The 121,896-nt window shown below is 51.1% G+C and overlaps 3 protein-coding genes across 4 annotated transcripts; 1 reads left to right on the top strand and 2 right to left on the bottom strand.

The window, feature by feature from the left end:
- Positions 1-4,510: 4,510 nt before the first annotated feature.
- On the bottom strand, positions 4,511-87,828 carry LOC149865279 (uncharacterized). The gene is given in 9 exon segments (XM_090048036.1): positions 4,511-5,575; positions 5,578-8,455; positions 8,457-9,073; positions 15,525-15,641; positions 20,736-20,862; positions 21,355-21,527; positions 21,979-22,068; positions 86,866-87,076; positions 87,367-87,828. Coding segments are annotated over 8 exon segments (4,221 nt in total). The 5' UTR covers positions 87,035-87,076; positions 87,367-87,828; the 3' UTR covers positions 4,511-5,525.
- LOC149865280 (uncharacterized) lies at positions 36,034-38,583 on the bottom strand. Of its 2 annotated transcripts, none has more exons than XM_090048147.1 (3): positions 38,466-38,583; positions 37,949-38,160; positions 36,034-37,450 (listed from the first exon to the last, which is right to left on the bottom strand). In XM_090048147.1, the coding sequence occupies exons 2-3, from the start codon at positions 38,116-38,118 to the stop codon at positions 37,297-37,299; spliced, it is 324 nt and encodes a 107-aa protein (XP_089904273.1). In that variant the 5' UTR covers positions 38,119-38,160; positions 38,466-38,583; the 3' UTR covers positions 36,034-37,296. The 2 variants fall into 2 exon arrangements, with proteins under 2 accessions (XP_089904273.1, XP_089904274.1); XM_090048148.1 differs by having other exon boundaries at positions 36,034-37,384.
- Positions 87,829-87,862: 34 nt separating the features above from the next.
- LOC149865278 (uncharacterized) lies at positions 87,863-105,000 on the top strand. Its single transcript, XM_090048057.1, has 6 exons — positions 87,863-88,175; positions 89,066-89,238; positions 89,727-89,853; positions 93,801-93,917; positions 102,365-102,549; positions 103,044-105,000. The coding sequence occupies exons 1-6, from the start codon at positions 87,944-87,946 to the stop codon at positions 104,427-104,429; spliced, it is 2,220 nt and encodes a 739-aa protein (XP_089904183.1). The 5' UTR covers positions 87,863-87,943; the 3' UTR covers positions 104,430-105,000.
- The last annotated feature ends 16,896 nt before the right edge of the window (positions 105,001-121,896 follow it).

The following is a 121,896-nucleotide window of genomic DNA, read 5'->3' as shown; positions in this document are numbered from 1 at the left end:
TAAATTTATATAGTACTTTGCAGCTTCCAGGAAATAAAAATGGCTTCTGTTTTCTTTTTCTTCTTACTTTTGATTTGGTAGCAGTAACCAAAACATTAAATGCCTTATAAGCCTGCTTTAAGCTGTCATGTCCTTGAAAGGCACTCAGACTCCAGGGACAGGTACCTTTTTCTTGGACCCATTGTTTTAATAGGGTTCATTTCTCTACCAGTGTCTGGTCCCTATACCCCCTGAAACTTCTTAGTTATAAACCACATTCACTTCCATTCTTTTAAAATCTGTCAGCCTTAAGCCACCCACCCCTCTCTCTCTCTCTTCTGACAGCTTACCAATTCAACCTGCCCTGAGCTCGCCCAAATTAAAAACAAGCAGGAATCTTATCGGGGATAAGGCACAATGCCCCATTTATTGGAACATAAACATGCAACATGAAAAGAATAAAAAATGGCAAAGCCATCTGCTTCACTCATTCCCATACATACTCATTCATTCATGCAAAAAACCAAGCACGCACACAGATAATTAGACAGTCCTGCAAAGGTTAAGGTGTTATCAAGTTCTAAAGTTGCTTGGGTCAGTCTTGTGGCCAGCTGGATAGAGCACGAGGAATGGAGTCAGGTCTTGTTGGACGCGCCCAAAACTCCTTGCAAGTGGGCAGACCCAAAGCCTCTTCTTTGTGCTCATTCTTTATAATGATAGCTGTCCACACAAGTTCATGGATTCTGCTGAGTCAGATGCGAAGGTGTAATACACATGAAGCGTATATTATATTAAAAAGCAAGCAAGACCTCTATTAGGAGGGACACGGCAATTTGCCATGTTTATTGAGAATACAACCTTAAAATGATACACACATCAACACACACATATACACATTCATTCTTCTTCTCTCTGCAGATGTTATAGTTACTGAAGTCAGTTGCTCAATATTTGCTCTAGGTTGGCAGCCTAGGCATACTGAGATCCCAATGGAAGTTGGGTGTACAGACGCACCAGTGCTTCTGGCAAGTTTGCAGAATGAGTTCCCACCTTTATGTTGATAAATCTGTTCTTTTATAGATCTGTTCTTTTATGTTTTTATAGATCCTACCTTGTTGGACCTGGTCTTGGCCAAAGGCGATGACCTGGTGAGGGATCATCACCTGCTGGAATTCACCATCCAGTGCAGGGTGTCAAGGGCCTGCAGCAAGGCAGCAGCCCTGGACTTCAGGAGGGCAGATTTCAATGAGGTAAGGAGACTAGTCAGGGAGGCACTGAGGTCCTGGAGGGCATGAGGATTGGGAGTCCAAGAAGAGTGGTCATTTCTTAAGGAGACGATCCTCCAAGCCCAAAGGGTGACAATCCCCACACGGATCAAAGGGGGGAAAAGCACTCAAAAGCCCCCAAGCATCCAGGAATGTCTCAAAGCCAAAAAGGAGGCATACACCCAATAGAAGGGCAGATCACCAAGAAGGATCATACCTCCATTGCTTGAGATTGTAGGGGGGCTGTTAGGAAGGCTAAGGCAGAGATGGCATGGGACTAGCAACCCCGATCAAAGATAACAAGAAGTCCTTTTTTAAATACATAAACTACCAAGTCATGTGGGGCCTCTGCATGACATGCTTGGTAATCTGGTGGTAGCACCAGATGAGAAAGCTAATCTCCTTAACAGATTCTTTTCTTCCATTTTTCTGATCAGGGACAGAGACATCCTCCCCACTGGGAATCTGGAGGGACCCAGGGGAGGTGCAGCCAGGCCCAGGGTCAGCAAAGACATAGTCAGGGAACTTCTGGTGGGACTGGACGTGTTCAGATCAGCTGGTCCTGGTGATCTCCACCCCAGAGTGCTGAGGGAATTGGCAGAGGTCATTGCGGGAGCCCGGGACAGCTTTACAAGCACTTGTGTTGCTTTGGCCAGGTGCCAGAGGACTGGAAAAAGGCCAACTTGGTCCCCATTTTCAAAAAAGGGGGGAAAGAGGACCCAGGAAACTATAGGCCTGTTAGTCTTACCTCAGTCCTGGGAAAGGTCTTTGAGAAAATTATCCAGGAGCACATCTGCGAGGGATCAGCAGGGGAGATTATACTTAGGGGTAATCAACATGGGTTCATTAGAGGCAGGTTCTGTCAGACCAACCTGGTTGCCTTCTATGACCAGGTCACAAAATCCTAGGACGCAGGTGTTGCAGTGGACATAGTCTTTCTGGACTTTAGGAAGGCCTTTGACACGGTCTCCCACCCCATCCTCATTAAAAAATTAGGTGACTGTGGTGTCGATGGGTTGCAAATTGGCTGGAGGGCCGCACCCAGAGAGCGGTGGTGGACGGGTCATTTTCAGCCGAGAGACGTGGGCAGTGGGGTCCCCCAGGGCTTGTCCTTGGGCCCGCACTGTTCAATATTTTCATCGGTGACTTGGACAAGGGGAGGAAAAAGCACCTTGTTCAAGTTTGCAGATGACACTAAGATGTGGCGAGAAGTGAGCATGCTAGAAGAGAGGGATAGGCTACAACTAGATCTGGACAGGTTACAGGGGTGGGCGGATGAGAATAGGATGGGTTTCAATATGGACAAGTGCAAGATATTGCGCCTGGGGAGGAAGAACCAGCAGCATACCTACAGGCTGGGGAACTCTCTTCTTGTCAGCACAGCGGCAGAAAAGGATCTTGGAGTCACTGTTGATTCAAAGATGAACATGGGCCGCCAATGTGGGGATGCAGTCAGAAGGGTCAACCGCACCTTGTCATGCATCCATAGATCCATCATGAGCAGGTCCAAGGTGATCCTCCCCATCTACGCAACATTGGTAAGGCCGCAGTTGGAGTACTGTGTCATTCTGGGCACCGCGCTTCAGGAGGGATGTGGACAGCATTGACATGGTCCAGAGGAAGGCCACTCACATGATCAGGGGGCAGCAGGGCAGGCCCTATGAAGAGAGGCTATGGGACCTGAACCTGTTCAGCTTCCACAAGATAAGGCTGAGAGGGGATCTGGTGGCTGCCTACAAACTTGCCAAGGGGGACAAGCAGGCAATGGGATAGCCCCTGTGTCCCTGAGCACTACCAGGAATAACAAGGAATAACAGCGATAAGCTGACTGACAGTAGATTTGGGCTAGACATCAGGAGGCACTACTTTACGGTCAGGGTGGCTAGGAGCTGGACCCAACTTCCAAGGAAGGTGGTGCTCGTCCCTACCCTGGGGAAATCAAAAGGAGGCTAGACAATCACCTAGCGACAGTCATTTGACCCCAGCATCCTTTCCTGCCCATGGCAGGGGGACGGACTTGATGATCTGCTTAGGTCCCTTCCGACCCGACCAACTATGAACTATGAAACTATAGGGATTGCAGGTCTTTGTTTGAGACTAGGGTACTCTTCCATCCTGGCATGAGGTCAAGCTCATACATCATTGCCCCAGGTGCTAGTATCATTCAAAGTTCCTCTGTTATCACGGTGTAGGCAGTATCCATCAGAAAGGGAGTCCTTTAGCCTTGGGATGCTGTCCAGGCCTTGTTTTAAGCTGGTCTCTACTGCTTATCTTTTCCTCATCTGGTATCAATTGGTTCTTCAGCCTTCTGCAGCCTGATCCACCATCTGGTAACTTGTTTATAGACACGTATTCATAGCTTGCTCTGCTTTTACCATTCACTCTACATTGATTCATCCATGCATCCAAATGTTATGGAATAATATAAAGAAAAAAATATATGAAAATATACTAATCAGAGTATAGACAAATAACAACTTAATTTGTCAACTTGAAATAAAAAAACTATTCTTATTTATGCTAAGTAATGCAAAGTGGAGTCCAAGCCTTGTGTTGTGTAACAGTAAAACCTAAATAAAACTAGATAATAGCACACCCAATTAAAAGATTAATATGCTAGTGTCAGCTCAACAAAGGTCATCCTCCTTGTCCAACTGGCAGGCTGGGCTTGGTAGGATGTGATCTTCTGGCTTTGTAGTCTACAATCTTCAGGGGGGCCGCTGCTTGTAGTCTTCAGCCGTCAGGGTGAAGGCATGGTTTAGTATTTGGTAATCCTTGACTGGTGACCCAACGTCACTGCAATCTTTAACTGTTAAGCCACAGAAGGCTATTTTCATCTGGTGCAAGGGGACTGTCTTCCTTCACATTGTCACATACATACATCATTCATTCTTTCATTACCTCTTTTCAAACATGCCAGACCTTACATAAGCATTTTTCTTATACCAAATTTAAGTTAAAAAATCATGAGACAAATAGGTAAAATATATTTATGCTAAGCAATAAGAAATTTAATAGATGGTTCATTCCAGAACAATAATGACTGATTAAAATATCATGGAAAGCAAATCATAACAATATTTAACTTTATCTTAATGGCTAAATAATTCAGTATAAAAACTAGCAATATAAGCAATTAAAGCTACTGCAATGTAGATCCCTCACACACGACACCCCATATCCTCACACCCACATCCCCAACACCCCATTTACCCACAGACCCCACAAACCAATATCCATCCTCCAATAATATAGAAGAGTATGACTTCATTTTAAGCTACTGTGGAATCACCTCTGTGTACCTTGTACACATGTAAATCAGGACAAAAACAATTTAATGAATGTTCTAGATGTTTGATTTTTAGAATATAATTTGATATTTTTCTGGTTCCGAGGAGTGCTTCTGGAGGCAAGGGAAGGGACTTCTGGTGGAAAAGCTCAGGGTTTAGGGGGGCTGGACTTCCAGTCCCAATATGTTAACTAAAGGGTGGGGCATCTGTCAAGGGGTGGGGCTACATATGTGACAGCTTACCTAAACTCTGTAAGCAGCTCTCCAGCCAAATAATTTCCCAGCCCAGTGTTAAATTGTGGGACTCAATTAGCAAGGAATACATTATAGAGAATGGGATGAAGGGATTGTGGGAGGAGACCAGAGTGGCTGAGAAGCAAAACCTGCCAAATTGAGCTCATGCAGTGGCAGTATCAGTTTATTGCAGACCCCAGTGAGCACGTGTGAGCCTGAAAGTGGGGTGACATGGTGGGGAAGAAAGGCAAGGTAAGGGTGGAAGGCAGGGAATGCCTGCCCAGCAGTAATTGTCCTCCTTCCTGCAAATCTAGAACCTCACATACCAGAACACTGGGACCAGGAGGGAAGACAAAGCTGGCAGTCCACGAAGCACAGGCCCTGGATGTCATATAGAGCCAGTTGCATGAGGGGGTGAACCCTATTGTGAAGGTACGTCTCCCCCTGGAAGCACTGCCTGCTTTTAGAGAATGATGGGAATGGGGCTGATTTAAAGACCATCTACTCACAAGTTCCCCAAGCATCTGGGCTGGCCTTTGTATGAAGCGTTTCTTTTAAACCCCTCCTTTCATCAAACTTTAGGGATAGGCCTCTGTGTCATTTGGGTTCTGCACAGCCCTAAAAGGGTTGAATGATGGGTGAACTATTGCTAATCGAAATGAGTCGAAAAAGCGTCAAAACGAGACTGCTAGTGAAATTTTGCACAGCCCTACTGAGCAGGTATATGTCCCCAAGCAATTCCAGCATAGCTGGAAGAATTATGGATGCTCCTGGATATGGATACACTGGTGCTGGGGGAGGAGTGAGGGAAGCTCTCACTACACTCCGAGCACTGATGTGGCTTCGCCCCTGTGTGGATGAGCTTGTGCTCAGACAGGTGGGAGGACTGGATGAAGCTCTGCCCACACTCCAAGCATCAATGTGGCTTCTCTCCTGTGTGGATGAGCTGGTGCTTAGCCAGGCTGGAGGAGACAGTGAAGCTCTTCCCACACTCAGAGCACTGATGTGGCTTCTTTCCCATATGAATGAGCTGGTGCCGGGCCAAGTGGGAGGATCGGGTGAAGCTCTTCCCACACTCTGAGCACTGATGTGGTTTCTCCCCTGTATGGATAAGCTGGTGCTGAGCCAGCCTGGAGGAGCGAGCGAAGCTCTTACCACACTCTAAGCACTGATGTGGCTTCTCTCCTGTGTGGATATGGTGGTGCTGAGCCAGGGTAGAGGACTGAGTGAACCTCTTACCACACTCCAAGCACTGATATGGCTTCTCCCCTGTGTGGATACGTTGGTGCTTACCCAGGCTGGAGAAGAAAGCGAAGCTCTTCCCACACTCTGAGCACTGATGTGGCTTTTCTCTTGTGTGGATACGCAGATGCTCAACCAGGCTGGAGGACTGTCTGAAGTGCTTACCACATTCTGAGCACTGATGTGGCTTCTCCCCTGTGTGGATACGTTGGTGTTTAGCCAGGCTGGAGGAGAGAGTGAAGCTCTTACCGCACTCCAAGCACTGATGTGGCTTCGCCCCTGTGTGGATACGTTGGTGTTTAGCCAGGCTGGAGGAAAGACTGAAGCTCTTACCACACTCCAAGCACTGATGTGGCTTCTCCCCCATATGAATGAGCTGGTGCCGGGCTAGGTGGGAGGATTGGGTGAACCTCTTCCCACACTCTGAGCACTGATGTGGCTTATCCCCTGTGTGGATACGTTGGTGCTTAGCCAGGCTGGAGGAGAGAGTGAAGTTCTTCCCACACTCTGAGCACTGATGTGGCTTCTCCCTCATGTGAATGAGCTGGTGCCGGGCCATGTTGGAAGACTGGGTGAATCTCTTCCCACACTCTGAGCACTGATGTGGCTTCTCCCCCGTGTGGATAAGCTGGTGCTGGGCCAGCCTGGAGGAGTGAGTGAAGCTCTTCCCACACTCTGAGCACTGATGTGGCTTCTCCCCCATATGAACGAGCTGGTGCTTAGCTAGGCTGGAGGACACAGTGAAGCTCTTCCCACACTCCAAGCACTGATATGGCTTCTCCCTCATATGAATGAGCTGGTGCCGGGCCATGTTGGAAGACTGGGTGAATCTCTTCCCACACTCTGAGCACTGATGTGGCTTTTCCCCTGTGTGGATAAGCTGGTGCTGAGCCAGCCTGGAGGAGTGAGCGAAGCTCTTCCCACACTCTGAGCACTTATGTGGCTTCGACCCCATATGAATGAGCTGGTGCTTACCCAGGCTGGAAGACACAGTGAAGCTCTTCCTATACTCCAAGGACTGGTGTGATTTCTCCCTCATATGAATGAGCTGGTGCCGGGCCATGTTGGAAGATTGGGTGAAACTCTTCCCACACTCTGAGCACTGATGTGGCTTCTCTCCTGTGTGGATAAGCTGGTGCTGGGTCAGCCTGGAGAAGTCAGTGAAGGTCTTCCAACACTCTGAGCACTGATGTGGCTTCTCCCCCATATGAATGAGCTGGTGCCGAGCTAGGTGGGAGGATTGGGTGAACCTCTTCCCACACGCTGAGCACTGATGTGGCTTCTCTCCTGTGTGGATAAGCTGGTGCTTAGCCAGGCTAGAGGAGACAGTGAAGCTCTTCCCACACTCTGAGCACTGATGTGGCTTCTCCCCTGTATGAATGAGCTGGTGCCGGGCCAGGTGGGAGGATTTAGTGAACCTCTTCCCACACTCTGAGCACTGATGTGGCTTCTCCCCTGTATGGACAAGCTGGTGCTGGGCCAGCCTGGAGGAGTGAGCGAAGCTCTTCCCACACTCCGAGCACTGATGTGGCTTCTCCCGTGTATGGATAAGCTGGTGCTGGGCCAGCCTGGAGGAGAGAGTGAAGCTCTTACCGCACTCAGAACACTGATGTGGCTTCTCTCCCATATGAATGAGCTGGTGCTGTGCCAGGCTGGAGGACAGAGTGAAGCTCTTACCACACTCCAAGCACTGATGTGGTTTCTTCTCTGTGTGGATAAGCTGGTGCCGGGCCAGGTTGGAGGAGTAAGCGAAGCTCTTACCACACTCCAAGCACTGATGTGGCTTTTCTCCTGTGTGGATCCGCTGGTGCTGAACCAGGGTGGAGGAGCGAGTGAACCTCTTACCACAGTCCAAGCACCGATGTGGCTTCTCCCCTGTGTGGATACGCTGGTGCTCAGTCAGGCTGGAGGAGAGAGAGAAGCTCTTCCCACACTCCAAGCACTGATGTGCCTTCTCCCCTGTATGAATAAGTTGGTGCCGGGCCAGGCTGAAGGAGCGAGAGAAACTCTTCCCACACTCTGAGCACTGATGTGGCTTCTCCCCTGTATGGATAAGCTGGTGCTGGGCCAGCTTGGAGGAGAGCGTGAAGTTCTTACCACACACCGAACATTGATTTCGTTTCTTTTGCGTGTGGATATGATGGTGCTGGGTCAGGTTGGAGGAACGGGTAAAGCTCTTCCCGCACTCTGAGAACTGATGTGGCTTCTCCCTTGTGTGCATGCACCAGTGCCTGGCCAAGTTGGAGAGCTGCTTGAATCTCTTCCCACACTTGGTACAGTGGTGCTGCCCACACTGGTGCTGGGACAGGTCTTGCCAGCAGATGAAGTTCTTCCTGCACTCAGTGCAGCGGTGAGTCTTCCTGCCCAGGTGGGTGCATTGGTGCTGAGACAGGGAGAAAAAATGGGTGAAGGTCTTGTCACACTTGACACAGCTGTGCCTGACACTTCCCCTTCTGCAAATGTATGTGCTTGACCAGGTCTATGGGTCCCACAAAGCTCTTCACCCACTTGGTGAAGCAGTGGGGTAGCTTTCCAGAATGGGATGGGCGGTGAGGAACCAGGGTCAAGAGGCAGGTAAAGCTCTTCCCACATCTGATGTATACGTGGGGCTTCTCCCCAGTGTGTCTTATCTTGTGAAGAGCCAGGAGGGATGGGCAGTTAAAGGTTTTTCTGACCTTGGGGAAAGTGTGGGCCTTACCCTGGCGCTTAGCAGTGAGCTCCTGCTTTCCTCTGAGGCCCTTCCCAATGTCTTGGCTGGGATGCAGTGCATCTTTCCAATGGCTCTTTAGGTCTCTCAGCTCCACAAATTCTTCCCTGAATCCAGGGCTCTTTCTGGGTTCTGCCCCTTCTCCACTCTCCCGCCCAACTGGAGATGGTACCTGGTTCCCTGCTACATTCTTCATCTGCTTCTGGGGTCTCCCCTGACTCTTGGGCCATTGATCCTTCTCAGGTCTCAGGGAGTCCACATCACCAAAATTCCCTGGGGAAGTCCATGTTGGCTCCAGGTTTGAAGGCCCTTCCGCAGGATTATCCTCCTCAGCTCCACCGAGGAGCCAGGCACCTGCTACATGGGGAAGAGAAACTCCAGATTAGTCCCTGAGCTGCTGGCAAGGGGCAAACACTACTATTTCTTCTGCTGGGATGGGCCTGAGTAGGCCTGGACTTTTTGTCCTTGTGTTCCCTCAAGAAATCAAGGTCTTCCTTCCAAAACTCAAATTGCAGGGAGTGAGGGAAAGGCAGGTCCTTGTGGTGGGCTAATGTTCCCTACTCAGGGGAGTTCAGAGTCAGACTCTCAGGGTTTCTAACCCAGCTGTCAGCCTCATCACCTCGGACCCTGCTGAGACAAGGACATGTGTGCACCAATAAAGATTTTTTGAGTTGATACTGATGGCCGATTATTAACGAGCCATTTTGGTCGATAATGATCCAACTGTCAATATGCAGCCTGGCAGCTTGGAAAGCAGTAGGCCTATATGAATAGGGAACTATTCAATTTGGATTCGGCCAATTCGGATGCCAGAGATTCAATTTGGAGATCCAAACAGTTTTTCTGAATTGATTCGGCCGAATCACTTTGGAAGATTTGGAGCTGATTCGGAGATTCGGCCATAGAGTATAATGGAGAATCAATGAAATATCTATAACATTGTTGTCTTTTGACTGATTCAGATGAAACTTGCAGGTATGGTAGCCTCTGCTGAGAGCATGATGTGGTGGGCCAGTGGGGGGTGCTCCTGCTTTGAGCCACCCACCTCACTGCGCCTGACCACCTTCCAGGCGCCGAGTGCCTCCCTGGGGGCGCCTCACATCTGGCCAACCCACTTCCTCTGGAGATGCCTCATGTCTGGCCGACCCCATTCCTGGAGTACACCCGCTAGCTTGTGGGTAGAGCTGCCACCACCCAGGGATGGGCTTGATTCTGGCTCTGCGTCCCCTGGGAAACACAGGCCTAGTAGCCGTAGGGTACTTGACTCCCTTCAAAAACGGGATGCTTCCCTCAGTCAGAAGCACAAGTAGTGGTCTCCCATAGTTAGCCAAACCAAGAGTACCCCAAGGCATAATCTAGACCCACTCCCAATAAGTCTCCCATGTTAGGTACAGAGGAGAACTTTATTGGTTACAAGGGGTAGGGTTGGACTAGGGTACACAGTTGAGTAGTATCAGAGAAATCCTACAGAGCAAACAGGGTGGCTGGAGTAGACTTTGATCATGCATCTGAGTTACTGCAAGCTATATATCTAGTTAGATCTCAGGTAGCTTACTCACGAGTATCATCCAGAGGCAGGTGGAGATTCCCTCTGGAGGCAGGCAGTTCATTGATCAAGAGTTTTGAGACAGAGCAAGTTTCAGATGGTCCAGCTCCTCTCTCTCTCTCTGAGTTTTCCTCGTGGAGACCAGCACTTGTTGGCTGTCAGCCAACCAACTTGAAATGCATCACTGGTTACTGGGCAGACTGGCAGTCTCTATCCCACCAGGGTGCCCAAGCCCCTCACCCAGGTATGTGATGCCAGTCATGTAGGCAGAGGGAGCAGGTTTCTCCCCTCCCTCAGGAATGTATCCATTTCAGGTTACCTAAAGAGATAGGGTAAGGTGTGTATCCTCTTCTGGACCCATCCTAACCAAATTGTCACAGAGCAGAGTTTTTGGGAAGAAACACAGGTGGCCTTCTGCCACACATGACACGTGCCAAGTTTCAAGGAGATAGGTACAGGGGTTTGAGGGAAACTGCAACCCAAATTCTTGAAAGCAAAATTTATGTCACGTGTATGTGTTAAGCCACAGAAGGTTGAAAACTACAGGGGTGGTGGCCCCTGGTGAGTCCACAAAGCCTGCCGTGTTTCAGTGAGATAGGTACAGGGGTTTGGGGGAAACTGTACCTCAAGCTGCTGACAAGCAAAACTCGTGGCATGCGTGACACTGTGTTAAGGTGCAGCAAGGTAAAAACTGAAGGCCTGTTAGCCCCTGCTGAGGCCACAAAGCCTGCCAGCTGTTAAGGAGATAGGTGCAGGAGGGGTCTGGGGCCCTGCATCCCTAGCTACCGACAGACAAAACTTGTGACATGCGTGCTTGTGCCACTGACTGTTTCTGTCTTAGGGCAGTTGATTGTCTGTGTTCATTATTATTTCCTCTCCTTAGTTTGTGGTTTTGTAGGTGTTAATCCTTACTCATTATCTAGCAGCTACTAGTAGCTAGCTACTGTGTATTGAGCTGGTCCCTGGGTGAATCATGATTGATTGGTAACACTGTAGCTTAGCAGCCAGGCCTACAGTAGTCATGTGTCCCTGTCTCCGTCCCCCACACCCCATGCCCCAAGACAGACACAGTCCCACAAGCACCCATGTCACAAGTTTTGCCTGACAGCAGCTAGAGGTGCAGGGCCCCAGAACCCCTGCACCTATCTCCTTGATAGTCACTGCGCTTCGTGGCCTCAGCAGGGGCTAGCAGGCCTGCAGCTTTCACCCTGCTGCACCTTAACACACACAGTGTCACCCATGTCATGAGTTTTGCTTGTCTGCAGCTTGAGGTGCAGTTTGCCCCAAACCCCTGCACCCATCTCCTTGAAACTTGGCAGGCTTTGTGGCCTCAGCAAGAGCTACCATCCCTGCAGTTTTCACCCCACTGTGGCCTAACACACCTGTGACATGAGTTTTGCTTTCAGAACTTTGGGGTGCAGTTTCCCAGAAACCCCTGCACCTATCTCCTTGAAACTTGCGTGCATCATGCTCTCAGCAGAGGCTACCATCCCTGCATGTTTAATCTAAATCAGCCAAAAGACAACAAAATTATAGATATTTAATTGATACCCCTTGGCCAAATCTCCAAATCTTTTCTGAATGATTCTGGAAACTCCAAATTGATTCTTAAAGCCTAAAGCTTCCAGCGATTCAATTCAGATTCGTTGATTTGACCTCTGAATCATCCAAATCATCTCTGAATCCAAATCATGATCCAAAGCTTTGCACAGCTCTAGAAAGCAGCATTCAGCTGCTAAGTCTCCTGGGGGAAAGGGTGATCGGGGGGGCAGATCAGGGCCCCCATCATGAGGGAGGGAGTAGGGTTGGGGCTGGGCCCAGTCAGGTTAGAGAGGGGAGGGACACAGGATGGAGTCGGCTTGTCTGGGAGGTGCGGCTCCTGCGGCTATGCACACCCTGGGGGAGGAATGTGGGGCATGTGTCCCCTGGACCTGTGGGTCGGCAAGGGCTGTGGCTGTCTCTTCTGAAAGGAGCAGGGCTTTGCTTTCTGCCTGCTTCCAAGGCAAGGGCTGGTGCAGGGAATGGGCACATGGAGCTTTCCTCTGCTGACAAGCCCCAGCTGCCCTGTGTCACAAGAGTCTGAACTGGGTGTAAGAGCTTGGCATGATCCTGAACCTGGACTCTGTGCTGAGTCTCAGACTTTGTGACACTGAGGGTCCTAGAGAGGAAATAGGAAGGGGGCAATTCTGGTGCAAAACATGGGGGACTTCCTTCCTCCCACAACATGAAATACATAGGAAGTATGAAGAAGGCAGTGGGTAATGTGGGGCCCCTGCAGGATACACTAGGAAATCTGGTGGTTGCACCAGAGGAAAAAGCAGACCTTTTTAACAAATCCTTTGCCTCCATTTTTTGTGCAGGGACCAGGACTCCCCCACCGAGATTTGGGACAGAATCAGGAGCGACACTGCTAGGCCTGGGGTCAGGGAGGACTGAGTTAGAGAGCTTCTGGAGGGGCTGGACATGTTCATATCAGCAGGTCCAGATGCTCTTCACCTCATGGTGTTGAGGGAATTGGCAGGGGGTATTGTGGGGCCCTGGCACAGCTTTACAGCCACTCGTGGTGCTCTGGCCAGGTACCGGATGACTGGAAGAAGGCCAATATGGTCCCCATCTTCAAAAATGGGAGGAGGGAGGACCCGGGCAACTATAGGCCCGTTAGTCTTACTTCGATCCTGGGAAAGCTCTTTGAGAAGATTATCAAGGCACACATCTGTGAAGGGCCAGCAGCGGGGATGATGCTCAGGGGCAACCAGCATGGTTTCATTAAGGGCAGGTCCTGTCAGACGAACCTGATTGCCTTCTACGATCAGGTCACAAAACCATTGGATGCAGGTGTCGAGGTGGATGTAGTCTTTCTGGACTTCAAGAAGGCCTTTGACACTGTCTCCCACCCCATTCTCATTAAAAAGCTAGGCAACTGTGGCATTGATGCCTGCACAATCAGATGGATAGCAAACTGGCTGAGGGGCCATACTCAGAGTGGTGGCGGATGAGTCATATTCGACCTGGAGGGATGTGAGCAATGGAATCCCACAGGGCTCGGTCCTTGGGCCTGCACTGTTCAATTTCTTTATTAGCGACTTGAACAAGGGGGTGAAAAGCATCCTGTTTAAATTTGTGGATGACACCAAGATTTGGGGTGAGGTGGGCATGCCAGAAGGGAGGGACAGGATACAGCTGGACCTGAACAGGTTACAGGGACGGGCAAATGAGAATAGGATGGGATTCTGTACTGACAAATGCAGGGTGCTGCACTTGGGCAGTAAGAACCAGCAGCATACCTAAAGGCTGGGGAACTCCCTTTTCGAAAGCACGGTGGCAGAAAGAGATCTTGGAGTCATTATCAATTCCAAGATGAACATGGGCCACCAATGCAAGGACATGGTCAGTAGGGCTAACCGCACCTTGTTGTGCATCTACAGATGTATCACAAGCAGGGCCAAGGAGGTGATCCTCGCCCCCCATGCAACACTGGTCAAGCCGCAGCTGGAGTACTGCATCCAGTTCTGGGCACCGCACTTCAGGAGGGATGTGGACAACATGGAGAGGGTCCAAAGGAGGGCCACTTGCATGATCAGGACACAGCAGGGCAGACCCTATGAGGAGAGGCTACGGGACCTTAACCTGTTCAGCCTTCACAAGAGAAGGCTGAGAGGGGACCTGGTGGCTGTCTATAAACTTACTAGCGTGGACCAGTGGGGAATGGGAGAGACCTTGTTCCCACGAGCACCTCCCAGAGTAACAAGGAATAACAGCCATAAGTTGTTAGCGAGTAGGTTCAGACCAGACATCAGGAGGCGCTACTTCACAGTCAGGCTGGCTAGGATCTGGGACCAACTTCCAAGGGAAGTGGTGCTGGCTCCTACCCTGGGGGTCTTTAAGAGAAGGCTTGACGAATACATAGCTGGGGTCATTTGACATAGGACTAGAAGATCCCTTCTGCAAGGTCCCTTCCAACCCTACATCTATGAATCTATGAAAGCTTCTGCCATGGAGCCATTTAATGCAGCCTGACTCGCTTCTTGGGTTCCAGGTCAACCTGACCAGGAGGAGTCAGGGAGAGCCCCAGCTTTTGGTTAAACAGAGCTTCTGTACATCATCTTGTTTTCCCTGGGGGACTACAAATACCATCATGTCCTGAGAGAGGGTGTTACAAAGGTAAGGCTACCTTGGGCCGAGGAATGAACTCTACATTACTAAGTGAAGATGCAAATCTAAGATCATGGTAGTAACCTGCAGCAGACTTATAAGATGGGAAACTCCCTTCTTGACAGCATGGAGGCAGAAAGGGATCTTGGAGTCATTACTGACTCCAAGATGAACATGGGCCGACAATGCGAGGTCACGGTTGGCAGGGCTAACTGCACCTTGTCATGTATCCACAGGTGCATCTCAAGTAGGGCCAAGGAGGTGATCCTCCCTCCCTACGCAACATTGGTCAGGCCACAGCTGGAGTACTGTGTTCAGTTCTGTGAGCCCCACTTCAGGAGGGATGTGGACAACATGGAGAGGGTCCAGAGGAGGCCACCTGCACGATCTGGGGACAACAGGGCAGACCCCACAGTGAGAGACTGCGGGACCTGAACCTGTTCAGCCTTCACAAGAGAAGGCTGAGGGGGGACCTGGTGACCATTTATAAACTCACTAGGGGGGACCAGAAGGGTTTGGGGGAGACCTTGTTTTCCTGAGCGCCCCCCCGCATAACAAGGAATAATGGCCACAAGTTGTTGGAGAATAGGTTTAGATTAGACATCCATAAGACATCCATAAGAACTACTTCACAGTCAGGGCGGCTAGGAGCTGGAACCAACTTCCAAGGGAAGTGGGGTGCTGGCTCCTACCCTGGGGGTCTTTAAGAGGAGGCTTGATGCCTACCTAGCTGGGATCATTTGAGCGCAGTTTTTTCTCCTGCCCAGGCAGGAGGGTCAGACTTGAAGATCTACAAGTTCCCTTCCGACCCGATTTCTATGATTCTATGGTATCCCAGGGAAACCATATCTGGGCCAATAAATCAAGACAGCAAACTCAATTGTCCCCTAATAGCTGTAATTATGGGGAGAAGAAGGCAACATATCATTGGTTTTCAGAAAGGGGGAACAACACCTGCCTGGACACGTTACAGTACAACATACTGTCCTTCAGGTCAGCACCCTGCAATGGCAGCACAGGACAGGTCAGCAGTTCCCAGGATGCCCTGGCACTCTGGGCATGGAGCATTTCAGAGAGGGGAATTCGGTGGAGGGGATAGCCACAACTCACCTGGCAGCAGCTCCTCTGACTTTGAGATTTCCCCACCATCCTCATCATCACAGACCCACAGCTCCACCTGTCCTTGCTGGATGCGGCAGATTAAGTCAGGGGTGGGACCTCGATGTCCTGTTTGGGACAGTGGTTAAAGAGTGTTTGTGACTGGGTACTGGATGCAGAATAACCAACTGGGATTTGGGGAATGGATCCAGTGAACTCAACACTTCATTGAGGAGGAAACTTTTATGGTGAAAGGGAAGGCACTGCATAGTTTCATAGTTGTAGGGTCAGAAGGGACGTGAGCAGATCATCAAGTCTGACCCCCTGCCTTGGCAGGAAAAAGTACTGGGGTCAAATGACCCCAGCAAGGTGTTGTCTAGCCTTGTCTTAAAGACCCCCAGGGTAGGAGCCTGTACCATTTCGCTTTGAAGTTGGTTCCAGATCCTAGCCGCCCTGACCATGAAGCAGCACCTCTTTATGTCTAATCTGTATCTCCCCTCTGCCAGCTTGTGAGCGTTATTCCTGGTCACTCCTGGCAGTGCTCAGGGGAACAGGGACTCCCCCAATGCCTGCTGGTCCCCTCTGACTACTTTGTAACAGGCCACTAGATCCCCCTCAGCCTTCTCTTCTGGAGGCTGAACAGGTTCAGGTCCCATAGCCTTTTCTTGTAGGGCCTGCCCTGCTTCCACCTGATCATGTGGGTGGCCTCCTCTGGACCCTCTCCATGCTGTCCACATCCCTCTTGAAGTGCGGCATCCAGAACTGGATGCAGTACACCAGCTGCGGCTTGACCAGTGTTGCATGGGGGGCGAGGATCACCTCCTCCCATTTCACTGTGTAGGTGTTGACACCACAGTCCCCCAGTTTTTTAATGAGAATGGGGTGAGAGAAAGTGTCGAAGGCCTTCCTAAAGTCTAGAAAGACTACGTCACTGCTACCCCTGCATCTAAGGATTTGGTGACCTGGTCGAAGAAAGCCACCAGGTTGGTCTGACAGGACCTGCCTCTGATGAACTCGTGTTGGTTGCCCCTAAGCATAACCTCCCCTGCTGGCCCCTCATAGACATGTGCCAGGATAATTCTCTCAATGAGATTCCCCAGGATCAAGGTAAGACTAATTCGCCTATAGTTTCCCGGGTCCTCCTTCCTCCCTTTTTTGAAGATGGAAACCACGTTGGCTCTCTTCCAGTCCTCTGGCACCACACCAGAGCACCACGAGTACTCGTAAAGCTGTGCTGGCGTCCCACAATGACCTCAGCTAATTCCCTCCTTACCTTGGGGTGGAGATCGTCTGGACCAGCTGATTTAAATATGTCCAGTCCCTCCAGAAGTTCCCTGACTAGATCCTCACTGACCCTTGGCCTAGGTGCGTCTTCCCCTGGGTCCTGAGAGGGCCCGGTGGTGGGGTTGATCCAGTCTCTGCTCAGGAAAATGGAGGCAAAGAAGTTGTTAAATAGGTTAGCTTTGTCATCTGGTGTGACGACCAGATTTCCTAGCGTGTCTTGCAGGGAGACTTGAAGAGACGATGGTCCTTGTCAAGCAGGTACTGGAGGAATGGTCATAGGAAACAAAGCCCCAACCACTCCCTAGTATAGAAAGGGTATCAAACTGACAGTCACCAAGGACAGGCATGGTGATCCGCGATGTACTAGGGAGCAGAAAGATAATGCTTTTACTCTTTTCAAGGTACAGAAATAAAGAGACATTGGACACATGGATGGATATCATTTATCTCACCAGTGCAACTCCAGTTAAAGGAATGGAAATGAGCTTATTCTCAGTGAAGGTTTAAAGTGTGGACCTGTAGCAGTGAAAAGCATCCATGACAGGTGGCTGAAAATGAAACTGTTTCCTGGGAGACCAGATAAATCAACATAACCAAGGCACAGGACAAGATGATCTGAACAGGGTGGGGGGCCCAGGGCAAATCGGCCTGTGTGGAGCCCTGTCTCTGGATGCAAGAAAGCTGGCAGCAGATTCAGCAGTGGGAGGAGAGAGGAGGGGAGCGGCCAGACACACCGGGTTCAGTGGTGGATTCGGCGGCGGGCGTGCCGAGCAGCCAGATAGGAAGCTGGTGGCAGCGCAGTCACCACACCACTCTGCCCAGCTCTGCAGGGCCCCCCAAAGTGCAGGGCCTGGGGCGGTCACCCCAATTTGTGCCCCCATCAGGTACGGCCCTGGATGCAGTGACCTGTGATGTACTAGGGAGCAGAAAGATAAAGTTTTTACAGTTTTCAAGATACCAAAATGAAGAGACATTGGACACACTTATGGATTGATAACATTCATCTCATCTGTGCAACTCCAGTTAAAGGAATGGAAATGAGCTTGTTCTCAGTGAAGGTTTGAATTGAGGCTCTGTGGCACCAAAAAGCATCCATGACAGGTGGCTGACAATGAAACTGTTTTCTGGGAGACAGGATAAATCAGCATCACCAGGACACTGGACAAGATGATTTTATAATAACAGGTGTTGCAACTGAATCTAGCATCCCATCCCATGGGATGATCATCCCGGGAATGGAGATGAGTCCATAGATTGGGAAGTACTGCCATGTGTAAAACAAAGTTCATCAGAGTCATGGAAATGAGCAAAATAAGGAGAAAAGACACACATTTCATAGCATGTGAAAGCCCATAATGTATAAATGGTCTATGTGGTCTTTGTTGAGCTACAGAAAGCATCTGAGCACTCCCCTTAGGAAATCCTCCAAGGGAAGTGGAGGGGAAAGAGAGCAGCAGAAAAGCATACAGTTCTAGGAAAAAGTAAGTACCTCAAGCCTGCACACAAGGAAAAACAAGCCCCTGTATTAGAGATCCTCTGGAAATGAAAAAATGGTTTTCATTAGGCCCTGCACACCCCACTTCTTATCACAGTGATGGGTGTCTGATCTGCAGCAGGATTTTAGGAGAAGAAGAACACTTCTGAGAATGGCAGAGCATGCTTGAGAACACGGGTCTAAATGTATGTACAGCAAAGCCAGAGTCTCTGGTGCATGAAGAGGAAGATATTAGGGAGGAATGTGGAGAGAAACTTCCTGTGACCCCGTGGTAGAAGTACCTGGGTTATATCACGTGTATATCTGTCACTAGAGGAAGACCTGAGGAAATGCATCATCCACATGTTGTAGCAGCAGAGCAGATTGAGTTCCATTAACTGGTACTAGGTCATAACCAAAGGAGGAGAGAAAGGATTTAGATAGTACTAGAGATGCCATACATTGGTCCCATATCGGATCGGCACTGATATCGGGAAAATTGAGAGCATCGGCAATCAGCTTATTTTGCATGATGTGGCCATTAAGGTCTCTGATAAATGGCCCGTGCGTGTGCGCAGCTGCAGCACACACATGGCCAGGAGTGCAGCCTGGTGGCTTAGAGAGCAGCATTAGCTGGTAGGTCTGTTGTTGGGGATGGGACAGGAGGAGCGAAGGGATAGAGGGGGGCAGGTCGAGGACCCCACAGTGAAGGAGGGAGTGGAGCTGGGGCAGGCATTGCTCATTCAGGACGGAGTGGGGCATGGAACAGAGCCGCAAGTGGCTGGTCCAGAGGAGACAGCTCCTACCCCTGCTCCTGCAAGCACCCCAGGAGGGGGGTGTGCCCCTGGATCTGTGTGGGGCAGGGCAGGGTGCTGATGGCTTGGGGCCGGAGTGGCACTGGGGTCTTCCCAGCAAGGAAGGCTGGGCCGGGCTGCGCTTGGGGTGGATGGCGGCACTGCTGGGAAAAGGGGTACAGCATGAGTGGGGGAATGCGCTGCAGTGGCAAAGTTTGGAGTGGCTGCAGCACCCCCATAAACCTCTTCCCAGTGCCACTGCCACCCTCCCTGAGCTCAGCATGCCCACCTCCCACCAGTGCCACTTCCAGTCCCAGCCCGCAGTGGCAGCATGCTTGGGCTCAAGAAGATATGGAGGCACATGCCCCCATGCCCTCCTGGGGTGTGTGCAGCAGTGGGAGCCATCCCCCACCACACCCTCCAGATGAACCACTCACAGCTCCCTCCAGTGCCCCACCCCTCCCCTGCTGAGCAATGCCTGCCCCAGCCCCAGCCTCAGCCTCATGTCCTCCCTCGCCATATGGGCCTCAATCTGCCCACTGCATGCCCCTTTCTTCCACCCAGTCCTTCCCCCACAACAGACTTACCAGCCCAATGCTTATCTCCAACCTGCCTGGCTGCAGGTCAGAATCAGATTGGATTGGTCAATATGGCTCCTTAAAAATCGGCCATCAGTTTCGGCCCAAAACATTTCTATTGGTGCAACCCTAGATCGTACAGAACTGAGCATGCTATGACTGTTAAATGTGTTTGGAAAGGACACACTAGTGAAGGAGAAAATTAGAAATATTCCCCAAGGAAGTGCTGTTAGTGAATTGATACACAATGAATTGAAGAGGTATGAACCCCCTCTATGTGGTGCTGGTCAGGCTGCAGTTGGAGTCCTGTGTCCAGTTCTGGGTGCTGCACTTCAAGAAGGACGTGGAGAACCTGGAGAGGGTCCAGAGGAGGCCACTCATATGGTTGGGGCCTCTGTGGCCAGCCCTATGAGGAGAGGCTGAGGGACCTGAATCTCTTCAGTCTCCGCAAGAGGAGACTGAGGGGGGATCTCGTGGCTGCCTACAACTTTATCAGGGGCCAGCAGCATGGACTTGGGGAAAGTCTATTCACCAGGGTCCCCCTTGGAGTCACCAGGAACAATGGCCACAAGCTGAGGGAGGATAGGTTTAGGTTAGATATTAGGAAGAACTACTTCATGGTAAGGATGGCCAGAGCCTGGAATAGGCTTCCCAGAGAGGTGGTGCTCTCACCTTCCCTGGAAATCTTCAAGAGGAGACTGGATAGGCACCTGGCTGGGGTCTTATGACCCCAGTGCTCCTTCCTGCCCATGGACTAGATGATCTGTCTAGGTCCCTCCCGACTCATTGATTCTATGATTCTATGAACATCGAAAGAAGGCAAAGAGAAACCACATTGTCAAGAAACCGCTGGATCTGTATGCACCAGCAGTTACAAGAATGTGGAAGACACAAATGAAGGTGGCTTAATAAAGTGAAGGAGGATCTATTAACATGATATGTGAGAAGTCTGATCACTGACAGAGCAGTGGGGAGGAAGTAGATTGAAACCACCAGCCAAAGGTGCATGAGGATGACTGCTGAGAAACACGAAGACGACAATAAACTTCAGAGTTCAAATAGCTCCAGGGAGAAGCAAGAACCAGTGCTTTACCCAGGGAGACGAGGGCTTGGAAATTCCTCAGCATCTGGTCCCGGTAAAGCACCTTGTCCTCATCTTCCAGCAGCTCCCACTCCTTCCGTGTGAAGTACACAGCCACATCCTGAAACACCTCCTGGAGCTGCAGTCACAAGCATTACACTGTTAGTGTCTCCTCTTCCAATTGCTTCCAGCCCCCACAGCCCTGTCTGCAATCACTCGGTACTACAACTAACTGCAGGCTTTGGCATGACAGGTAAGGGTGCAATATTCCCCAATCTTCAGCTGACATGTGATGTGGATGCAGCTGTGGACCTGGGAGTTGATGTGTCAACTTTAGCCCAGCTCATCACGTTTTAATTGCTTGATACTTTGAGGCAGCCTGGGCAGCACTTATAGGCAGGGAGCCCCACTCCATGCACTCTGACAAGGCCTGCCCATGCCAGCACCCCTGCATACCTGCATTTGGGAGGAAGTCCTGCTAATGCAGCTCGGTGTGTTTGCAATATCTGTCACTAGACTTGTTGCTCTTTGGGTCTCTCTGCACCCCAAATTCTTAACACCACCTGTGGCTCCTCCTGTGCTCTGCCCCAGCTGTACTTGCCCACCCAAATGGACCTAGTGCCCTGCTCACCTCCAAGCTTTCCCTCTGCTCTGCAGGTTTGCTCTGCTGTCTCTGCACTTGGCCTGGCTCAGGTGTCAGGAAGCCCCTCTCCTCCAGTCTCCCTGGGGAAGTCCTCTGCAGCTCCAGGTTAACAGACCTGTCCTCAAGAGGCTGCTGCTCAGCTCTGCTCAGCGTCCCAGCACCTGTGGGGTGGAGAAGAGAATGCTCAGATGAGCCCTGGTGCTGCTGGCATGGGGAAAGCCCTGCTAGTCTCCTGAACAGGCCTGGGACAGAGGCAGCCAGAGGCTTCGGTGTGTGTAAGAAGGTGGAGGCAGAAGAATCCAAGGCTAACAGACCTCCCCAGGCATGAAACTGGAGATGAGTCCCAATAACTCTATCCCAGTGCAGGGTGGTGATCACAGCACCACGACAGAGCCTGCACGAATATCACTCCTTGGGAAAGAAGCTCGAGAGATGTAGGGACTGTATCAGATCCACACATTAAGGGCAGGGGGAGGGAAATGCAAAGGTCCTTCTTCTCCAGGGAAAACAAGAACAGGCACTGTGTTGGAGCACTGACCCCATCAAAATGTGCTGGCAGACAGATGGACGGTGCCTCCTGCTGCTGGAAAGGGTAGAGCTACCGCTCCTTACCTGCTCCTTGGGGAGGGCCTTGTCTGGGGCACCAGGGTGATGAGCTTCCATCTGCTGACAACTCCCAGGTCTCTTTGGTGCCAGGAGAATCTGCAGCAGGACAGAGACCTAGGTTAGTTGTCCCTGAACTAGCCAGAGGCCGCTGGGGAGTCTCATTTCCCTGTCACCTGCACCAGCCCCTTGTTCGGCACAGAGGGTTCACAGAGGCATGAGAAAGGGCAAGGAGAGCAATGATTGTAAGAACAGCAATTCGGGTGGATACAAATGAATGATTTTTTTAAAGGATTTTTTTTACTTAAATCAGATTTTATATATTTAATAGGTTTTTAATTTTTTTTTAATAATGCTTATTTATAAAGAATAATCCTCTTTAAAAGATAGCATCAGAAGTCTTTCTCAAGTGAAGGTATACCACATCCACTCGTCTCCCTGCATCCACAGAGCCAGTCACCTCACTATAGAAGGCTGAGGTTGAGCTTTAACGTAATCTTAAATTAAAATGGTCTCCCACTACATTCTCTCAGGCAAACTAAGGAAGTACGGGCTGGATGAACAGACTGTAAGGTGGATAGAAAACTGGCTGGAGCACTGGACTTGGACAGTAGTAATCAATGGCACAATGTCTAGTTGGCACCCAGTATCAAGTGGAGTGCCCCTGGGGTCAGTCCTGGGGCTGGTTTTGTTCAATGTCTACATCAGCATCCTGGAGGACAGCACCCTCAGCAAGTCTGCAGATGACACCAAGCTGCGGTGAGTAGTAGATACACTGGAGGTGCCCCAGAACAGCAGGAGAACAATGGCTGGAGGATTAGGACTGGAGCTGGGTGAATTGACAAGGGACTGGGATTGGAAGAGAGGGCTGGGTGAATTAACAAGGCTAGAAAAGATGGGATGAGATATATTGATTTTGGCACTTGTTCTGCATGTCATCCTGGAGCATCGGTTTGTCTGATGAGATGGACTGCCAGGCGCCCGGCCAGAGCTGACCCACAATTTTTGGGGGCCCTCTGCAAGAAATATTTTGGGGGGCCCTGCCCTGAAACCGGCAGTGGGGGAGGGTGGGAGGGGGATGGCTGGACACAAGGACAGAGGCAGATTAATGTTTACTGGGGCCCTGGGTAAACACAAAATTGGAGGCCCCCTCCCCCCACAGGAGCTGGGCTTGTAGGGGTCGGGGGGGCAGAGCACCTTCCCCTCCTGACGCTGTTGTAGGAGGCGGCAGTGACTGTGCCAGGCTGCGGGGGGAGGGGAGGGAGAGGGGGTTGGGAACATGCCCAACTCTTCTCTCTGCTCCTCCTCTCCCTCCCCATCTGTCCTACTATGGCCAAACATACACACAGGCAGGCACACACAGACACAAGGACACAGATGGGCGACCTCTACTTTCACTCACTCTCTGCACATGGACACACAGACACAAAATACTCTTCCTGCCATTAACACAGATACAAGCATGCACACTCACTCATGCATGCACACACAGACACTGACACACTACTCCGCACCGTCATGGTGTGCAGACACCCCCCCACCGTCATCCCCAGGCTCCAAACCCCATATCTACACTCACAGCTCCCCACAGCTTCACAAATACACCCCCCCAACACACACATACACAGTTAGAAAATAGCCTCTCATGATTTCACTACCTAATTTCCTGATTTTTAACACCTTGTCTCAATTTGCATTCCTATAGCATAGATTTCTAGACTGCTTTTTTCATACCTGAGGAATATCTGACCATCTTTCATATCTCTCACCATTTTTAATTTTTTTTTTTGGCTTGAGAGAGGATGTGGGTATCCAAAAGCTTGCAAACAGCAACTTCTTGCAGCTATTTAGTTAGTTTAATACAACATATCACATCTACCCAAAGACTTCCCCCCATCTCTCATCTCACTCATCATGGTGCCCTGTGACCAGTGGGGTCCATCAAGGCTCTGTCCTTGGACCCATACTGTTCAACATCTTCATTAACGATGTGGACACTGGAGTCAGGAGTGGACTGGCCAAGTTCGGCGATGACATCAAACTTTGGGGCAAAGCATCCACGCCAGAAGATAGGCGGGTGATCCAGGCTGACCTGGACAAGCTCAGCAAATGGGCAGACGAGAACCTCATGGTGTTTAACACCGATAAATGCAAGGTTCTCCACCTTGGGAGGAAAAACCTGCAGCACCCTTATAGGCTCGGCAGTCTATAAGCACTACAGAAGAAAAAGACTTGGGGGTCATCATTGCCCACAAGATGAACATGAGCCTCCAATGCGATGCTGCGGCTAGTAAAGCGACCAAAATGCTGGCGTGCATCCATAGATGCTTCTCAAGAAATCCTGGGGCGTCATTCTCCCCTTGTACTCAGCCTTGGTGAGGCCGCAGCTGGAGTACTGCGTCCAGTTTTGGGCTCCACAATTCAAAAAGGATGTGGAGAAGCTTGAGAGAGTCCAGGGGAGAGCCACGCGCATGATCAGAGGTCAGGAAAACAGATCTTACGATGACAGGCTGAGAGCCATGGGACCCTTTAGCCTGGAAAAGTGCAGGCTCAGGGGTGATCTGATGGCCACCTATAAGTTTATCAGGGGTGACTACCAGGATCTGGGGGAACGTCTGTTCACCAGAGCACCCCAAGGGATGACGAGGTCGAACGGTCACAAACTCCTGCAAGACCGTTTCAGGCTGGACATAAGGAAGAATTTCTTTACTGTCCGAGCCCCCAAGGTCTGGAACAGCCTGCCAGCGGAGGTGGTTCAAGCACCTACATTGAACACCTTCAAGAGTAAATTGGATGCTTATCTTGCTGGGATCCCATGACCCCAGCTGACTTCCTGCCCTTTGGACAGGGGGCTGGACTCGATGATCTCCCAAGGTCCCTTCCAGCCCTAATGTCTATGAAATCTACGAAATCTCCTGGACAAGCCTCCTGCCTGCACCTGAGCTCTGCTCCCGGCTCTGTGCTGGTGGAATGCCTGTGGCCAGCCCACGTGTGCATGCAGTATATGAATGCTGGGCTGCCTGCCTCTCTCTCCCAGGGCCCATGTCCTGAAGGGCCCTGGGCAACTGCCCACCTTGCTCAAGCACTTATCCACCTATGTGCAGGGGCCCCCTTAGCTGCAGGACCCCCTACAGCCACAGGTTTCTCAGTGTAGGATAGGCCAGCCCTGAGCCCAACTCCGACTTGTGATCAACTTGGCTGGCCACTAAGTTGATCTAAGCACTAGTAAGACTGGTAATGTATATCAGTGCAGAACAGAAATTGTGTGTGTGTGTTAAGTGCTTAATCAATAAATGTGACATCTTGCCTTATGCTCCCTCATAAGGTTTCACTCGTGATTTGAGCAATTGGCAATTTGTGTAACATTTAAGTGGTGGAGAATTGTGAAAGGGGGGGATACAGAAGAAGCTCCATGTTTACTGTTCTTTTGGTATACACAACCTGGGTTGTAGAATTCCCTAAGCTTATGGGAGAAGTTGAATTCTCACCAATTAGGAGATTCAGAGATGTTTTTGTTAGGAGAAAGAAGCAAGTTTATGGAAACTAGTTTATTGATGTTTCTTGGCTGTAGATTACCCAAGAAACTATGGAGGGAGTTTAGGATCTCTGCTTCTACCACTAATCCTTGGCTGTAGCCATACCTGAGGGTCAGAAGGGGAAATTTAAGTGTTGTGCATTTCGTGACCACAGATTTTAAGAGATATTGTGACTTAAGGCAAGTTGACTTTAAAGGGTGGAAAGAGGTGGTATCTGAATAGCAGGTTGTAAGAAGTATAGGAGTTTATTAATTAACATCTATTGAAACAGGTTAAGCAGTTGAAAAATCCTTAGTGTCAACAGGCTGTTGAAGCTTTGCAGATGGCTGTTATGCAAAAGACAAAAGCAAAGAGGTTGGCGGACCTCCTCTGGCGGGCTTTAAACTAGGCTCGTTGGGGGAAGGGGAAGATGAGGGTGGAAGAATCATTGGACTGCAAGACCAAGCAACACTCACAAGTACAGCCCAGCCTAGACCGACGAGCGAAACATATACACAGGTAAGTGACAGGGGCCAGGGCAATGCTGTGATTAGGGGGCCGGTACACATATCCACAGGAGGCCTCAAATGCCTCTACACAAACGCTTATAGTATGGGAAACAAGCAGAAGGAACTCACCCTCCTGCTGGCTGACACCAGCCCGGACATAGTGGGGATCACTGACACGTGGTGGGACTCAACGCATGACTGGGTGGTGAATGTCAAGGGCTATAGGCTGTACAGGAGGGACAGGATAGGAAGGAAAGGTGGGAGCGTGGCACTCTTCATTAAGGAGTAATACTCATCCTCATCAATTAACAGAATCAGAGGAAGGGCACTCTGAAGTGCTTTGGGTTAGAATACAAGGCAGTCGAGGGGAAAGAGACTTAACAGTGGGGGTCTACTACAGACCTCTCAACCAAGGGGAAGAGCTCGACCAGGAATTCTTAGGTCAGCTCATGGAGGTAGTGAAGTCTAAGGATGTGGTAGTAGTGGGGGACCTGAACTTCCCAGACATCTGGGAAGAGCAGTCAGCCAGGTCTGACCACTCACGTAGGTTCTTAGCCAGAATACAGGACCTCAATCTAACCCAGGAGGTGCACAGCCCCACCGGGGGAGACGCCGTGTTGGACCTGGTGCTGGCAAAGGGAGATGACCTGGTGACGGGGCTGCAGGTGCTCGAACACCTGGGTGACAGTGATCATCACCTGCTGGAATTCACCATCCAGCACAAGGTGGCAAAGGCCTGCCGCAAGGCAGCAGCCCTAGATTTCAGGAGGGCAAACTTGAATGAGCTAAGGAGAATAGTCGGGGAAGCACTGAGGTCCCAGAGGGGAGGGGAGCCAGGTGTCCAAGGAGACTGGTTGCTCCTTAAGGAGATGATCCTCCAAGCCCAAAGGGAGGTAATCCCAATGCGGATCAAAGGAAGCAGGAGGGCACACAAGCCCCCATGGCTCACCAAAAGCATCCAGGAATATCTCTTAGCTAAAAGGGAGGCGTACACCCAATGGAAAGGAGGGGCCATCACCAGGGATGACTATACTGCAGTTGCTCGGGGATGTAGGGGGGCAGTCAGGAAGGCCAAGGCGGAGATGGGACTGGGACAAGCTTCCTGGATCAAGGACAACAAGAAGTCCTTTTTTAAATACATAGGGGGTAAAAAGAAGGTTCCGAGTAATGTGGGGCCCCTGCAGGACACACTAGGAAATTTGGTCATCACACCAGACGATAAAGCCAACATATTTAACGATTTCTTTGCCTCCATCTCCCTAAGCAGGGACTGGAACAGTCACCCCCCTGCTGGGTCCCCCTTAGATACCAGGGGAGGCGCACCTAGGCCAAGCGTTAGTGAGGAACTAGTTAGGGAACTTCTGGAGGGAATGGATGTATTCAAGTCAGCCAGTCCAGACAATCTCCAACCTAGAGTACTAAAGGAATTGGCTGGGGTCATTGCAGGACCCCTGGCACGGCTGTACGAGCACTCGCAGTGCTCTGGTGTGGTGCCAGAGGACTGGAAGAGGGCCAATGTGGTTCCCATCTTCAAAAAGGGGAAGAAGGAGGACCCGGGAAACTATAAGCCAGTTAGTCTTACCTCGATCCTGGGCAAGCTTTTTGAGAAAATTATTCTGGCGCATATCCACGAGGGGCCAGCAGGGGAGGTCACGCTTAGGGGCAACCAACACAGGTTCATTAGTGGCAGGTCCTGTCAGACCTGCCACTGGTGGCCTTCTATGATCAGATCACCAAATCATTAGATGCAGGGGTAGCAGTAGACATAGTCTTCCTGGACTTTTGGAAGGCCTTCAACACTGTCTCTCACCCTGTTCTCATTAAGACACTGGGAGACTGTGGTGTTGACACCCACACAGTCAATTGGGTCACCAACTGGCTGGAGGGCCGCACCCAGAGAGTGGTGGTGGACGGGTCTTTTTCGGCCTGGAGGGATGTGGGCAGTGGGGTTCTGCAGGGCTCGGTCCTCGGGCCTGCACTGTTCAACATCTTCATCAGTGACTTGGACGAGGGGGTAAAAAGCACCTGTTCAAATTTGTTAATGACACTAAGATGTGGGGGGAAGTGGGCACACTAGAAGGGAGGAATAGGCTGCAATCGGACCTAGACAGGTTACAAGGGTGGGCGGATGAAAACAGGATGGGATTCAACACTGACAAGCGCAAGGTGATGCACCTGGGGAGGAACAACCGGCACCATACCTACAGGTCGGGGAACTCCCTTCTTGTCAGTACAGAGGCGGAAAGGGATCTTGGAGTCATCGTTGACTCCAAGATGAAGATGGGCTGGCAGTGTGGGGATGCAGTCAGGAAGGCCAACTGTACCTTGTCATGCATCCACAGATGCATCTCAAGCAGGTCCAAGGAGGTGATCTTCCCCCTCTGTGCGGCACTGGTCAGGCCGAAGCTGGAGTACTGTGTCCAGTTCTGGGCACTGCACTTCAACAGGGATGTGTACAACATGGAGAGGGTCCAGAGGAGGGCCACTCGCATTATCAGGGGGCACAAGGGAAGGCTATATGAGGAGAGGCTACGGGACCTGAAGCTGATCAGCCTCCACAAGAGAAGGCTAAGGCGGGATCTAGTGGCCCGTTACAAACTAGTCAGGGGACATCAGCAGGCACTGTGGAAATCCCTGTTTCCCCGACCACGAATAACGGTCACAAGCTGGCAGAGGGTAGATTTAGGCTAAATATCAGGAGGTGCTACTTCACGGTTAGGGCGGCTAGGAGCTGGATCCAACTTCCAAGAGAAGTGGTGCAGGCTCCTACCCTGGGGGTCTTTAAGAGGAGGTTAGATGTACACCTTGCTGGGGTCGTTTGACCCCAGTACTCTTTCCTGCCATGGCAGGGGGTCGGAATAGATGATCTACGCAGGTCCCTTCTGACCCTAGAAACTATGAAACTATGAGGGCCCCTGTCACGCACCGAATCGGTACTATGAATATGGCTCTGTCCCATCATCAGGGCTCTCCCAACTCACCTGCTCCAACTTGATGATATATATAAAGAAGGAGGGCATTCATTGGTGTTTTCTTCCTCTCTAGTCCTGGAGACGGGGTACTCACAAGCGCCACAATGTTCCTTGGAGCTCCACCTCCCCTACACCCTGTCCACACACCAAGCGCTCGGGGTCTGAGCCTCAGGTGCTATGCATCCTCCCTGCAAGAGCCCTCGCCTTGGATTTCTTTAATGTTGAGTTGCTGTGGACTGCCCCACCCCAAGCCTGGTGCCAGCCAATGCTCCCACTATGCCACCGCAGGGCAGTGCCTACAGAGCTGCTGCTGCCAGAGCTCAGAACTCCCATCTGTTCAGCACGCTCCCAACCTGCTTCCTCCACACTGCCAGCTTCTGGCAGGGTTTTTAATTCCCCACAGTGGCAGCTCTAGCTGTCACAATCAGTTGGCCACTGCCCTGCCCAGGAAGCAGCTGCTTGAAGAGCTGGCGAAGCACCAGCTTGCGCAGCTCTTGCCTTGCCCCAGCCTGTTCCGGTGGCGAGTTTCCCAGGGCATGGGTGGTCCTCCTTTCCTCTTCAGGAACTCCAAGGCTTGCCCCCATCATTCCCAATGCCTGTGGGGGCTTCTCATCGCCACAGACCTCCACCCTTAAGTTGCCTTCTCGTGTCTCAGTATCTCGTCATGCATCCCGAGTAGTCTGATGTTGCTTCTGGTGCACTTGCCGTGCCTCCTCGGCTAACTTATCTGGACTGCTGTATCTGGAGAGGAAGTCGGCCACAAGGTTATCTTTGCCGGGGCGATGCACCACGGTGAATTTAAAAGGTTGCAGAGCAAGCACCCAGCAGGTTATGTGGGCATTCTCTATATGGGCTTTGGTTAGTCACTGAAGTGGGGCATGATCCGTGACCACTGGGAACTCTTGGCCCATTAGGTAGTATTTAAAATACTCCACCACCCAGTGTATGGCTAGGCACTCCTTTTCTGGTGTAGTATATGTGACTTCTGCTAAGTTAAGCTCATGGCTTGCAAATGTGACCAGGTGCTTGTCTTCCCTCCATCATTGTAGCAGGACCACCCCCAAGGCACTGCTGGCTGTGTCTGTCTGTAAGATAAAAGGGGTAGAGAAGTCTGGGGTATGTACTACCACATCTCGACACAGGGCCTCCTTCAAACCCTCAAAGCTTTTTGTCATCTCGGCTGTCCATCGTGGAGTCTTTGAGGCCCTTCTTCTGAGGGCATTAGTAAGGGATGAGGGAAGGGCGGTATAAATTTTCAATAGTAATTATTGCGTCCTAAGAAAGATTGAAGTTGATGACGGTTGTGTGGTTCCTGAAAGCAGCGTATCACTCCCACTTTGTCTTTGAGGGGTCAGCTAGTTCCCCGGCCCACACTAAATCCCAGATATTTGGTCTCCTGTCTGGCCAGTTTACATTTCTTGGGATTGGCCATCATTCCGGCCACTTTGAGTTCCCCCCAGGATGGCCCTCAGGGCACAAAGATGCCATAGCCAGTCTGTGGTAAAGATGATTATGTCGTCGGTTACATGTCAATGTAACCGGAAGCATAGGCCACATGTGGAGCCAGTAGGGAATCCATAATCCTCTGGAACGTGGCTTTGGCTCCATTAAGCCCGAAAGGCAGTCACAAAAATTCAAATAGCCCCCAGGGCATGCCAAAGCCTGTTTTGGCACAATCTGCCGGCCTCATCAAGATTTGCCAATAACTTCTATGCTCTCTGCTACGCTCTCTGCTGGGGCACCGAAGCCTCGACCATGACTTCGCTCATTCTCCGAGATAGAGAAAGCCTCAGTTAGGTGAAGGGCCTCTTCACTGTTCCACAGCTGGTGTCATCTTACACATATCTGAGTGTCTTCCTCTAGGTCCCAAAGTAATTATTCCAAAATAACCTGGTCTATGACCCCGTCTCAGTCAAATCGGTTCACAGGGAGCCACTTATTCAATGTGTCACACAGGTATTGGAGTAAGCTCCGAGGCCTCTTAACATCTTTTGCCTTCTGTGCTCCGAAGAACTGTCTATAGCTTTCAGAAGAATTCTCGCGCCTGTACAAGATGGCTGCCTTTACCGTGTCATAATTACGGCCCTCTTCCCTTGATGGTGCTTGATACGCTGCATGGACCTTATCCACCACTAGAGTGCCCAACTGGTGAACCCATTGTGTACGGTCCAACCCAGTCTGTAGGGCTATCCTCTCGAACGCCTCTATGTAGGCTTCAGGTGTCATCCACAGCATTTTGAACAAGGGTGCATTCCACTGCATCCATTCATGCTGGTGTGCACCCTGTAGCTGCTGTATCTCTACTACTTGGCTGATTACCTGAATGGCCTGTGTCAGGAGTTCAGCATGGGCCACAGCAGGCAGCTGCAGTTAACTCTACCTGGGTTGGGATCACTGATCCACTATGGCAAACGCCTCTTTCTGGCCAAAGCACCACTCTCATGCCCTGAGTTGTGCTATGAGTATGGCTCCGCCCCATGGTTGTGGTCCCCACAAGTCTCCTGCCATGACTTGATGATATATGTAAAGAAGGAGGGTTTTCAGTGGTGTTGTCTTCTCCTCTAGTCCTGGGGACGGAGTACTCACAAGTGTGTCACAGTGTTCCTTGGGGCTCCACCTTCCCTACACCCCATCCACTCGCCAATTGCTCGGGTACTCAGGTCTTTGTCCCAACGTGATGCCAACCCCTTGACTGTGGGGTCCAGCATTGACAGTAATGATCCAGCCCGCCGTCTGGATGTAGACTTGCACAGGTGGCTTTGACTCCTAGCCTCAGGGGTCTGAGCCTCAGGTGCTAGGCATCCTCCCTGCGAGAGACCCCTCCTTGGATTTCTTTAATGTTGAAGTGCTGGAGACTGCCCACTCCCAGCCTGGTGCCAGCCACTGCTCCCAATCTGCCACTGAAGGTCAGTGCCTACAGAGCCACTGCTGCCGGAGCCACCATCTGGTCCGTGTGCTCCCAGCTGGCTTCCTCCCCACTGCTGGATTTTGGCACGGTTAATTCCCCATAGGGGTGGCTCCTCCTGCTGCAATCAGCTGGCAGCCACCCCACCCAAAAAGCAGCTGCTTGAAGAGTTGGTGAAACATTGGCTCACACGGCTCTTGCTCTGCCCCAGCCTATTCTGGTGGTGAGTTTCCCGGGGCATGGGTGGTCCTCCTTTCCCCTTTGGGAACTCTGGGGCTTGCCCCTGACGTTCCCGATGCCTGTGGGGGTTTCTCGCCACCAGTCCCCAAGGCTGCCAATGGACAGAGGGCATACCAGCAGCCCATCTTATGCACCCCACTGGAGTGGGGCTGTGAGCCTTGGAATCCCACCTTCAGACTGATGACACCTAAGAGAGTCTCAGAAGTAAAGACTGCATCCTGGCTAGATGTGCCCTGACTCTGATGACAGCCCAAAGATTGGTAGAACAAATGTATAGGGGCTGGTTCCTAAAATTCAGTCCAACAATTGGACACTTTGCCAGGACACGAGGGCAGTAACCTGACCGATCAGGCAATTTGTTGGTACAGAGTGACCCTTTCTAAAGGGATTAGCTAAGACTTGTAGTAAGGTAGAGCTGTATGGCAATTGTGCCAGGGTTATAAGTTTTGTGCAGGAAAGACTGTTTGTTACTGCTGACTGGGAGACTGTTTGCCTAGGTCAGGCAGAGTAGTGGACATGATTACATGCTGTGGTTTTCTTGTGATTAAGTAAGAACCTCCTGTTGTGTGCGCAATAGGAAGCTAGAGAGCAGAGAAAGTCATCTCTCTGTTGGAAAGCCTGTGAGAATGAACAGGGTCCTTTGACTCTAGGGCCCATGGGAAGGGTTACAGTATTTCATGGATGGTTACAAGAGCAGCCCTTGATCTCACATTTGGAAAAAAAAAATTGGAAAGGTCCCAATTTTAATTGCCAAAATAGTGCAATGAACCATTGAAAACAGTAAAATAAATGTAAATAATCCTTGTCAATCAATCTCTCTTCCCAGCCCCAAGAAAAACACGCCAAGAATTGTATTAATACGTGCATTGTTCCTGCACGTCAGCTTTGTAAATGTGTAAATGTGAATAACTGCAAGGAGTTTTTCTTGGAAGGTTTGTGTGTTTTCTTTTGCAGAAACCAGAGTGTAAAATTCAATCTAGTAGCAGAAGTGACTGAAAGATTACGAGGCCTCATTACCATCAACAGTGTTTTCTTCTCCTAAGCCACCATTATATTACCACAGCAACAATTGTTTTGTCTGTTTGTTTTGTATTGTTTGTCCGGCTGTGTGGTTTTTGTTTCATTGGTTGGTTGGTTGGTTTGTTTTAAGTTGCCAAAAGTTTAAATGCATATGAATATCATAAAGATATAATAAAATAATTGGTAATACCTCTAAAAATTTAATTTGTCTGTGGAATACAGACCAGGACACTTTTCATCCAATTTTGACAGGAAAATTGTTCTAATGTTTGAAACAAAGAGCAGCAATTCACATGAAAGTTTCAAGTTATTAAGTTTACTTGTTTATTTAAAATGGCAAAATGGCATTTATTTAAAAAGTACTTTGTGTATATTTAGTAAAGAACCTGATAAAAGGTTTTTAAGGCTATAAATCTCATAGTTTCATAGTTGGTTGGGTCGGAAGGGACCTGAGCAGATCATCAAGTCCAACCCCCTGCCATTGCAGGAAAAAGTACTGGGGGTCAAACAACCCCAGGGAGGTGTTCCTCCAGCCTCCTCTTAAAGCCCCCCAGGGTAGGAGCCAGCACCACTTCTCTTGGAAGTTTGTTTCAGATCCAAGCTGCCTTTACAGTGAAGTTACGCCTTCTGATGTCTTCTAGTCTGAATCTCTCCTCTGCCAGCTTGTGACAATTATTTCTTGTCACTCCTGGGAGTGCTCGGAAGAACAGGGACTCCCCCAATGCCTGCTGGTCCCCCTGACTAGTTTGTAACAGGCCACTAGATCCCCCCTCAGCCTTCTCCTGTGGAAGCTGAACAGGTTCATGTCCCGTAGCCCTTCCTCATAGGACCTGCCCTGCTGCCCCCCGATCATGCAAGTGGCCTCCTCTGGACCCTCTTCATGTTGTCCACATCCCTCTTGAAGTGCGGCGCCCAGAACTGAACGCAGTACTCCAGCTTCGGCCTGACCAGTGTTGCACAGAGGGGGGGGAATCACCTCCTTGAACCTGCTCGAGATGCATATATGGATGATGACAAGCTGCGGTTGGCCTTCCTGACTGTGTCCCCACACTGTTGGCCCATGTTTGTTTTGGCAACAATAATGACTCCAAGATCCTTTTCTGCCTCTGTACTAACAAGAAGGGAGTTCCCCAGCCTGTAGGTATGGTGCCGGTTCTTCCTCCCCAGGTGCAGCACCTTGCACTTGTCAGTGTTGAAACCCATCCTGTTCTCATCCGCTCACTTGTCTAGGTCCGATTGCAGCCTATTCCTCCCTTACAGCGTTCCCACATCCCCCCACATCTTAGTGTCATCTGCGAATTTGAACAGGGTGCTTTTTACCTCCCGTCCAAGTCACTGATGAAGATGTTGAACAGTGCGGGCCCGAGGACCGAGCCCTGCAGAACCCCACTGCCCACATCCCTCCAGGTTGAATAAGACCTGTCCACCACCACTCTCTGGGTGTGGCCCTTCAGCCAGTTGGTGACCCATTTGACTGTGTAGGTGTCGACGCCACAGTCCCCAAGTTTTTTAATGAGAATGGGGTGAGAGACCATGTCGAAGGCCTTCCTAAAGTCCAGAAAGACGTCCACTGCTACCCCTGCATCTAAGGATTTTGTGACGTGGGCATAAGCCACCAGGTTGGTCTGACAGGATCTGCCTCTAATGAACCTGTGTTGGTTGCCCCTAAGCATAATCTCTCCTGCTGGCCCCTTGTGGACACGTGGCAAGATAATTACCCCCTGGTAGGGCTGTGCACCGCCTGGGTTAGGTGGAGGTCTTGTATCTCGGCTAGGAACCTACGTGAGCAGTTAGACCTGGCTGACTGCTCTTCCCAGATGTCTGGAAAGTTCAAGTCATGCATGTTGACCACGTCCTTTGACCTAACGACCTCTGTGAGTTGACTTAAGAATTCCTGGTCTAGCTCCCTGGTCTAGCTCTTCCCCGTGGTTGGGTGGTCTGTAGTAGACCTCCACCGTTAAGTTCCTTTCCCCTCGACTTCCTTGTATTCTAACCCAGAGCACTTCCGTGTGCCCCTCCTCTCATCCCGTGCTACTTGTTGAGGATGTGTATTCCTCCCTGATGTAGAGTGCCACACCCCCACCTCTCCTCCCTGTCCTGTCCCTCCTGCACAGCCTATAGCCCTTGATATTCACCGCCCAGTTGTGCGTTGGGTCCCACCACGCTTCTGTGAGAAATCTCATTTGTATTTAGATACTATTTATTAGGGCTGTGAGAAATTTTGCCACCAGTTTTGTTTTGACACTGTTTTGACCCATTTTGAGGTTGAAACAGCAAAAAGATACAGAACAGATATAGTCAAAACAGCCTTGAAACAAAACGAGGGAAGTCAAAACATTTTGCCGTTTCACCCACAGGCTATAATGGGTAAGGACAAAACATCCTATAACTTTGTCATTTCTAGCCTGAGTTGGATGAAGCTTACAGGAATAGTAGCCCCTTCTAAGTGCAGGAAGCCTGCCAACTTTCAAGGAGATAGGTGTGGAGGGGTTCAGGGAAACTGCACCCCAAAGCCATGAAAGCAAAACTCGTGTCACGTGTATGTGTTAAGCCACAGTGGGGTCAAAACTGCAGGCATGCTAGTCTCTGTGGAGGCCACAAAGACCACCATGTTTCAAGGAGATAGGTGCAGGGGTTTGGGGGAAACTGTACCTGAAGCTGCGGACAAGCAAAACTTGTGACATGGGTGACACTGTGTGTGTTAAGATGCAGAAGGATGAAAGCAAAAGACTGGCAACCCATTTTTACAGGAAACTGATGATCAAGTTATGTATTTATAACTGGGGGGAAAAATACTTTGGATTGCAAGTGAATTGAACCGGTGCCTATCATCAACCGTTTTAGTCCAGTGGTATATGAAATACAATTGGGGAGAAGCATTGAAATGGGTACATGTATTTCAGTTAAAGTTATTCAATGGTGTACAAAATTTAATATATTAAATTTATTTGAAAGCTACAGGATGCCCAATGACACTGATAGACTAAAAGACCAGTGGCTGTTAAACACAGATGACGGAGAACCAGCGTTAACCTGTATTTGTTGTTGTGTTTTTCTACTTTTTATATATTTGTGTGTCATGAATTGAACGCGACCAATTATTTAACATGCATATATAGAAGTTGCACATGATGCTGGAAACTGCATGGCACGAACCCTGGATATTTTAACATAGTCTTGCTTATTGCTTTGTTAAGATTTATCAACATATTGTTACGTTTTTGTACTTCTCTTTGAGCATTTTGAATTGCGCAAGCGTCTTAAAAAAATTCATCCCTGGAGATGGAATTATTTAATTGATTTCCATTTCTATTTAGGAACCAATTGGACTACCTTAAATGGTTACAAAAGAATTCACAAATTAACTATCTTACTACTATAACACAAGGACAAAGTCAGCTGCATACTAAAGCTATTTTACACCAAGGTTCAGTAATTCAGAGAGTATCTGAACAAGTTAGACAAATGGTATCATAGTCTCAAGGGATGGTCACCATCATGGACAGAGGTCCTAAATGTTACCTTACATCCTATTATCATCTTTTCTATACTAACTGGAATAATGGCAATTGTGATGTTGTTGTACGTGTTACTGGATGAAACAAATTCATGTTAAATTGAAATCACATGCCTTAATTGCTTAACAATATACAGCCTTGCAAAAATCCTAGAGTGATCCATTCAAAACAAAATGTTTTGAAGCACCAAAGAAGGGAACGTTCTATAAATAGCATAAATGCCAGCTTGATGTTAGGTAAATAACATGGAAATAGATTTTTCCCTATTGCTTTTACAGGCAACTGCTGCTAACACTGTTTCACTTGGTGCTACTTCGCTATAACGCTCATGTGAGATTGAATCTGATTTCACTTTGCGCTCAGCGAGTTTTGTTATAAAACTCACCGTATTCATCTTGGGTTATTAAAAGCAACTGCGGTCACCATCTTGGGTCATCAAATACTTTTGGTTTCACTTAGCACTCAGTTTTTCAGGAACCAAGTGAGAGCGCTAAGCAGGGGTTGCCTGTAAATTTACGTATTTTCTTGAGTTATGCATTGCCTTCAGAAACTCCATTTCGTATTGCTCTGTAGCGTGATGTAAGTGCTTGACCTTTTACTCATCTGTACGCTGTACGGGTGAGTGTGTGTTTGCGGAAAAGGAAAACATCAGCTGGCGACTGGCTGAAGAATGCAGACAGACAAAAGACCAAGCAAGAATCCGCCCCAGAACAGCGGGAGAACAACAGCAACCGACCTGTGTCCAAGGAAGAACACCGCGATAACCCAGCAAACGCCCAGAGGACTGGGTGAATTGACAAGGCTATAAAAGATGGGAAGAGACGTATCGATTTTGGGTCTTGTTCTGCACGTCACCGGGGCACTGGTTTGTCTGACGAGATGGACCGCCAGGAGCCCAGCACCCACTCGTGATCAAATTGGCTGGCCACTAAACTGATCTGAGTACTGACAAGACTGGTAACCTATACCAGTGCAGAACAGAAATTGGGGTGCGAACGAGTGTTAAGCAATTAACCGATAAACGTGGCATCTTGCCTTATTCTCCCTCATCAGGTGTTGCTCCTGATTTGAGCAACTGGCAATTTGTGTAGCAGCTGCATACGCAGGGAGCAGGATCAGGAGCTCCCACCTGGGGGACACCCGCCCGCAGGGACCAGCGCTCGGCCCCCCACCCACAGGGTGACAAATACTGCAGCCCCCTCCCGCGCAGGGCCAGACACGCGACCCGCTCCCCCCGCGTGCAGGACGGCCTCGCCGGCACCCAGACCTCGCACGCCCGGGCCTCCACCCTGTCCCTCACCTGACGCCTGGCGGGGCGGGGGGCTCCTCTCTGGGGACGCGGGGGGGCCGGTCCCGAGGCCCCGGGGTTCCCCTCTGCCCTGCCTCCTCCAGCGGCCTGTCGGCACCACGGGCCTGCGGCTGCTCCGGCCAGGCATCACCAGGCTCCCGCCGCGCCCCCGTGGGCTGCATCTCGTCTGCCGACGCGTCCTCGACCTTCCCCCTCCCGGTGACCTGGGGAGGGGACGCACGCGTCACCGGGGCGCTCTGGGAACACGCCGCGGACAGCCAAGAGCGGACGGCCGCGCTGCAGCAGTGACCAGGCTGACGGCGCAGCTGGGGCCGCCCGTCCTGCACCCGCCACAGCCGCGACCCCCGGCCACGCCGGGCCCCAACTGCCCCGCACCGCCCCCCGGGCAGCTGCGAGCCGCTCCCGCCCCCACGCCTTCGGGGGCAAAGGCCGCACAGGCGTCGGCTCCATAGCCCCCAGAGCAGCCCCCCGGGGCCCCCACAGCGCTGCCCCCCAAACCGCCCCTCACCCGGCGAGCGGGCGGGCGGGCGGACGGACCCCGGCCCACCGCCTCCGCCGTCCCGCAGCCTCCTCCCCGCCGCGGGGGCTCCTGGGAGCGGAGCGCAAACCCCCGCTGCCCGGCTCCTCCCCTCGCGCGTCACGCCCGTGACGTCCCGTGACGTCAGGGGCGCCCGGGGGCGGGGGTTGTGAGTTGCGGGCGGATCGGGACCGGCCGGGGCCGGGCCGAGCCCCCTTCCCTGCCCCGACAGCCGGGGTCGTGTCCTGGCGGGCCGGGGCTCGTCGCTGAGGGGCTTTCCCCCGCACGGACACGTCCCTGCGCGCCCACCCCGCCTGGCTTCCCCCCCCCCCGCGCGAGCTGTCGGCCCCCCCGGCCCGGCCCCGTGCGGTTGGGACGTGCCCGCGTCTCCCGGCGGGGCTTGGGGCAAAAGCGCGGCGCTCCGGGGGCGGGGCGGGGCAGAGCAGGGCGGCCCCCCCTTCCCCCCACAGCAAAGGGCAGGCGCTCGCCTCTGGGGACCCCGAAGCTGGTCAGCTCCCCCGACAGCTCGGATGCCCCAGCCAGGCCTAATGAAAAGCCGTGGATTCGTAGGTTGGCAGGGGGCCCTTGCAGATCATCGGGTCCAGCCCCCGCTCTAGGCAGGGAAGGCAACGGGGGTTAGGTGACTCCAGCGTGGTGACTGTCCAGTCTCCTCCTGAAAACTTCCAGGGTCGGCGACCGCACCACCTCTGTAGGGAGTTTATTGCGCAGTCGGGGACACCCTGGCTGTGAAGGAGTTTTTCCTGGTAGTAATCCTGAAGCGGCCTCCCAGGAGTTTGTACCCATTGCTCCTGGTCTTCCCCGGGGTGCCCTGGTGAACAGTTGTTCACCGAGCTCCTGATGCACTCCTCTGATGTAGCGGTGAGCCGCTACCAAGTCCCCTCTCAGCCTTCTCCTCTAGGCTACAGAGGCCCAGGTCCCTCGGCCTCTCCTCGTAGGGCTGCCTCGCACGTGCCTGATCATACGGGGGGCTCTCCTCTGGACCCGCTCAAGTTCTTCCACGTCCTCGTTGAAGTGCCGCGCCCAGAACTGGACGCACTGCTCCAGCTGTGGTCTTGTGCGTGCTGAGTACAGTGGGAGTGTCACTGCCTTCCTTTTAAAAGAGATTGCAGGCCAGCGTGGTGTTTTGCCCAGCTGACCACCGCCTCGCACTGCCGGCTCATATTCATGCAGTGGTCAGTCACTACTCCTAGGTCCCTTTTGGCCGTGGTGCAAGTCAAGCTCACCACTGAGCCTGTGGGTGTGTCGAGGGTTGTTTGCCCCCAGACGGAGCACCGTGCACTTGGAAGTGTGAAACTTCTTCTGGTTCCAGTCTGCCCAACTCGAGCCTGGCCAGGTCCCACCTGTGTCTGCAACTGATCTTCTGACGTGACCACACTGCCCCATAACCTGGGGTTGTCCGTGAACTTGGCCAACGAGCTTTTTCTCTCAACCCATCCAAATCACTGATAAAGATGTTGAAAAGCACTGGTCCAAGCACGGACCCCTAAGGGACATCACTGGCCACTTCACGCGAGGACGACACGGATCCGTCCATGAGGACTCTCGGTCCTACCCCCGCAGCCAGTTTTTCACCCACTGAACCATCGAGCAGCTGAACCCACAGTGGTCCAGTTTCCCCACAAGGATATCGTGGGGACACTAGTTCAGAAGCATTTTGGAAGTCTAAGCAGACAAGGTTCTTTGGGTGACTCTGATATCTTTTATTAGACCAACTTAAATAGTTGGAAAAAAATGTTAAGCAAGCTTTTGGGTTCAAAAACCATATGTCAGGCTGAGGGAAGTCCCCGCAGCTGGTGTGCACTCTTCCTGGATGGAACGAAAAGTAAAGCAGCCCGAGGCTGGGCTGGCCTGCATGCAAGACAGGCAGTCTTTGACTTCCGTAGCTAAGCTAAACTCCGTCGCTGCCTGGGCTTTCCTGATCATTCCCTACAAGTGCTGGCCACTGTTCTATAGTCCTCCTTGAGGACCATCCATCGCTTCCACTGTGTGTATACCTCTTGTTTTCTTTTTTAAGAGGACTGCAATGTCCCTGTTAGCTGGGACCTTTCCTCTTTGCAGGAACAGTTTTCTTTTGTGCTTCAAGGATTGTATCCTTGAGCACCGACCACTCTTCGTGGTTGTCTTCCCTTCCTGGTCCCACATCGCCTACCCCACTAATGGTCTGAGCCTATTGAAGTCAGCATTTTTTAAGTTTCATAGTTTCTAGAGTTGGAAGGGACCTGAGTAGATCATCTAACGTCAATCCTGCTGGTTGATTGTTGACCCTGCGGTGGACTGTGAACATGGTCACTGTCGTCCAGGTTACCCTCAATATTCAAGCCACGCACCAGGTCATCTCCCTTCGCCAAGACCAAGTCTAGGAGAGCGGTACCTCTGGTTGGCCCTTGCACTTCCTGGGGCAGGAAGAGCTGATCTATCACAGTCAGGAAACTGTGTGAACAATCTGACCTAGCCAAGTGTTCCTCCCAGTCTATGTCCAGGTAATTGAAGTCACCCATGACTACCAAGTCCCTTGCCCATGCGGCCTCTGTCAGTTCTTGAGAGAACTCACGCTCCAGCTCTTCCCCTTGGCTCGGGGGCCTGTAGTAAACATCTACACTTAGGTTTCTCTCACGTCGCTCACCTCCTCCCCTCCCCCTGTAGCTTGACCCTAGCCCTCTACGGCTACGCTCCAATCATGCAAGGAGTCCCAGCAGGTCTTCGTGATCCCTACCAGGTCATATTGCCCAGTAGAGAGAAGGGCTAGCTCCTCCTGCTTGTTCCCCACGCTCCTGGCATGGGTGTAGAGGCAGCTGAGGCCCCCAACTGACACCCTCAATTTCCTGAGATGCTGTGGGAGAATTGATTGGTTAGTAAACAGTTTTCCCACAGCTAACCAAACAGTTCTCCCTGAAAACAGAGCAGGGGAAAGGCAGGGGCAGGAGCCAGAGCAGGGGGCAGGGTGGGCAGAAGAGGGGCAGGGCAGGGCCAGAGTGTTATTCCAAAAGGCATATAGTGTGAATTAAAAACAAGCCAGAATCTTATCAGGGGATAAGGCACAATGCTGCATTTATTGGAACATAAAACATGATATAAAAGGAATAAAAAATAGGTTATCTGGTTCACTCATTCCCATACATACTCATTCATTCATTCATTCAATCATTCATACAAAAGAAACAAGCACACACAAAGACAGGTAGACAGTCCCGCAAAGGTTAAGTTGTTACCAAGTTCTAAAGATGCTCAGGTCAGTCTGGTGGCCAGCCAGACCAACCACAAGGAATGGAGTCAGGTCTTGTTGGATGTGCCCAAAACTCCTGCTTGCAGGTGGACAGACTCAACGTTTTTTCATTGTGTTCATAGTGATAGCTGTCCATACAAGCCTATGGATTCTGCTGACTCAGATGCGAAGGTCATCCTCCATGTCCCGTTGGCAGGCTGATTGGTAGGACGTGATCTTCTGGCTTTGTGGTCTGCAATCTTCAGGGGGACCGTTGCTTGTAGTCTGCAGCCATCAGGGAGAAGGCATGATTTAGTATTTGGTAATCCTTAACTGCTGACTCAACGTTGCTGCAACCTTTAACTGTTAAGCCACAGAAGGCTATTTTCATCTGGTGCAAGGGGACTGTCTTCCTTCACATTGTCACATACATACATCATTCATTCTTTCATTACCTCTTTTCAAACATGCCAGACATACCACGGACCTTACATAAGCCTGTTTCTTATACTAAATTTAAGTTCTAAAATCATGAGACCAATAGGTCAAATATATTTATGCTAAGCAATAGGCAATTTAGAATAGATGGTTAATTCCAAAACAATAACGACTGATTGAAATATTATGGAAAGTAATCTTAATCATAATCATAATTAACTTTATCTTAATGGCTAAATAATTTATTATAAAAATAACAATATAAGCGATTAAAGCTACTGCAATACAACACAAGCAGGGCTCAAAGGGGCAGAGGCCAGAGCAGGGGCACGGCAGGGGCATGGGAAGGGGGTGCAGCAGGATGGGCAGAGCAGGAGCAGGATCAGGGGCCTGAGCAGGAGGTAGGGGAGGCGGCAGGGCAGGGTAGGGGGCTGGGCAGGGGGCAGAATAGGGGCAGGGCAGGGGATGCAGAGCTGTACAGGTGTGACTCACTGCTGACATCATGTGATGTCACAAAAGCGGAGGGAGGAGCAGGAGCAGTGGCAGGATTGAGCTTTGCTCTGCAGCTCCCATGAGCTCTCACAGTGCGGAGAGGGGAAGCAGGCAGAGAGTGGAACTGGAGTCTGCCTGGCACAGGGGTGAGGGGCTGCGCGTCGGGAGCAAGGGGAAGCGGTAGGGCTGGGGGGGCAGGGACTGCGGGTTGGGACCAAGGGGCACTGGCAGAGCTGGGGGTGGTCGGGGAAGGGGCTATGCGCTGCCTTCTCTGCAGCCTTAAATCTGCATGGGAGGGGGAGTGGGGGCAGGGCAGGCTGGCGTGGACAGGAGATAGTGCTGTGGGGGTGTTAGAAATATTATTAAAAATGCATTATCAATAAGTCTTGTTAAAACAGTGCAGCTGTCAGCCCTCCCTGGAGTCTTGTTAAAACAGTGCAGCTGTCAGCCCTCCCTGGTGAAAGAACTGGGAGAGCTACTAAGAGCTCTTTGTATTAAGGTATCACTCCCTCTTTGTTTTGCAAAGTTACTATCTCTTTGTTACAGTAAAGCATATACTCCTCAGCTTTTCTCATGCAGATAAGAGTAAATTGCAGTTCTAGCCTTCAAGCAAGGAAAAATTTCAAACTCTTGTAACCTCAAATATTGTCTGCCCATGCGCAATAACCTAATACATATTAAGCCTATCCGCCCCGCATACTTAAGTAGTTAATTATAATACACATGCGACACATGATTTGACGTATTCACATACATGTTTGTATGAATCGGAAATGAGTTGTAAAAGTTCCTCCTTCTGCACACATGGTCAGGAGAGAGGGGATAAAGCCAGCTGGGCAGTTTCCCTCGGGGGCAGCAGAGTGTTTGATCTTTTGTCTCTCTCTCTGACCCTATTTGCAAATATATACCTTTTGTGTTGCTAATAAAGTGTGTCTGTGGCTGAAGGTTTTTTTTCGCCTCCCGAGAAACGAACCGCGATTTTTACATCAATAATTGGCGCCCAACGTGGGGCTTCTCGAGGACTACCCCGGAATTCAGTGACGGAGCGCCTCCGGTACCAGGGGAAGTGCGCACCGAGCCGACTTTGGACTCGCCCCTGGAATTTGAGGTTTAAGTCCGAATATCCGGGAAGTTAAAGGAAGTATCCCACGTAAATTCTGAGTTTCTGGAGAGGCAGACACACTTTGGAATTTGGATCGAGATCTCTGGGGTATCTGAGTGAGTATACGAATTCCCTTTGCCCAATCTGGTGTACGGATCTAAACAAAGGATGTGTAAGTTTGCTGAGAAATTCTAGGCTCAGCTCTCATTGTAAATCATCTGTTGTTGAGATCTTTTTGGTATTTGGTGTGCCTTGGGCGCATTTTTGTGGGCAAATGGGTACGAGTAGCTCTCGTGTAGAAAACAATATTGATACCCCTCTAAAAGTCTTATTACGTCATTTTAATAAATTTGCAAAGCCGGCCGATTATGGAATAAAAATGAAAAAAGGTGATTTAACTAAGTTTTGTCAACTCGAGTGGCCAACATTTGGGGTCCACTGGACCCCGAAAGGATCCTTTGTGCTGAAAGAAGTGATAGCTATCCATGAAATTGTTATGCAGAATAGGTATTGGAATCAGTTTCCTTATATTGATTGTTGGTTGTGGGTGGTTCAAAATCAGCCACCTTGGATTAAGAATTACTTAGTAAAGTCTCATGTGATGCTTGTTAAGAAAAAGACTCGGCGGGGGGCGCCTGTACTTCCTGAGTCTAATGAGGGGGGGGATTCTGAATTGGCTGCGTACCGGACCCGCGCTCCGGTTGCCCTGTCGGGTAGCGAAGATGAGTCAGATGCCTCCTTGGGGTCCAGTCCTTCTGCACCACTGCCCCCTCCCTTAGAGAGACCACCACCGACGTACCAATGCATACCTAATGAGTTAGAGCGTGAGCCTCAGCCAAGTGCCTCATCTGAATCAGGAAATAAGGGTTATTATTTGCGCAAGCCTGTAGAGTCACAGCCGGTGTTGAACTGTCCGATGCGAGAGGTTATTGGGGAAGGAGGCACTGCAACTTTTGTCTACACCCCATTTAGCACTTCAGATTTATTTAACTGGAAGAATCAGAGCCCCTCTTTTCGTGAAGACCCTGAAAAGATGAGGGACCTGTTCCGATCTATTGGGCAGACTCATCGACCCACTTGGGCTAATGTCCAGATGATGCTCCAGACTCTCCTAACCCCGGAGGAGAGGAGATTAGTGTTGGGGACAGCGGAACGTATTGCGGTGGCTAGAGTTGAGTCAGAAGGTGCTGCTAGTCGTACTCTGCGTGATACCTGCCCTGTAGAGGAGCCAAGATGGGATAATCATACTGCAGAGGGCAGAGAGCTAAGTGCACGGTATCTGGGAATTATAGTGGAAGCAATGGGAAAGGCAGTGCCTCGGGTTACCAATCTGTCTAAATTGTATGAGGTGAGACAAGGAAGAGAGGAGGATCCCTCAGCTTTCCTTGGGAGGCTGTATGAGGCGTTTCGCAGGTTTTCGGATCTGGATCCAGAAGCCCCAGATAACCAGCGTATGGTAAATCTTATGTTTATTGGTCAATCTGCTGCTGATATCCGTAAGAAGTTACAGAAAACTGAGGGAGGTGCTGGGAAACCGATTTCAGAGCTGGTGGAAATTGCATATAAGGTGTATGGGAATCGTGAGCAAGTGCAGGAGCGCAAGGAGGATAAAAAGGCTCAGCGACAGATGGCAGCACTAGCAGCTGCTATAACTGGAGGGAACCCTGGAAAGGCTGGGATACAGAAGAGGAAGGGAGAAAGAGTGGGAGCAGATGTTTGTGCTTATTGCAAGGAGAAAGGACACTGGAAGAGGGAATGCCCGAATTTGAAGGAGAAGAGAGAGGGGGAACCGAGAGGTCACCTCATGCGGGCAGAAGACAAGGGTGAGGATTCAGAATGAAGGGGACAGGGATCTAAGACCACTACCCTTCGGGTTGGAGCCTTAGAAGATCCCATGGTAACCATTAGGGTTGGTGGCAAAAACTTTGAAGCCTTGGTGGATACTGGGGCTACATTTTCAATGATTCCAGAAAAACCCCCCTGTGCAGGAACTAGTGAACAGCATGTACTTGTGGAAGGGATTGAGGGAATGCAAACCCGACTCCCTGTTTGTAAACCACTCCTCACCAAGGTGGGGGACCATTTGCTCGAGCACTCCTTTGTGTATTCTCCAAGTTGCCCGGTTGCACTCCTTAGGCGGGACTTACTCACAAAATTGCAAGCTGAGATCTTTTTCAGAGACGATCAGATGGTGGTCCAGCTCGAACTATCAGATGGCTCTCCTGGAGGACCGATGCCCTGCAGTAAGTCCAGAAGATCACATGACCAGAGTAGACCCCTCGGTATGGGCTGATGGAACCCCTGCGCGAGCTAAGTTCGTCTCCCCGGTAAGGATTGTACTCAAGGATGGGGAGGGGCCCGTTCGGGTAAAGCAGTACCCACTTAGCCGAGCGGCCAGAGCTAGACTCAAGCCGTTAATAGAGAAATACAAGAGGTACGGATGGCTAGTGGAAGGGTCCTCACCCTATAACACCCCCATCCTTGGAGTGCCGAAGGTAGATGGGGTCTCATACAGACTGGTCCAAGACCTACAAGCTGTAAATAAGAAGGTCCTTTCAGATCATCCTGTAGTCCCGAACCCTCACACGATCTTGACACAAGTACCGGGGGAAGCTAAGATATTTTCAGTGCTAGATTTGAAAGATGCTTTCTTCTCTATTCCCCTTCACCAAGAGAGTCAAAAATTGTTTGCTTTTGAATGGGAGGATCCAGATACTTTCCATAAAGCCCAACTCATGTGGACAGTTCTTCCACAAGGATTTATAGCAGCCCTCCATATTTTCGGACTTGCCCTTCAGAAGGACTTGGGGGAATGGAAGGGATCACACCCCGCAGTGACTCTCCTCCAGTATGTGGATGACCTGCTAGTTGCAAGCCCAAACTTGCAGCTCTGCGAGGAAGCCACCAGGTCACTCCTAAACACTCTGGGGAAAAAAGGATATAAAGTCTCTAGAGAGAAAGCCCAAATATGTCAGCCTGAAGTCACATTTTTGGGATATAAGCTCTCAAAAGGAGTCAGAGCCCTGAGTGCAGATCGCATACAGGCGATTCAAGGTCTAACCCCACCTAAGTCACCCAAGGAGCTGCGGGCATTCCTAGGGCTAACTGGGTTCTGTCGACTATGGATACCAGATTACGGTGGGAAGGCTAGACCACTGTACGAATCCCTGACTAAGGAGAGTCTCACTAAATGGAAATGGAATAAAGAAATGCAGCATGCTTTTGATCTGCTGAAGGCAGCATTAACCCAGCCCCCTGCCTTAGCCATCCCAAACAGTAAAAAGCCATATCGACTGTATGTTCATGAGAATCGAGGGGTTGCATCAGGGGTGCTGACACAGCCATCAGGCCCGACCTGGAGACCCGTGGGATATTATTCAAAGGTTCTAGATCCAGTTGCACTCGGGTGGCCAGCCTGTCTTCGGGCTGTGGCAGCCACAGCAGTGGTTGTTGAAGAGGCCCAGAAGATAGTCATGGGTGCAGATATGGAAATACTCACTCCTCATGGAGTTCCCCAGATCCTAGGGACTGAGGGAGGGAAATTTCTTAACCCCTCCAGACAATCACGGTATGAGATATTTTTGCTCTCTAATCCAGGACTTACTTTCATAGATTCATAGATTCATAGATGCTAGGGTCGGAAGGGACCTCAATAGATCATCGAGTCCGACCCCCTGCATAAGCAGGAAAGAGTGCTGGGCCTACATTACCCCAGCTAGATACACATCCAACCTTCTCTTGAATACCCCCAGGGTAGGGGAGAGCACCACCTCCCTTGGGAGCCCGTTCCAGACCTTGGCCACTCGAACTGTGAAGAAGTTCCTCCTAATATCTAATCTAAATCTGCTCTCCTCCAGCTTGTGGCCATTATTTCTTGTAACCCCCGGGGGCGCCTTGGTGAATAAATACTCACCAATTCCCTTCTGTGCCCCCCTGACGAACTTATAGGCAGCCACCAGGTCGCCTCTCAACCTTCTCTTGCGGAGGCTGAAAAGGTCCAGTTTCTCTAATCTCTCCTCGTAGGGCTTGGCCTGCAGGCCCTTAACCATACGAGTGGCCCTTCTCTGGACCCTCTCCAGGTTATCCGCATCCTTCTTGAAGTGCGGCGCCCAGAATTGCACACAGTACTCCAGCTGCGGTCTGACCAGCGCCCGATAGAGGGGAAGTATCACCTCCTTGGACCTATTTGTCATGCATCTGCTGATGCACGATAAAGTGCCATTGGCTTTTCTGATGGTTTCGTCACACTGCCGACTCATGTTCATCTTGGAGTCTACTAGGACTCCAAGATCCCTTTCCACTTCCGTGCCACCCAGCAGGTCATTTCCTAGGCTGTAGGTGTGCTGGACATTTTTCCTCCCTAGATGCAGCACTTTGCATTTCTCCTTGTTGAACTGCATTCTGTTGTTTTCTGCCCACTTGTCTAACCTGTCCAGGTCTGCTTGCAGCTGTTCCCTGCCCTCCGGCGTGTCCACTTCGCCCCATAGCTTAGTGTCATCTGCAAACTTGGACAGAGTACATTTCACCCCCTCGTCCAAGTCGCTGATGAAGACATTAAAGAGTATCGGTCCAAGCACCGAGCCCTGCGGGACCCCACTGCCCACACTCTTCCAGGTCGAAACCGACCCATCCACCACAACTCTCTGGGTGCGACCCTCCAGCCAATTCTCCACCCACCGGACTGTGCAGTCATCCAAGTCACAGCCCCTTAACTTGTTCACCAGTATGGGGTGGGATACCGTGTCAAAGGCCTTCCTGAAGTCCAAGTATACGACATCCACCCCTCCTCCTGCGTCGAGGCGTTTTGTGACCTGGTCATAAAAAGAGACTAGATTGGTCAGGCACGATCTACCTGCCACGAACATACTACAGCCTTAAAACCTGCAACCTTGCTGCCGGAGCCAGGGCAACCGACGCATGACTGCCTTGAGGTCCTGAATCAGACCACGCAGGTGCGACCTGATCTTGCTGAGGACCCAATTGAAGACCCAGATGTTGAATACTTTGTGGACGGCTCCAGCTCTGTCATCGATGGGAAAAGACGAACAGGATGTGCAGTGGTAACCTTGGATAAGGTAGTATGGAGGGAGTCATTGCCGAGCTCATGGTCGGCACAGGCCGCGGAACTCACTGCGCTCACCCGAGCATTACAGCTGGGGACGGACAGACCAACGGGTTAATATATACACTGACTCTCGCTATGCTTTTTCTACAGTCCATGCGCACGGACTATTGTGGAAAGAAAGGGGTTTCATTACTGCCTCTGGGAATAAGATTGCTAATGGCCCCCAGATTATCAAACTACTAGAGGCACTCCACCAGCCTAAAGAGGTAGCAGTCATTCATGTGCGGGCCCATGGGAAGGCTGCTGAGAAAAAGCATAAGCTTGGAAATGCAAAGGCTGATGCAGCAGCAAAGGAAGCTGCATTTATTGGGGGAGAAGCGGAAGAGGTATCCAAGCAAGCCATGTCCCATGCCATATGGCCATACGTTCAGGATTTAGTCCCACAGTATTCCCCTGAAGAAGATAAATTTGCACAGAAAGCTTGTGCAGAAAAGAACTCCCAGGGGTGGTGGATAGTACCAGGAGGGAAAGTCATGATACCCAGGCCATTGCTTCGGGAGGTGCTGCAACAGCTCCATGCAAGAACCCATATGGGAGGTTTGGCCATGGGTGATCTAGTGATCCGCCAAGCAGTAGCCCCAGGGCTATATGTAGAAGCTCAGCGCATTGCTACCAAGTGCATCACATGCCAGAAAGTAAACCCTCGAAGGAAACCCCCTGTGCCAATGGGAGGTAGACCCTGGGCAGCGTACCCTGGACAGGCATGGCAGATTGATTTTGCCGAGCTCCCACGGTCCGGACATCACGGGTTTTTACTTGTCATGGTAGACCAGCTCTCTGGTTGGGTCGAGGCTTGGCCCACCAGGACTGCCACTGCAGCTACAATAGTGAAGTATTTGTTACAGGAGATCATTCCCCGGTATTCCCTGCCTGAGTCCATCGAGTCGGATCAAGGACAACACTTTGTGGGAAAAGTGGTTCAAGAAGTCGCACAAGCTCTCAAGGTTACTTGGAAACTACACACACCATGGAGACCACAGAGTTCAGGACAAGTGGAACGCATGAATAGAACTTTAAAGACTTTGCTCACCAAAATCTGTATTGAAACACGCCTTAAGTGGCCTCAAGCATTGCCGCTAGCTCTTACTTGCATTCAAAACACTCCCCGACGGGGCGTCAAATTGACCCCATATGAAATTATGTTTGGCAAGCCGCCTCGAGTCTTACCTCCTGGGATGCGAGAGAATGTAACTTTTAAATTAGGTAATAGTGAGCTTCATACGTATGTTATTGCCTTGCAGTCTGTCTTGTTTTCTCTTCACAGGTATGCAGCCTCCTTTCAGCGTCTGCCTTTAGATGTACCGGTACATGACTTCTCCCCGGGAGACTGGGTCTTGGTGCAGCGGTGGAAAAAGGAGCCTTTGACTGAGAGGTGGAGTGGCCCTTTCCAGGTACTTCTAACAACCCACACCGCTGTAAAGATTACTGGCCATGATCGTTGGATACACCATACCCGTGTGAAGCGACATCCACGAGCATTAGAGGACATCAACTCCCGAGAAACGAACCGCGATTTTTACATCGGGGCACCAGAGGGAGCAGGCAGGGGAGGCCTCTCCCCGGGGGAAGCGGTGGCTGCGCTGGAGCCCGTGGCAGCCGTGGCCCTTCCATTCGCAGCCCTGCTGCAGCCGGAGGTGACGCTGGAGGAGCAGGACCCAGGGGGCTCCAGGGAGGAACCGAGTGGGCAGGGCAAGTCCCCCATGTCATCCAGACCGGCACCACGGGCACTTCCAAGGATGGTGGGCACCACGTATCAAGCAGGAGAAGCTGGTCCAGTGCCAGGAGATCTGGGGGCAGGAGGTGGAGCAGGCCATGCAGCCCCTGTCTGATTCCCTCAGAGACCCCCCAGCTGACACCAGGGACGACTTCCCCACCCCAGAGACTTGGCACCAACTTCCTTCGCTAAACAGGGAAATCCAGGGGAGCCTAAAGGGAAAAAAGAAGGCATATAGGTGGTGGAAGCAGGGGGAAGCTACCAAGGAGGAGTATACCTACTTGGCCTGCACTTGCAGGGAGGCAGTTAGAAAAGCCAAAGCATTTACAGAGCTGAGGTTGACAACAAAAACAACAAAAAATCTTTTTTTTAGGTATGTAGGGAGTAAAAGGAAGGTGCAGGGAAGCATAGGCCCTCACTGAACAAGGAGGAGCAATTAGTGACAGAGAGGGGGGACAAGGCTGAGCCCTTCAATGAGTTTTTTGCCTCAGTGTTCCTGAACAGAGCTCGAGATAAGTCTCCTCATGGGGTCTTAGACAGGCATCAGAGAGACACCAGCCTACCAAGCATCAACGCTGATTTGGTGCAGAGTCACTTGGATGGACTAGACACGTTCAAGTCAGCAGGCCTGGATGAGCTGCATCCAAGAGTACTGAAGGAATTGGCTGGTGTCACAGCAGAACCACTGGCACAGCTGTTTGAGTGCTTGCGGCGCTCAGCTCAGATCCCAGAGGACTGGAAAAGGGCCAATGTGGTCCCTATTTTCAAGAAGGGGAGGAAGGAGGAGTCGAATAATTATAGGCCAGTCAGTCTCACCTCCATCTTTCTCACCTCCATCTTTGGAAAGGTCTTGGAAAAGATTATGAAGGATCATATCTGTGGGAGTCCAGTGGGAAAAATAATGCAGCAGAGAAACCAGCATGGATTTATAGCAGGTAGATCATGCCTGACTAATCTGGCTTTGTTTCATGACAGGATCACAAAATGCTTAGATGCAGGAGTAGAGGTGGGTGTCGTCTTCTTTGACTTTAGCAAGGCCTTCAATACGGTATCTCATCCTAGTCTCATAAATAAATTAAGAGGCTATGATATAGATGTTTACAGGGTGCAGTGGGCGGCAAATTCGCTTAGCAATCACACCCAGAGAGTGGTAGCAGATGGGTCAGTATCAACCTGGAAGGATGTGGGTAATGGGGTCCCGCAGGCTCGCTCCTTGGACCTGTACCTTTCAATGTCTTCATCAGTGACTTGGATGTGGGTGTGACGTGCACTCTGTCCAAGTTTGTGGACGATACTAAATTGTGGGGTGAAGTGCACACTCCGGAGGGTAGGGAATGATTGCAGGCAGGCCTGGACAGGGTAGAAAAGTGGGCAGCACACAATAGGATGCAGTGCAACAAAGATGTGCAGAGTGCTGCACCGAGGGTGCAAAAATATTCAGCACATGGACTCGCTGGGAAATGACCCTCTCAGCAGCACAGAAGCAGAAAGGGATCTTGGAGTCATTGCAGACTCCAAGACAAACATCAGTTGTCAGTGTGACAAAATCATCAGCAAAGCTAACCGCACTTTATCATGCATTAGCAGATGCACAACGAATAGATCCAGGGGGGTGATACTTCCCCTCTATGTGGTGTTGGTCAGACCACAGTTGGAGTACTGAGTCCAGTTTTGGGTGCTATACTTCAAGAAGGATGTTGATAGACTCAAGAGGGTCCAGAGGAGGGTCACTCATATGGTTAGGAGCTTACAGGACAAGCCTACAAGGAGAGACTGAGGGACCTGGACCTCTTCAGCCTCCACAAGAGAAGGCTGAGAGTTCATCTTGTGGGCAAGGGGTCAGACTACGTGGCCCACTGAGGTCCCTTCCAACTCTATGAATCTACAAATTCATTAGGGGGACGCAGCAAGGGATCGGAGATGCTCTGTTCACCAGACCGCCTCTGGGGTAACAAGGAACAATGGCCACAAACTGACAGAGAGCAGATTTAGGCTGGATATCAGGAAAAACTTCTTCACAGTAAGGGTGGCCAGAATCTGGAATGGGCTCCAAGGGGGGTGGTGCTCTCCCCTACCTTTGGGGTCTTGAAGAGAAGGCTGGATCGGCATCTGGCTGGGGTCATCTGACCCCAGCACTCTTTTCTGCCTAGGCAGGGCATCGGACTCGATGATCTGTTGAGGTCCCTTCTGACCCTAGCATCTAGCATCTATGACAATACAAGGGGGTTACAACGTGTCTTGATGAGCAAGAGGAGAAGTGGATTACAACAAAACAAAATGGGGCTTGACATTACTATGGTTAACCATAATAATAATAAAAACCCCAGTCCAGAGGCATGCAAAACTGGCACAACACTGTAAAAATCAATACAAAAATAACAGCAATCGATACAAACCAATGAAACACAAAACAGTGAAGAAAATGGAGACATCCAGGGCATTTTTTTTTTCATAGACATTAGGGCTGGAAGGGACCCCAGAGGATCATCGAGTCCAGCCCCCTGCCCCAGGGGCAGGAAGTCAGCAGGGATCATAGGATCCCAGCAAGATAAGCACCCAAATGTGTTTTGAAGGTATTCAAAGTGGGTGCTCAAACCGCCTCCGATGGCAGGCTGTTCCAAACCTTGGGGGCTCGGACAGTAAAGAAATTCTTCCTTATGTCCAACCTGAAGCGGTCTTGCAGGAGTTTGTGACCGTTCCACCTCGTCATCCCTTGAGGCACTCTGGTGAACAAACGTTCCCCCAGATCCTGGTGGTCACCCTTGATAAACTTGTAGGTGGCCATCAGATCACCCCTGAGCCTGTGCTTTTCCAGGCTAAAGAGCCCCATGGCTCTCAGCCTGTCATTGTAAGGTCTGTTTTCCTGACCTCTGATCATGCATGTGGCTCTTCTCTGGACTCTCTCAAGCTTCTCCACATCCTTTTTGTATTGTGGAGCCCAAAACTGGACACAGAACTCCAGCTGCGGCCTCACCAAGGCCAAGTACAAGGGGAGAGTGACGTCCCGGGATCTGCTTGAGAAGCATCTATGGATGCAAGCCAGCATTTTGGTCACTTTACTAGCCGCCGCATCACACTGAAGGCTCATGTTCATCTAGTGGTCAACCACGACCCCCAAGTCCCTTTCATCCGTAGTGCTAACCAGTGTAGCACTGCCGAGCCTATAAGGATGCTGCAGGTTTTTCCTCCCAAGGTGGAAAGCCTGGCATTTTTTGGCGTTGAACAGCATCAGGTTCTTGTCCGCCCATTTGCTGAGCCTGTCCAGATCTGCCTGGATCACCCTCCTGTCCTCCGGTGTGGATGCTTTACCCCAGAGTTTGGTGTCGTCGGCAAACTTGGCCAGTCTGCTTCTGACTCCAATGTCCACATCGTTGATGAAGATGTTAAACAGTGTAGGCCCTAGGACAGAGCCCTGGGGGACCCCACTGGTCACAGTGCACCAAGAAGATTGACTCCCGTCGACCACCCCCCCTGGGTCCTACCGCGGAGCCAGTTCCCCAGCCAGCGGATCGTAGTGAGGTCAACAAGGCCACAGTTGGCCAGTTTAGCCAAGAGATGATCGTGGGACACCAGATTGAAGGCTTTTTTAAAGTCGAGATATATGACGTCGATCTCTTCCCCCTTGTCCAGGTGATAGGTCACCTGGTCATAAAAGGAAACGAGATTGGTCAGGCAAGACCTACCCACAACAAACCCGTGCTGGGTACCTCTCAGGATATTGCCTTCAGATAGTCTGTTAAGGATGGCCTCCTTGATAATCTTTTCCAAGACCTTCCCCAGGATAGCAGTCAGGCTAATGGGCCTGTAGTTTGCCAAATCCACTTTCCTCCCTTTCTTGAAGATCGGCACCACATTGGCCCTCTTCCAGTCATCGGGCACTTCACCAGAGCACCAAGAGTTCTCGAAGATCTGTGCCAGGGGCTGAACTATGATGCTTGCCAGCTCCTTGAGTACCCGGGGGTGTAGATTGTCAGGGCCAGCTGACTTGAAGGTATCCAGCCTGTCGAGGTGTTCCTTCACAACGTCAGCTTCGATGGAGGGCAAGGAATCTCTCTCACCTGGGCCTCCCTGACCCATAGTGGGCAGGTCCGTCCCATGGGACTGGTGAAAAACTGAAGGAAAGTACCCATTTAGCAAGTTCGCTTTTTCCTGGGTGTCAGTTGTCAGTTGCCCCATCTGGTTTAGCAGGGGTCCAATGTTGCCCTTGCTTTTCCTCCGGCTCCCCACATATCTAAAAAAGGACTTTTTATTATCCTTGATATTTGCAGCTAGCTGGAGCTCAGTCGCAGCCTTGGCTTTCCTGATTTGCTCTCTGCAAGTCTGGACCAGAGCAGAGTATTCTGCTTTAGTCCGGATGATGGTTGCATGGGATGGTCTGGATAGGGATGATCCTGCCTCAGGCAGGGGTTGTGCTAGATAACCGCTGCAGGTTCCTTCCAGCCCAAATTCTTTACTACTCAACTCTGTGAGCACTGTGGTCTTGTAAAATGAGGTACCCTCAGATGTACTGCTTTAGTGGTGTCACTGTCCACTCTAGGTGTTATTCATATGTTCTCAGTGTTGAAGTCTCTGTGATTGTGGTTTTGTCAAAAAGTCATAGCCAGGAGATCCCAACACCAATCCTGTCTTCAAGAACTGGCAAAGGTTTGGGCAGGTTTACTGTCTACAAGCCATGGCCAAACACAGCTGTGATCTGACAGACAAGATGATATTGCATATTTGCCCATGACAAGTTATCAGTACACCAGCACGTAGGCTCCCGGAGGGTAATATAAAGGTCACATGCTTTGTAATTCTCCTTTTATACAGGGATCCAAACAAATTACATATGTCGCTCCACAAATATCTGGACTATCTTGAGCCATCCTGTAGTACGGGCTTGTTCCACATATTCATCTGGGCATTGTGCTCCAACCCAGGACTGGACTGTTCTCTACCTTGCACCACCATCTCCTTGTAGTCCCCAAACTCATGACAGGAGTGCTCATTTGGCCAACAGGTCAAGTTCTGGTTATATCAGGAGCTCATGCACCTGTTCCCCAAGATGTGTGCATGGTGTGGGGGTGGATGCGGGCTGCCTGCTGCAGACTCTGGGCTCCCCACCCTGCTGCACCCCTGGGAGCTCAACTCCTCCATAGCAAGGTGCACCCTGCCCATCCAGCAGCAGTGGGGTGAGGGTGGGGGTTGTAACTGTTTTATTTTTTTTTCTTCTGTATAACTGCCGCGCGGCACTCTCACATTTATGTAACCTTGAAGTCTTAACTAGTAAGCTAAATGAGCACTTTGTATTTTTCTCTGTTGGCATTAAGCTACACATGCGCATTTTGTAGATTTCATTTCTTATCTAGAAGTGTTATTTTTGCAGAAATGAAACTTATGTAGAAAGTCTGCCTAGCAATTATTATGTAAAAGAAACTATCCTATCCCTGTATGCTCAGCTTATATCATAGTTAGTGTCACAGAGGCAGTCCAACCAACATCTATAAAGAGGCAAAGAAACAGAAAACAGCAGAGACGACGACCGGAAAACTCTATAGGCCCAATCACCCTATAGACCGGTTCTCAGCCTCTCCGTCTGGGCATACCCCAGCGAAGACAAAGGCCTCGAAAATCCGACAACTGACAACGATTCACTGTGTTACAGTTTTGTACTGTATATCCCATTCATGAGCTGTTGACCAGTTCTGGGACTACGGAGCCGGCAGCCGCACCTAGCTTTGGACTAGCTCCACTGTTGGAATGCAAGGGCTGGCTCTGGAACCCCGTGAACCAACAGACCCCCTTTGTATCCAGCATACTGTAACTGAAGAAACATCGGAGACCCCACTCCTCGACTGCCTCGCATCGTAGCTTAGACAGCATATCTATGCTCGCTATACTTGTATTTACTGCAGCTTCATTCCAACCGGCCTCCCCTCTTATTTGTGAGAGGGTGAGGCCAGGTGAGTGAATAAAATCTTTTTGTTTTACTCTATATCTACTCTGTAATAACTTCTACTACTAACAACACATATCAATGAGCTGTTGACCAGTTCTGGGACTTAAAGAGCCGGCAGCCGCGCCTAGCTTTGGACTAGCTCCACTGTTGGAACGCAAGGGCTGGCTCTGGAACCTCATGAACCAACGGACATCCTATAGAATAAGAAAACTAACAACTTACTCTAAGTCGTCTACTTGTGCCAACTTGGCAAACCTCGAGGGCGGCTATGAAGCTACCTCCAATCCTGCCCCACAAGCTGCGCGCTCGCACAGCTCCGCAAAGCCCGCGGCTCCCCTAAGCGGTGCCGGAACCGCTAGCCCGGCATTCTGCTACAGGGGTGTGTCCCCTGCTGCTGCCCATGGGCAGGGGGGACACGGCTGGCATGGGGTTTCCAGGGGAAGAGCAGCAGAGTGGGGAACCCTGAGTGCATGGTGGGCAGCCCGCAGTGGACAGCCCACATCCACCCCCTCCCTGATGCAAAAAGCGGTTCGTTTCTTTTGGAGGCTCGCAAATAATTCTCAGGCACACACTATTAGCAGCACAAAAGGTGTATTTGCAAATAGGGTCAGAGCAGAGACAGAAAATCTCAAATTGCTCCGCCCCCTGAGGAAATCTGCAGCAGGTACTATATGCTCTCCCTCCTGGGCACGTGTGCAGAAACAGGAACTCTTACAGCTCATTTCCGGTTCATACAAACACATATGTGATCACGTCACTTCATTCGTCGCATGTATATTATAATTAACTACTTAAGTATGCGGGGCGGATAGGCATATATGCATCAGCTAATTATGCACGCTCAGAAAGGTCTCTAGGTTACCAAGAGTTGACATCCCCCCCCCTTTCAAAGACACAGTCAGTTGAATTCCAGCTTCTGTAATCTGCATGTGAATAGTCAGGGGGAGAGAAGAAAAGGGAGTGCTTCTTAGCACAAAAGGTCCTTGGTAGTGTTTCTCCTTATCAGGTACGAGATGCAAACTGTGCAGTTCTAACAACACTCTATTCATTATGCAGTTCTAACAATATTTCTAACATCCCCATGAACAAATATGGTGGGTTGTAGATGGGGAGGTGGGCAGGTGTCCTGTTTTTACATTTACAAAGTAGTGACAGTAGGGCACACATACATGTGGGATGCAGTGCACCATCTTAGTAAATCTGTTGCCATCCAGATCATAGAGATCCCACTCAACTGGGGAGAACCACGCTTGATGTTAGCCTACAAGAGGCCGAGAGGGAATGGAAAGGGGCTAGAAGAGACCATAGGGGTTTTTTATTGGCCACCAAAGTAGCAGGTGATTAGTTGACAGGTTTTCTCCATTCAAGGGTGGCCAGGTAACAATGAGTTATGGCATAAACATAGTACCATGGGTCTGGCTAGACCTGAGGGAATGTAAATCTTACCCTGAGAAAAGAGAAATCCATCCTGGACTTGAGGCAGTGGTTACGAGACGGCGACCTGCTCTAGAGGAGGGATTTCCTACCAGGTGGTGGCTCAGATAGCAGAGCCATTGGCAAGGTGAAGTGAGGATGTCGTGTGGCTTCAAAATGGGGCTCGGTTCCAAGAGTCTCTGGGCCAGGTTAGTGTCATAGTCTACTTCCTACGAATAAGCATGCACCTTCCCATTTCTACATGATGTGAAAGTCAAAGTGGGACAAGAGCAAAACCCACCCCAGTGAAGCTATCTCTGGTTGTGTGTTTTGGCCACAAGCAAACATTCTAGCATAGTGTGAATATGACGCGTCGCAGCAGGAAGAACCAGGGGCCATTGGCAGAGCTGTGCTCACTGGGAGCTTGGACAGCAACTCCCAGACCCACCTGGGGCTGGGCAGAGGGGAAAATGGAAGCAGAAGCTGAAGCCTGGAGAGTAAGGGGAAAAGAGAGCCACGTGCCAACGGGGCCTGCTCAGCCCTGCACCGAGCAGTGCGCAGTGGAGCCGCAGATCTCACTGGCTCAGGCAGCCGGACTGTGGACTGAAGGAGCTGCGCTCGGACTGGGGGGCAGCTTGCAGGTGTTTCGTTGCTCTTGGGAACAAATGCTTGGGGAACACTTCTGGAGGTGTCGGGGTGGCAGGGAATTAAGGTGCAGAGTGTATGTTACCACAACATTGCTGTTTCCTTACCTTTTACTTGCTCCCTCCCTTCAGCCCTTTGACTTGCAACTCAAACCCCTATGATTCTCTATATACAAGTGGGAACTCCTCCTTGCTTTTTGCTCCCGTTTCTGGAGATGCAGGTTGGCAACTAGGCTGTGATCTGTAAGAACCTGTACTTTGTGGCATGGCTCTTCAAAGTATTGCCACTTCCTAAAAGTCACGCTTCTGCCTACGGGCTGAGAGGTTAGGATCTCAAGATTTCTTTTCTGCTGAGGTGAGTTTGCAGGAAAAGAAGATGCAGGGATGAAGGACTTGGTCTGGGCCCTGCCATTGTGAGAGCACCACACCTATTACAGTGCTAGACACATCTATTTCAACCACAAATGAAAGGTGGGGTCTGAATGAGCTAGCAAAGGGGCAGGGGTGAAGGCCCATTTCAGATATTCAAAGGATCACTGGGCTTCCACGGGCCAGGAAAACTAGGGTGGGGAGAGGGGTAGGAATAGATAGCAGCAAACCTGGCACAGGCTGCCAGATGTGGGAAGTGCAGCTGGGCTCTAAATCACCACCTCCAACTTCACCTTGCTCAGCAGCCCTTTGGGTCTCTGCCATCTGAACCAAGGGAAGAGAAATCAAAAGGGAGGATGTACTGGATTAATTCCTCCTGGTGCGAACGCCATCCTCAAATAAGAACTGGCGCATGACATGGCTGTGGCCATGGGGGGTAAGTGGAGCCCTGACCTCTCAGCAGGGTCTCAGTGGGACTCTCCCATGTTCCCATCCACTTGCTGGAGTTGCTGTGGGAGAGCAGACATCTGACCTTTCTCTTTGCAGGAAATGAGCCTGGCTGCATCCCCACATGGGTTGTGGCAGATCCTCTAGAAAGGAGAGGGGCTGAGAAATCACTGAGAGATCTGCCCTGGAAAGGGTTCTGGGCCCTGGTCTGTTCCCATTCACAGCTCTGCAGAGGATGTAGAGACCAACCATGGGGTATCACATTAAGTTGTGGAGCATGATTACCAAGGAACCTGTTATAGAGAATGGCATGAAGGAAGGGAAGGAGGGCAGGGGGCAGCTGCCACCTGCTGGTGCAGAGATCTGTTAAGGGGCTGAGAAGCAAAACCTGCCACCACTCCTTGCCCCCAGCTTCACATCTGCCCCCAGCCTCTGCCAGGCCCTGCAGCACCCACCTGACACTGACTCCCCCCCAGCATGTGCAGGGGGCACAGCTCCGTCAGCCAGGAAGCCCCACAGCCCTTCTCACGATGCACATGGGCCAGGAATGCTTCCCAGACAGAGTCCCCTGGACACATGTTGGGGCCCAGAGCCCCCTGCCCGGGTGGGACTCAGCTCTGCTCCTGGGACAAATCCCACAGACCCCTCCCCCCTCCCCACTTTCCTGTGAGGGGATGGGTAGCCCCCAGCGCCACCCCCCCGCCACTGGTCTAAGGCTGTAGAGAAGGCACTGTACAGCCCCTCCCCACAACCACCCTCAGCCCTACTGGTGCCCCTCACTCCCAACCTGCAGCCTATCTTCTTCCCACTCCCCTCCCTTTGCCAGGGAGACTCTTGGCAAACCCCAGGGCCATAGCTGACCCAGCTCCTCCCACCACATTTGTGACACCACATGACTGTGGCAGAAAGCCACCTTGGTTTCTCCCCAAAATCTCTGCCCTGTGACAATGTGATTAAGATGGGCCCAGCAGAGGAATCACACCTCAGCCTCTCTCTTTAGGTAACCTGAGCTGGCTGCTTTCCTGAGCGAGGGGGGAACCTGCTCCCTCTGCCTATGTGACTGGCATCAGCTACCTGGGTGAGGGGCATCTACCTGGTGGGCTGGAGTCTGCCCGGCAACTGGTGATGTATTTCAAATTGGTTGGTGGACAGCCAACCGGAGCTGGCCTCCACTGGACCAGGAAATGAGGCCACAGGGGCTATATAAGTTAGGACTGCCCAGGAGGAGGGGGTAGCAGCCATGTGGGGGACTCAGAGGAGCTTTACCATCTGAAACTGGCTCTCTCCCCCAAGCTCACGAGCTAGAAACCGCCTGCCTCCAAAGGGAAACTTCACCGGCCTTTGGAAGATGCTTGTGAGTAAGCTACTCGAGATCTGATTAGGTATCTAGCTGGCAGCAACTCAGATGCGTGATCAAAAGGTTACCTCAGTCAGACTGTTTGCTCTTTAGGATTTCTAGGATATTGCTCAATCTTGTACCCTATTTTCACCCTACCCCTGTAATCAATAAAGTCCTCCTTCATGACTGGTGTGGGAGGCTTATTGAGGGGTGGGTCTAAATTATGCCTAAGAGACCCCTTAGGTCTGCAGACTAAGGGAGACTTTATTTTTTGCCCCCTGACTTGGGGAAGTGCCCCAAGTGCCTGTACTGGGTCGAGTACCCGTAGGACTTCAGGCCTGTGTTTCCCCGAGGACACAGGGCCGAGAGGGAGTCCATTCTCGGGGTGGTGGCGGCTACGTTACCCCCAGGCTAGCGAGTGTGCTCCAGGAAGGGGGTCGGCCGGATGCAAAGCGCCCCTAGGGAGGCATTCAGAGCCTGGAAGGTGGTCGGGCGCAGGGAGGTGGGCGGCTCAACGCGGGAGCACCCGCTACTGGCCCGCCACAATGACATCTCGAGGCGGGCTTTGGCTTTTTGAACCACGACCCATACTTCAGGACAAGAGATGTGCTCCAGCGGGATGGGCTTTACCTCTCCCCAAAAGGTAAGCGTGTGTTCTCTTTCAGGTTGGCTGATTTCCTCCAGCGGGCTTTAAACTAGGCTCATTGGGGAAGGGGAGGATGAGGACAGAGGGAGCCACAGCACACCAAACCAAGAGACACCCACGAAAACAGCGCAGCCAAGACAGGCGGCGAGCGGAATACCCACGTAAGAGAAAGGGGCCCAGATAGTCCTGGGATTGGGGTGGGGGGTGCATACACCTTCAGGAGGCCTTAAATGCCTCTACACTAATGCTCGTGGTATGGGGAACAAGCAGGAGGAACTTGCTAGCTGTCGAGGATCCAGAGCTGGCAAGCCAAGCTCACGGTCTCGGTCACGGTGGTACGGCTGGGCGGTGGCAAATTGGACACAAACAGGTGGGAATACTGGCGTGGAGCTCTGAGACACGGATATGTAGCGGGTTTTAAACAGAGAGAATTTATTAGATTTACGCTTCTGAGGTGTAGGTATCAGTGCTTTCTTCAGTTACAGTAAAACAATTAAACAACGGAAAACAATGAAGGGGTCTGTTGGCCCACGAGGTTCACAGCAAGCCCTTGCTTTCTACCCCTGGTGCAAGCTCAGGGATAGGTGCGGCTGCCCACTGCTAGTCTCAGGGCTGGTCAACAGCTCATTAACGGGAAACACGAACGAACAGTAACAAAACTGTAACTCGTTGTGACGCCAGTCCAAGGTGATGGACAACAAATGGATGGTTGGTGGAAGAAGCCAAGGTCGAAAAACCGGGAGGTGATGCAGCAGAGACGTCAGGTTAGTAAGGATGAGCTGAATCGTGATCAATGATGGAAGCCGAGGTTGATCCAAGCCAGATAAGTAGAAACTGGGTTATCAACAGAGTCCAAGAGGGTGATCCGAAATTGTGGTTGAAGGTCAGAACTAAGGTAAGTAAGCCAGCAGATCAATACAGTATATGAAGTAGAAATGAATGACACTAAACGCCGAACGAAGGAGGAGACCGATCAAAGGCTTAACTGGAGGACAGTCCCTGCCAAGGCAGCCTCTGTCTCCAGCTACGTGGGTCTCCCCAGTTGTGAGACAGTCTCTGCTAACAGCAGTCTCTGCACCCACACTGGGTCCAGGTCTCCCCCCGGGGGGAGGGGGTCACTGAACTTTCATCAGAATTTAGTGGCTAATCAGAACACTCTCCGCAGAGAAATTTCTAGTCTGATTACATCATGTCAGGTTCTGACTGAGCATGCTCTCAGTGTCTGTGGGGAAAGTAGGTCAACAATGATTGACAGGTCCGCAGGTCACCCAGGGGGCAAGAGCTGGGTGAGCCTTGGAACTTCCCACCCACAGAGTCCAATATGCATGTCAGTTCCAGTTCTTCTGTGTTGGCAGCATATATCTAAGATTTTCCCGTGACACTAGCTAGCACAAACCCAGACATAGTGGGGCTCACTGAAACCTGGTGGGAATCAACCCATGACTGGGCAGAGAACATCAAGGGCTATATGCTGTACAGGAGGGATAGAGCAGGGAGGAGAGGCTGGGGTGTGGTGCTCTATGTCAAAGAGCAATGCACATAATCCACATACAGCACTGGGTCAGAGGACGGGCACACTGAAGTGCTCTGGGTCAGTATACAATGGGGTTGGGGGGAAAGGGACTTAACGGTGGGGGTCAACTACAGGCCACTTAACCAGGGTGAAGAGTTGGACCAGGAATTCTCAGGTCAGCTCATGAAGCCAGTTAAGTCAAGGGACGTGGTCATGATGGGTGACCTAAACTATCCATACATTTGCTGGGAAGAGCAGTCAGCCAGGTCTGACTGCTCACGTAGGTTCTTAGCCAAGATACAGGACCTCCACCTAACCCAGGAGGTGCACAGCCCCACTAGGGGAGACACCTTGTTGGACCTGCTGGCTATGGGAGATGACCTGGTGAGGGGACTGCGGGTCCTTGACCACCTGGGTGACACTGATCATCATCTGCTGGGATTCACCATCCAGCACAAGGTGGCAAAGGCCTGCAGCAAGGCAGCAGCCCTGAACTTCAAGAGGGTGGACTTCAATGAGGTAAGGAGAATAGTAGGAGAGGCACTAAGGTCCCGGAGGGGAGGGGAGTTGTGAGTCCAAGAAGAGTGGTTGCTCCTTAAGGAGACGATCCTCCAAGCCCAAAGGGTGATAATCCCAACGCAAATCAGAGGGGGCAAGAGTACTCAAAAGCCCCCATGGCTCACCAAAAGCATCCAGGAATGTCTCAAAGCCAAAAAGGAGGCATACACCCAATGGAAGGGAGAGGCCATCACCAAAGAGGACTATACCTCCGTTGCTCGAGATTGTAGCAGAGCTATTAGGAAGGCTAAAGCGGAGATGGAACTGGGACTACTAACCCAGATCAAAGATAACAAGAAGTCCTTTTTTAAATACATAGGGGGTAAAAAGAAGGCACCGGGTAATGTGGGGCCTCTGCAGGACACACTTGGAAATCTGGTGGTCGCACCAGGAGACAAAGCTAACCTCTTTAACAATTTCTTTGCCTCCATTTTTCCGAGCAGGGACCAGGTCATCCCCTCCACTGGGATCCCCGATGGACCCAGGGGAGGTACAGCCAGGCCCAGGGTCAATGAGGACCTAGTCAGGGAACTTCTGGTGGGACTGGACATGTTCAAATCAGAAGGTCCTGATGATCTCCACCCCAGAGTGCTGAGGGAATTAGCAGAGGTCATTGTGGGACCCCTGGGACAGCTTTACAAGCACTTGTGGTGCTCTGGCAAGGTGCCAGAGGACTGGAAAAGGGCCAACATGGTCCCCATTGTTAAAAAAGGAAGGAAGGAGGACCCAGGAAACTATAGGCCCGTCTGACCTTGGTCCTGGGGAAGCTCTTTGAGAAAATTATCCAGAAGCACATCTGCAAGGGACCAGCAGGGGAGGCCTTGCTTAGGGGCAACCAACATGGGTTCATTAGAGGCAGGTCCCATCAGACCAACCTGGTGGCCTTCTACAACCAGGTCACAAAATCCTAGGACGCAGATGTCACAGTGGACGTAGTCTTTCTGGACTTTTGGAAGGTCTTCGACACTCTCACCCTGTTCTCATTAAAAAATTAGGCGACTGTGGTGTCAATGCCTACACAGTCAAATGGGTTGCTGACTGGCTGGAGGGCTGCACCCAGAAAGTGGTGGTGGATGTGTCATTTTTGACCTGGAGGAATGTAGGCAGTGGCGTTCCCCAGGGCTTGGTTCTTGGGTCAGCACTGTTCAACATCTTCATCAGCGACTTGGATGAGGGGGTGAAAAGCACATTGTTCAAATTTGCGGATGACATGGAGATGTGGGCACGCTAGAAGGGAGGAATAGGCTGCAATCGGACCTAGACAGGTTACAGGGGTGAGTGGATGAGAACAGGCTGGGTTTCAATACTGACAAGTGCAAGGTGATGCACCTAGGGAGGAGGAACCAGCAGCATACCTACAGGCTGGGGAACTCTTCTCATCAGCACAGAGGCAGAAAAGGATCTTGGGAGTCATTATCGATTCCAAGATGAGCATGGGCCGCCAATGTGGGGACGCGGTCAGGAAGGCCAACTGCACCTTGTCATGCATCCACAAATGCATCTTGAGCAGGTCCAAGGAGGTGATCCTCCCCCTCTATGCGGCACTAGTCAGGCCACAGCTGGAGTACTGCGTCCAGTTCTGGGCGCCACACTTCAGGAGGGATGTGGACAACATGGACAGGGTCCAGAGGAGGCTACTCGCATGGTCAGGGGACAGCAAGGCAGGCCCTACAAGGAGAGGCTAAGGCACCTGAACCTGATAGCCTCCACAAGAGAAGGCTGAGAGGGGAATCTGGTGGCTGTCTATAAACTGGCCAAGGGGGACTAGCAGGCAATGGGAGAGTCCCTGTTCCCCCAAGCACTACCGGGAGTAACAAGGAATAATGGCCATAAGTTGACTGAAAGTAGATTCAGGCTAGACATCAGGAGGCACTACTTCAGTCAGGGCAGCTAGGATTTGGAAGCAACTTCCAAGTGAAGTGGTGCTTGCTCCTACCCTGGGGGTCTTCAAAAGGAGGCTAGATAATCACCTAGCAAGGGTTGTTTGAACCCAGTACTCTTTCCTGCCCATGGCAGGGAGTCAGACTCGATGATCTGCTCAGGTCCCTTCCTACTATGAAACTATGACGTTGGCAGCAGCACATCTACTTGCCCCTGGGCTGGACCAGGGCTTGAACCCAGGCATCCAGGCCCAACTTTTGCATGGGAGCCACCAGCCCCTGCCCCAGCCATGTCACTGTTTCCCAGTAGCTCAGATCCATGCATTTCAGAGCAACTGTCCTGTGCTGCTGCTCTGCCCACTGCTCTGCTTTAGCATGCAGGTGTTAAGCATGTGGCCTGCAGACCAGGATCTAGGTTGCAGAGCCATATGATGCCGCCTACAGCGCCCTGCACTGACCCCACACTTGGCCGGGGACAAAGAAGCACAGGGACTTGGTGCCACTCAGGCCTCCCCATGGCTCAGTGTTGCTTGTCCACCCATGGGGCTGGCGAAGCATGACACCCTTGGGACCATGTTTTCAGCATGGAAAGGTAGGAGGAGGGGTGGATGTCATATACTTGGACTTCAGGAAGGCCTTTGATACGGTATCCCACCCCATACTGGTGAACAAGTTAAGGGGCTGTGACTTGGATTACTGCACAGTCCGGTGGGTGGAGAATTGGCTGGAGGGTCGCACCCAGAGAGTTGTGGTGGATGGGTCGGTTTCGACCTGGAAGAGTGTGGGCAGTGGGGTCCCGCAGGGCTCGGTGCTTGGACCGATACTCTTTAATGTCTTCATCAGCGACTTGGACGAGGGGGTGAAATGTACTCTGTCCAAGTTTGCAGATGACACTAAGCTATGGGGCGAAGTGGACACGCCGGAGGGCAGGGAACAGCTGCAAGCAGACCTGGACAGGTTAGACAAGTGGGCAGAAAACAACAGAATGCAGTTCAACAAGGAGAAATGCAAAGTGCTGCATCTAGGGAGGAAAAATGTCCAGCACACCTACAGCCTAGGAAATGACCTGCTGGGTGGCACGGAAGTGGAAAGGGATCTTGGAGTCCTAGTGGACTCCAAGATGAACATGAGTCGGCAGTGTGACGAAACCATCAGAAAAGCCAATGGCACTTTATCGTGCATCAGCAGATGCATGACAAATAGGTCCAAGGAGGTGATACTTCCCCTCTATCGGGCGCTGGTCAGACCGCAGCTGGAGTACTGTGTGCAATTCTGGGCGCCGCACTTCAAGAAGGATGCGGATAACCTGGAGAGGGTCCAGAGAAGGGCCACTCGTATGGTTAAGGGCCTGCAGGCCAAGCCCTACGAGGAGAGATTAGAGAAACTGGACCTTTTCAGCCTCCGCAAGAGAAGGTTGAGAGGCGACCTGGTGGCTGCCTATAAGTTCATCGGGGGGCACAGAAGGGAATTGGTGAGTATTTATTCACCAAGGCGCCCCCGGGGTTTACAAGAAATAATGGCCACAAGCTAGAGGAGAGCAGATTTAGATTGGATATTAGGAGGAACTTCTTCACAGTTCGAGTGGCCAAGGTCTGGAACGGGCTCCCAAGGGAGGTGGTGCTCTCCCCTACCCTGGGGGTATTCAAGAGAAGGTTGGATGTGTATCTAGCTGGGGTAATGTAGGCCCAGCACTCTTTCCTGTTTATGCAGGGGGTCGGACTCGATGATCTATTGAGGTCCCTTCCGACCCTAGCATCTATGAATCTATGACACATGCCAGTTTCCTCCCCTGACCCAGTCCATCAGCAGCATGGCTGAAGCACTACAGAGCGGTGTGGAGGTGGATGTGGGCTGCCTGCTAAGGGCCCAGGGCTGTCCTCTGCTCTGACCATGCCAGCAAGAGAGGTGGCAGGGGCGGGGTAGCAAGGGCAGAGGCAGGTATGTGTCCCTTCTTTCTATTTGGAAAAAGTGGTCACCCTAGATCCACCCACCCCAGCCTGTATGGGGTCTGGTGGGCTGTGGGAGGGGGAGCCCAGGCACCTGGGTTCCATCCAGCTTTGGGAAGGGTTGGGAACTGTAAGGGATGGTCATGGTAGCCCAGACAAATGGCTCCCCTCCTGGGCTCTGGTAGGGAGCCAAGGTCTGTCAGAGCACAGAGGGTATTGGGGTCTGCATGTATGGGGGGTGTGCAATGAGGGAGGGAAAGAGGTGGGTGGGTGCACATGTGCATGTGCAATGATGGAGGGACAGATTAACTCAAAATAACTTGAGTCTTACAACTATGGGCTTATCACCCTTTTAAGACATGGCTTCCTACATAAAAATCCTCATTTCTGGCTAGATTCCAAGTTTTCTACTTTCATCGGTTCATCCAGAGACCCTCTGGAGGCTCATGGCTTGTGCTTGTTCCAAAATGCTGCTGGAGCCAGAGAGACCAAAAACTCCTCTCCCCTTAGGAATGTTTCCAGCCCAGTCACCTAGGTGACCAGGTTAAAACCAAACAGCACACAAGTGAAAGAAGAGGGGTGTGTGGACTGACCCAAGCAAGGACAGACTGGGGGATTTCTTCACATGGAGGTCCGTGTGTATGTGTGCAGGTGTGCAATGAGGAAGTGTGTGCGTGCATGTGCAGTGAGGAAAGGAGAGAGTGTGTGTGTGAATGCAATGAGGGAGGGAGGGAGAGAGTGTGCAATGAGGGAAGGAGAGGGAGACTGCAGTGAGGGACAGTGTGTCTGCATACAATGAGGGAGACAGGGAGAGTGTGTGTGTGTCTGTTTGTAGGGCGAGTCTCACACACACACTGCATTACACACGTGCACCCACCTCCCTTTGCACTGCCATACGTGCAGACCCCTCACACCTACAACCTGTCACACAAGCCACCCACCCTCCCCCTTCACACACACAACCCTCCCTAGCCACACTCCCCCCAGTCCCCTACACACCCCATACCTACCCACTCCCCACATATCCACACCTACATGCTCCCTCACCCCACACCCATCCACTGTCCCACAATCCTGTCCACTCCACATACCCACAGACCCCACAAACCTATACCCCCCTCCAACACTGAAGAGAAAGACTTCATTTTAAGCTACTGTGCAATCACCTCAGTGTACACTACACAAATGCATGTAAATCAGGACAAAAATACTTTTTGATAACAAATTAATGAATGTTGTAGATGTTCACTTTTTAGAATAGGTTGCAGATAAAGATGGGCCTGGACAGGCTTGAGAGTTGGGCAGTCTGGAATCAAATGAAGTTCAACACTTCTAAGTGTAAGGTACTCCATTTGGGGCCAAGCAACTCTCAACATACTTACAGGCTCGGTGGTTACAGCTTGACTTGCATCACAGCTGAAAGAGACCTAGGGGTAATGATTGACTATCATATGAATATGAGCCATCAGTGCGAGGCGGTGGTCAGCAGGACAAACACCATACTGGCATGCATCAACCGATGCATCTCATGTAAAAATAAGGAGGCAATACTCCCGCTGTACTCAGCACTGGTGAGACCACAGATGGAGTACTGCATCCAGTTCTGGGTGCTGCACTTCAATAAGGACATGGAAAACTTGAGAGGGTCCAGAAAAGAGCATGGACCAGAGGAGTGCATCAGGAACTCGGTGAACAACTGTTCACTAGGGTACCCCCAGGGAAGACCAGGATCAATGGATACAAACTCCTGGAAGGCCACTTCAGGATTAATACCAGGAAAAACTCCTTCACAGTCAGTGTCCAGATTGTGGAATAAACTCCCTGCAGAGGTGGTGCAGCCACATGGAGGTCACCTACCCTGGAGGTTTACAAAAAGACTGGACAGTCACTTCGCTGAGGTCACTTGACCCCAGTTGTCTTCCTGCCTAGAGCTGGGGCAGGAGGGCTCTCCAGCTGAAAAAATTTCCCAGTCCTGCGGTAAATCACGGGGGTTGATTAGCGAGGAATCCATTACAGAGAATGAGATGAAGGGATGGGGGGTTGGGAGCAGCTGGCACCTGGTAGTGAAGAGTTCTGATGAGGAGCTGAGAAACAAAACCTGCCAAACTGGACTCATGCAGTGGCAGTATCAGCTTCTTGCAGAGCCTGATGTGCATGTGCAGGCCTGGGAGTGGGGTCATGTGATGGGAAGGAAAGGCAAGGTCAAGGTGGAAGGCAGGGAATACCTCCCCAGCAATCAATGTCCTCCTTCTTGCAACTCTGGAGCCTCACATATAAGAACCCTGGGACCAGGTGGGGAGAACAGAGCTGGGAGTCAGCCCAAGACAGGCTCTGGGTGTTATTTATAGTGAGTTACATAAGGGAAGGCGACCTATTGTGAAGGCACTTCTACCCCACCTGGGAACACTGCCTGCTTTTAGAGAATGATGGGGATGGCACAGCTCCATGACTGATTTAAAGGCTGTTTTCTTACAAGTTCCCCAAGCATCCAGGCTGGCCTCTGCATGAGGTGTTTCTTTTAAACCACTCCCCTCATCAAACTTTGGGGACCAGCCTCTGTGTCCCTTGGGTTCTGCAGGTCCCTAAATGGGTCAAATGATGGGTGAACTGCTGGAGCCCACAAGCATAAGGCTCCTTGCCTGGATGACGACACTGGTGGGGGCTGAGCAGGTATACATCCCCAAACCATTCTGGCATTGCTGGAAGAATTATAGATACTCCTGGATATGGATGCACTGGTACTTAATGTGGAGGACTGAGGGGAGCACTTCCCACACTCGACGCATCAATGTGGTTTCTTCTCTGTATGGATAAGTTGGTGCCGGGCCACCTGGAAGGAGAAGGTGAAGCTCTTCCCACACTCCGAGCATTGATGTGGCTTCTCCCCTGTGTGGATACGATGGTGCCGAGCCAGGTCGGAGGAGCGAGCGAAACACTTACCACACTCCGAGCACTGATGTGGCTTCTCCCCTGTATGGACGAGTTGGTGCTCAGACAGGTGGGAGGATTGGATGAAGCTCTTCCCACACTTCAAGCATCGATGTGGCTTCTCCCCTGTGTGGATACGCTGGTGCTTAGCCACACTGGAGGAGTAAATGAAGCTCTTCCCACACTCCAAGCACTGATGTGGCTTCTCTCCTGTGTGGACGAGCTGGTGCTTAGCCAGGCTGGAGGACAGAGTGAAGCTTTTCCCACACTCCGAGCACCGATGTGGCTTCTCTCCTGTGTGTATAAGCTGGTGCTTAGCCAGGCTGGAGGAGACAGTGAAGCTCTTCCCACACTCTGAGCACTGATGTGGCTTCTCCCCTGTATGGATAAGCTGGTGCTGGGCCAGGTTGGAGGAGCGAGCAAAGCTCTTTCCACACTCTGCACAGTGATGTGGCTTCTCCCCCGTATGGATAAGCTGGTGCTGGGCCAGCCTGGAGGAGCGAGAGAATCTCTTACCACACTCCAAGCACTGATGTGGCTTCTCTCCTGTGTGGATATGCTGGTGCTGAACCAGGGTGGAGGATTGAGTAAACCTTTTACCACACTCCAAGCACTGATATGGCTTCTCCCCTGTGTGGATACGTTGGTGCTTAGCCAGGGTGGAGAAGAGAGTGAAACTCTTACCACACTCTGAGCACTGATGTGGCTTCTCCCCCATGTGGACAGGCTGGTGCTGGGCCAGCTGGGAGGATTGGGTGAAGCATTTCCCACACACCAAACACTGATATGGCTTTTCTCCTGTGTGGATTCGCTGGTGCTGAACCAGGCTGAAGGAGTGAGTGAACCTCTTACCACACTGTGAGCACTGATGTGGCTTTTCCCCTGTGTGGATACGTTGGTGCTTAGCCAGACTGGAGGAGAGTGTGAAGCTCTTACTACACTCTGAGCACTGATGTGGCTTCTTCCCCATATGAATAAGCTGGTGCTGGACCAGGCTGGAGGAGAGAGTGAAGCTCTTCCCACACTCTGAGCAATGATGTGGTTTCTTCTCTGTGTGGATAAGCTGGTGCCGGGCTAAGTTGGAGGACTGGGTGAAGCTCTTCCCACACTCTGAGCACTGATGTGCCTTGTCCCCTGTGTGGATGCGCTGGTGCTGGGCCAGGTTAGAAGAACGAGTGAAGCTCTTCCCACACACTGAGCACTGATGTGGCTTCTCCCCTGTGTGGATACGATGGTGTCGGGCCAGGTTAGAGGATCGGGTGAAGCTCTTACCACACTCTGAGCACTGATGTGGCTTCTCTCCTGTGTGGATGAGGTGGTGTCGGGCCAGGTCACAGCCCTGCGTAAAGCTCCTCCTACACTCTGAGCACTGATGTGGCTTCTCCCTTCCGTGCAGGCACTGGTGCCTGGCCAGGCTGGAGAGCTGCTTGAATCTTTTCCCACACTTGGTATCACGGTGCTGCACACACTGGTGCTGGGACAGGTCTTCCCAGCAGATGAAGTTCTTCCTGCACTCAGTGCAGTGGTGTGTCTTCCTGACCAGGTGGATGCGTCGGTACTGAGAAAGGGAGAAAAAATGGGTGAAGGCTTACCATACATTATACAGTAGTACTGACTTTTCCCCCCTATGGTACGCAACCAGGGTTGAGAGGCAGGTAAAGGTTTTCCTGACCTTGGAGCAGGGCTGGGCTCTGCCCCTGTGCTTGGCAGTCAGCTCCTGCTTCCCTCTGACATCCTCCCCACTGCCTTGGCTGGGATGCAGTGCCTGTTTCCAGTGGATCTACACATATCCTTCCCTGCACCAAGGGCTCTTTCTGTGTTCTGCCCCTTCTCCACTCTCACACCCAAATGGAGATGGTACCTGGTTCACTGCTACATTTTTCATGTGCTTCTGGGGTCTCCCCTGACTCCTGGGCCATTGCTTCTTCTCAGGTCTCAGGGAGTCCATCTGACCCAAACTCCCAGGGGAAGTCCATGGTGACTCCAGATCTGCAGGCCCTTCCACAAGAGTCTCCTCCTTAGCTTCTCTGAGGAGCCAGGCACTTCCTGCGTGGGGAAGAGAAACTCTAGATGAGCCCCTGTGCTGTTGGCAAGGGGCAAACACTGCTATTCCTTCTGCTGGGATGGACCTGAGCAGGCCTGGACCTTGGCCCTTGCATTCCCTCAAGAAAACAAGGTCTTTCATCCAAAACTCAAAGTGCAGGGAGTGAGGGAAAGGCAGGTCCTTGTGGCAGGTTAATGTTCCCTACTCAGGGGAGTTCAGAGTCAGACTCTCAAAATTTCTATCCCATCTGTCAGCCCCATCACCTTGGACCCTGCTGAGACAAAGAAATGTGGATAGGCATGCACCAATGAAGATTTTTTGAGTTGATACCAATGGCTGATTATTAACAAGCCATATCTGCTGATACCAATCCAACTGCCAACATGCAGCCTGGCAGCTTGGAAAACAGTGTCCAGCTGATAAGTCTTCTGGGAGGAAGGGGTGGTTGGGGGGGGCAGATCAAGGCCCCCGTGGTGAGGGAAGGAGTAGGGTTGGGGCTGGGGAGGCACTGCCCAGTTGGTGTAGAGTGGGGCAGGGTGCAGGATGGAGTCATGGCTTGTCCCTGGATGGTGTGGCTCCTGTGACTGCACACACCCTGGGGGAGGCATGTGGGGTATGTGTCCCCTGGACCTGCGGCTGTGGCTCTCTCTTCTAAAAGGAGCAGGGATGCGCTTCCTGCCTCCTTCCAAGGCAAGGTCTGGTGCAGGGAATGAGCCCATGAAGCTTTCCTCTGCTGACAAGTCCCAGCTGGCCTGTATGGCACAGAAGTCTGAACCGGATGGAAAGCCTTGCCATGATCCTGAACCTGGACCCTGTGCTGAGTCTGAGGCTTTTTGATGCTCAGGGCCCCAAAGCAGAAACAGGAAGGGGCAATTCTGGTGCAAAACATGGGGGATTTCCTTCCTCCCACAACATGAGAGCTTTGAAAGCCTTCCCACACCATGGAACCATTTAATGAAGCCTGAGACCATGCTGAAACACTTCCTGGGTTCCAGGTCAACTTGACCAGAAGTCAGGGAGAGCCTCAGCTTCTCTCTTCATCTTGTTTTCCATGGGGGACTACAAATACCATCATGTCCTGGGAGAGGGTGTTAGAAAGGTAGGGCTACCTGGGCTGGGGAATGAACTCTTACATTACTGAGTGCAGATGCAAATTTAAGATCATGGTATTCCTGGGAAACCAGATCTGAGCCAATAAATAAAGAGAACAAATTGGATTGTCCCCTGAGAGCTGTAATTATGGGGAGAAGAAAGGAAAAGTTGCTTGTCTCTATATAAGTGTATTACAGGGAGGGGGAACACCTGCCTGGACACACTATAGTATAATGTACTGTCTTTCAGGTCAGCACCCTGCAATGGCAGCACAGGGCATGTCAGCAGTTCCCAGCTTGCCCTGGCACTGGGCATGGAACATTTCAGAGAGGGGAACTGGGTGGAGAGAACAGCCACAACTCACCTGGCAGCAGCTCCTCTGACTTTGAGATTTCCCCACCATCGTCATCATCACAGACCCACAGCTCCACCAGTCCTCGCTGGATGCGGCAAATTAAGTCAGGTGTGGGACCTCGATGTCCTGTTTGGGACAGTGGTTAAAGATCATTTGTGACTGGGTACTGGATGCGGAATAACCAGCCAGGATTTGGGGAACTGATCCAACAAACTCAAAGTTTCATTAAGGAGAAAGCATCTAGGGTGAAAGGGAAAGCACTGCAGTGAGAAGTCTTGAGGAGATAATGGTTCTTGTCAAGCAGGTAGTGGAGGAATGGTCATAGGAAACAAAGCCCCAACCACTCCCTGATATAGAAAGGGTATCAAACTGAGTCACCAAGGATAGGCAAAGAGATATTGTGATCCCTGTTGTACTAGGGAGCAGAAAGATAAAGATTTTCCAGTTTTCAAGGTACCAAAATGAAGAGACATTGGACACACTTATAGATCGATAACATTTATCTCATCTGTGCAACTCCAGTTAAAGGAATGGAAATGAGCTTATTCTCAGTGAAGGTTTGAATTGAGGCTCTGTGGCAATGAAAAGCATCTATGACAGGTGGCTGACAATGAAACTGTTTTCTGGGAGACAGGATAAATCAACATCGCCAGGACATAGGAATCCAGCATCCCATCCAACGGGAGGATCATCTGGGAATGAAGATGAGTCCACAGGTTGGCAAATAGGGCCAGGTGTAGAACAAAGTTCATCAGAGTCATGGAAATGACAAAAAGAAAGCGAAGACACATGCTTCATAGCATGTGAAAGCCCATAATGTAGAAATGGTCTATGTGGTCTTTGTTGAGCTACAGAAAGCATTTGAGCACTTCTCTAAGGAAATCCTCTGGGGGAAGCGGAAGGGAAAGAAAACATCAAAAAAGTAAATGGACCTAGGAAAAGGTGAGTACCTCAAGTCTGCACACGAGCAAGAACAAGCCCCTGTATTAGAGATCCTCTGGAAATGAAAAATGGTTTTCACTAGACCCTGCACACCCCACTTCTTATCACAGTGATAGGTGTCTGATCTGCAGAGTGATTTTAGGAGAAGAAAACTTCTGAGAATGGCAAAGCAAGCTTGAGAGCACTGGTCTTAAGGAATGTGGACAGAAACTTCTCTTTACCCCATGGTAGAAGTACCTAGGTTACATCACGTGTACATCTGTCACTAGAGGAAGACTTGAGGAAATGCATCATCCACATGTTGTAGCAGCAGAGGAGATTAACTTCCATTAACTTGTACCGGGTCATAACCAAAGGAGGAGAGAAAGGATTTAGATAGTACTAGAGATGCCATACATTGGTACCATATCGGATTGGCACTGATATCGGGAAAACTGAGAGGATCGGCAATCGGCTTCTTTTTGCCTGATGTGGCTGTTAATGTCTCTGATAAATGGCCGGTGCACAAGCACAGCTGCAGCACACATGTGGCCAAGAGTGTAGCCTGGGGGCTTGGAGAGCAGCATTAGCTGGTAAGTCTTTTATGGGGGAAGGGGTAGGGGGAGGGAAAGTAATGGGGGGTGTGGGGGCAGACTGAGGCCCCTGTGCTGAAGAAGGGAGTGGGGCTGTGGCAGCACTGCTCGGCTGGGGCGGGTTTGGGTGTGGGATGGAGCTGTAAGCAGCTTGTCCAGAGGAGGTGGCTCCTGCCCCTGCGATCACCCCAGGAGGCATGGAGGGCATGTGCCTCCAGGTCTGTGCAGGGCAGGGTAGGGTGCTGATGTGCTGGGGCTGGGGCAGCACTGAGGTATTCCCAGCAGGGAGGGCTGTGCCAGGCTGTGCTTAGGGTAGATGGCGGCGGTGCTTGGAGCAGGGTTACAGGGGAGGGGGAGACTGTACTGCTACAGCAAATTTTGTAGTGGCTGCAGCCCCCCCATAGCTGCCTTCCCAGTGCCACTGCCACCTGCCCTGAGTGCACTACGGCCCTGCTCCTGCCAGGAAGACCCCAGCGCCCCTTCCAATCCCACCCCACAGTGGCAGTGTGCCCGGTCTCAAGCATATCCAGGGGCACATGCCCCCCATGCCCTTCCGGGGTGTGTGCAGTGGCAGAAGCCACCACCTACCACACCCTCCAGATGAGCCACTTGCAGCTGTGTCCTGTGTCCCACCATGCTCTGGCTGAGCAACACCTGCTCCATCCCCATTCTCTTCCTCACTGCATTGGCCTCAATCTGCCCCCTGCATGCCCCTTTCTTCCTCCCACCCCTTTCCTTCCATCAGATTTACCAGTCCAATGCTTGATTCCAACCTGCCTGGCTGCATATCGGAATCGGATCTGAATTGGCTGATATGGCTCCTTAAAAATTGGCCATCAGTCTCCGCCCAAAAAATCTCTATTGGTGCAACCCTAGATAGTGCAGAACTAAGCATACTATGACTGTTAAATGTGTTTGGAAAGGACACACTAGTGAAGAAGATTAGAAATATTCCCCAAGGAAGAGTTGTTAGTGAATTGATGCACAATGACTTCATAGATTTCATAGATTTCTAGGGTTGGAACGGACCTATTAGATTATCAAGTCTGACCCCCTGCTCTGGGCAGGAATGAGCGCTGGGGTCAAGTAATCCCAGCCGGTGCTTTTCTAATCTCCTTTTGAACATCTCCAAGGTAGAGGAAAGCACCACCTCACTTGGAAGCCTGTTCCATGTTTTGGCAACCCCCACCATAAAGAATTTCTTTCTGCTGTCCAATCTAAATCTACTTTCCTTCAGTTTATGGCCGTTATTTCTAGTAAGCCCGAGGGGCACCCTGGTAAACAGATTATCTCCTATTCCCTGCTGACCCCCCCACCATGAGTTTGCAGGCAGCCACAAGATCACCTCTCAGCCTTCTCTTGTGGAGGCTGAAGAGACTCAGGTCCCTCAATCTGTCTTCACAGGATCTTACCTGCAGACCCTCAACCATAGAAGTAGCTCTCCTCTGAACCTTTTCTAGGTTATCCACATCCCTCTTGAAATGCAGCACCCAAAACTGGACGCAGTGCTCCAGCTGTGGCCTCACTAATGCCACAGAGGGGCAGTATCACCTCCCTAGACCTGCTTGTGATGCACCTACTAATGCAGGAAAGAGTACAGTTAGCCTTACTTATTACCTCGTCACATTGGTGACTCACGTTCAATTTTGCGTCAACTATGACTCTGAGATCTCTTTCCGCTACTGTGCTACATAGAATGGTACTTCCCAGCCTATAGATATATTCATAATTGTTTCTCCCCAGGTGCAGCACTTTGCACTTATCTTTGTTAAATTGCATCCTATTCTGATCGAGCCACCTCCCCAGTCTGTCCAAATCCACCTGAATTCACTCCCTACTCTCTAGTGTGTTTACTGTACCCCATAGTTTGATGTTGTCTGCGGATATGGACAAAGTGCTTTCTACACCCTCATCCAAATCACTGATGAAGATATTGAACATTACTGGTCCAAGTACAGAGCCTTGGGGGACACCACCGCCCACATAGTTTCATAGTCAGTCGGGTTGAAAGGGACCTGAGCAGGCCATCGAGTCCGACCCCCTGCCATGGCAGGAAAGAGTACTGGGGTCAAATGACCGCAGCGAGGTGATTGTCTAGTCTTGTCTTAAAGACCCCCAGGGTAGGAGCCAGCACCACTTCTCCTGGAAGTTAGTTCCAGCTCCTAGCCACCCTAACAGTGAAGTAGCGCCTCCTGATGTCTAAAGTAGTGCCTCCTGATGTCTCCACATCTCTCCAGGTGGAGACCGACCCATCCACCACCATTCTCTGGGTGCATTCCATAAGCCAGTTTTCCACCCACCTGACTATGAAAAAATTTGTGTCACAATTACTTAGTTTACTTGTAAGAATTGGGTGCAACAGAAAAACAGATCCTATGATGAGAGACTGAGAGCTATGAGACTCTTCAGCCTGGAAAAGCGCAGGCTCAGGGGTGATCTGGTGGCTGCCTATAAGTTTATTAGGCGTGCTCACCAGGATGTGGGGGAACGTCCGTTCACCAGAGCTCCCTGGGGGATGACAAGGTCGAACAGTCACAAACTCCTTCGGGACCATTTCCAGCTGGACATAAGGAAGAACTTCTTTATAGTCCAAACCCCCAAGGTCTGGAATAGACCGCTGCCAAAGGTGGTTCAAGCACACCTACTTTGAATGCCTTCAAGAGAAGTTTTGATGTGTATTTTGCTGGGATCCTATGACCCCTGCTGACTTCCTGCCTCTGGGGCAGGGGGCTGGACTTGATGATCTTCCGAGGTCCCTTCCAGCCCTAATGTCTATGAAATCTATGAAATGTGATCCTTAATGATTATTTATAAGGTCTTGCCAAGAAGAGAGGTGAGGCTAACTGGCCTATAATTACCCAGGTCCTCCTTCCTCCCCTTCTTGAAAATAGGGACCACATTGGCCCTTTTCCAGTCTTCTGGGACCTGTCCTGAGTGCCACAAGTGCTCAAAAAGTTGTACCAGTGGTTTCGTTATGACATCGGCCAATTCCTTTAGCACCCTTGGATGAAGATCATCGGGGCCTGCTGACTTAAATACATCCAACCCCTCCAAGTGCCCCTTCACTACATCAGCAATAACCGTTGGTGGATTGGTATCTCCCTCAAACTACACTAAAGTCTCACTGGGAGGTGTGTTTACATCCATGTCAGGGAACACAGATGCAATGAAATTGTTTAAGAGCTCAGCTTTGTCCATCCTACCTGTTATAAGATGCCTTAGTCCATCCTGTAGTGGTCCTATGTTACCTTGAGCCTTCTTTTTGATCCCTATGTATTTAAAGAAGGATTTTTTGTTACCCTTAATCTTTACTGACAGCCTGAGTTCTGTTTCTGCTTTGGCCTTCCTCACTGCTTCCCTGCAAGCATGAGCCAAGCAGGTATACTCCTCCTTGGTGGCTGCCCCCTGGTTCCACAGCCTGTATGCCTCTCTTTTTCCCTGTAGGCTCTCCTGGATTTCCCTGCTTAGCACAGAATTGAAGATGATATGAACATCGAGAGAAGACAAAGGGAAATCATGTTGTCAAGAAACTGCTGGATATGGAAGCACCAGCACTTACAAGAATGGGGATGACACTAGTGAAGGTGGCTGAATGAAATCAAGGAGGATCTATCAACATGGTATGTGAGAGAGGTCAGAGCAGGGGGAGGAAGTGGATTGAAACCACCCTGCAAAGCTGTGTGAGGATGAGACTGCTGAAAAACAGAAAGAATACAAACTTCAGAGTTCACATAGCTCCAGGGAGAAGCAAGAACCAGCGCTTTACCCAGCGAGATGAGGGCTTGGAAATTCCGCAGCATCTGGTCCCGGTAAAGCACCTTGTCTTCATCTTCCAGCAGCTCCCACTCCTTCCGCGTGAAATACACAGCCACGTCCTGAAACACCTCCTGGAGTTGCAGTCACAAGCATTACACCATAAGTTTCTCTTCTCCCAGCTGTTTGCAGCCCCCACAGCCCTGTCTGCAATCACTCAGTACTACAACTAATTGCAGGCTTTGTCATGACAGGTAGGGGTACAATATTTCCCAATCTTCAGCTGACTTGAGATGTGGATGCAGCTGTGCACATAGGAGTCCATGTGTCGGCTTTAGCCCAGCTCATCATGTTTTATTTGCTTGGTCCTTTGAGGCAGCCTGGGCAGCACTTTTAGGGCAGAGAGCCCTGGCTCCATGCACTCTGACAAGGCCTGCCTGTGTCAGCACCCCGGATACCTGCACTTGGAAGGCTGCTCCTGCTAGTGCACCTTGGTGTGTTTGCAGCCTCCATCACCACAGGCTTGATGGTCTTTGGGTCTCTCTACACCCCAAATTCTTTACACCAGCCCTGGCTCTTTCTGCACTCTGCCCCAGCTGTACTCTCACCCCCAAATGAACATAGTGCCTTGCTCACCTCCAAGCTCTCCCCCTGCTTCGGAGGTTTGCTCTGCCACCTCTGCACTTGGCCTGGCTCAGGTGTCAGGAAGCCCCCCTCTTCCAGACATCCTTGGGAAGTCCTCTGCAGCTCCAGGTTAACAGACCTGTCCTCAGGAGGCTGCTGCTCAGCTCTGCTCAGGGTCCAAGCACCTGTGGGGTGGGGAAGAGAATGCTCAGGTGAGCCCTGGTGCTGCTGGCACAGGGAAAGCCCTGCTAGTCTCCTGTACGGGCCTGGGACAGAGGCAGACGGAGGCTTCGGCGTGTGCAAGAGCAAGGAGATGGAAGAATCCAAGTCCCACAGGTCTGGCTAACAGACCTCCCCAGGCATGAAGCTGGAGATGAGCCCCAATAACTATCCCAGTGCAGGGTGGTGATCACAGCACCACGACAGAGCCTGCAGGAACATCACTGCCTGGGAAAGAAGTTCAAGGGATGTAGGGACTGTATCAGATCCAGGGCAGGGGGAAGGGAAATGCAAAGGTCCTTCTTCTCCAGGGAAAACAAGAACAGGCACTGTGTTGGAGCACTGACCCCACCAAAATGTGCTGGCAGACAGATGGATGGTGCCTCCTGCTGCTGGAAAGGGTAGAGCTACCGCTCCTTACCTGCTCCTTGGGGAGGGCCTTGTCTGGGGCACCAGGGTGATGAGTTTCCATCTACTGACAACTCCCAGGTCTCTTTGGTGCCAGGAAAATCTGCAGCACGACAGAGGCCTGGGTTAGCTGTACCTGAACTAGCCAGAGGCCGCTGGGGAGTCCCATTTCCCCATCACCTGCACCAGCCCCTTATTGGGCACAGAGGGCTCATGGGGGCATGAGAAAAGGGCGAGTAAAGGACCGATCCTTAGAACAGCAATCAGGATGAATACAAATGAATGATTTTTTTAAAGGATTTTTTTATTTAAATGAGATTTATACATTTAATAGTACATTTTTAATATTTTAAAGATGTTTATTTTAAAAGAATAAACCTATATAATATATAGTATCAAAAGACTTGCTAAAATCAAGGTATACCACATCCACTGGTCTCCCCGTATCCACAGAGCCAGTCACCTCATCATAGAAGGCAATAAGGTTGAGCTTTAACATATCTTAAATTAAAATGGTCTCCCACAACATTGTTGCAGGCAAGCTAAGGAAGTACAGGCTAAATGAATGGACTGTAAAGTGGATAGAAAACTGGCTGGAGCACTGGGCTCAGAGGGTAGTAATCAATGGCTCAAAGTCTACTTGGCAGCCAGTATCAAGTGGAATGCCCCGGGGGTTGGCCCTGGGACCATTTTTGTTCAATGTCTTCATCAACATCCTGGAAGATGGGATGCAGTGCACCCTCCACAAGTCTTCAGATGACACCAGGCTGGGGGGAGTAGTAGATACACTGGAGCTAGGGCTAGGATTCTGAGGGACCTTGACAAATTGGAAGATTGGGGCAAAAAGAAATCTCATGAAGTTCAACAAGGACAAGTGCAAAGTCCTGCGCTTAGGACAGAAACATCCCATGCACTGGTACCATCCCATGCACTCGTCACTGACAGGGCAGCAGCTCTCCAGGAAAGGAGTTGGGGGTGACAGTGGACAATAAGCTGGATATGAGCCAGCAATGTGTCCTTATTGTGATTACCTACCCATCAGCCTTCTTGTCTCTCTGCAAGTTTGTGTACACAGAGTAAAGTCCTTACCTCTATAAATTTTCAAGAAGTTAAATGAGTAGAGGATATCAAACAACAAGAATGCATTTTTTGCAGAAAACAGTGTTTAAATCCAGACTTCCTGACCAGTGACTGAAATCATCATTTAAATCAATTCCACCCTGACTACAATTAGATGATTGATTGTTGCCTCGGCAGTAGGAAAGGGCCCAACCAAGATAAAGCATCTTTGTGCGGGAGCAGTTATGTAAATAGCATAAATACCAGTTTGACGTGAAGTAAACAATACGGGCATAGCCTTTTGCTTGCTGCTTTTCTCCTTATGTATTTTCCTGAGTTTTGCATTGCCTTAAGAAACTCAAGTGTGTATTGCTTTGTAGCTTGACATATAAGTGCTCAAACTTTGTATGCTGTATGTGCGAGAGAAGGGGTGAGAGTGTGTTTGTGGAAAAGGAAAACAGCAGCTGGCGACTGGCTGAAGAATGCAGACAGATAAAAGACCAAAACATGAATCCGCCCCAGAACAATGGGAATCACCCTTCAAGGAAGAACACAGTAATAACCCAGCAAAAGCCCAGAGGACTGGGTGAACTGACAAAGCTATAAAAGATGAGGTGAGACATTACGATTTTGGCTCGTTCTGAATGTCATTCTGGGGCACTGGTTCATCTGACGAGATGGATTGCCAGAAGCCTAGCCAGGGCCAGCCCACAAGTTTTTGGGGCCCCCTGCAAGAAATATTTTGGGGCCCCCTTCCCTGAAGAAGCCATTGGCAGGGGAGGGAGGGAGGGGAGTGGTGAGAAGGAGTAGAAGTAGATGTTATTTACAGTCTTTTGTGGATGGTTACAAGAGCAATCATGCATGCTTTCTGTGGAGTCTGTAAGGTAAAGGTTACGGGTGCAGTTTATGGCAAGGCGAAGAGTTGTCCAGGCAATGCAGCTTCAGAGAGATCAGAGACAGTTGAGAGGCATATTACAAATACTTCGGGATCCTGGGTGCCCCAGAGAATAGAGGCAGCAGTGGGCACAAAAAAGAGACAGGGTCTGCTATTGGACATCTGCTCAGGCAGTGGCAGAGAATTTGATTGGAAGTAAGGGGGAAACTCCACCCCCCCTTCTCTAGGAACTGTGAAGAGCCTAGAAGAGATTGTTATAGGACTGTAATATCTTGTTTTGGGAAACATCAGGGTGCAGCTGTGTAAACAGAGGTCAGTGCCCAGAGTTACTCTGGGCAGAGGAAGAGTGAGCTTAGACATTTTTTGTTTTTTCTTTAGGGATGCATGGTTTGGGGGGTTCCTTTTGGAGGTAGGAAGAGCTTTTCTGAAGGGATTGTGTCTGGTGTGTAATCTGTCAGTCTTTCAGGGTGAGCTTTCTCAGTCCTAGAACAAAGCTTGCTGGATGTATTGGTTTGCTAAGTGCAAGGCAAGAAGGGCCACTGGTGAGAATGGATTGTGAAGCCTGTAGACCACCACTTGCGGGTGGTCACTGGGCCTCCTCAGCCTCTGGGGACACACATTGTTTATGTATGTAACAGAAATAGAGCCTAAGGAGCCTAATGAGTGAGCAGTTTTGCAAAGACTGTTCAGGTGTTGGTGCAAAACAGAGAGTGTGAGCAGTGTGGTATGTTTGCTCTGTGTGTGTACTGCAAGGCAGAGAAACTGCTGGAAGTGCAAGTGTCTGCAATCTCATTGGTAAAGGGGGTGAGAAATGTTTTTTTTTTAAATTTCCCTTCACTCTACAGGAATAGTGTGAATCTTTTAGAGTGCAAAGTGTTAACAGCTTGTTAAGACAAAAAAAGATGGTTCTGAAAACTCAGTGTCAGCTATTAAGGCTTTTACTATAATTGATAGGGTTAATCAAGACAAGAAAGTGAAGGCATTTCTTAAGGCTCAAGCAGAAAGAACTCATTCTGGCAGGATACAGGAGTGTGTTTTAAATGAGAAATCAACCCCTGCCCCCACCCCCCACACACACAATGGCTGTGTAAATATTCACTAGAGGCTGAAATAAACCATCTACTGTAAGTTATAATAGATGGTTTAAGTTAGGACACGATAGTATAAATGTTTAATATATATAGTTCTCCAACGTTGGTCTGTTTTGAGGGCAAACAAGAAAAGCTGAAAACTGACAATAAATTTCAGAGCTTTAAATGCAGTAACAACTGTTGTAGCTCCTGGTATAGCAAAATACTTAGAGGTTCCAGCAACTGTAGCAGGAAGGGTAAAATTATTTTTAACACTGAATTTGGCTAATATAATATTTTGATTATTTCCTTAGCACAAAAGTGCTGGTATAATTTGGAACCAATATACATGGGAACAATAGTATTGCTTTATCCAAATACATTAAAGATTTTATAATGTCCCAGAAATAAAGATATGGAAAAAGCTTTTTAAATAAAAATTCTGAGGGGAAAATTGTCCCTCTAAAAGGAAAAAATATTTTTAAAATGGCAATTTGGTTAAAGTGCAACAAGGGTATTGGCATCCCTTGATCTCACTTTTGGGGAAAAAAAATGTAAAGGTCCCAATTCCAATTGCCAAAATGGTGCAAACAGTAAAATAAATGCAAACAATCCTTGTCACTTATGCGTATGTATGTACATGTATACAAGAAAAACACCCAAGAACTGTATTAATATATGCATTGTTACTGCGCGTCAGCATTGTAAATGGGTAAATATAAATAATATTTTACTGGAAGGAGTTTTTCTTGCAGGGTTTGTATGTTTTCTTTTGCAGAAACCAGACAGTGAAATTCAATCTAGTAGCAAAGGTGACTAAAAGACTACGAGGCCTCATTACCATCAACAGCATTTTCTTCACCTAAGCCAGTCTTATCACCACAGCAAAAAATGTTTTGTCTGTCTGTTTTGTATCATTTGTCCAGTTGTGTGGTTTTTGTTTGGTTCGCTGGTTTAAGTTGTCAAAAGTTTAAATGCACATGAATACCATAAAGATATAATAAAAATAATTTGTAATACCCCCTCTAAAAATTGAATTCGTCTGTGGAGCAGACAAGACACTTTTCATCCAGTTTGGACAGGAAAGTTGTTCTAATCTCTGAAACAGAGCAGCAATTCATATGAAAGTTTCAAGTTATAAAAGTTTACTTGTTTAGCAAAGTGTCATTTATTACAAAAGTAATGTGTGTATTTAGTAAACAACCTGATAAAAGGTTTTTAAGGCTATAAAAGAAATCTCATTTGTATTTAGATACATCCTGGTATGTTGGTGTTATAGTGTGTGAAAATTGCATTAACCCATTGTTTTATAGGAAAAGCAAGAGTTGATAAACCTAGCACATCAGTATTTGTGTAAAGAAGTAAAGTAAACTCTTTATTGATTAAAAGAAAATGCAGAGTAGATGGGTAGGTAAAATGATGTGAAACCCTGGGCAGCTAATTATGTCCAATGTGCAAAAGAAGAAGCCCAACCTTCTGAGCACCAACCACTATTTCATCAAAGGAGAGAAGGCCTGCGGAGTAGGTTACAAATAGATTTCATTAATAAATTGCCTTTAATTCTAGACTAACTGTGAACAATATACATAGCCTTTTCAAATTTTATTTGAACAGTCCGTGAAGTTGGTGATGGACGTGGATCAGTTTAATGATGTGAGAGATGCCACTAACTACAATGTGTATAAATGGTTGGCACAATTAAAGAGAGAGCAAGGTAACCGTTCAAATATGAATGATGGAAGCCATTCAACAAATGCAGGGGAAAATACAGAAAGAAAAGATTGGCAACCCATTTTTATGGGAAACTGAGGATCAAGTTACGTATTTGTAATGGGGGGGGAAATACTTTGGATTCCAAGTGAATTGGACTCTTGTCTATCATTGACCATTTCAGTCCAGTGGTATATGAAATACAGTTGGGGAGAAGCATTAAAATGGGTACATGTATTTCAGTTAAAGTTACTCAACAGTGTATGACATTTAACATATTACATTTATTTGAAAGCCACAGGATGCCCAATGACACTGATGGACTAAAAGACCAGTGGCTGTTAAACACCGATGAAGGAGAACCAGTGTTAATTTGTATCTGTTGTTGTGTTTTTCTATGTTTGATATATGTGTGTGTCATGAATAGAACATGATTGATTATTTAACATACATATACAGAAGCTGCACATGATACTGGAAACTGCATGACACGAACCTTGGATATTTTAACTTATTCTTGCTTATTGCTTTGTTAAGATTTATCAGGATATTGTTACCTTTTTGTTATTTTTCTTTTGAGCATTTTGAACTGTGCAAGCATCTTAAAGGAAATCATCCCTGGAGATGGAATAATTTAATTGATTTCCATTTCTCTTAAGGAATCAACTGGACTACTTTAAATGCTCCGTTACAAAATAATTCAAATTAGCTTTCTTACTACTAAAGCACGAGGAAAAAAGCAACTGCGTACCATAACTATTTTATACCAAGATTCAGAAATTTGGAGAGTATCTGAACAAGCTAGACAAATGATGATACCCCATCGGTATGATATTGAAGGGATGATCACCATCACAGATGGCTGTCCTAAATGTTACGTTACGTCCTGTTGTCATCTTTTCTACACTAACTGGAATAATGCTGATCATGATGTTGTCGTATGTGTTGCTGGATGAAACAAATGCATTTTAAATAGAAATCACATGCCTTAATTGCTTAACAATATATAGGCCTTGCAAAAATCCTAGAGCGATCCATTCAAAACAAAATGTTTTCAAGGATCAAAGGAAGTGTTATGCAAAAAGCATAAATACCAGCTTGATGCTAGGTAAATAACATGAAAACAGACTTTTACTTATTGCTTTTAACCTTATGTATTTTCTTGAGTTTTGCATTGCCTTCAGAAACTCCATTTTGTATTGCTCTGTAGCTTGACATAAGTGCTTGACCTTTTACTCGTCTGTACGCTGTATGGGTGAGTGTGTGTTTGTGGAAAAGGAAAACATCAGCTGGCGACTGGCTGAAGAATGCAGACAGACAAAAGATCAAGCAAGAAGAATCCGCCCCAGAAGAGTGAGAGAACAACGGCAACCCACGTTCAAGGAAGAACACAGCAATAACCCAGCAAAAGCCCAGAGGACTGGGTGAATTGACAAGGCTATAAAAGATGGGAAGAGACGTATCTTTTGGGTCTTGTTCTGCACGTCACCGGGGCACTGGTTTGTCTGACGAGATGGACCGCCAGGAGCCCAGCACCCACTCGTGATCAAATTGGCTGGCCACTAAACTGATCTGAGTACTGACAAGACTGGTAACCTATACCAGTGCAGAACAGAAATTGGGGTGCGAGCAAGTGTTAAGCAATTAACCAATGAACATGGCATCTTGCCTTATTCTCCCTCATCAGGTGTCGCTCCTGATTTGAGCAACTGGCAATTTGTGTAGCAGCTGCATACGCAGGGAGCAGGATCAGGAGCTCCCACCTGGGGGACACCCGCCCGCAGGGACCAGCGCTCGGCCCCCCACCCACAGGGTGACAAATACTGCAGCCCCCTCCCGCGCAGGGCCAGACACGCGACCCGCTCCCCCGCGTGCAGGACGGCCTCGCCGGCACCCAGACCTCGCACGCCCGGGCCTCCACCCTGTCCCTCACCTGACGCCTGGCGGGGCGGGGGCTCCTCTCTGGGGACGCGGGGGGGCCGGTCCCGAGGCCCCGGGGTTCCCCTCTGCCCTGCCTCCTCCAGCGGCCTGTCGGCACCACGGGCCTGCGGCTGCTCCGGCCAGGCATCACCAGGCTCCCGCCGCGCCCCCGTGGGCTGCATCTCGTCTGCCGACGCGTCCTCGACCTTCCCCCTCCCGGTGACCTGGGGAGGGGACGCACGCGTCACCGGGCGCTCTGGGAACACGCCGCGGACAGCCAAGAGCGGACGGCCGCGCTGCAGCAGTGACCAGGCTGACGGCGCAGCTGGGGCCGCCCGTCCTGCACCCGCCACAGCCGCGACCCCCGGCCACGCCGGGCCCCAACTGCCCCGCACCGCCCCCCGGGCAGCTGCGAGCCGCTCCCGCCCCACGCCTTCGGGGGCAAAGGCCGCACAAGCGTCGGCTCCACAGCCCCCCGGGGCCCCACAGCGCTGCCCCCCAAACCGCCCCTCACCCGGCGGGCGGGCGGACCCCGGCCCACCGCCTCCACCGTCCCGCAGCCTCCTCCCCGCCGCGGGGGCTCCTGGGAGCGGAGCGCAAACCCCTGCTGCCCGGCTCCTCCCCTCGCGCGTCACGCCCGTGACGTCAGGGGCGCCCCGCGCGGAGCCGGCGGCCCCTGGTGGTCGGGCCCCCGCGCCCGCGTCCCGGCCCTCGGCGCCCGCCGGGGGTGTCCGTCCCGCCGGCTCCAGCGCTGCCGGGGGCGGCCTGCGCCCGGCCGGGGCCTGCAGAGACGGCCCCCGCCGCGAGGCGCTTCCCTGGAGCCCGAGCTCAGCGCTTCGCCGCGCGGCGCGTGACAGGCGGGAGGAGCCGACCTGCTTCGGGGTCCCCCGGGCCGAGAGCCCGCCCCGCCCCGCCGGGCCCTTCCCCGGCAGCCGAGCTGCCCCCCCTGCTCCCCGGCCCGGGCGGGGCGGGGCGGGCTCTCGGCCCGTGGGACCCCGAAGGAGGTCGGCTCCTCACGCCCGGCTCGGACGCCCCCTGCTCCCGCCCCAGGCCTGCCTCGCCCGGCGGCAGCAGCTCCCCGCTCCCCACTGATGCGTTTGTCTCGTCCCCAGGTCACAGGGAGGGGGAAGGTGGAGGACGTGTCGGCAGACGAGATGCAGCCCACGGGGGCGCGGCGGGAGCCTGGTGATGCCTGGCCGGAGCAGCCGCAGGCCCGTGGTGCCGACAGGCCGCTGGAGGAGGCAGGGCAGAGGGGAACCCCGGGGCCTCGGGACCAGCCACCCCGCGTCCCCAGAGAGGAGCCCCCGCCCCGCCAGGCGTCAGGTGAGGGACAGGGTGGAGGCCCGGGCGTGCGAGGTCTGGGTGCCGGCGAGGCCATCCTGCACGCGGGGGAGCGGGTCACGTGTCTGCCCTGTGGGTGGGGGGCCGAGCGCTGGTCCCTGCGGGCGGGTGTCTCCCAGGCTGGGACCCTCGGTCTTTCCCCCTGAGTGCAGCACCCAGCAGAGAGAGGCTTCATCTTGCTTGGGCCTTGTCGTGCTGCCACGATACCAGTCAGGAACCTTATTCGTGTCCCAGCAGTCAGTGCTCGCTCGTCCCTTTCTCGTGCCTCCATGAGCCGTTTGTGCCCCATAAGGGGCTGGTGCAGGTGAGATTCCCCAGTGTCTCCGTCTGGGTCAGGTAGAGTTAACCCGGGCCTCGGTCTTGCAGATTCCCCCAAAACAGAGACTCTTCTCTGTCAGCACAAGGTACCGTCCTTCAGTGGAGTAATCTCTCTTCCACACATTTCCATGGGGTCAGTGTGCCAAAGGATCGGCTGTTCTTGTTCTCCCTGTGCCCCTGGGAGCATTTTGCATGCCCTGGAGAACCCAGAACTGGCATTTGTCTTCCCCCAACCCTCCTCCCCCCTAACCTGTGGATGTGACACAGCACCAGCATCCCTGCAGCTTCCTCCCCAGGGAGTGAGGTCCCTGCAGGCTCTGACATGGTGGTGTGATCACCACCCTGCACCGGGACAGAGTTACTGGCTCTCATCTTCATCCACATGCTGACAGAAGTCTGTTAGGAAGAGCTGTGGGGCTTGGAGTCTTTCTTCTCCCCACTCTCCACACGATGAAGGCTCTGGCTGCCTTTGTGCTGGGCCAGTACAGGAGAGGAGCAGGGCTTTCCCTGTGCCAGCAGGACCAGGGCTCACCTGTGCCTTCTCCACCGTGCAGGTGCTGGGACCCTGAGCAGAGCTGAGCAGAAGCCTCCTGGAGAAGAGCCTGGAAACCTGGAGCTGCACAGGACTTCCCCAGGGAGACTGGAGGACGGGGGCTCCCTGACACGTGAGCTGGGCCAACTGCAGAGGTGGCAGAGCAAACCTGCAAAGCAGAGGGAGAGCTTGGGGGTGAGCAGGGCACTAGGTCCAGTTGGGAGTGGGAGTACAGCTGGGGCAGAGTGCAGGAATAGCCAGGGGTGGTGTAATGAGTTTGGGGTGCAGAGACCCAAAGAGCATCAAGCCTGTGGGAATGCAGCTTGGTGTGTTTGTTGCCTCCATTACCAGGAGCTCCCTCCTAAGTGCAGATGGGCAGGGGGGGCTGGCATGGGCAGGCCATGTCAGAGTGCATGGAGCCAGGGCTCCCTGCCCCTAAAACTGCTGCCCAGGCTGCATCGAAGGACTGAACAAAGAGAACATGATGAGCTGAGCTAAAGCTGACACATGGACCCCTATGTGCACAGCTGCATCCACGTCAGCTGAAGACTGGGAAATATTGCACCCCTACCTGTCGTGACAAAGCCTGCAGTTAGTTGTAATATTCTGATGGCAGACAGGGCTGTGGGGGCTGCAAAGAGCTGGAAGAGGAGACGCTGATGGTGTAATGCTTGTGACTGCAGCTCCGCGAGGTGTTTGAGGATGTGGCTGTGTATTTCACACGGAAGGAGTGGGAGCTGCTGGAAGACGAAGACAAGGTGCTTTACCGGGACCAGATGCTGAAGAATTTCCAGGTCCTCGTCTCGCTGGGTAAAGCGCTGGTTCTTGCTTCTCCCTGCAGCTATGCGAACTCTGCGGTTTATTGTCGTCTCCCTGTTTCTCAGCAGTCTCATCCGCGTGCACCTTTGGCTGGTGGTTTCAGTCTGCTTCCTCCCCGCTGCTCTGTCAGTGATCAGACCTCTCTCACATATCACGTTGATAGATCTGCCTTCATTTCATTCAGCCACTTTCACTTGCGTCTTCCCCATTCTTGTAACTCCTGGTGCTTCCATATCCAGCAGTTTCTTGACAAAATGATCTCCCTTTGCCTTTTCACGGTGTTCATACCATCTTCAATTCGTTATGCATCAGTCCATTAACAGCTCTTCCTTGGGGAATATTTCAGATTTTCTCCTTCACTAGTGTGTCCTGTCCATACACATTTATCCGTCCTAGCGTGCTCAGTTCAGTGCTATCTAAACTGGTTGGAGGGCCGCACCCAGAGGGTGGTAGTGGATGGGTTCTTCTCGACCTGGAAGGATGTGGGCAGTGGGGTTCCGCAGGGCTCGGTCCTCGGGCCTGCACTGTTCAACATCTTCATCAGTGACTTGGATGAGGGGGTAGAAAGCACCCTGTTCAAGTTTGCTGATGACACTAAGATGTGGGGGGATGTGGGTGCACTAGAAGGGTGCAATAGGCTACAAGCTGACCTTGACAGGTTGCAACGGTGGGCGGATGAGAATAGGATGGGGTTTAACACTGATAAGTGCAAGGTGTTGCACATGGGGAGGAAGAACCGGCACCACACTTACAGGTTGGGGAACTCTCCTCTTGCCAGCACGGAGACGGAAAAGGATCTTGGAGTCGTCATTGACTCCACGATGAACATGGGCCGGCAGTGTGGGGAGGCAGTCAAGAAGGCCAATCGTACCCTATCATGCATCCACAGATGCATCTCGAGCAGGTCCAGGGAGGTGATCCTCCCCCTCTATGCGGCACTGGTCAGGCCGCAGCTGGAGTACTGCGTCCAGTTCTGGGCGCCACACTTCAAGAGGGACGTGGACAATATGGAAAGAGTTCAGAGGAGGGCCACTCGTATGATCAGGGGTCAGCAGGGCAGGCCTTATGAGGATAGGCTACGGGACCTGAACCTGTTTAGCCTCCACAAGAGAAGGCTAAGGGGGGACCTTGTGGCCTGCTACAAACTGGTCAGGGGGGATCAGCAGGTATTGGGGGAGTCCCTGTTCCCCCGTGCTCTGCCAGGAGTGACCAGGAATAACGGTCACAAACTGGCGGAGGGTAAGTTTAGATTAGATATTAGGAGGCGCTACTTCACAGTCAGGGTGGCTAGGGCCTGGAACCAGCTTCCAGGGGAAGTGGTGCAGGCTCCGAGCCTGGGGATTTTTAAAAGGAAGTTAGATGAGCACCTTGCCGGGGTCATCTGACCCCGGTGCTCTTTCCTGCTAAGGCAGGGGGTCGGACTAGATGATCTACCTAGGTCCCTTCCGACTCTAGCTACTATGAAACTATGAAACTATAAATGCTTTTCCTCCTCCTTTGGTTATGACCCAGCACAAGTTACTGGAAGTCTCATTAGTCTCTCCTGCATTTCATCAAGTCTTCCTCCAGTGGCAGATGTACACGTGATGTAACCCAGGTCCTTGTGCCAAGGGGTCACCGGAAGCTTCTGTCCACGTTCCTTCCTCACATCTTCATCTCTGTAGACCAGAGACTTGGATTTGCTGTACTTGTGTTTAGACCTGTGCTCTCAGGCTCGCTCTGCCATTCTCAAGTTTTCTTGTTCTCCTAAAATCCCTCTGTAGATTAGACACCCGCCGCTGTGATAACAAGAACCGGGCTAGGTGCCAGGCCTAGTGAAAACCATTTTTTGTTTCCAGAGGATCTCTAATACAGGAGCTTGTTCCTGCTTGTGTGCAGGCTTGAGGTACTTACCTTTTCCAAGTCCATTTACTTTTTTGATGCTTTCTTTCTCTGCCTCTTCCCCAGAGTGCTCAAATGCTTTCTGTAGCTCAGCAAAGACCACATAGACCATTTCTACATTATGGGCTCACGTGCTATGAAGCGTGTGTCTTTTCACCTTCTTTTTGTCGTTTCCATAACTCTGAGGAACTTTGTTTTACACCTGGCTGTATTTACCAACCTGTGGACTCATCTCCATTCCTAGGATGTTCCTCCCATTGGATGGGATGCTGGTTTCAGTTGCAACTCCCGGTATTAGTTTCATAGTTGGTCAGTTGGAAGGGACCTGAGCAGATCATCAAATTCACTCCCCCCTGCCATGGCAGGAAAGATTACTGGGATCACACGACCCCAGCAATGTGGACATCTAGCTTCCTCTTAACGACCCCCAGGGTAGGAGCCAGCACCACTTTGCTTGGTAGTTAGTTCCAGATCCTAGCCGCCCTGACCGTGAAGTTGCGCCTCCTAGTATCTAGCTCGAATCTCCCCTCTGCCAGCTTGTGACCATTATTCCTGGTCACTCCTGGTTGTGCTCAGGGGAACGGAGACTCCCCCAATACCTGCTGGTCCCCCCAACTAGTTTGTAACAGTCCACTAGATCCCTCCTCAGCCTTCTCTTGTGGAGGCTAAACAGGTTCAGGTCTCATAGCCTCTCCTCGTAGGGCCTGCCCTGCTGCCCCCTGACCATGCAAGTGGTCTCCTTTGGACCCTCTCCATCCTGTCCACATCCCTCCTGAAGTGCGACGCCCAGAACTGGACGCAGTACTCCAGCTGCGGCCTGACCAGTGCCGCATAGAGGGGGAGGATCACCTCCCTGGACCTGCTCGAGATGCATCTGAGGATGCATAACAAGGTGTGGTTGGCCTTCCTGACCGTGTTCCCACACTGCCGGCCCGTGTTCATCTTAGCATCAATGATGACTCCAGGATCCTTTTCTGCCTCTGCACTGATGAGTAGGGAGTTCCCCAGCCTGTAGGTATGTTGCTGCTTGTTCCTCCCCAGCTGCAGCACCTTGCACTTGTCGATGTTGAATCCCATCCTGTTCTCATCCGCCCACCCCTGTAACCTGTCTAGGTCCAATTGCCCACTCTCTGGGTGCGGCCCTCCAGCCAGTTGGCGACCCATTTGACTGTGTAGGTGTCAATGCCACAGTTCCCTACTTTTTAATGAGAAATGGGCAAGAGACAGTGTCGAAGGCCTTGCTAAAGTCCAGAAAGGCTATATCCACCGCTATACGTGCGTCTAGGGATTGTGTGACCTGGTCGTAGAAGGCCACCAGGTTGGTCTGACAGGACCTGCCTCTAATGAACCTGTGTTGGTTGCCCCTAAGCATAACCTCCCCCTGGCCCCTCGTGGACATGCGCCAGGATAATCCTCTCAAAAAGCTTACCCCGGATCGAGGTAAGACTAACTGGCCTATAGTTTCCTGGGTCCTCCTCCCTCCCTTTTTTGAAAATGGGAACCTATGAGATAGTCTTGTTCTGTGCCCTGGTGATGCTGATTTATCTCGTCTGGCAGAAAACAGTTTCATTGTCAGCCACCTGTCATAGATGCTTTTCACTGCCGCAGGTCCTCACTTCAAACCTTCCTTGAGAATGAAATCATTTCCATTCCTTTAACTGGAGTTGGACTGATGAGAGAAATGATATCTAGCCATAAGTGTGTCCAGTGTCTCTTCATTTTGGTACTTTGGAAACAGTAAAAGCTTTATCTTTCTCCTCCCTAGTACATCGCGGGTCACTGCATCTCCATGCCTGTCTTTGGTTGACTGTCGGTTCGATACCCTTTCTATACCAGGCAGTGGTTGGGGCTTTGTTTCCTATGACCATTCCTCCAGTACCTGTGTGACAAAGACTATTATCTCTTCAAGACTTCTTTCTGCAGTGCTTTCCCTTTCACCCTAAGTGCTTTCTCCTCAATGAAACCTTGAGTTCATTGGATCCATTCCCCAAATCATGGTTGGTTATTCTGCATGCAGTACCCGGTCACAAATGCTCTTTAACCACTGTCCCAAACAGGACATGGAGGTCCCACCCCTGACTTAATCTGCCGCATCCAGCGAGGACCGGAGGAGCTGTGGGTCTGTGATGATGAGGATGGTGGGGAAATCTCAAGGTCAGAGGAGCTGCTGCCAGGTGAGTTGGGGCTGTCCCCTCCACCTAATTCCCCTCTCTGAAATGCCCCATGCCCAGGGTCAGGGCAAGCTGGGAGCTGCTGACATGCCCTGTGCTGCCGTTGCAGGGTGCTGACCTGAAATACAATACATCATACTGTAATGTGTCCAGGCAGGTGTTATTCCCCCTCCCTGAAATGTAATTACAAGGAACTCTTCCCTTCTCCTCCTGATTACAGCTGTTACGGGACAATTGAGTTTGCTTTCTTGATTTTTTGGCTCATATCTGTTTTCCCTGGGATACCGTGTGTGACGGGCCAGTAGGGGGGCCCTTCTGCACCGAGCCAACTGCCTTGCTGCAGCCAAGCAAAAACCCTACTTCGAGTGGCTCCCCTGGGCTGCCTGTGTCTGGCCAACCCTTTCCTGGAGCACACCCACAAACCTGGAAGAACATGGCCACCACCGGGGTCTGGGCTTTGTCCAGGTTCTGTGCTCCCCGGGGTACAATGGCCTTATAGGTGGAGCTTGAGGGTGCTTCACCCACCATGAGATCTTGGAGTGCGTCCTTTAGTCAGAGCATAGAAGGCAGTCTCCCGTCGTCAGCTGCACAAGGGGAGCAAACTTGCCCAGTCCCTCTCAAACATTTACTGCTGGCCTTGCTATGATAGTTAGCTTTATTGTTGGAGAGGGAGGGCATAGGAGAGGAATACAAACCAAAAGGAGCTTTGAAAGAAAACAGCCTTGAGCAAAACAGTATAAGGGTCTCGTGGGCCCTTTGAGAACGTGTCTATGTTACTGGCTACAATTCAGATAAGTTACTCACAGCAGTGTCCAGAGGATCCTAGAGGTGCACAGCTTGATCCAGTGACCAGAAGATGTCTGCCTGTCCCAAGATGGAGGGACCCTATTTATAACTTTTCTGACCTCACTACCTCTACTCAACCAACATTGAGTGTTTTCTGAGCATCACTGATGCTGGCCAGTGAGGTTGAGTAGTGTCAGCCCTTACTTTGCGTGGGGATCAGTGTCTTAGGACCACCCTCCCAGGTCAAAGGTGGGAAGTTTAGCAGTAGCCTGGCCACAGGGAAAGGGAGTCTCCCCTGCCCCTAGGGGATGCCCTAGGCAACCAGTTTGATAGACACATGGGCAGAGAAAGAGGGAAGGGGAAAGCAGATGAGACAAAATGAGGGGGCTGCAGTGCAGTTCTTTCACACCATGATCTTAAATGTGCATCTTCACTGAGTAATGTAAGAGTTCAGTCCACAGGCCAAGATAGCCATACCTCCCTAACACCTGGTGGACTTCTATGACCAGGTCACAAAACCCTTAGATGCAGGTGTTGCAGTGGATATAGTCTTTCTGGACTTGAGGAAGGCGTTTGACACTGTCTCTCACCCCATTCTCATTAAAAACCTAGGAGGCTGTGGCATCGATACCTACACAGTCAGATGGGCCACTAATTTGCTGGAGGGCCGCACCAAGAGAGTTTGGGGGACGGGTCATTTTCGACCTGAAGGGATGTGGGCAGTGGGGTTCCCCAGGGCTCGGTTCTCAGACCTGCACTGTTCCACATCTTCATCAGTGACTTGGATGAGGAGGTAAAAAGCACCCTGTTCAAATTCACAGACAACACTAAGACGTGGGGGGAAGTGGGCACGCTAGAAGGGAGGAACAGGCTGCAATCGGACCTAGACAGGTTACAGGGATGGGCGGATGAGAACAGGATGGGTTTCAACACAGACAAGCGCAAGGTGCTGCTCCTCGGGAAGAAGAACCGGCACCATACCTACAGGCTGCGGAACTCCCTTCTCGTCAACGCAGAGGCAGAAAAGGATCTTGGAGTCACAGTTGATGCCAAGATGAACATGGGCCGGCAGCGTGGGGACACGGTCAGGAAGGCCAACCGCACCATGTCATGCATCCATAGATGCATCTCAAGCAGGTCCAAGGAGGTGATCCTCCCGCTCTATGCAGCACTGGTCAGGCTGCAGTTGGAGTACTACGTCTGGTTTTGGGCGCTGCACTTCAGGAGGGATGTGGACAACTTGGAGAGGGGCCAGACAAGGTCCACCCGCATGATCAGGGGTCTGAAGGGCAGGCCCTACAAGGAGAGGCTACAGGACCTGAACCTGGTCATCCTCCACAAGAGAAGGCTGAAGGGGGATCTAGTGGCCTGTTACAAACTAGTCAGAGGGGCAGGCATTGGGGGAGTCCCTGTTCCCCCGAGCACTACCAGGAGTGCCTAGAAATAATGGTCACAAGCTGGCAGAGGGTAGACTCAGACTAGATACCAGGAGGCGCTACTTCACGGTCAGGGTGCCTAGGATCCGGAACCAACTTCCACGGTGCTGGCTCCTACCCTGGGGGTCTTTAAAAGCCGGCTGGATGAACACCTGCCTGAGGTCATTTGACCCCAGTACTCTTTCCTACAATGGCAGGGGGTCAGACTTGATGATCTGCTCAGGTCCCTTCCAACCCTACCAACTATGAAACACGCTTGCCCAGGACATGATGGGATTTTTAGTCCCCCATGGAAATCAAGGTGAGGTACAGAAGCCCTGTTTAACCATTCCTGTTGGACAAGAGAAAAGCTGGGGCTGTCCCTGGCTTCTCCTGCTCAGGTTGACCTGGAACCCAGGAAGTGTTTCATCACGCTCTCAGGCTGTATTAAATGGCTCCGTGGCGTGGGAGGGATTCAGAAACTTTCATGTTGTGGGAGGAAGGAAACCCCCATGTTTTGCACCAGAACTGCCCCCTTCCTGTTTCTTCTCTAGGGCCCTGAGTGTCACAAAGCCTAGGACTCAGGATCATGTCAAGGCCTTACACCCAGTTCAGACTCCTGTGACATACAGGCCAGTTGGGACTTATCAGCAGAAGAAAGCTCCATGGGCTCATTCCCTGCAACAGACCATGCCCTGGAAGCAGGCAGGAAGCACAGCTCTGCTCCTTTCAGAAGAGAGAGCCACAGCCCTTGCCCCACCCACAGGTCCAGGGGACATATCCCCCATGCCTCCCCTGGGGTGTGCACTGCTGCAGTAGCTGCACCCCCTGGATGAGCCACAGCTCTGTCCTGTACCCTGCCCTACTCTACCCCAGCAATGTAGAAGCTTCCCAACCCCACTCCCTCACCATAGGGGCCTTGATCTGCCTCCCTGACCACCCATTCCCCCCAGCAGACTTACCAGCTGAATGCTGTTTTCCAAGCTGCCTGGCTGCATATGGGCAGTCAGAGTGGTATCGGCTGACATGGCTCACTAATAATGGGCCATCAGTATCAACTTAAAACATCTTTGTTCGTGCACACCTACCCACATGTCCTTGTCTCGGCAGGGTCCAAGGTGATGGGGCTGACAGCTGGGACAGAAACCCTGAGAGACTGTCTCTGAACTCGCCCGAGTAGGGAACATGATCCTGCCACGAGGACCTGGCTTTCCCTCGCTCCCTGCACTTTGGGTTTATAGATTCATTGATTCATAGACGGTTAGGGGCTGGATGTGACCTCGCAGGTCATCAGGTCCTGCCCACCTGCACTAGGCAGGAAAGACAACTGGGATCAGGTGAGGTCAGCAAGGTTACTGTCCCGTCTCCTCTTGAAGATTTCCAAGGTAGATGATTGGACCACCTCTGGAGGGAATTTATTCCACACTCTGGACACCCTAATTGTGAAGACGTTTTTCCTAGTGTTAAGCCTGAAACAGTCTTCCATGAGTTTTTGGCCATTACTCCTGGTTTTCTTCAAGGGTGCCCTGGTGAACAGTTGCTCACCAAGACATTGATGTATGCCTCTGATGTAGCGGTAAACTACTACCAAGTCCACTCTCAGCCTTCTTTTTTTTTAATGCTGAAGAATCCCAGGTCCCTCAGCCTTTCCTTGTATGACTTGCCGTGTAAGACTCTGATCATACATGTGGTACTTCTCTGGACTCTCTCAAGCTTTACCACATCCTTGTTGAAGTGCGGTGTCCAGAACTGGACACAATACTGCAGCTGCGGTCTCAACAAAGCTGAGGAAAGCGGAAAATCACCTGCTTGGTTTTGCTGGGGATGCATCGATTAATGCATGCTGGCTAGAACAGCACACCGATGACACGTGTTCATACTGTGGTCTATTATTACCCCTAGGTCCCTTTCAGTCATGGTGCTAGTCAGTTTGGTGCCACCGAGCATGTAAGTATGTTGGGGATATTTGCCCCCAGATGGAGCAGTTTACACCTCTCAGTGTTGAACTTCATCTGGGTCTGATCTGCCCAACTCTCCAGCCTGTCTAGGTCTGCCTGTATCTGCAGCCTATCTTCAAGTGTAACCAGGCTCCCCCGTAACTTGGTGTTGTCCATGAACTTGGCTAGTGAGTTCTTCACCCCCACATCCAAATAATTGATAAAGATGTTGAAAAGAACTGGACCAAGCACGGACCCCCGAGGGACACCACTGGCCACTTCTCACCAAGGTGACACGGGTCTATTCATTAGGACTTGCTGAGTCCTACCCCGCAGCTATCTTCCTACCCACCTAACTCTCGTACAATTGAGCCCACAATCCTTCAATTTTCCCATGAGAACATCATGGGATACCAGATCAAAGGCCTTTTGGAAGTCTAAGTATACAGTGTCTTGGATCCACCATGATCCGCTGGCTGGGAAATTGGCTCTGTGGTCGGACCCAGAGGGTGGTAATTAATGTAAGGCAATAACTGTGGCGCCCTGTGACCAGTGGGGTCCCCCAAGGCTCTGTCCTTGGACCCATATTGTTCAACATCTTCATTAATGATGTGGACATTGGAGTCAGAAGCAGACTGGCCAAGTTCGCTGATGACACCAAACTTTGGGGCAAAGCATCCACATCAGAAGACAGGAGGGCAATCCAGGCTGACCTTGACAGGCTTAGCAAATGGGCGGATGAGAACCTGATGGTGTTTAACACCAAAAAATGCAAGGTTCTCCACCTTGGGAGGAAAAACCTGCAGCATGCTTATAGGCTTAGCAGTGCTATGCTGGCTAGCACTGCAGATGAAAGGGACTTGGGGGTCATCAGTGACCACAAGATGAACTTGAGCCTGCAATATGATGCTGTGCTAGTAAAGCAAACAAAATGCTGGCTTGCATCCATAGATGCTTCTCAAGCAAATCCTAAGACATCATTCTCCCCTTGTACTTGGCCTTGGTGAGGCTGCAGCTGGAGTACTGTGTCCAGTTTTGGGCTCCACAATTCAGAAAGGATGTGAGGAAGCTTGAGAGAGTGCAGAGGAGAGCCACGTGCATGATCAGAAGTCAGGAAAGCGGACCTTACGACGACAGGCTGAGAGCCATGGGGCTCTTTAGCCTGGAAAAGCACAGGCTCAGGGATGATCTGATGACCACCTATAAGTTTATCAGGGTGACCACCAGTTTCTGGGGAACGTTTGTTCACCAGAGCACCCCAAGGGATGACGAGGTGGAACGGTCACAAACTACTGCAAGACCATTTCAGGCTGGACATCAGGAGGAATTTCTTTACTGTCCAGGCCCCCAAGGTCTGGAACAGCCTTCCATGGGAGGTGGTTCAAGCACCTACATTGAACACCTTCAAGAGCAAATTGGATGCTTATCTTGCTGGGATCCTATGACCCCAGGTGAATTCCTGCCCTTTAGGTGGGGGGCTGGACTCGATGATCTTCCGATGTCCCTTCCAGCCCTAATGTCTATGAAATCTATGTCGACCTCCTCTCTTTTATCCTCCAGGTGGTGAGTTACATGGTTGTAGGAGGAGATGAGATTGGTAAGACAAGACCTGTCCATGATGAAGCCATGGAGCCTGTCATTCAGAATCCTTCCTTCTGCAAGCTTATTGCACATAGACTCTTTGACTAATTTTTCCAGTAGTTTTCCTGGGATAAAAGTTAAGCAAATTGGCCTATAGTTGCCCAGGTCCTTTCTTCTCACCTTCTTGAAGATGGGCACAACATTGGCCCTCTTCCCGTCTTTAGGAACCTCCCCTGAGCGCCACAAGTTTTGGAAGAGTTTCACCATAGGTCCCATGATGACTTCGGCCAGCTCCTTCAGCACTCAAATGAAATTAATTTGGTCCTGCTGACTTATAAATGTCTTACTTCTCTAACTGTTCACACACCAGCTCAACGTCAACAGTAGGAAGGTGGTCACTCCCACCACGCTCATTCTGAATCTTATCTAGTATGATTTGTCTTTCAGTCCGGTAAAATACCGAAGTGAAATAGTCATTCAGAAGTTCAGTTTCCTCCTGAGTGCTGGTAACCAGCTGTCCTGAGTTGTTAAGCAATGGCCTTACACTCCCATTTGTTTTCCTTCTGTTCCCTACATACCTAAAGAAGGACTTCTTATTGTCCTTGATTTCTCTTGCTAGTTTAACTTCAGTCGCTGCCTTAGCCTTTCTAATCTGCTCCCTACAAGTGTGAGACATTGTTGTGTAGTTCTTGGGGCCCGTCTCAAGCTTCCATTGTTTGTATGCCTCATTCTTCTTTTTCAAGAGGACCATGATATCCCTACTAAGCCAAGAGGACTTCCCAGCCCCTCTGCTACCTTTCTTCCACATGGGAATGGATGTCTTTTGTGCTTCGAGGATCGTGTCCTTGAGGAACAACCACTCTTCATGCACTCCTTTCACCTTCGGTCTCTGGTCCTGCAACGCTTCCGCTACAATTGCCCTGAACCTGTTGAAATTCATTTTTTGAAGTCCAAAACTTCAACCTTGCTAGCTGATTTGCCTGCCTTGCGACAGAGAGTGAATGTGATGGTTTTGTGGTCACTGTTGCCCAGGCTACCCTCTATATTCAAATTGCTCACCAGATCATGTCCTTTGGCCAGGTTAGGAGTGGGTCACCTCTGGTTGGCCTGTGCATGTCCTGAGTCAGGTAGAGCTCTTCAGTATAAGTCAGGAAGCAACACAACCGATCTGACTTAGCCGAGTGTTCCTCCCAAAAGATGTCTGGGTAACTGAAGTTGCTGGTGACGACTGTGTCCCTTGCATGCGTGGCCTCTGCCAGTTCTTGAGAGAACTCCAGATGGAGCTCCCCCCCTCCCCGACTCAGTGGTCTGTGTCGCGCCCCTAATGCCAGTGCACCCTTGACCTGCGAGCCTGGGTCGGCACGACCGGCTTGGCGCGAGGAGGGGGATTTATAACCGGGCAGGTGGGTGATAATGGTGAGCAGGAGTCAGAGGATTTAAACATAGTGTATGGTTATACAAAAGGTTTATTTTACTTACGCTACTGATGTGCTGCAGCGTAGGCAGAGGAGTTGATTTATTCAGTTACAGCATGCAGATATCATGTTACCCAGCATTTACAGGCTGGGTAAGAGAGTTGCTTGTTACAGATTCCGAGCGATTCACACAAGCCGTTGCAGTCTGCAGATTACCAAGAGCTCTTGATAAGAAAGATTACGACAGAGATAGAGAGATAAATGGGCTGGCAAGACGGGGATACGCCAGCAAGATATGTAGGTGGAGAGAGAATATTTGTTGTGCACAATCTGTTCTTCTTGAGTGTATACGCTGTTCTCTGCTTTGGGCGGAAGTTCTTTCAAAGTTATATTTGCCAAAGGTGACCAATTACTATACGCTAGGCATGAATAATTAATGAGTTGGCACTTGTGCTTTCTTTGCTCAGGTTTCAGAAAAAGAGGGGGTTATTTTTACTTGGGTGGTACTGGTCCTGTTTGGTCACAGGATGGCGCGCATAGTATATTATTTAATTTTACAACTTCACTAAAGTAGTTTCATTTTTATCTGGTCACCATGGGTACCGATATCTTTTTTTCTGACGTCACGGTACCAAGCTGCAATTTGTTCAAGGTTAGTATCTTTCTCTTGTGTGGGAACTCAAGTGATTTAAAATGAGGCACAGATAGGGGTGTGTATATGCAGCACTGTTAATACGGAGGGATAAATTACAATTACAGAGTTTGTTGTGTTAGCTTCTGACCTTTTGTCATCTGACTTTTTGCCATCGGCATCTGAAATCAAAGACTTTGATCTTTGACAGTCTGTAGTACACACCTCTGTCTCAACATGCCCCCCGCGCCTCTGTAGTTTGACCCAGAGAGTTTCGACCTACTCTTCTTTGCAGCTGATTTTGGCCTCCAAGGAGGTGTATTGCTCCCTCGACTAGAGAGCTAAAACACTGTCTTTCTTCTCTACTTGGTGTCTTTTGTGCAGGGTGTAGTGGCTATGTTACAATCATGTGAGGAGTCCCACTAGGTCTCCGTAATCCCTACTAGATCATAATGCCCACTGGAGAGTAGGAAGGCTAGCTCCTCCTTGATCCCCACGCTCCTGGCATAAGTGTACAGGCACCTGAGTCCCCCAACCGAGATTTGGAAGAAAGACCTTGATTTCTTGAGGGACCACAAGGGCCAAAGACCAGGCCTACTCAGGCCCATCCCAGGAGAAAGAATAATCATGATTGCCCCTTGCCAGCAGGATAGGGACTAATCTGGAGTTTCTCTTCCCCATGCAGGAGGTGCCTGGCTCCTCGGAAAAGCCAAGGAGAAGACTCACGTGGAAGGGCCTGCAAATGTGGAGTCACCATGGACTTCCCTAGGGAGTTTGGGTGAGATGGATTCCCCGAGACCTGAGAAGGAGCAGTGGCCCAAGAGTCAGGGGAGACCCCAGAAGCAGATGAAGAATGTAGCAGTAAACCAGGTACCATTTGCAATTGGGTGTGAGTGGAAAAGGGACATACCCAGAAAGAGCTCTGGGTGCAGGGAAGGATATATGGAGATGAGATATCTAAAAATCTATTGGAAAGAGGCACTGCATCCAAGCTGAGGCAGCAGGGAGGGTGCCAGAGACGAAGTAGGAGCTCTCTACCAAGCACAGGGGTAGAGCCCACCCCTGCTTCAAGGTCAGGAAAACCTTTAACTGCCCAAGATAGGGCACAATTAATAAGATAGGGTACACTGGGGAGAAGCTCCATATATGCGTGAAGTGTGGGAAGAGCTTCTCTTGCCTCTCAACTCTGGTTGCTTACCCCCAAATCCATTCTGGAGAGCTTCCCCACTGCTTCACCAAATGAGAGAAGAGCTTTGTGTGCTCCTCAGACCTGGAGAAGCACCTACATGGACACGGGGGGGAAATGTCAGTACCATTGTGTAATGTGTGGTGAGACCTTCTTCCGTTGTTTCTCCCCAAACCAGCACCGACGCATTCACCTGTGGAGGAAGACATACTGCTGCACTGAGTGCAGGAACAACTTCATCTGCTGGCAAGACCTGTCCCAGCACCAGTGTGTGCAGAGTGGGGACCAGCCGCACAATGGCATCCAGGGTGGGAAGAGCTTCAGGCAGCCCTCCAACCTGGCCAGGCACTGGTGCATGCACGCAAGGGAGAAGCCACATCAGTGCTCAGAGTGTGGGAAGAGTTTCAACTTGTCCTCCAAATTAACCAAACACCAGCTCATTCACACAGGCCAGAATCCATACTGGTGCTCGGAATGTGGTAAGAGCTTCACTCGCTCCTCCAGCCTGGCTGAGCACCATCGTATCCACACAGGGGAGAAGCCACATCAGTGCTTGGAGTGTGGGAAGAGCTTCACTCGCTTCTTCAGCCTGGCTGAGCACCAGCATATCCACACAGGGGAGAAGCCACATCAGTGCTTGGAGTGTGGGAAGAGCTTCACCCGATCATCTGACGTGGGGAAGCACCAGCTCATCCACATGAGGGAAAAACCACATCAGTGCTTGGAGTGTGGTAAGAGCTTTGCTCGCTCCTCCAGCCTGGCTGAGCACCAGCATATCCACACAGGAAAAAAGCCACATCAGTGCTTGGAGTGTGGGAAGAGCTTTGTTCGCTCCTCCAACCTGGCTGAGCACCAGCATATCCACACAGGAAAGAAGCCACATATGTGCTTGGAGTGTGGGAAGAGCTTTGCTCGCTTCTCCAGCCTGGCTGAGCACCAGCGTATCCACACAGGAGAGAAGCCACATCAGTGTTTGGAATGTGGGAAGAGCTTCATCCGATCGTCCGACCTGGTGCAGCACCAGCTCATCCACACAGGAGAGAAGCCACATCAGTGCTTGGAGTGTGGTAAAAGCTTCACTCGCTCCTCCAACCTGGCTGGCCACCAGCGTATCCACACAGGAGAGAAGCCACATCAGTGCTTGGAGTGTGGTAAGAGCTTCACTCGATCATCTGACCTGGTGAAGCACCAGCTCATACACACGGGGGAGAAGCCACATCAGTGCTCGGAGTGTGGGAAGAGCTTCACTCAGTCCTCCAGCCTGGCTAAGCACCGACGTATCCACACAGGAGAGAAGCCACATCAGTGCTTGGAGTGTGGGAAGAGCTTCACTCAGTCGTTCAGCCTGGCTAAGCACCGGCGTATCCACACCGGAGAGAAGCCAGTTCAGTGTTTGGAGTGTGGGAAGAGCTTCACCCTATTGTCAGACCTGGTGAAGCACCAGCTCATCCACAGGGGAGAGAAGCCACATCAGTGCTTGGAGTGTGGGAAGAACTTCACTCAGTGCTCCAGCCTGGCTAAGCACCAGCATATCCACACCAGAGAGAAGCCACATCAGTGCTAGGAGTGTGGGAAGAACACTCAGTCCTCCAGCCTGGCTAAGCACTAGCGTATCCGCACAGGAGAGAAGCCACATCTGTGCGTGGAGTGTGGGAAGAGCTTCACCAGATCATCTGACCTGATGCAGCACCAGCTTATCCACACGGGTGAAGCAACATTGTTACTTAAAATTGTTCATTGCTCAAATTTAGGGCAAGGCCTTATAAAGGGGAATAATCGATAAATGTGGCATTTTTCCCTTACATGAAGCAATTACATAAACTTGAACACTCCAGTTATACAAACAGACATACACCAGCATACACACACAGAGACATAGACACACATATAGTAAGATGTTACAGTTACCAGCCGAAGTCACTCAATATTAGCAATGGATGCCTGGGTCCAGGCTTGTTGAGGGTGAGAGAAGCCAGGGAAAAACAGACATGCCTGTGGTCCGTGAGATTGCAGAGAGTGGATTCCCCAACTTAGTTTGTCTGCATCTCTCTTTTATAGCGATTTCAAGTCTTTGTTCAACATTGGGGGTTTTCCATGCTCAGTCATTCCAGTAAAGTTGGTTATGTCCGAGTTGATATTTCAGTCTTGATCTCTGCCGTGAAGCATTGTGTAGTCAGTGTTTTGCCTTGAAGTATTGTGTAGTTCAAATGGCAGGATATGCAAAATTCTTTCTTCTTACTATCTTCTTTGCACTTGATTACAGATGAGCTCTTCAGGCATCCATTAATTAGCTTAATTAGTTTACTGTCTGGTAACTTATACATTGGTGCCTTGTTGTTTATACAGTCAGTTAAATCTTCTTCTGTTTTCATGTAAATAGTTACCATTCTTTCACCATTCACCCCCTTGCAGTGACACTCATGAACACAGGGCTTATGAAGTTCATCTCATGTCAAGCAGGGAACAAGCACAAAATGGAGTTTTAGGTGTTTAGACAATCATAGACGTTGATCAATTCAATACTATTATCGTTTAAACATAATAACTAATGCAAAAATTCATACTACAACACGAGTGCTCAGAGTGTGGTAATAGCTTCGCTCTGTCCTCCAGCCTGGCTGAGGACCAGCATATCCACACTGGGGAGAAGCCACATCAGTGCTCAGTGTGGGAAGTGCTTCCCTCCTCCAAACTGGCACGGCACCAACGCATCCCTATCTTGGATCATCCATAATTCTTCCAGCAATGCCACAATTGCTTGGGCATGTATACCTGCTCAGCCCCCACCAGTGTCTTCGTCTAGGCAAAGAGCCTCACGCTGGTGGACTACAGCAAGAGTTCAACCTACGACTCCTTTAGGGCCCTGCAGAACCCAAAGGACACGGAGGCTGGTCCCCAAGGTTTGATGAGGGGAGGGGTTAAAAAGAAATACCTCATGAAGAGGCCAGCCCAAATGCTTGGGAACTTGTGAAGACATGGTCATTAAACCAGCTGTGGAGGTGTGCCATCCCCATCATTTTGCCGAAGCAGGCAGTGCTCCCAGGGCCAGAGGTGGCTGCACAATCTGGTGCACCCCGTTGCGCAACTGGCTCTAAATGGCACCTGGGGATTGTCTTTGGGTGACCCCAGGCTCTGTCCTCCCTCCTGGTGCCAGGGTTCTTGTATGTGAGGCTCTAGAGTTGCAGGAAGGAGGACATTGATTGCTGGGGAGGTGTTCCCTGCCTTCCACCCTGACCTTGCCCTTCTTCGCCACATGACCCCACTCCCAAGCATGCACATGCCCACTGGAGTCTGCAAGAAGCTGATACTGCCACCCCATGGGCCCAGTTTGGCAAGTTTTGCTTCTCAGCCGCTTGTTCCAACAGCATACCACCTGGTACCAGCTGCACCCCCCCAACCCCCATTCTCTGTAATGGATTCTTTGCTAATGAAGTCCCACAATGTAACATGGGCAGGCAATTAGTTCGTCTGGAGAGCTGCCTACTGAGTTCAGACAAGGTGTTGAAGCCACATGGGTAGTCCAACCCCGACAGGTGCCCCGCATCCTGGTCACCATTTTGGGCCCAGAAGTCCCATGCCCTAACCCCTGACCTTTGCCACCAGAATTCCCTCCCCTTGTCCGCAGATGCACTCCTTTCAGCAAGGGTGTTTGCTGTCTCGGGGCCAGAAAAATATCACATAATATTCTAAAAATTGAACATCTACAAGGTTCAGTCATTTCATTTCAAAAATATTTTTCATCGTTAGTAGGGTCAGAAGGGACCCGAGCAGAACATTTTGTCTTGATTTAGATGTGCGTTTGTCTAGTGTTCATAGAGGTGGTTGCAGAATAGCTTAAAATGAAGTCTGACTATTCTATATTGTAGGGCTAGTGGGGGTGGGGGTGTGGGGTGATTTTGTGGGGCAGTGGATAGGTGGGGTGTGGGGGTGATGGATCATGCGGGGTTGTGTGGGTATCAGTGTGGGTGGGCATGGGGTGTGTAGAGGGTCATGGTGTGTGTAGACTGCGAGGGTGCTGAGGTGTGAGGGGGTCTGGGGGTCTGCGTATATGGCAGTGTGAGGGGGTGCATGTGAGACATCCCACGCGCGCACACCCACACACACTCCAGCTCAAACAATCGCACCAGTGGTTCTGGTACAACAGTGGCCAAGTCCTTCAGCACCCTTGGATGGGGTGGTCTGGGCCTGCACACTTAAACACGTCCAGCCCCTCCGGATGCCCCTTCCCGAGGTCAGCACTAACTGTTGGAGTCCCACTTGTGCCTGTCTTTAGCCCCTTGGGGAGGGACGTCTTTACCCGTGTTCAGGAATACAGGCGCAAAGAACGGATTATAGTTTCATAGTTTCATAGTAGCTAGAGTCGGAAGGGACCTAGGTAGATCATCTAGTCCGACCCCCTGCCTTGGCAGGAAAGAGCACCGGGGTCAGATGACCCCGGCAAGGTGCTCATCTAACTTCCTTTTAAAAATCCCCAGGCTAGGAGCCTGCACCACTTCCCCTGGAAGCCGGTTCCAGGCCCTAGCCGCCCTGACTGTGAATCTAAACCTACCCTCCGCCAGCTTGTGACCGTTATTCCTGGTCACTCCTGGCAGCGCACGGGGGAACAGGGACTCCCCCAATACCCGCTGATCCCCCCTGACCAGTGTGTAGCAGGCCACAAGGTCCCCCCTTAACCTTCTCTTGTGGAGGCTAAACAGGTTCAGGTCCTGTAGCCTCTCCTCATAAGGCTTGCCCTGCTGACCCTTGATCATACGAGTGGCCCTCCTCTGGACTCTTTCCATATCGTCCACATCCCTCTTGAAGTGTGGCGCCCAGAACTGGACGCAGTACTCCAGCTGCGGCCTGACCAGTGCCGCATAGAGGGGGAGGATCACCTCCCTGGACCTGCTCGAGATGCATCTGTGGATGCATGACAGGGTACGGTTGGCCTTCTTGACTGCCTCCCCACACTGCCGGCCCATGTTCATCGTGGAGTCAATGACGACTCCAAGATCCTTTTCCGTCTCCGTGCTGGCAAGAGGGGAGTTCCCCAACCTGTAAGTGTGGTGCCGGTTCTTCCTCCCCATGTGCAACACCTTGCACTTATCAGTGTTAAACCCCATCCTATTCTCATCCGCCCACTGTTGCAACCTGTCAAGGTCAGCTTGTAGCCTATTGCACCCTTCTAGTGCACCCACATCCCCCCACATCTTAGTGTCATCAGCAAACTTGAACAGGGTGCTTTCTACCCCGTCATCCAAGTCACTGATGAAGATGTTGAACAGTGCGGGCCCGAGGACCGAGCCCTGCGGAACCCCACTGCCCACATCCTTCCAGGTTGAGAAGAACCCATCCACTACCACCCTCTGGGTGCGGCCCTCCAACCAGTTAGCGACCCATTTGACTGTGTGGGCATCGACACCACAGTCTCCCAGCTTTTTGATGAGGACAGGGTGAGAGACAGTGTCGAAAGCCTTCCGGAAGTCCAGAAAGACTACATCCACAGCAACCCCTGCGTCTAATGATTTGGTGACCTGATTGTAAAAGGCCACCAGGTTGGTCTGACAAGACCTGCCACTGATGAACCCATGTTGGTTGCCCCTGAGCATGCATTCCCCTGCAAGGCCCTCCTGGATGTGTGCCAGGATAATTTTTTCAAAGAGCTTACCCGGGATTGAGGTAAGACTAATTTGGCCTGTAATTTCCCGGGTCCTCCTTTTTTCCCTTTTTGAAGATAGGGACCACATTGGCCCTCTTCCAGTCCTCCGGCACCTCACCAGAGCACCACGAGTGCTCATAGAGCCGCGCCAGGGGCCCCGCAATGACCTCGGCCAGTTCCTGTAGAACCCTAGGGTGAAGATCGTCCGGACCAGCGGACTTGAACACGTCCAGCCTCTCCAGAAGTACCCTAACTAACTCCTCGCTAACCCCTGGCCCAGGCGTGTCTCTCCCGGGGCCCGAGGGGGGCCCAGCAGGGAGGTGGCTGAACTGGTCCCTACTTAGGAAGACAGAGGCAAAGAAATCGTTAAATATGTTAGCTTTGTCATCTGGCATGACGACTAAGTTGCCCATCGTGTCCTGCAGGGGCCCCACATTACCCGGGACCCTCTTTTTACCCCCTATGTATTTGAAGAAGGACTTCTTATTGTCCTTAATCCGGGAAGCTAGTCCTATCTCCATCTCTGCCTTGGCCTTCCTGACTGCCCCCCTACATCCTCGGGCGACTGTAACATAGTCCTTCTTGGTGATGACCCCATCCCTCCATTGGGTGTATGCCTCCCTTTTAGCAAGGAGACATTCGCGGATGCTCCTAGTGAGCCATGGGGGTTTATGTGCCCTCCTGCTCCCTTTGACCCTTGTTGGGATTACCTCCCTTTGGGCATGGAGGATCGTCTCCTTAAGGAGCAACCACTCACCTTGGACATCTGGCTCCCTTCCCCTCTGGGTCCTCAGCGCTTCCCCAACGATCCTCCTTAGCTTGTTGAAGTCAGCCCTCCTAAAGTCTAGGGCTGTTGCCTTGCTGCAGCCCTTTGCCACCTTACGCTGGATGGTGAATTCCAGCAAGCGATGATCGCTGTCTCCCAGGTGGCCCATCACCCGCAGCCCCCTCACCAGGTCATCACCCGTGGCCAGCACCAGGTCCAACAAGGTGTCTCCCCTGGTGGGGCTGTGCACCTCCGGGGTTAGATGGAGGTCCTGCACTCTGGCTAAGAACCGACGTGAGCAGTCAGACTTGGCTGACTGCTCTTCCCAGCAGATGTCTGGGAAGTTCAGGTCCCCCATGATGACCACATCCTTAGCCCTCACTGCCTCTGTGAGCTGACCTAAGAATTCCTGGTCGAGCTCTTCTCCCTGGTTGGGAGGTCTATAGTAGACTCCCACTGTTAAGTCTCTATCCCCTGGACTGCCTTTTACTCTAACCCAGAGCACCTCAGAGTGCCCCCCCTCTACCCCCTTGCTAATTGACGAGGAAGTATATTCCTCCTTGATGTAGAGTGCTACTCCTCCACCTTTCCTTCCTATCCTGTCCCTCCTGTATAGCCTATAGCCCTTGACACTCACCGCCCAGTCATGCGATGAGTCCCACCACGTTTCTGTGATCCCCACTATGTCAGGGCTGGTGACAGCTAGGAGGAGGGCGAGTTCCTCCTGCTTCTTCCCCATACTTCGAGCATTCGTGTAGAGGCATTTGAGGCCTCCAACGGTTGTGCCCACTGACCCCCTAGTCTCAGCAATGCCCCATCCCCCATCACTTACCTGTTTCTCCCTTTTGACCATTGGTCTGGGCTCGCTGGCTGTTGCTGGGCCTGGTAGTTCATCGTCTCCTCCGCCCTCATCTTCCCCCTCCCCTTACTACTTATTACCCTTACTACTTTTCTGACTCCCTACATATCTGAAAAAGGACTTTTTGTTATCCTCGATATGTGAAGCCAGATGGAGGTTGGTTGCAGCCTTGGCTTTCTTGATCCACTCCCTGCAGGTACAGACCAGTGCTGAGTACTCCTCTTTAGTGGTGATTCTAGCCTTCCATCCTTTATAAGTCTCTCTTTTGAGGCGTAGGAGGTCCTCAAGTTCCCTGCTGAGCCAAGGGGGTTGCTGCACCCTTTTCCTAAATTTCATAGATTTCATAGACATTAGGGCTGGAAGGGAGCTTGGAAGATTGAGTCCAGCCCCCTGCCCCAGGGGCAGGAAGTTAGCTGAGGTCATAGGATCCCAGCAAGATAAACATCCAATTTTCTCTTGAAGGCGTTCAATGTAGGTGCTTGAAGCACCTCCGCTGGCAGACTGTTCCAGACCTTGGGGGCTCGGACAATAAAGAAATTCTCCTTATGTGCAGCCTGAAACAGTCTCTCAGGAGTTTGTGACCGTTCAACCTTGTCATCCCTTGGGGCGCTCTGGTGAACAAACGTTCCCCCAGATCCTGGTGGACACCCCTTATAAACTTATAGGTGGCCACCAGATCACCCCTGAGCCTGCGCTTTTCCAGGCTAAAGAGTCTCATAGCTCTTAGCCTGTCATCATGAGGTCTGTTTTTCTGACCTCTGATCATGCACGTGGCTCTTCTCAAGGACTCTCTCAAGCTTTTCCAATCCTTTTTGAATTGTGGAACCCAAAACTGGATGCACCACATTGGCCTTCTTCCAATCTTTGGGCACTACACCAGAGCACCAGGAGCTCTCGAAGACCATGCCAGGTCTGAGCTATGATGCTAGCCAGCTCCTTGAGTACCCTTGGGTGTAGATTGTCAGGGCCGGATGACTTGAAAGTGTCCAGCCTCTCAAGGTGTTCCTTCATGAGGTCAGCATTGATGGAGGGCAAGGAATCTCCCTCACTCAGGCCTCCCTGTCCCGTGATGGGCAGAGGTGTCCCATGGGACTGATGAAAGACTGATGCAAAGTACTCATTTAGTAGGTTGGCTTTTTCCTAGGCATCAGGTGTCAGTTGTCCCATCTGGTTTAGCAGGGTCCAATGTTGCCCTTGCTTTTCCTCTGGCTCCCCACGTATCTAAAAAAGGACTTTTTATTATCCTTGATACTAGTGGCCACTTCAGTCGCAGCCTTGGCTTTCCTGGTTTGCTCCCTGCATGTCTGGAGCAATGCAGAATATTCCTCCTTGGTGGTGGATCCTGTCCTTCATTTTTGTACGTCTTCCTTTTTAGGTGCCGGTGGTCCGCTAGTTCCTTGCTGAGCCAAGGGGACTGCTATGCCCTTTTGCTGCCTTTCCTCCAAGATGGAATAGCTATAGCTTCTGCATCTAGGATTGCTCCCTTGAGGAGCAACTACTCTTCCTGAACTCCCCTCCCCTTGAGGTCATGGTCCCATAGGGTCTCACCAACAAGCCTCCTGAGCTTGTCAAAGTCGGCTTTCCTGAAGTTGAGGACTTCTGTATTGCTGGCTGACTTTCCAGCTTTATGGTGGATGGTGAAGATGATCATATCATGGTCGCTGTCACCCAGCTTCCCTTCGATCATTAGGTCACTGATTTGTTCATCCCCAGTTGCCAGTACCAGGTCCAGCAGTGCTTTACCTCTCATTAGCCCATAGACTTCTTGTGTCAGGTAGAGGTCATCCATGCACGAGAGGAAGCTTTGCAACCACTCGGATTTGGCCAAGAGCTCTTTCCAGATGTCTGGGTAGTTGAAGTCTCCCATGACAACCATGGACCGGGAGCATGCAGCCCTTCCTCCAAGATGGGATGGCCATCCCTTGTGCTGTCAGGATCGCTCCCTTGAGGAGCAACCACTCCTCTTGGACTCCTCTTCTTGTTGAGTCAGGGTCCCTTAGGACCTCAACAATGAGCCTCCTGAGCCTGTCAAAGTCAACTTTCCTGAAGTCAAGGACTTCTGTATTGCTGACTGACTTGCCAGCTTTGCAATGGATAGTAAGGGTGATCAGCTCACCATCACTATCACTCAGCTTTCCATCGATTCTTAGGTCACTGACTAGGTCATCCCCTTTGGTCAGTATCAGGTCCAGCAATGCTTTACCTCCCATCAGTCCATAGTCTTCTTGGGTTGGGTAGATCTCATCCACGCATGTGAGGGAGCTTTGCAACCAATTGGATTTGGCCGAGTGCTCTTCCCATGAGATGGCCAGCTAGTTAGTCTCCCATGACAGCCATGCACCAAGAGCATACAGCCTCAGCCAGTTCCCTGGCGAATTCCTGGTCAAGCTCTTGTTTCTGGTTTTGAGGTCTGTAGTAGACTCCTAACATGGAGTCCTCTGTGGCATGTTCTCCATGTATTTTAACCCAGAGAGACTCCAGTTGTCCCTCTTGGGTGCCAATGTTAATTTGCAGAGATGTTTAGCAGTCCTTAACATAGAGAAGTACCCCCCCACCCCTTTTATCTGCACGATCACTCCTGTACAGGGTATAGCCATCTATACCTGTGGCCCATTTATAAGTGGAGTCCCACCAGGTCTCCATTATCCCTATGATGTTGTAGTCCTTCCTGTTTAGCACAAGGACCAGTTCCTCCTGGCTATTCTCCAAGCTCCTGGCATTGGTATACAGGCAAGCAAGTGGTGATTATGAATAACCCTCTTTCCAAGAAAAATAATCTTATTTCCAGCCTCCTTTTATGCATGTATGGTGTATTCATCACCACAAGTCCTCACTTTAAACCTGCACTGAAAATAAGCTCATTTCCACTCTTTTGCCTGAAATTACACCGATAAGACAAATGTTATCCATCCATGAGAGTGTCCAATGTCTCTTCTTTTTTGTACCTTGAAAACCATAAAAGCTTTATCTTCCTGCTCCCTCATAGTTTCTAGGGTCAGAAGGGACCTGAGTAGATCATCTAGTCCAACCCCCTGCCATGGCAGGAAAGAGTACTGGGGTCAAATGACCCCAGCAAGATGTTCGTCTAACCTCCTCTTAAACACCCCCAGGGTAGGAGCCAGCACCACTTCTCTTGGAAGTTGGTTCCAGACCCTAGTCACCCTGACCGTGAAGTCGCGCCTCCTGATATCTAGCCTAAACCTACCCTCTGCCAGCTTGTGACCATTATTCCTGGTCACTCCTGGCGGTGCTTGGGGGAACAGGGACTCCCCCAATGCCTGCTGGTCCCCCCTGACTAGTTTATAACAGGCCACTAGATCCCCCCTCAGCCTTCTCTTTTGGATGCTGAACAGGTTCAGGTCCCGTCGCCTCTCCTCATCGGGCCTGCCCTGCTGCCCCCTGATCACGTGAGTGGCCTCCTCTGGACCCTCTCCATGCTGTCGACGCAGTACTCCAGCTGCGGCCTGACCAGTGCCACATAGAGGGGGAGGATCACCTCCCTGGACCTGCTCGAGATGCACCTGTGGATGCACGACAAGGTACGGTTGGCCTTCCTGACCGCGTCCCCACACTGCCGGCCCATGTTCACCTTGGAGTCAATGATGACCCCCAGATCCCTTTCCACCTCCGTGCTGACAAGAGGGGAGTTCCCCAGCCTGTAGGTATGGTGCCGGTTGTTCCTCCCGAGGTGCATCACCTTGCACTTGTCAGTGTTGAAACCCATCCTATTCTCGTCCGCCCACCCTTGTAACCTGTCTAGGTGTGATTGTAGCCTGTTGCATCCCTCCAGTGTGCCCACATCCCCCCACATCTTAGTGTCATCAGCAAATTTGAACAGGGTGCTTTTTACCTCCTTGTCCAAATCACTGAAGAAGATGTTGAACAGTGCGGGCCCGAGGACCGAGCCCTGTGGAACCCCACTGCCCACGTCCTTCCAAGTTGAGAAGGACCCATCCACTACCACCCTCTGGGTGTAGCCCTCCAGCCAGTTGGCGACCCAGAACTGGATGCAGTACTCCAGCTGTGGCCTGACCAGTGTCGCATAGAGGGGGAGGACCTGCTTGAAAAACATCTGTGGATGCACGACAAGGTCCAGTTGGCCTTCCTGACCACATCCCCACACTGCCGGCCCATGTTCATCTTGGAGTAAGTGATGACTCCAAGATCCTTTTCTGCCTCTGCCCTGATAAGTAGGGAGTTCCCCAGCCTGTAGGTATGGTGCCGGTTCTTCCTCCCCAGGTGCAGCACCTTGCACTTGTCTGTGTTGAATCCCATCCTGTTCTCATCTGCCCACCCCTGTAACCTGTCTAGGTCCAATTGTAGCCTATTCCTCCCTTTTAGCATGCCCACATCCCCCCACATCTTAGTGTTGTCAGCAAATTTGAACAGGAGCTTTTTAGCCCCTTGTCCAAGTTGCTGATGCAGATGTTGAACAGTGTGGGCCCGAGGACCGAGCCCTGCAGAACCCCACTGCCCACATCCCCCCAGGTCAAAAATGACCTGTTCACCACCACTTTCTGGGTGCGCCCCTCCAGCCAGTTAGCAACCCATTTGACTTTGTAAGGATCAACACCACAGTCCCCCAATTTCTTAATGAGAACAGGGTGAGAGACAGTGTCGAAGGCCTTCCGAAAGTCCAGGAAGACGATGTCCACTGCTACCCCTGCATCTAAGGATTTGGTGACCTGGTTGTAGAAGGCCACCAGGTTGGTCTGACAGGACCTGCCGCTAATGAACCCGTGCTGGTTGCCCCTAAGCATGCAGTCCCCTGCTGGCCCCTCATGGATGTGTGCCAGCATAATTTTCTCTAACAGCTTGCCTAGGATCGAGGTAAGACTAACTGGCCTATAGTTTCCCAGGTCGTCCTCCTTACCCTTTTTGAAGATGGGAACCACATTGGCCCTTTTCCGGTCCTCTGGCACCACACCAGAGCACCATGGGTGCTCGTACAGCTGTGCCAGGGGTCCCACAATGACCTCAGCCAATTCCCTCAGCACTCGCAGGTGGAGATCATCTGGACTAGCTGATTTAAAAACATCCAGTCCTTCCAGAAGTTCCCTAGCTAGATCCTTCCTGACGCTTGGCTTAGGTGTTCCTCCCCTGGGGCTTGATGGGGTCCCCGTGGAGGGGCTGATTTGGTCCTTGCTCAGGAAAATGGAGGCAAAGGAGTTGTTAAATAGGTTAGCTTTGTAGTCTGGTGTGACAACCAGATTTCCTCCCTTTCTTGAAAATAGGGACTACATTGGCCCTTTTCCAGTCTTCTGGGACCTGACTGAAGCACCACGAGCGCTCATACAGCTGTGCCAGTGGTTCTGCTATGACACGGGCCAGTCCTTCAGTACTCTTGGATGCAGCTCGTCCGGGCCTGCCAACTTGAACACGTCTAGTCCATCCAAGTGACTGCACCAAGTCAGTGTCGATGCTTGGTAGGCTGGTGTCCCTCTGATGCCCGTCTAAGAACCCATTAGAAGAGACTTCTCTTGATCCATGTGCAGGAACACTGAAGCAAAAAACCCACTGAAGAGCTCAGCCTTGTCCCCCCTCTCTGTCACTAATTGCTCCTCCTTGTTCAGTGGGGGTCCTATGCTTCCCTGCACCTTCCTTTTATTTCCTACATACCTAAAAAAAGACTTTTTGTTTTTGTTGCCAGCCTCAGCTATGTAGTTGCTTTGGCTTTTCTAACTGCCTCCCTGCAAGTGCGGGCCAAGTAGGTATACTCCTCCTTGATAGCTTCCCCCTGCTTCCACCGCCTATATGTCTTCTTTTTTGCCCTTAGGCTCCCCTGGATTTCCCTGTTTAGCCAAGGAAGTTTTTTGGCGCCTTTCCCCCTTTTCCCTCATACTGGGTTAGTCTCTCCCTCTGTTCCCGAAGAATCACTTCCTTTAGAAACGACCACTTTCCTGGACTCCCATCTCGCCAATACTCCTATCCTGAAGTGCACCATTTACTACACTCCTGAGCACACTGAAGTTAGTCTTCCTAAAGTCCAGCACTTCCACACTACTAGTTATCTTACCTACCTTATGCTGTATGGTGAATTTGATTGTTTGGTGGTCACTGACCCCAAAGTGACCACGAACCTGCAGCTCCCCTACCAGGTCCTCCTTCAAAGACAACACCAAGTCCAGTAAGGCATTCCCTCTGGCGGGACCATATCCCTCCTGCATTAGGTGAAGGTCCTGTACGCGGGTTAGGTACCTGCATGAATGGTTGGATTTGGCCGACTGCTGCTCAGCAGATGTCAGGGTAGTTTAGCTCTCCAATGATAACCACATCCCTAGACTGTACAGCCTCTGAAAGCTGCCTCAAGAATTCCGAGTCTAGCTTGTCCTCTTACTGTGGTGGTCTGTAACAGGCCCCCACCACCAAGTCCCTTTCCCCGTGTGGCAGAAAGCCACCTTGTTTCTCCCCAAAATCTCTGCCCTGTGACACTGTGACTAAAATCTCTGAGCTGCAACCATTTGATGAGAGTGGGCCCAGCACACAGGGGACCGCACCCTCGGCCTGTCTATTTAGGTAACTTGAGCTGGCTGCAGTCCTGAGGGAGGGGGGAAACCTGCTCCCTCTGCCTAGTGACTTGCATCAATTACCTGGGTGGGGGGTTTCTACCTGGGGAGCTGGAATCTGCCTGGTAACAGGTGACATATTTCAAATTGGTTGGCTGACAGCCAGCTGGGGCTGACCTCCACTGTACCAGGTGAACGAGGTCACAGGGGCTATATAGGAGGGCGGGGGAGGAGGCTCGCTCTCTTCGGCCATGAGGTGAAGCAGCAGTAAAGCAGGGGAGACAGAGAAGCCTTGCCATCGGGACCCAGCTCTCTCTCTCACCCCACGACTCCAGAGGGGAAACTCAACCAGCCTCTGGAAGATGCTTGTGAGTAAACTACGCGATCTGATTAGATATTTAGCTGGCAGTAACACAGATGCGTGATCAAAGGGCTACCTCAGCCACACTGTTTGTTCTTTAGGATTCCTAAGATATTGCTCAATCCTGTACCCTAGTTTCACCCTACCCCTGTAATCAATAAAGTTCTCCTTCTTGACTGGTGTGGGAGACTTATTGAGGGGTGGGTCTAAATTATGCCAGAGAGACCCCTTAGGTCTGCGGACTAAGGGAGACTTTACTTTTTGCCCCCTGACTTGGGGAAGTGCCCCAAGTGCCTGTACTGGGTCGAGTACCCGTTGGACTAGTAAGCCTGTGTTTCCCCGAGGACACAGGACCGAGACAGTCCCTTCTCAGGGTGGTGGTGGCCACATTACCCGAAGACTAGTGAGTGTGCTCCGGGAGAGGGGTTGGCTGAGCATAAGGCGCCCCTAGGGAGGCATTCGGAGTCTGGGAGGTGGTCGGGCACAGGGAGGTGGGCGGCTCAACACAGGAGCGCCCCCTACTGGCCCGCCACACCCCTCGACCCATTTTGAGTAGGGTAGATACTAGAATGTGTAGACAAGTAAATCTTCCCTTCTCCCTCTAATGACAGACATTAGAGGACAATCAGGTTTGCTGTCTTGATTTATTGGACCAGATCTGGTTTCCCTGGGATGCCATGATCTTATGTTTCCATCTTCATTCAACAGTGTAAGAGTTCATTCCCCAGCCCAAGGTGGCCATACCTCTCTAACACACTGTCCCAGGGCATGATGGGATTTGTAGTCCCCCAGGGAAATCATCATGGCATGCAGAGACTCTGTTGGACAAGACTCAGGCTCTCCTCCTGCTCAGGCTGACCTGGAACCCTGGAAGTTTTTCATCATGGTCTCAGCCTGCACTAAAGGGCTCCACGTTGTGGGTGGGATTCAGAAACTTTTAAGTTGTGGGCAGAAGTGAAGCCCCATGGTTTGCACCAGAATTACCCACTTCCTGTTTCCTCTCTGGGACCCTGAGTGTCACAAAGTCTGAGACTTGGCACAGAGTCCAGGTTCAGGCTCATGCTAAGGTCTCAGACCTGATGCAGACTCCTGTGACATGGAGCCCACCAGGGACCCGTCAGCAGAGGAAAGCTCCATGGGCTCATCTCCTGCACCAGACCTTTCCCTGGAAGCAGGCAGGAAGCACAGCTTTGCTCCTTTCAGAAGAGACAGCCACAGCTCTAAGCCCTTCCCTCCTACTTAGCGCATTAGAGCACTCAGGTACTGTCTAATTACACGTCCCACACGTGCTTCTCCTAGCAGGGTCTGAGGTGTTGGGGGTGACCAGCTGGGCCAGAAACTCTTGAGAGTCCTGCTCTGAACTCCACCGAGTAGTGAACATCATCCCAGCACAGGGACCTGCCCCTCCCTCAGCCCTTGCACTTGGGGATTTGGCAGGAAGACCTTGTTTTCTTTAGGGAACACAAGTGCCAAGGTGCAGGCCTGCTCTGAGGCCCATGCCAGCTGAACGAATAGCAGTGGTTTCCCTCTGCCAACAGGGTAGGCACTAATCTGGTGTTTCTCTTCCCCATGCAGGAGGTGCCTGGGTGCTAAGCAGAGCTGAGGAGCAACTTCCTGCAGAAGGGCCTGCAGACCTGGAGCCAGCAGGGACTTCCCCAGGGAGTTTGGGTGAGATGGACTCCCTAATGCCTGAGGAGGATCAATGGCACAAGAGTCAGGGGAGGCCCCAAAAGCAGAAGGAGAATGTAGCAGTGAGCCAGGTACCATGTCGAGTTGGGCGTGAGAGTGGAGAAGGGGCAACACCCAGAAAAAGCCGTGAGTGCAGGGAAGAATTTGTGGAGCTGAGAGACCTAAAGAGCTGTTTGAAAGATGCACTGGTTCTCAGCCAAGGCCATGGGGAGGGTGTCAAGAGTGAAGCAGGAGCTCACTGCCAAGCACAAGGGCAAAGCCCACCCCAGAAAAGGTCAGAAAAACCTTTAACTGCCCATCCCTCCTGGCTCTTCACAAGATAGAACAAACTGGGGAGAAACCCCACATAGGCACCAAATGTGGGAAGAGCTTTACCTGCCTCTTGACCCTTGTTGCTCACCACCAGACACATTCTGGAGAGCTAGCCCACCGCTTCACCAAATGGGGGAAGAGGTTTCTGTGCCTCACAGACCTGCTCAGGCACCTACATGTGCAGCGGGGGAAGCATTAGGCACAGCTTTGTCAAGTGTGGCAAGACCTTAACCCATTTTTTTTCTCCCTGTCTCAGTACCGACGCATCCACCTGCACAGGAAGACACTCCGCTGCACTGAGTGCAAAAACGTCATCTGCTGGCAAGACCTGTCCCAACACCAGTGTGGGCCACACTGCTGCATCAAATGTGGGAAGAGATTCAGGCAGCTCTCCAACCTGGCCAGCCACTGGTGCATGCACACAAGGGAGAAGTCACATCAGTGCTCAGACTGTGGGAAGAGCTTCTCCTGATCCTCTCACCTGGCCCGGCACAAGCGCATCCACACGGGGGAGAAGCCACATCAGTGCCTGGAGTGCGGGAAGTGCTTCCCCTTATCCTCTGACCTGACCAAACACTGGCTCATCCATACAGGGGAGAAACCACACCAGTGCTTGAAGTGCGGGAAGAGCTTCTCCCGATCCTCTCACCTGGCCCAGCACCAGCTCATCCACACAGGGGATAAGCCACATCAGTGCTTGGAGTGTGGGAAGAGCTACACTCGGTCCTTAAGCCTGGCTCAGCACCAGCTCACCCACAGACGGGAGAAGCGACATTGGTGCTCGGAGTGTGGGAAGAGCTTCCCCCGATCCTCTGACCTGACCAAACACCAGCTCATCCACACAGGGGAGAAACCGCATCAGTGCTCAGAGTGCGGGAAAAGCTTCAACCGATCCTCTAACCTGGCCCGGCACCAGGTGATCCACACAGGGGAGAAACGACATCAGTGCTCGGAGTGTGGGAAGACCTTCCTCTGATACTCCTACCTGACCCAACACCTTCTCACCCACACAGGGGAGAAGCGACATCAGTGCTCAGAGTGTGGGAAGAGTTTCACCCAATCCTCTAACCTGGCCCGGCACCAGCTCCTCCATATAGGGGGGAAGACAAATCACTGCTCGGACTGTGAGAAGAGCTTAACTTGTTTCTCCTCCCTGGTCCAGCACCAGCTCATCCACTTGCAAGAGAAGCCACATCAGTGCTCAGACTGTTGGAAAAGCTTCACCCGATCCTCTAATTTGACCAAACACCAGCTCATCCACACAGGGATGAAGCCACATTAGTGCTGAGAGTGCAGGAAGTGCTTCCTCCACTCCTTCAAACTGGTCCAGCACCACTGCATCCAGATCTGGGACTATCCATAGTTCTGTCAGCAATACAAGAAGGGCTTGGGGGATGTATACCTGCTCAGCACCCACCAGTGTCTGCATCCAGGGAAGCAGTCTCATGGTGGTGAGGTGCAGCAACAAGTTCACCCTTTGTTCAGCCCTTCTGGGGCACTGCAGATCGCAAAGGACACAAAGGCTGGCCTTCCAGGATTGATGCATGTGAAGGGTTAAAAGGAAATGCCTCAGGCAGAGGCCAGCCCAGATGCTGGGGGAACCAGTGAGGAGAAGAGCTTTGCACCAGTCTTGGAGCTTGTGTTATCCCCATCATTCTCCAAAAGCAACCAGTGCTCCCATGGGGAGAAGTACCTGCAGAATAGGTGCCCTCCCCAAGACAGCTGGCTCCAAATGACCCCCAGCTGGCTCCAAATGGCCCACTCCCAGCTTCACCTTCCCTTCTGGTCCCAGGGTCCTTGTATGTGAGGCTCTAGAGTTGCAGGAAGGAGGACATAGATTGCTAAGGATGTATTCCCTGCATTCCACTCTGACCTTGCTTTTCTTCCCCACCACATCACCCCTCTCCCAGGCCTGCACATGCCCATCAGGATCTGCGAGGAACTGCTACTGCCACCCTGTGAGCCCAGTTTTGGCAGGTTTTGCTTCTCAGCCCCTCGTCACAACTCTGCATCAGCAGGTGCCAGCTGCCCCCCACCCTCCTTCCCTTCATGCCATTCTCTATAACAGTTTCTTTGGTAATCAAGGCCCACAGCTTAACATGATACCACTGTGGTTGTTCTCTGTGCTCTGCAGAGCTGTGAAATGGGAACAGACCAGGGCCCAGAACCCTTTTCATAGAAGATCTCTCTGTGATTTCTCAGCCCTTCCCTATCCAGGGGATTCACCATGATCCAGGGGATTTTGCTAAGCTACACGAGTTGGTCATATTTGAGGCATCAGACCTGTGTCCTGCTGCGCAGCCAAGGACCCTGCCCTTTTAAATTACCCTCTGTCTAGGGGGAAATAGAGTCTCTTCTCTGGGTTAAATGCAATAGTTGGGGTAACGGAGGTTCAGCCTGTGACAGGTTCTGCCTCTTCTATGGAAGGGTGGGGAAAGTATGAAGGCATCCTCTGGGTGAAATGCAGCATGTTGTAATCTCCCACTGGGAATATCTAATGACAGCCCTATGATTGGTAGCTATAGAATGGTTTGATTGTATTGTTGCTTTCCTGTTCTTACTCTGTATTAATAAATTTGCCCATTAACAACTGGCAGGTGTGGTGGTCTGTCTGAGGGTTGTACTTGCCTGGAACAAAGGTATAGGGGCTGGTTCCTAAAATCCAGTGTAATCCAAGGTAACCCCAGCAAAGTGACCATCCAGTCTCCTCTTGGAAGATTTCCAGGTTAGGCGATTGCACCACCTCTGGAGGGAGCTTATTCCACAGTCTGGTTACCCTAGCTGTGAAGTTTTTCCTGACAGAGCCTTGTGGGACACCACTGGTCACAGAGCACCATAATGATTTGCTACCATTGACCACTACTCTCTGGGTTCGACCTCTGAGCCAATTCCCCAGTCAT

Source organism: Crocodylus siamensis, chromosome 5 (genome assembly GCF_052110815.1).
Source record: "Crocodylus siamensis isolate JL-2025a chromosome 5, ASM5211081v1, whole genome shotgun sequence".
Classification (NCBI taxonomy): Eukaryota; Metazoa; Chordata; order Crocodylia; family Crocodylidae; genus Crocodylus; species Crocodylus siamensis.
Note: the sequence above shows the minus strand (reverse complement) of the source record. Positions and strands in the feature narration are given on the sequence as shown.

What these genes read in the sequence shown, in the direction of transcription:
- LOC149865278 (XM_090048057.1), top strand. Translation starts at nt 87,944, where the DNA reads ATGCGTTTGTCTCGTCCCCAGGTCACAGGGAGGGGGAAGGTGGAGGAC. An exon ending in AGCAGAGGGAGAGCTTGGGG is followed by an intron (nt 89,239 to 89,726) that starts GTGAGCAGGGCA and finishes TTGTGACTGCAG; the next exon opens with CTCCGCGAGGTGTTTGAGGA. An exon ending in GTCAGAGGAGCTGCTGCCAG is followed by an intron (nt 93,918 to 102,364) that starts GTGAGTTGGGGC and finishes TTCCCCATGCAG; the next exon opens with GAGGTGCCTGGCTCCTCGGA.
- LOC149865280 (XM_090048147.1), bottom strand. Translation starts at nt 38,118, where the DNA reads ATGCAGCCCACGGGGGCGCGGCGGGAGCCTGGTGATGCCTGGCCGGAG. An exon ending in CCCGCCCCGCCAGGCGTCAG is followed by an intron (nt 37,451 to 37,948) that starts GTGAGGGACAGG and finishes CATCTTTTATAG; the next exon opens with CCTTGTCAATTCACCCAGTC.